Raw genomic sequence first — 144,179 nt, 5'->3', positions numbered from 1 at the left:
GGTCCAATTTAGTCACCAAAGGTACATATTTGCATTTGAAAGGTACAATCTGCAAGTGTACAAATATGTACCCATGTTAAAGGGTAGATCAGGTGTACCTTTGAGAGTACTGTCCCAGTAACAAGCTATTGTCCCTCTAAAGCAGTGCTTTCCAAACGGTGTGTCGGGACACACTAGTGTGTCGGCAGCAGTGTGTTGGTGTGTCCCTGCTTCAGCACAAATTTTTTTTAATTTATTTTTTTGGGTTTCTGACTTTCCGCCTGCCTGCTACACATATCACATGGTTGACACGTGATTGATACCTTGTGGGTCACAGATCATCTTAACCAATTGGCGCAGCTCAGTGGGAACTGAAACTATTCCCATTGGCGGCTTTGGCGGCACATTGGCTCCTGACTGCATGTGTAGTCTCCTTAATTGGCTCGTGACTACATGTATAGTCATTGTATAGTCATTGTATAGTCATTGTATAGTCATTGAGTGGGACAGCAGTGTGTTTGCAGCGCGGGCAGTAGTCAATCGGACTCACCGAGCTCAGAGGGCGGCAGCTTAAATGCTGAGCTGAAGTCAGAAGTCAGTGGGGGGTTTTTTGCAGCTAGCTCCCAGTAGTGCATTGCTGCTCCTGCTCTTGATATATGGATAGGAAGTGAAAACTTAAAAATGCTTGATGATGAAATGTGGGTATCTTTATCTAATATTCCACCAAATATTCCGAAACTGTGTTCATGCCATCAACCTCATACATCACATTAAAATAGTAAGTAACTATTGGTGTTATTAAACTTTTTTTAATTCTTGCACATACTTACATACTGTTACTTATACATAAATGATATAATAATGAAATTTACGTGTCCGTATCTCTTAAAACAAGTTAGTTTAATCTCCTTTTTGCTAGTACAACTGAATTAATTACTGTGTCGCAAAATGATGTAGGTCTAAAAAGTGTGTCACCAACATGAAAAGTTTGGAAAGCTCTGCTCTAAAGATATATTTATTTGCACATTTGTTCTTACAGTATGGGGCTAAAAAGATCTTGGTGATCAAAATCCATTTTCAAGTGACTTTTCCACAGTTTTTCAAGATCAATTTTTCCTTTTGGAACTTGATAAAGCTCTGAAATGGCCTTTTGGACATCTTTGCAAGTACTCCAAATGTATTTTAAATCATTTGATAATTTGCACATTGGCAAGACACTCTAAAATGGCCCTAGGAGACATATTAGAGGTGTATTAACATACAAGGTATTGATTCATCAAACCTCTATTGATCACTATTGTTGTCAGATTCAGCCGTCTCAATACCTTCTCACCTAGCTACACCCATTATTTCCTGATTGGTTGGCCCTTCCTTAAATAAGCTGTTCACCTTTCATTCCCTGCTCAGTATTGAAGTTTTCTGCCACAGTGACGATTGCTTGCCAAAGTCTCTCCTAATTTCTCCTTGAAGAAAGGATTCTCTGAGCCTCCGGTTCTACTAATGATTTACACTGGATTCCTTACATAGGAAACTCTGCATAATTTTCCTCCTTGCCTCTTTCCGCAGCTGCAACCTTCTCTGCTACGCTTCTGCTTGTCAGCAAGATTCAGCGCTGTTCCCAAAAACAGCGTGACGTCACTTCCGGTTTCTCCGGTCTCAAACTAACTACTCTCAGACGCCACCGAAGGGATTGCTGCTAGCTCTCCACGCTTCACTTTGCTCCAAGGTACTTTCTACTTGTTTATGCAAATACCATATCTACCTCAGGCACTATATTGTTACATGTACGCTAAGCACATACCTTATCCTTTGTACTGGATCTTTTCTACAATCTGCATATTTAATCTGGGAATCTGCCTGTTTGAAATCTCTATCTGTCTCTGCATAAACTGTTGTTATCTGAGTGTGATATTAACAGTTGTAGTCCACATTATCCAGTTCCATTCTGTATGAGCTTATCATACTTGATATAGTATATCCTAATCACTACACTGAAGGAAGCCTTTCCAGCGATAAGGGTTTCAGACAGTTTTGTGATACATACATACATTTATTCAGTTTTCTGCAGTTGTGTTCCACTCCTACCTTTATAGACTGAGTCTGATATATATTGTTTCTAACATAATACTGAGCCTAAAAAAATTATGGAACCAGCAGACTTACGTCAGATAGTGTATAATCTTTCTCAAAAGGTTGAGCAGCTTGCACAAGGCCTGCATGACTTACAAATTGAGAATGCTGCACTAAGGAAAGTAATTACTGAATCTATTGCCATAAAGGGTAACCAGACTGAAAATGTTATTGAGCCTCAAGTGTCCCTCCTTGATCTTTTTTGTGGTAATAGAAAAGCCTACAGGCAATTTAAAAATGCCTGTCTGTTACTCTTCTCTTTGAAACCTAGGACTTACCCCACTGAGAGAGTGAAAGTCCTCACTACTATCTCCTTTCTCAGGGGGGATCCGAGGAACTGGGCTGATAAATTTATAGAGAATCAGGATCCCATTTTAACATCTCTTGTGGATTTCTTTACCAGTATGGATGAGATGTTTCAGGACACAGACCTTCAGCTTACTGCTGAGATGAGTCTGAGGAGTCTCAAACAAGGAAAGAGACCTGTGGAAGACTATATCTCAGACTTCAAACAGTTCTCCACAGATGCTGTCTGGACCCCTGTTGCCCTTCGTAACCAATTCCGGTTAGGACTTTCAGAGTCATTAAAAGACGAATTCGCCAGAATCGATCTACCTACAACCCTTGAAGCTTTCATGAAGACAGCTATTCAGATAGACCGCCAACTACGTGAAAGAAAGGCTGAAAAATATGCCTCTGACATTAAACCTAAACCCATTTATTCTTCCACGGCCTCCGCCTCTGTTACTCCTACAAAACCCTGTGTAGAACCCATGGAAATTGGTTTCCTCAGAGGCCCCTTCTCCCAGGAAGAGAAGCAATGCAGACGCATAAGGAATTTATGCATGTATTGCGCTAGCTCAAATCACGGGGTTCAGGATTGTTCACTACTCTTAAAGAATAAAAAATGTAAGTCCACTTATTTGTATACCTCACTACATTCACCTGAACAACCGCCTTACTGTACTATGTCTGTCTCCCTACAGCTGGAGCAAAGTCATCTGAGGATCAGTGACGCCATTATTGATTCTGGCGCTTCAGGGAACTACATAGACCATGATTTTTGTATCAAGAAGAACATACCTCTTATCAAGAAAAACATCCCCATACCTATCAGAGTCATAGACGGTTCACTTATGTTCTCTGGTCCAGTAACTCATCAGACTACACCTATAATGCTCAATATAGCTGGACATTTTGAACTTCTTTCTTTTGATGTTCTTCCTTCTCCTCATTTTTGTTTGGTTTTGGGTTTGAAGTGGCTTCAAATTCATAATCCCACTATTGTTTGGCACCCTTTTCAAATAAAGTTTTGTTCCACTTATTGCAGAGAAACATGTTTTCCTAGTCCCATTTTGTTACACACTACCACTTACTCCGAGGGCTTACCCTCTCAGTATATCGAATTCAAGGATGTTTTCAGTAAAACGGAAGCAGAGAACCTGCCACCCCATAGGACATATGATTGTCCTATCGATCTCCAACCAGGTGCCCGTATACCTTTTGGACACCTTTACCCCCTAAGCACTCCTGAGTTAGAACAACTTAAGGTATATCTCGACGAAAATCTAAAGAAAGGGTTTATTAGGCCATCCACCTCACCAGCTGGCGCTGGGTTTTTCTTTGTTCGTAACAAAGATTCCAGCCTCAGACCAATCATAGATTATCGCGAACTCAACAAATGTACGGTTAAAAACCGCTATCCCTTGCCCCTGATCCCAGAGATGCTTGAGAGGCTTTCTGAAGCTACCGTTTTTACTAAACTTGATCTCAGAGGGGCATACAACCTCATCAGGATTAAGGAAGGTCACGAGTGGCTGACGGCATTCAGGACCAGATACGGTTTGTTCGAATATCTTGTAATGCCGTTTGGTCTTTGCAATGCCCCAGCCACCTTTCAATACTTCATTAATGATGTATTTCGAGATCTTCTAGATATGTCTTGTCATCTATCTCGACTATATACTCATCTATTCCAGATCTTTGGTAGAACATGTCAGGCATGTCCGTCAGGTCCTTGCACGTCTCAGAGCGCATAAACTCTATGCTAAATTGGAGAAGTGCAATTTCCACACATCTGAAGTATCCTTTCTCGGATATGATATTTCTCCATCCGGAATTCAAATGCAGAAAGAGAAAGTTGAAGCAGTTCTGGATTGGCCTGAACCAAAGAATAAAAAAGACTTGCAACGTTTCCTTGGTTTTTCAAACTACTACAGGAAATTTATTAAAGGGTTCTCTAAAATCGTAAAGCCACTCACACTCTTAACAGGCTCTACAACTCCCTTCACATGGGGAACAGACGCTGTAGAAGCTTTTCGTTATTTGAAAACCAGATTTACCCCTGCACCCATTCTCCAATTTCCTAATCCTTCCTACCAATACACCTTAGAAGTTGACTCTTCCGACTTCGCCATTGGTGCTGTACTCTCACAACAAAAATCTCCTACTGATCCTCTCCATCCAATCTCTTACTTTTCCAAATTAATGACACCTGCTGAACAGAATTACGCCATTGGAGACAAGGAGTTACTGGCCATTAGACGGTCTCTTGAACATTGGAGACATCTCCTTGAAGGCACTCCTCAACCTATTAATATTTACACTGACCACAAGAACCTTCAATATTTGCAATCTAACAAGACGTTATCTGCTAGACAGGTACGTTGGAGCCTGTACTTTGACCGCTTCAATTTTGTTATTATCTATAGACCAGCTAATAAAAACATCAAAGCTGATGCCTTATCCCGCATACCTGAACGACCATCCCACAATCCTACCAGAAAGGACATTGTATCTCCACAATGTTTCATTGGGCTGACCACCCCAATCTTAGTCGACCTCCAACAACCCTTCCTTTAGCACCGGATGAATACGAAGTTGACTCCATATTGGATTCTAGGATCTCCAAGGGTGTTCTTCAGTACCTGGTCAGGTGGAAAAACTATTCAAGCGATGAGGATTCCTGGGAACCTCTTTCCAATCTAAACTCGCCTAGGCTTTTGTCCCTATACCACCGCCGTCATCCTGATCGCCCTCGTCCTGCCGCTGTGGAACAGCGTCCTTGAGGAGGGGGTTCTGTCAGATTCAGTCGTCTCAATACCTTCTCACCTAGCTACACCCATTATTTCCTGATTGGTTGGCCCTTCCTTAAATAAGCTGTTCACCTTTCATTCCCTGCTCAGTATTGAAGTTCTCTGCCACAGTGACGATTGCTTGCCAAAGTCTCTCCTAATTTCTCCTTGAAGAAAGGATTCTCTGAGCCTCCGGTTCTACTAATGATTTACACTGGATTCCTTACATAGGACACTCTCTCACTTTCATGGGGTAAAGTACCTTGTCTAACTTTGCATAATTTTCCTCCTTGCCTCTTGCCGCAGCTGCAACCTTCTCTGCTACGCTTCTGCTTGTCAGCAAGATTCAGCGCTGTTCCCAAAAACAGCGTGACGTCACTTCCGGTTTCTCCGGTCTCAAACTAACTACTCTCAGACGCCACCGAAGGGATTGCTGCTAGCTCTCCACGCTTCACTTTGCTCCAAGGTACTTTCTACTTGTTTATGCAAATACCATATCTACCTCAGGCACTATATTGTTACATGTACGCTAAGCACATACCTTATCCTTTGTACTGGCTTTTTTCTACAATCTGCATATTTAATCTGGGAATCTGCCTGTTTGAAATCTCTATCTGTCTCTGCATAAACTGTTGTTATCTGAGTGTGATTAACAGTTGTAGTCCACATTATCCAGATCCATTCTGTATGAGCTTATCATACTTGATATAGTATATCCTAATCACTACACTGAAGGAAGCCTTTCCAGCGATAAGGGTTTCAGACAGTTTTGTGATACATACATACATTTATTCAGTATTCTGCAGTTGTGTTCCACTCCTACCTTTATAGACTGAGTCTGATATATATTGTTTCTAACAATTGTATAGTCCATCTGCAGTGGCCAGGGCATACATTTACATATGTATAGGTTCATGCACGCTAAGTCCAAACATGGTCACGATAGGGCATTTTAACAGTGCTTGCGCCAACATTAATGAACTTCTAGATGGGATTGCACCTTTGTGAGTGGGAGTTAAATAATGTAGGAGCAAGCACTGTAAAATACACTGTTGCGACCATGTTTAGAATTAGCGTGAGTGAAGGCGTGTTCCCTATAAAAACCCAGTCACAAAGACGTAATCTTGCTTGAACATATTCTATTCAGATACAATGTTGCAAAGGAGTGGGTTCATGCTTTACAGTTTCTGTTAAAACCTAGTATAAAAAGATATCATAGAAAATCTGTAGTCTAACTCTTTTCTTTTTTTTTTTTTTTTTTAGATCATGCCAAACCAGAAATGGTGCTTTTACAATCAATAAATGTAAACATTGTAAAAAAACAATCCTTGTAAAATATTAAAAATGACAATACAGTGAATGAGCAATCATGCCCAGCATTACCATCATGCCTAGATTCAAATGGTTAAGCAGTGGTGAGGATGGAATCAGATTGCAGTAGGTTTAATGTCACACATATAAATGAACATTTCCCTGAAACAATGAACAAAGTGATTCAAGAGCAAATTACTTTAACCTTAAGAGGTATGAAAAAGTTATTGTATATGTTAGTTTCAGGTGACTTCCCATTTGCTATCCTGATAACATGAACTAAGCACACAGAAAGGCACCTCAATAAACCCTACCTTTAATAATAGCAATGTAGACAGTCCCCCATGATCCGATCCAGACCTTGAAATCACATGATCGCAATGACGATCGCGTGATTCCATTGTTACAGAAAATGTTTAGGTCCGATGTTAACACTTTGATGCTGGCATGAAGTGGTTAAACAATCAGAAATCTCTACTTTTGATTAGTCTTTGTAGGCTCACAGTCTTATACTACTCTGATTGTTTTCTGTCTCTAAAACAATATGGTGCTTCTCACACGCACTGCCTGTCTAAATCTCATAAAAAAATACCTGTAACACTGCATGAAAAATAAAATTAAAATGATGTATATAAGTGCAATGCTAATATGCTATAATTACATATATGTGCATACTTTAAAAACATATTTAGAAAATCTTCTTTGGTATACTTTTTATGCAACTGATTCTCTCCATTCTGCAACATGTTTCTTGATTTACAACTTTGATAACAATAACTGAGATTAATCATTTTACATGGTAGCTTTAACCACTTTAACCATAATGGAAAAGTACAGTGAGTCATTTAAGAAACAGTACCATGACAAAAACAATGCAGAAGGGTACTGAGAATCTGATTTTCCTGTTATGAGGCTTTTGAACTTAAAACATATTGAATAAAATATTTATTAAGCTCAATCAACCACTCCCAACCAGACATGTGCATTCTTTTTCAGATGAGTGTAGAAATAATTTTTTTTTTTTCAGTATTAATTACTTTTCTCTGAAAATTATAAACAAGTAGTTCCTTTAATGAAATAAAAAAACAAACAAACAATCATTCATTTTGCCAATGCTTTGTTTTAAGTGGGAAAACAATTATCCAATAAGACTGCAAAAAATGTACCTCTGAGCTAATTGGTTCCTGCATCAGTCAATCATGACCCTAAACACTGTAGAGGATTTTAGGAATGCCTGGGTTAAGAATAAGGTTATCCTACAAACTAAATAAGTTTATACTTTTATGAAATATTGGGCAGACTTGCTGGGCCTATGGCTCTTATCTGCCTTCAAAATCTATCGCCTAGATTACGAGTTCTGCGTTAGCTTTAAAAAGCAGCGTTAAGGGGTCCTAACGCTGCTTTTTAACGCCCGCTGGTATTACAAGTTTGGCAGGTACAGATGTACCGCTCACTTTTTTTCTGCGACTTTTCCATACCGCGAATCCCCTTACGTCAATTGCGTATCCTATATTTTTAATGGTATTTTCCTAACGCTGGTATTACAAGTCTTGGAGAAAGTGAGCAGTACAGCCTCTACCTCCAAGAATCCTACTGCATATAAAAGTCAGTAGTTAAGAGTTTTATGGGCTAACGCCGGAACATAAAGCTCTTAACTAAAGTGCTACAAAGTACACTAACACCCATAAACTAACTATTAACCCCTAAACCGAGGCCCCCCCCCACATCGCAAACACTATAATAAAATTATTTAACCCCTAATCTGCCGACCGGACATCGCCGCCACCTACATTATACCTATGAACCCCTAATCTGCTGCCCCTAACATCGCCGACACCTACATTATAGTTATTAACCACTAATCTGCCGCCGCTACCTAACTACACTTATTAACCCCTAATCTGCCGACCGGACATCATCGCCACTATAATAAATGTATTAACCCCTAAACTGCCGCACTCCCGCCTCGCAAACACTATAATAAATTATATTAACCCCTAATCTGCCGTCCCTAACATCGCCGCCACCTACCTATAATTATTAACACCTAATCTCCCGCCCCCAACATCGCCGCTACTATAATAAAGTTATTAACCCCTAAACCTAAGTCTAACCCTAACCCTAACACCCCCCTAAGTTAAATATAATTTAAATAAATCTAAATAAAATTACTATAATTAAATAAATTAATCCTATTTAAAACTAAATACCTATAAAATAAACACTAATATAGCTACAATATAATTAATAGTTACATTGTAGCTATTTTAGGATTTATATTTATTTTACAGGCAACTTTGTATTTATTTTAACTAGGTACAATAGCTATTAAATAGTTAATAATTATTTAATAGCTACCTAGTTAAAATAACTACAAAATTACCTGTAAAATAAATCCTAACCTAAGTTACAAATACACCTAACACTACACAATCAATAAATTAATTAAATAAATTAAATACAATTATCTAAAATAAAATACAATTAAATAAACTAAACTATATTACAAAAAATAAAAAATATTACAAGAAGTTTAATCTAATTACACCTAATCTAAGCCTCCTAATAAAATAAAAAAGCCCCCCAAAATAATAACATTCCCTATCCTAAACTAAATTACAAAGTAATCAGCTCTTTTACCAGCCCTTAAAAGGGTTTTTTGCGGGGCATTGCCCCAAAGTAATCAGCTCTTTTACCTGTAAAAAAAAGAAATAAAATCCCCCCCCCCCAACATTACAACCCACCACCTACACACCCCTACTCTAAAACCCACCCGATCCCCCCTTAAAAAAACCTAACACTACCCCATTGAAGATCACCCTACCTTGAGCCATGTTCACCCAGCTGGGCACCAATGGGGCAGACGAGGACATCCGGACCGGCAGACATCTTCATCCAGGCAGCATCTTCTATCTTCATCCTTTCGGGGCGGAGCAGAGCCATCTTCTATCCAGCCGACGCGGAGCCATCCTCTTCAATCGAAGTCCTAACGAAGAATGAAGGTTCCTTTAAATGACATCATCCAAGATGGCGTCCCTCGAATTCCGATTGGCTGATAGGATTCTATCAGCCAATCGGAATTAAGGTAGGAAAAATCCGATTGGTTGATTTAATCAGCCAATCGGATTGTAAAATAAATATAAATCCTAAAATAGCTACAATGCAACTATTAGTTATATCGTAGCTATATTAGGGTTTATTTTATTGGTAAGTATTTAGTTTTAAATAGGAATAATTTATTTAATTATAGAAATTTTATTTAGATTTATTAAAAAACAGAATTTATGTTTACCTGATAAATTACTTTCTCCAACGGTGTGTCCGGTCCACGGCGTCATCCTTACTTGTGGGATATTCTCTTCCCCAACAGGAAATGGCAAAGAGCCCAGCAAAGCTGGTCACATGATCCCTCCTAGGCTCCGCCTTCCCCAGTCATTCGACCGACGTAAAGGAGGAATATTTGCATAGGAGAAACCATATGATACCGTGGTGACTGTAGTTAAAGAAAATAAATTATCAGACCTGATTAAAAAACCAGGGCGGGCCGTGGACCGGACACACCGTTGGAGAAAGTAATTTATCAGGTAAACATAAATTCTGTTTTCTCCAACATAGGTGTGTCCGGTCCACGGCGTCATCCTTACTTGTGGGAACCAATACCAAAGCTTTAGGACACGGATGAAGGGAGGGAGCAAATCAGGTCACCTAAATGGAAGGCACCACGGCTTGCAAAACCTTTCTCCCAAAAATAGTCTCAGAAGAAGCAAAAGTATCAAACTTGTAAAATTTGGTAAAAGTGTGCAGTGAAGACCAAGTCGCTGCCTTACATATCTGATCAACAGAAGCCTCGTTCTTGAAGGCCCATGTGGAAGCCACATCCCTAGTGGAATGAGCTGTGATTCTTTCAGGAGGCTGCCGTCCGGCAGTCTCATAAGCCAATCTGATGATGCTGTTAATCCAAAAAGAGAGAGAGGTAGAAGTTGCTTTTTGACCTCTCCTTTTACCAGAATAAACAACAAACAAGGAAGATGTTTGTCTAAAATCCTTTGTAGCATCTAAATAGAATTTTAGAGCGCGAACAACATCCAAATTGTGCAACAAACGTTCCTTCTTTGAAACTGGATTCGGACACAAAGAAGGCACGACTATCTCCTGGTTAATGTTTTTGTTAGAAACAACTTTCGGAAGAAAACCAGGTTTAGTACGTAAAACCACCTTATCTGCATGGAACACCAGATAAGGAGGAGAACACTGCAGAGCAGATAATTCTGAAACTCTTCTAGCAGAAGAAATTGCAACCAAAAACAAAACTTTCCAAGATAATAACTTAATATCAACGGAATGTAAGGGTTCAAACGGAACCCCCTGAAGAACTGAAAGAACTAAATTGAGACTCCAAGGAGGAGTCAAAGGTTTGTAAACAGGCTTGATTCTAACCAGAGCCTGAACAAAGGCTTGAACATCTGGCACAGCTGCCAGCTTTTTGTGAAGTAACACAGACAAGGCAGAAATCTGTCCCTTCAAGGAACTTGCAGATAATCCTTTCTCCAATCCTTCTTGAAGAAAGGATAGAATCTTAGGAATTTTTACCTTGTCCCAAGGGAATCCTTTAGATTCACACCAACAGATATATTTTTTCCATATTTTGTGGTAAATTTTTCTAGTTACAGGCTTTCTGGCCTGAACAAGAGTATCAATAACAGAATCTGAGAACCCTCGCTTTGATAAGATCAAGCGTTCAATCTCCACGCAGTCAGTTGGAGTGAGACCAGATTCGGATGCTCGAACGGACCTTGAACAAGAAGGTCTCGTCTCAAAGGTAGCTTCCATGGATGAGCCGATGACATATTCACCAGGTCTGCATACCAAGTCCTGCGTGGCCACGCAGGAGCTATCAAGATCACCGATGCCCTCTCCTGATTGATCCTGGCTACCAGCCTGGGGATGAGAGGAAACGGCGGGAATACATAAGCTAGTTTGAAGGTCCAAGGTGCTACTAGTGCATCTACTAGAGTCGCCTTGGGATCCCTGGATCTGGACCCGTAGCAAGGAACCTTGAAGTTCTGACGAGAGGCCATCAGATCCATGTCTGGAATGCCCCATAATTGAGTTATTTGGGCAAAGATTTCCGGATGGAGTTCCCACTCCCCCGGATGAAATGTCTGACGACTCAGAAAATCCGCTTCCCAATTTTCCACTCCTGGGATGTGGATTGCAGACAAGTGGCAGGAGTGAGTCTCCGCCCATTGAATGATTTTGGTCACTTCTTCCATCGCCAGGGAACTCCTTGTTCCCCCCTGATGGTTGATGTACGCAACAGTCGTCATGTTGTCTGATTGAAACCGTATGAACTTGGCCTTTGCTAGCTGAGGCCAAGCCTTGAGAGCATTGAGTATCGCTCTCAGTTCCAGAATGTTTATCGGTAGAAGAGATTCTTCCCGAGACCAAAGATCCTGAGCTTTCAGGGGTCCCCAGACCGCGCCCCAGCCCATCAGACTGGCGTCGGTCGTGACAAAGACCCACTCTGGTCAGCGGAAGCTCATCCCCTGTGACAGGTTGTCCAGGGACAGCCACCAACAGAGTGAATCTCTGGTCCTCTGATTTACTTGTATCGTCGGAGACAAGTCTGTATAGTCCCCATTCCACTGACTGAGCATGCACAGTTGTAATGGTCTTAGATGAATGCGCGCAAAAGGAACTATGTCCATTGCCGCTACCATCAAACCTATTACTTCCATGCACTGCGCTATGGAAGGAAGAGGAACGGAATGAAGTATTTGACAAGAGTTTAGAAGTTTTGTTTTTCTGGCCTCTGTCAGAAAAATCCTCATTTCTAAGGAGTCTATTATTGTTCCCAAGAAGGGAACCCTTGTTGACGGAGATAGAGAACTCTTTTCTACGTTCACTTTCCATCCGTGAGATCTGAGAAAGGCCAGGACAATGTCCGTGTGAGCCTTTGCTTGAGGAAGGGACGACGCTTGAATCAGAATGTCGTCCAAGTAAGGTACTACTGCAATGCCCCTTGGTCTTAGCACCGCTAGAAGGGACCCTAGTACCTTTGTGAAAATCCTTGGAGCAGTGGCTAATCCGAACGGAAGTGCCACGAACTGGTAATGCTTGTCCAGGAATGCGAACCTTAGGAACCGATGATGTTCCTTGTGGATAGGAATATGTAGATACGCATCCTTTAAATCCACCGTGGTCATGAATTGACCTTCCTGGATGGAAGGAAGAATTGTTCGAATGGTTTCCATTTTGAACGATGGAACCTTGAGAAACTTGTTTAGGATCTTGAGATCTAAGATTGGTCTGAACGTTCCCTCTTTTTTGGGAACTACGAACAGATTGGAGTAGAACCCCATCCCTTGTTCTCCTAATGGAACAGGATGAATCACTCCCATTTTTAACAGGTCTTCTACACAATGTAAGAATGCCTGTTTTTTTTATGTGGTCTGAAGACAATTGAGACCTGTGGAACCTCCCCCTTGGGGGAAGCCCCTTGAATTCCAGAAGATAACCTTGGGAGACTATTTCTAGCGCCCAAGGATCCAGAACATCTCTTGCCCAAGCCTGAGCGAAGAGAGAGAGTCTGCCCCCCACCAGATCCGGTCCCGGATCGGGGGCCAACATCTCATGCTGTCTTGGTAGCAGTGGCAGGTTTCTTGGCCTGCTTTCCCTTGTTCCAGCCTTGCATTGGTCTCCAGGCTGGCTTGGCTTGAGAAGTATTACCCTCTTGCTTAGAGGACGTAGCACTTGGGGCTGGTCCGTTTCTACGAAAGGGACGAAAATTAGGTTTATTTTTGGCCTTGAAAGACCTATCCTGAGGAAGGGCGTGGCCCTTGCCCCCAGTGATATCAGAGATAATCTCTTTCAAGTCAGGGCCAAACAGCATTTTCCCCTTGAAAGGAATGTTAAGCAATTTGTTCTTGGAAGACGCATCCGCTGACCAAGATTTTAACCAAAGCGCTCTGCGCGCCACAATAGCAAACCCAGAATTTTTCGCCGCTAACCTAGCCAATTGCAAAGTGGCGTCTAGGGTGAAAGAATTAGCCAATTTGAGAGCACGGATTCTGTCCATAATCTCCTCATAAGAAGGAGAATTACTAGTGATCGCCTTTTCTAGCTCATCGAACCAGAAACACGCGGCTGTAGTGACAGGGACAATGCATGAAATTGGTTGTAGAAGGTAACCTTGCTGAACAAACATCTTTTTAAGCAAACCTTCTAATTTTTTATCCATAGGATCTTTGAAAGCACAACTATCTTCTATGGGTATAGTGGTGCGTTTGTTTAGAGTAGAAACCGCCCCCTCGACCTTGGGGACTGTCTGCCATAAGTCCTTTCTGAGGTCGACCATAGGAAACAATTTTTTAAATATGGGGGGAAGGACGAAAGGTATACCGGGCCTTTCCCATTCTTTATTTACAATGTCCGCCACCCGCTTGGGTATAGGAAAAGCTTCGGGGGGCCCCGGGACCTCTAGGAACTTGTCCATTTTACATAGTTTCTCTGGGATGACCAAATTCTCACAATCATCCAGAGTGGATAACACCTCCTTAAGCAGAGCGCGGAGATGTTCCAACTTAAATTTAAATGTAATCACATCAGGTTCAGCTTGTTGAGAAATTTTCCCTGAATCTGAAATTTCTCCCTCAGACAAAACCTCCCTGGCCCCCTCAGACTGGTGTAGGGGCCCTTCAGAAACAATATCATCAGCGTCCTCATGCTCTTCAGTATTTTCTAAAACAGAGCAGTCGCGCTTTCGCTGATAAGTGGGCATTTTGGCTAAAATGTTTTTGATAGAATTATCCATTACAGCCGTTAATTGTTGCATAGTAAGGAGTATTGGCGCGCTAGATGTACTAGGGGCCTCCTGTGTGGGCAAGACTGGTGTAGACGAAGGAGGGGATGATGCAGTACCATGCTTACTCCCCTCACTTGAGGAATCATCTTGGGCATCATTTTCTCTAAATTTTGTGTCACATAAATCACATCTATTTAAATGAGAAGGAACCTTGGCTTCCCCACATTCAGAACACAGTCTATCTGGCAGTTCAGACATGTTAAACAGGCATAAACTTGATAACAAAGTACAAAAAACGTTTTAAAATAAAACCGTTACTGTCACTTTAAATTTTAAACTGAACACACTTTATTACTGCAATTGCGAAAAAGTATGAAGGAATTGTTCAAAATTCACCAAAATTTCACCACAGTGTCTTAAAGCCTTAAAAGTATTGCACACCAAATTTGGAAGCTTTAACCCTTAAAATAACGGAACCGGAGCCGTTTTTATATTTAACCCCTTTACAGTCCCTGGTATCTGCTTTGCTGAGACCCAACCAAGCCCAAAGGGGAATACGATACCAAATGACGCCTTCAGAAGTCTTTTCTATGTATCAGAGCTCCTCACACATGCATCTGCATGTCATGCTTCTCAAAAACAAGTGCGCAATACAGGCGCGAAAATGAGACTCTGCCTATGATTAGGGAAAGCCCCTAGAAAATAAGGTGTCCAATACAGTGCCTGCCGGTTATTTTACAAAATTCCCAACATTAAAATAATTCCTCAAGGCTATGGAGTATAAAATATGTTTATATATAAATCGATTTAGCCCAGAAAATGTCTACAGTCTTAAAAAGCCCTTGTGAAGCCCTTATTTACTGTCTGTAATAAAAATGGCTTACCGGATCCCATAGGGAAAATGACAGCTTCCAGCATTACATCGTCTTGTTAGAATGTGTCATACCTCAAGCAGCAAAAGTCTGCTCACTGTTCCCCCAACTGAAGTTAATTCCTCTCAACAGTCCTGTGTGGAACAGCCATCGATTTTAGTAACGGTTGCTAAAATCATTTTCCTCTTACAAACAGAAATCTTCATCTCTTTTCTGTTTCAGAGTAAATAGTACATACCAGCACTATTTTAAAATAACAAACTCTTGATTGAATAATAAAAACTACAGTTAAACACTAAAAAACTCTAAGCCATCTCCGTGGAGATGTTGCCTGTACAACGGCAAAGAGAATGACTGGGGAAGGTGGAGCCTAGGAGGGATCATGTGACCAGCTTTGCTGGGCTCTTTGCCATTTCCTGTTGGGGAAGAGAATATCCCACAAGTAAGGATGACGCCGTGGACCGGACACACCTATGTTGGAGAAATAGATTTAAGTTAGGGGGTGTTAGGGGTAGGGTTAGACTTAGGTTTAGGGGTTAATACATTTAATATAGTAGCGGCGACATTGTGGGTGGCAGATTAGGGGTTAATAATTGTAGGTAGGTGGCGGCGACGTTGGGGGTGGCAGAGTAGGGGTTAATAAATAAAATGTAGGTGTCGGCAATGTTAGGAGCAGCAGATTAGGGTTTCATAGGGATAATGTAGGTGGCGGCGGTGTCCGGAGCAGCAGATTAGGGGTTAATAGTATAATGCAGGTGGCGACTATGTTGGGGGCGGCAGATTAGAGGTTAATAAGTGTAAGGTTAGGGGTGTTTAGACTCAGGGTTCATGTTAGGGTGTTAGGTGTAGACTTAGAAAGTGTTTCCCCATAGGAAACAATGGGGCTGCGTTAGGAGCTGAACGCTGCTTTTTTGCAGGTGTTAGTTTTTTTTTTCAGCCAGCTCAGCCCCATTGTTTCCTATGGGGAAATCGTGCACGAGCACGTTTTGCCAGCTTACCGCTACCGTAAGCAACTCTGGTATTACAGGTAGAAGTGGCGCTAAATTTGCTCAACACTCACTTTTCTGAGGCTAACGCAGTCATTCAGAAAACTTGTAATACCAGCGTTGTTTAAAGTGAGTGCTGGAAAAAAAGGAGCGTTAGCTCCGCAAGTTTTTACTGACAAAACTTGTAATCTAGCCGAATGTTTGTATGTTAAGGGAAAAGTTAAAAACTTTATATATTTCCTGCTTCCTCCTTTTCCTTCACTTCACACTTGGGGCCTATTGATCTAAAGCTCTCTGATTTGGGAAGATTATTTAAGAGGGCCTGTCAGTATTGCAAGGGCCTTCAAGCAATTTTATAAAAATACATTTTAGCTTGAGAGCTGTTTATTTTGTTATGCATGGTTCCAGATGTGAATGAGAGCCAACTAATATAATTCTCAAAATCAAACCCAAAATATTTTGGGCCAGCATAAACTTTGCTTGAATTAATCGTGTAGTGCGTGTATTACAAGTGGAAAGTAAAATATTTATACACGCACAGGAGTTATCCATATTTCACAATCCAATGTTCTTCACTTACAGAGCAATATAATTTGTATTATAAATACATATTTCTATATATATATCTGTACATACCTATATCTGTATGTCTATTCCTATAGCTATATATAGGTATAGATATCTTTTCTACATTGACATTATCAGATATATATATATTAGAAATATATATTTAATAATAAAAAAACATGTGTACTGTATGTTTTGAAATTTAGGTCTAATGCACTCTCAGGTTAGTGCACATGAAGAATTGCTAACTTCAACATGCATCATTGAAATATTAAATATAAAATATTACTAATAATTATTAAAAATTATTATACATACTGTAAACAATTCTAAATAGTCCATAGAATATAATATAGATAGATATTACAGTATGTATAATAATTATTGGGGTTTATATATATATAAATTTAATTACAAGAAAAATTACATTATCCTGTATGTAAAGAACAATGGAATTTCAAAAAAGTACATTAAATATACAGTACAGTAAAACACAAATACATAAATATATATGCACACAATCATATTATATACTCAGCTGCCTGTGCTCTGTGCTGTACTTAGTGCATTGCTTACAACTACTGCTTTGCCTTAAGGCATAAAATTATTATTATATAATTTATTTGCTGTCTTTTGAGATTGGGGAGAAGGAGAGAAAGGTATTTAAAGGGATGGTCTTCTTGATTTTATTCTTTAAAAATGATAAATCACTCCTTTACTACCATTCCCCAGGTTTGCGCAACTAAATATGGGAAACATTTCTAGTTTTGTGGTACAGCTATACCGCTAAAAAATTGGCCTTTTTGAGCAGAATGGCAGGTCTTCCGTATTACAAGTCGCAGCAATACGGCTATACCGCTAGCCTTTTAGCCTGTACCGCAACTCTCCATTCCGCACTCAAAAAATGGCTTTTGAGTGTGGAATTTTCAGGTCTCCTGTGTTACAAGTTGTTCGGTCAGGCTATTACGCTAGCATTATAGCTTATACCGCCACAATACATTCCGCGAACAGTGTACTTTGTAAAATGTTACAAAGTACACTAACACCCATAAACTACACTATTAACCCGCAAAGCAAATACTTTAACTTATTGACCCCTAATCCGCTGCCCACCCACATAGCCAACACTAAAATAAAGTATTATCCCCTAAACCGCCGACCCCACTCATCGCCAACACTAAATAATCCTATTGACACCTAAATCGCCGACCCCCCACATCGCAACTACTATAATAAGGCTATTAACCCCTAAACTGCTGTCCCCCCACATCGCAACTACTATATTAAAGCTATTAACCCATAAACCGCCGGCCCCGCACATCACAACTACTAAACTAAACCTATTAACCCCTAAACCGCTGCACCCCCCCCCCACATCTGGACACACTAAATTAAACTATTAACCCCTAAACCTAACACCCCCCTAACTTTAAATTAAAGTTACATTATAACTATCTTAAAATAAATAAAAACGTACCTGTGAGATTAAAAAAAAACTATGCTTAAACTATAAATAAACCTAACATAACTATTTTTTTAAAAAAATAGAATAAACGAAAAATAAAAAAACTAAGATACAAAATTAAAAAATCCTAACACTACGAAAAAATTAAAAAACTAACATTACAAAAAAAACTAACATTACAAAAAAAACATTAAAATTACAATAAATAAAAATAATCTAACATTACAAAAGATTACAAAACATAATAAATGAAATGATCCAAAACAAAAACAAAAATAAACCTAATCACTACTCCTATAAAAAGAAAAAAACCTCCCCAAAATAAAAACACCTCCATAATCTAACACTAAACTACCAATAGCCCTTAAAAGGGCCTTTTGTAGGGCATTGCCCTGAAGCAATCAGCTCTTTTACCTAAATAAAATTACAAAGTACCCCCTAACAGTAAACCCCCCCACCCAACCAACCCCCCCAAAAAACAAAAAAAACCCCTAAGCTACCCATTGCCCCTAAAGGAGCATTTATATGGGCATTGCCCTTAAACCTAATCTAATACCCCTATAAAAACAAAAAAGCCCCCCTAAAATAAAAACACCCCCTAATCTAACAATAAACTACCACTTAAAGGAGCCTTTTGTAGGGCATTGGCCTGAAGCAATCAGCTCTTTTACCTAAATAAAATAACAAAGTACCCCCAACAGTAAAACCCCCCCACCCAACCAACCCCCCAAAATAATAAAAACTGACTCTAAAAAAACCTAAGCTACTTATTACCCCTAAAGGGGCATTTGTAAGGGCAATCAGCTCTTTTGCTGCCCATTAAAATAAAAAATCCCTAATCTAAAAAAAAAACAAAACACCCAAAAAATAAAAAAAGAACCTAACACTAATCCCAACTACTCACAGTTCCTGAAGTCCGGACATCCATTTTCATCCAGGTGGTGACAGGTCTTCATCCAGGTGGCGACATCTCCATACATCACGGGGGCATTTTCTATCTTCAACCAGTGGCGACAACAACATCCTGCGTGGAGGCTCCTCTTCATGCAATCTCCACCGCACACTGAAGATTGAATGCAAGGTACCCCTTTTATATTTGGGGTACATTGCATTCCTATTGGCTGAAATATTCAAATCAGACAATAAAACGAGAGCTGCTTAAATCCTATTGGCTGTTCAAATCAGCCGATAGGATTAAAGCAGCTCTCATCCTATTGGCTGATTTGAAGAAGATGAAGAGGATAAAGAATGAAGATGGATGTCCGGACTTCAGAAACTGTAAGTAAATCTTTGGGGGTTAGTGTTAGTTTTTTTTTTAGTTTTTTGTGTGGGATTTTTTTTAAATTAGGGATTTTATATTTAATGGGCAGCAAAAGAGTTGATTGCCCTTACAAATGCCCCTTTAGGGGCAATAAGTAGCTTAGGTTTTTTTAGAGTTAGTTTTTATTATTTTGGGGGGTTGGTTGAGTGGGGGGGTTACTGTTGGGGGTACTTTGTAATTTTATTTAGGTAAAAGAGCTGATTGCTTCAGGCCAATGCCCTACAAAAGGCTCCTTTAAGTGGTAGTTTATTGTTAGATTAGGGAGTGTTTTAGGGGGGCTTTTTTGTTTTTATAGGGGTATTAGATTAGGTTTAATTTTTATTATTAGATTGTTAGATTTCTTTATTTTTTTTAATTTTGTGTTTTTTAAATTTTGTAACTTAGTTTTTATTTTATTTTATTTTTTAAAAATAGTTATGTTAGGTTTACTTATAGTTTAAGCTTAGGTTTTTTTATTTCACACATAATTTTTATTTATTTTAAGATAGTTATATTGTAACTTTAATTTAAAGTTATGGGGGTGTTAGGTTTAGGGGTAATAGTTTAATTTAGTGTGTCCCGATGTGGGAGGCCAGGGATTTAGGGGTTAATAGGTTTAGTTTAGTAGTTGCGATGTGGGGGTGGTGGTTTAGGGGTTAATAGCTTTATTATAGTAGTTGCGATGTGGGGGGCTGGCGGTTTAAGGGCTAATAGCTTTATTTAGGTGTTACCGATGCGGGGGATGGCACTTTAGGGGTTAATCACTTTAGTGTCGGGGGCGGCGGATTAAGGGTATTTAGACTAGGGGTATGTTAGGGTGTTAAGTTTTTATGTAACCTTCTTGTCCCCATAGACATCAATGGGGATTGCGTTATAGCGATCGCCATTCTGCGATCACAGGTGTTAGTTTTTTTCTAACACTTTCTCTACATTGATGTCTATGGGGGAAAACGTGCGGCCTTGGCTTTTGTGTGGTATGGAGTTTAACGCACCATACCGCACAACAAAAGAAGGTTTTTATGTAACTTGTAATGGCAGCACTATGGAAAGTGCGGTACCACTAAATTTTAAGTGTTATTTATGCACCGGGTTTAGCGCACAACTTGTAATCTTGGTGATTGTTCTAGTAATATCTCTGCCTGTTTTAAAGCCCTGCAGGCTGCCTCTTATCTCAATGCATTATGTTAGCTTTTCACAGCCAGACAGTGCTAGTTGATGTGTGCCATATAGTGAACATTGTGCTCACTCAGGTGGAGTTATGCATGAACCAGCACTTTTGCAAGCTTGTAAAATTAAGGGGGCAGTTTGCAGAGGCTTAGATACAGGTTTGTTATGCTGAGGCACTAAGGTTGAAATTGCTCACAGACTGAGTTATTTTTGTTGTCTTGATAAGTAACTTGCAAACATCTTTTATGGGGGGGGGGGGACGGGGACTGTCTTGTGAATTTTTTCAAAGGGGAGACCCACCACCTAAGATTTTAAAAACCCTTGTCATATGCTAATATGGATAGTACTCAGAGTCTTCAAAGCTGTGAACCCAGCTCCTTGTAATGAAGGTGTTTATTAAAGGTGTTCCTCGTAACTCCAAAGCTTTTTCTAATTCTGTTTTGCAGATTTATTAAACTATATCAATAAAATCAATTATACCTCAAAGTGCTTTTGGCCATTTAAGTCCTAAATCCACTTTCCTTTTAACTACAGATCACACCCCCTGACCCTACAGCTACCTATAATTCCCTTGTTATATTCATCTCCACCTAAGCTGTATACCAGCTCTGGGACCACTTGTATGTGAAAAGGGTGAGTGATGTCACATTTTGGAAACGTATTATGGAAACAGCATTTGATTCAGTGGGCTTAAGGGTTACCAACAACTGTAGTTTTGTCTGACCTATTAGTGCCACCCACACTGTTGCCCCACAAGGTCTGACAGCTTGTGCCACCCACACTGATACATGCTGCCACCCCGAAACAATGGAATGGAAATACTTTTATTACTCATAGTTCACATATTAGGCAAAAGTTTCTAAATGAATATGTACTATGAATAAAAATAGTCACAGTGCATTAAACAAAAGAATTAACAAAGAGAATTACATTGTTAAAATAAAATACTAAAAATAACAGAAGCCATAAAGTAACAATTTATGGGTTAATCACAATCTTGCACTTGTTTTTGGCCAATAACGATTTTTGAACTGCAGCCAGTGGCCTCTATTTATCATTGTCTGTCGGACCTGATCCGACAGTGGGGATCAGGTCCGACAGACATCGCTGAATAAGGCGAGCAATACGCTCGCCGTATTCAGCATTGCACCAGCATCTCACAAGAGCTGCTGGTGCAACGCCGCCCCCTGCAGACTCGCGGCCAATTGGCCGCCAGCAGGGTGGTGTCAATCAACCCGATCGTACTCGATCGGGTTGATTTCTGGCAATGTGTGTCCGCCTGCTCGGAGCAGCGGTCTTTGTGACTGCTGCTTCATAACTGCTGTTTCTGGCGAGCCTGCAGGCTCGCCAGAAACACGGGACATCAAGCTCCATACGGAGCTTGATACATATGCCCCAGTATGTCAGTATGTTTTTCCAGTGATCACAATCCCATCATGTTTCTGCCGTTAATACCCCTGAAGTTCATAAAAACAACATAAGATAGATATTAGTTATCATCATTGTTAATCTCATGATTTTGTAATTAAAAAATGAATTGTGCGTGATTAACAACAAGCCAAAATGGCTTTTTTAGGGGTTTAACCTCACAGGTTGAAGGTCCAGTATGTTTATTGATACTTTTTAATATTGTTTAATCATGCTAATAGTTAACCCCTTAGTGACCACAACAATTTTTCATTTTCTGACCGGTTTGGGACCAAGGCTATTTTTACATTTCTGTGGTGTTTGTGTTTAGCTGTAATTTTCCTCTTACTCCTTTACTGTACGCACACATATTATATACCATTAAATGGACTTTCTAAAGATACCATTATCATATCTTATAATTTACTATAAAAAAATTATAAAATATGATGAAAAAATGGAAAAAAACACACTTTTTCTAACTTTGACCCCCAAAATCTGTTACACATCTACAACCACCAAAAAAACACCCATGCTACATAGTTTCTAAATTTTGTCCTGAGTTTAGAAATACCCAATGTTTACATGTTCTTTGCTTTTTTGCAAGTTATAGGGCAATACGTACAAGCAGCACTTTGCTATTTCCAAGCCATTTTTTTGAAAAAAAATTGCGATAGTTACATTGGAACACTGATATCTGTCAGGAATCCCTGAATATTCCTTGACATATTAAATACAGATAAGGATTGAGAGCATAGCAACATAGGCAACTTGGTCAAAATAGGAAACAAAGGGAAGCTTTATCGGCGCCTCTCCCGACACAAACTTGAGTCAGCAGTGGGTTGCTGCTTGCGGCTCAAATATGAATAAACACAAGACAAAAATCCCTTATGACAAGTTCCCAGACCTATGTATTCCGCTAGCACCTGTGTCTCCTGGTAATCACCCTGCATGTGTTTGCTGAGTGTTTGTATGTAACACCGAAAAAAAAGGTATGATCTTTTTACACTATCCAGTGTGATGTGCCTGCAAAGTGCCAACTATATTGGAGAATACATAGGTCTGGGAACTTGTCATAAGGGATTTTTGTCTTGTGTTTATTCCTTGACATATATATATATATATATTAGTAGACAACACAAAGTATTGATCTAGGCCCATTTTGGTATATTTCATGCCACCATTTCACCGCCAAATGCGATCAAATAAAAAAAAATCGTTCACTTTTTCACAAACGTTTTCACAAACTTTAGGTTTCTCACTGAAATTATTTACAAACAGCTTGTGCAATTATGGCACAAATGGTTGTAAATGATTTGCTGGGATCCCCTTTGTTCAGAAATAGCAGACATATATGGCTTTGGCATTGCTTTTTGGTAATTAGAAGGCCGCTAAATGCCGCTGTGCACCACACATATTATGCCCAGCCGTTAAGGGGTTAATTAGGTAGCTTGTAGGGAGCTTGTAGGGTTAATTTTAGCTTTAGTGTAGTGTAGTAGACAACCCAAAGTATTGATCTAGGCCCATTTTGGTATATTTCATTACACAATTTCACTGCCAAATGCTATCAAATAAAAAAAAAACACGTTAACCCTGCTACAGCTCCCACCCACCATCAATGAAGTGGCTCCATCAATGGAGTGGCCCTCTCTGCATCAGTGGGTAAAAAAGGGTATTGCAGTGATGCCTCAATATCGAGGCATCACTGCAATACTCTGAAAGCGTATGGAAAAGATCACCATCACTTCCAGAGCTTGAAACCCCAGAGGACTTGTCAGGCACGTCCTTGGTCCTTAACTGTATTTTTTTGTAGGACGTGCCTGACACATCCTTGGTCGTTAAGGGGTTAAAGGGACATGAAACCCAAACATTTTCTTTCATGATTTAGGTAGAACATACAATTTTAAACAACTTTCCAGTTTACTTCTATTATCAAATTTGCTTCATTCTCTTGGTATGCTTTGTTGAAGGAGTAACAATGCACAACTGGTTTCTAACTGAACACATGGGTGAGCCAATGTGACAATCGGTGTATATATATATATATAGCCACCAATCAGCAGCTAGAACTTAGGTTCTTTGCTGCTCCTGAGCTTTCCTAGATAAAGATTTCAGCAAAGGATAACAAGAGAAGGAAGCAAATTAAACAATAGAAGTAAATTGGAAAGTTGTTTAAAATTGTATGTTCTGTCTAAATCATGAAAGACAATTTTTGGGTTTCATGTCCCTTTAACATGTGTGCAATTTGCCTGCCGTGCTCAAAAACCATAGATATGAGTGTATGTCTCGCTAAGGAATTTGAACAACGACATTATGTTTACCGTGGGAGGTGTCTATGTTAGGTGATCTTTATAGAGTAAAAATGCTTATTTATTTAGATCGTCAGTTCCTGTTCTGCTGGAGTGTGTTTTAACAAGAGTTTTTAACTTAGGCTCTGTTTGAAACTGTGTTGCACTATTGGCTGTCGTTTTCTCTTTGAGGTTAACTGCAAGCAAGTTGCAACTATTGGATATACATTTACTCTTACACTGTTGTCCTGCTGTAGCATGTCATTAAGACTATGAGGCCGAATTATCAAAGGTCTTGCGGACCTGATCCGACAGTGCGGGTCAGGTCCGCAAGACCTCGCTGAATGCGGAGCGCAATATGCTCTCTGCATTCAGCATTGCACCAGCAGCTCACAAGAGCTTCTGGTGCAATGCCGACCCCTGCAGACTCGCGGCCAATGGGCCGCCAGCAGTGTGGTGTCAATCAACCCGATAGTACTCGATCGGGTTGAATTGTGGCGATTCCTGTCCGCCTCATCAGAGCAGGCGGACAGGGTTATGGAGAGCGGTCTTTAGATTAATTGGCCTCTATGAGGGATATTTATCAAGCCGTCAACCACAAATACACTGGAATTCTACAGCGTAATTGTGGCAAGCTTTATTCAACCTATTTATCAAAGTCTACAGACCGGCAAATGTTGAAATTTGTGACGTAACATACGATTGGCCGGTCTCAATCTGACACAGATCGATGCTTACGTCATTACAGATGTTCCGAAAACAAATTTGGCACTATCTGACAACTTTTCCAAGTTATCAAACTTCTAACAGGTACACTCGCCACTTTTCCGGCCCAGCGTACCTGGTTTTCAATCCGCCACCCTGGAGGCTGCGAATGCCATAGGAATCAATGGGAGTCTGAAAGCAGCGAAAGATTATGTTCGCTGCTGCCAGAAATCCCTTTGATTTCTATGGTAGAAAACAAATTACGTTTACACCTAACACCCTTACATAAGCTCTGAGTCTAAAAAACCCTAATCTGTCGCCCCAACATCGCCGCAAGCAAAATAAAATATATTAACCCCTATTCCACTGCTCCTGGACCCCACCGCAACAAACTAAAATTATTAACCCCTATCCCGCCGCTCCCGGAGCCCACCGCAACTAACTAAAAGTTTTAACCCCCATACCACCGCTCCCGGAGTCCACTGCAACTAACTAAAATTACTTACCCCTATTCCGCCGCTCCCGGAGCCCACCGCAACTAACTAAAAGTATTAACCCCTATCCCGCCACTCCCGGACCCTGCCGCAACTGTAATAAAATGATTAAACCCTAAACCCCTGACCTCCAACATCACTACCACTAACTAAACTGATTAATCCCTAAACCGCCAGCCCCCCACATCGCCATAAACTAAATGAAGCTATTAACCCCTAAACCTAACAAGCCGCTAACTTTACATTATAATTACCTCATCCCTATCTTATAATAATTTAAAACTTACCTTTAGAATTAAAATACACTATATTAAACTATTAATTAACCTACCCTAACTATTATACTATAATTACATTAAACTATATTAAACTATTAATTCAGGGGGGAAAATCCTATTGGGTTTTGCAATCAGCCAATAGGATTGAGACTCCATTCTATTGGCTATTCCAATCAGTCAATAGGATGAAAGCTATTGCCTGATTGGAATAGCCAATTGGCTGATAGAATTCTATCAGCCAATTGGAATGTAAGTGATGCCATCTTGGATGACGTCATTTAAAGGGAAACTTCATTCTTCAAGAGACGTCGTAAGAGGATGCTCCGCGCCGGATGTCTTGAAGATGGACACGCTCCACGCCGGATGGATGAAGATAGAAAATGCCCTCAGGGTGAAGACTTCTGCCCGCTTGGATGAAGACTTTAGCCCGCTTGGATGAAGACTTCTGCCGGCTTCGCTGAGGACTTCTGACGCTTGGATGAGGATGGATGTCCGGTCTTCAGAAACTGTAAGTGGATCGTCGGTGGTAAGTGTTAGGTTTTTTTAAGGGTTTGTTGGGTGGGTTTTAATTTTAGGCTAGGGACTTTAGGCAGAAAAAGAGCTAAATGCCCTTTTAAGGGCAATGCCCATACAAATGCCCTTTTCAGGGCAATGGGGAGCTTAGGTTTTTTAGATAGGTTTTTGTTTGGGGGTATTGGTTGTGTGGGTGGTGGGTTTTAGTATTGGGGGGTGTTTGTATTTTATTTTACAGGTAAAAGAGCTGATTTCTTTGGGGCAATGCCCCGCAAAAGGCCCTTTTAAGGGCCATTGGTAGTTTATTGTAGGCTAGGGTTTTTTTTATTTTGGGGGGCTTTTTTATTTTGATAGGGTTATTAGGTGTAATTATACCTAGATTAGGTGTAATTCTTTTTTTTTTTTTTATACTGTGGTTTGTTTTTTTTGTAACTTACGGCTAGATTTAGAGTTTTGCGGCCAAAGGGGTGCATTAGCGACGCGTTTTTTTTCCCCCCGCACCTTTAAACAACGCTGGTATTTAGAGTTCACTGAAGGGCTGCGTTAGGCTCCAAAAAGGGAGTGTACAGGCATATTTACAGCCACTTCAACTCTCAATAGATAAAGTGATGTTAGGATCAGCACTCCTGGGTCATCCCCTCCATATGTAACACTGCAGGATTTGCAGGAGATAGGTGCTCAAACCTTCACAGACCCCCAACCAAGATCTGAAGGAATCAAATAGGACAAAAGGATGAAGGTAGCACTCTCAGCAACTGGAAAACACCTTTAATAGAAGCAACGTTTCGAGGCTACTTGCCTCTTTCTCAAGCTTACACAAACTGAAAAGTGAACAAGACTTTATTCACATGGCAATTAGTGGAGGGCCAATCCCCAAGCTCACAAGGGGCGTGTGCAATATGACATCACACTAACAGAGAAAAATTCAATTGTTAACCAATTAGAGACTAACTGGAGGATTGGTCCAACAACTAAATACAATAATAATTCAAAAGCAATTACACAGAGACAGGAGATAGCATAATAGGATCAAAAATAAAAATGTTAAACAAAAATAAAAAGCAGAATACTTAAACAACAACAGTATTTTAAATTAATGGCAAGAGATCAAACTCTCTGTTGAGTCCTTTAGGTGACATGGTGTTTAATTGCCAAATCCATTTGGCCTCTCTATACAATAAGTCTCTCAACCTGTCTCCTCCTCTGGGTTTTTTATTGGCATGGTCAATCACCATGAATCTTAATTGATTTGCTTGATGGCCTTTTTCCAGAAAATGTGAGGGGACAGGAAGATGAGACAATTTCTCATTGCCAATACTGGACTTGTGCTGACAGAAGCGGTCCTTGACCTTCTGGGTGGTCTCGCCTATATATAGTAAACCACATGGGCACTTTAGGGCATAGACTACGTATGTAGAGTTACATGTAAAATACCCTGGGATCTTAAATTTCTGGCCTGTGTATGGGTGAGATATTTCTCCACCTTTAATTACGCTGTTACATTGTGCACACCCCAGGCATGGAAAAGTTCCATTCCTAGGGGTACCCAAAAAATGGAACTTTTCCATGCCTGGGGTGTGCACAATGTAACAGCGTAATTAAAGGTGGAGAAATATCTCACCCATACACAGGCCAGAAATTTAAGATCCCAGGGTATTTTACATGTAACTCTACATACATAGTCTATGCCCTTAAGTGCCCATGTGGTTTACTATATATAGGCGAGACCACCCAGAAGGTCAAGGACCGCTTCTGTCAGCACAAGTCCAGTATTGGCAATGAGAAATTGTCTCATCTTCCTGTCCCCTCACATTTTCTGGAAAAAGGCCATCAAGCCAATCAATTAAGATTCATGGTGATTGACCATGCCAATAAAAAACCCAGAGGAGGAGACAGGTTGAGAGACTTATTGTATAGAGAGGCCAAATGGATTTGGCAATTAGACACCATGGCCTAGATTTGGAGTTTGGCGTTAGCCGTGAAAACCAGCGTTAGAGGCTCCTAACGCTGGTTTTGGCCGCCTGCTGGTATTTGGAGTCAGTGATTAAAGGGTCTAACACTCACTTTTCAGCCGCGACTTTTCCATACCGCAGATCCCCTTACGTCAATTGCGTATCCTATATTTTCAATGGGATCTTCCTAACGCCGGTATTTAGAGTCGTTTCTGAAGTGAGCGTTAGAGCTCTAACGACAAAACTCCAGCCGCAGGAAAATAGCAGTAGTTAAGAGCTTTCTGGGCTAACGCCGGTTTATAAAGCTCTTAACTACTGTACCCTAAAGTACACTAACACCCATAAACTACCTATGTACCCCTAAACCGAGCTCCCCCCACATCGCCGCCACTCGATTAAAATTTTTTAACCCCTAATCTGCCGACCGCCACCTACGTTATACTTATGTACCCCTAATCTGCTGCCCCTAACCCCGCCGACCCCTGTATTACATTTATTAACCCCTAACCTGCCCCCCACAACGTCGCCGCCAGCTACTTAAAATAATTAACCCCTAATCTTCCGACCGCAAAGCGCCGCCACCTACGTTATCCCTATGTACCCCTAATCTGCTGCCCCTAACACCGCCGACCCCTATATTATATTTATTAACCCCTAATCTGCCCCCCTCAACGTCGCCGACACCTGCCTACACTTATTAACCCCTAATCTGCCGAGCGGACCTGAGCGCTACTATAATAAAGTTATTAACCCCTAACCCGCCTCACTAACCCTATAATAAATAGTATTAACCCCTAATCTGCCCTCCCTTAAATCGCCGACACCTAACTTCAATTATTAACCCCTAATCTGCCGACCGGAGCTCATCGCTACTATAATAAATGTATTAACCCCTAAAGCTAAGTCTAACCCTAACACTAACAACCCCCTAAGTTAAATATAATTTAAATCTAATGAAATTAATTAACTCTTATTAAATAAATTATTCCTATTTAAAGCTAAATACTTACCTGTAAAATAAATCCTAATATAGCTACAATATAAATTATAATTATATTATAGCTATTTTAGGATTAATATTTATTTTACAGGCAACTTTGTAATTATTTTAACCAGGTACAATATCTATTAAATAGTTAATAACTATTTAATAGTTTACCTAGTTAAAATAATAACAAATTTACCTGTAAAATAAATCCTAACCTAAGATATAATTAAGCCTAACACTACCCTATCAATAAATTAATTAAATAAACTACCTACAATTACCTACAATTAAGCTAACACTACACTATCAATAAATTAATTAAACACAATTCCTACAAATAAATACAATTAAATAAACTAGCTAAAGTACAAAAAATAAAAAAGAACTAAGTTACAAAAAATAAAAAAATATTTACAAACATAAGAAAAATATTACAACAATTTTAAACTAATTACACCTACTCTAAGCCCCCTAATAAAATAACAAAGCCCCCCAAAATAAAAAATTCCCTACCCTATTCTAAATTAAAAAAGGTAAAAGCTCTTTTACCTTACCAGCCCTGAACAGGGCCCTTTGCGGGGCATGCCCCAAGAATTTCAGCTCTTTTGCCTGTAAAAAAAAACATACAATACCCAAGCCCCCCAACATTACAACCCACCACCCACATACCCCTAATCTAACCCAAACCCCCCTTAAATAAACCTAACACTAAGCCCCTGAAGATCTTCCTACCTTGTCTTCACCATCCAGGTTCACCGATCCGTCCTGAAGAGCTCCTCCGATGTCCTGATCCAAGCCCAAGCGGGGGGCTGAAGAGGTCCATGATCCGGTCAAAGTCTTCATCCAAGCGGGGCAGAAGAGGATCTTCCATCCGATTGAAGTCTTCATCCAAGCAGCATCCATCCGGAGCGAAGCGGCAGGATCCTGAAGACCTCCAGCGCGGAACATCCATCCGGCCCGACGACTGAACGACGAATGACTGTTCCTTTAAGGGACGTCATCCAAGATGGCGTCCCTCGAATTCCGATTGGCTGATAGGATTCTATCAGCCAATCGGAATTAAGGTAGGAATTTTCTGATTGGCTGATGGAATCAGCCAATCAGAATCAAGTTCAATCCGATTGGCTGATCCAATCAGCCTATCAGATTGAGCTCGCATTCTATTGGCTGATCGGAACAGCCAATAGAATGCGAGCTCAATCTGATTGGCTGATTGGATCAGCCAATCGGATTGAACTTGATTCTGATTGGCTGATTCCATCAGCCAATCAGAAAATTCCTACCTTAATTCGATTGGCTGATAGAATCCTATCAGCCAATCAGAATTCGAGGGACGCCATCTTGGATGACGTCCCTTAAAGGAACAGTCATTCGTCGTTCAGTCGTCGGGCCGGATGGATGTTCCGCGCCGGAGGTCTTCAGGATCCTGCCGCTTCGCTCCGGATGGATGCTGCTTGGATGAAGACTTCAATCGGATGGAAGATCCTCTTCTGCCCCGCTTTGGATGAAGACTTTGACCGGATCATGGACCTCTTCAGCCCCCCGCTTGGGCTTGGATCAGGACATCGGAGGAGCTCTTCAGGACGGATCGGTGAACCTGGATGGTGAAGACAAGGTAGGAAGATCTTCAGGGGCTTAGTGTTAGGTTTATTTAAGGGGGGTTTGGGTTAGATTAGGGGTATGTGGGTGGTGGGTTGTAATGTTGGGGGGCTTGGGTATTGTATGTTTTTTTTTACAGGCAAAAGAGCTGAAATTCTTGGGGCATGCCCCGCAAAGGGCCCTGTTCAGGGCTGGTAAGGTAAAAGAGCTTTTACCTTTTTTAATTTAGAATAGGGTAGGGAATTTTTTATTTTGGGGGGCTTTGTTATTTTATTAGGGGGCTTAGAGTAGGTGTAATTAGTTTAAAATTGTTGTAATATTTTTCTTATGTTTGTAAATATTTTTTTATTTTTTGTAACTTAGTTCTTTTTTATTTTTTGTACTTTAGCTAGTTTATTTAATTGTATTTATTTGTAGGAATTGTGTTTAATTAATTTATTGATAGTGTAGTGTTAGGTTAATTGTAGGTAATTGTAGGTAGTTTATTTAATTAATTTATTGATAGGGTAGTGTTAGGTTTAATTATATCTTAGGTTAGGATTTATTTTACAGGTAAATTTGTTATTATTTTAACTAGGTAACTATTAAATAGCTATTGTACCTGGTTAAAATAATTACCAAGTTGCCTGTAAAATAAATATAAATCCTAAAATAGCTATAATATAATTATAATTTATATTGTAGCTATATTAGGATGTATTTTACAGGTAAGTATTTAGCTTTAAATAGGAATAATTTATTTAATAAGAGTTAATTTATTTCGTTAGATTTAAATTATATTTAACTTAGGGGGGTGTTAGTGTTAGGGTTAGACTTAGCTTTAGGGGTTAATCCATTTATTATAGTAGCGGTGAGCTCCGGTCGTCAGATTAGGGGTTAATAATTGAAGTTAGTTGTTGGCGATGTTAGGGAGGGCAGATTAGGGGTTAATACTATTTATTATAGGGTTAGTGAGGCGGATTAGGGGTTAATAACTTTATTATAGTAGCGCTCAGGTCCGCTCGGCAGATTAGGGGTTAATAAGTGTAGGCAGGTGTCGGCGACGTTGTGGGGGGCAGATTAGGGGTTAATAAATATAATATAGGGGTCGGCGGTGTTAGGGGCAGCAGATTAGGGGTACATAGGGATAACGTAGGTTGCGGCGGTTTACGGAGCGGCAGATTAGGGGTTAAAAAAAATATGCAGGGGTCAGCGATAGCGGGAGCGGCAGATTAGGGGTTAATAAGTGTAAGGTTAGGGGTGTTTAGACTCGGGGTACATGTTAGAGTGTTAGGTGCAGACGTAGGAAGTGTTTCCCCATAGGAAACAATGCGGCTGCGTTAGGAGCTGAACGCTGCTTTTTTGCAGGTGTTAGGTTTTTTTACAGCTCAAACAGCCCCATTGTTTTCTATGGGGGAATCGTGCACGAGCACGTTTTTGAGGCTGCCCGCGTCCGTAAGCAACTCTGGTATCGAGAGTTGCATTTGCGGTAAAAATGCTCTACGCTCCTTTTTTGGAGCCTAACGCAGCATTTGTTTGAACTCTCGATACCAGAGTTAAATTTATGGTGCGGCCAGAAAAAAGCCCGCGGAGCGTTAACAGCCCTTCTACCGCCAAACTCCAAATCTAGGCCCATGTCACCTAAAGGACTCAACAGAGAGTTTGATCTCTTGCCATTAATTTAAAATACTGTTGTTGTTTAAGTATTCTGCTTTTAATTTTTGTTTAACATTTTTATTTTTGATCCTATTATGCTATCTCCTGTCTCTGTGTAATTGCTTTTGAATTATTATTGTATTTAGTTGTTGGACCAATCCTCCAGTTAGTCTCTAATTGGTTAACAATTGAATTTTTCTCTGTTAGTGTGATGTCATATTGCACACGCCCCTTGTGAGCTTGGGGATTGGCCCTCCACTAATTGCCATGTGAATAAAGTCTTGTTCACTTTTCAGTTTGTGTAAGCTTGAGAAAGAGGCAAGTAGCCTCGAAACGTTGCTTCTATTAAAGGTGTTTTCCAGTTGCTGAGAGTGCTACCTTCATCCTTTTGTCCTACTTCAACTCTCAATACCAGCGTTGCTTATGGACTCGGCCAGCTTCAAAAACGTGCTCGTGCACGATTCCCCCATAGGAAATAATGGGGCAGTTTGAGCTGAAAAAAACCTAACACCTGCAAAAAAGCAGCGTTCAGCTCCTAACGCAGCTCCATTGTTTCCTATGGGGAAACACTTCCTAAGTCTGCACCTAACACCCTAACATGTACCCCGAGTCTAAACACCCCTAACCTTACACTTATTAACCCCTAATCTGCCGCCCCCGCTATCGCTGACCCCTGCATTATATTATTAACCCCTAATCTGCCACTCCGTACACCGTCGCAACCTACATTATACCTATGTACCTCTAATCTGCTGCCCCTAACATCGCCGACCCCTATATTATATTTATTAACCCCTAATCTGCCCCCCCCCCAACGTCGCCGCTACCTACCTACACTTATTAACCCCTAATCTGCCGACCGGACCTCGCCGATACTCTAATAAATGTATTAACCCCTAAAGCTAAGTCTTACCCTAACCCTAACATCCCCCTAAATTAAATATAATTTAAATCTAACGAAATAAAATAAATCTTATTAAATAAATTAATCCTATTTAAAGCTAAATACTTACCTGTAAAATAAACCCTAATATAGCTACAATATAACAAATAATTATATTGTAGCTATTTTAGGATTTATATTTATTTTACAGGCAACTTTGTATTTATTTTAACCAGGTACAATAGCTATTAAATAGTTAATAACTATTTAATAGCTACCTAGTTAAAATAATTACAAAATTACCTGTAAAATAAATCCTAATCTAAGTTACAATTAAACCTAACACTACACTAGCAATAAATTAATTAAATAAACTACCTACAATTATCTACAATTAAATCAACTAAACTAAATTACAAAAAAGAAACAAACACTAAGGCCTAGATTTAGAGTTCGGCGGTAGCCGTCAAAACCAGCGTTAGAGGCTCCTAACGCTGGTTTTGGGCGCCCGCTGGTATTTGGAGTCAGTGATTAAAGGGTCTAACGCTCACTTTACAGCCGCGACTTTTCCATACCGCAGATCCCCCTACGCCATTTGCGTAGCCTATCTTTTCAATGGGATCTTCCTAACGCCGGTATTTAGAGTCGTTTCTGCAGTGAGCGTTAGAGCTCTAACGACAAGATTCCAGCCGCCTGAAAATAGCAGGAGTTAAGAGCTTTCTGGCTAACGCCGGTTTATAAAGCTCTTAACTACTGTACCCTAAAGTACACTAACACCCATAAACTACCTATGTACCCCTAAACCGAGGTCCCCCCACATCGCCGCCACTCGATTAAAAATTTTAACCCCTAATCTGCCGACCGCCACCTACGTTATACTTATGTACCCCTAATCTGCTGCCCCTAACACCGCCGACCCCTGTATTATATCTATTAACCCCTAACTTGCCCCCCACAACGTCGCCGCAAGCTACTTAAAATAATTAACCCCTAATCTTCCGACCGCAAATCGCCGCCACCTACGTTATCCCTATGTACCCCTAATCTGCTACCCCTAACATCGCCGACCCCTATGTTATATTTATTAACCCCTAATCTGCCCCCCACAACGTCGCCGACACCTACCTACACTTATTAACCCCTAATCTGCCGAGCGGACCTGAGCGCTACTATAATAAAGTTATTAACCCCTAATCCGCCTCACTAACCCTATCATAAATAGTATTAACCCCTAATCTGCCCTCCCTAACATCGCCGACACCTACCTTCAATTATTAACCCCTAATCTGCCGACCGGAGCTCACCGCTATTCTAATAAATGTATTAACCCCTAAAGCTAAGTCTAACCCTAACACTAACACCCCCCTAAGTTAAATATAATTTTTATCTAACGAAATAAATTAACTCTTATTAAATAAATAATTCCTATTTAAAGCTAAATACTTACCTGTAAAATAAATCCTAATATAGCTACAATATAATTTATAATTATATTATAGCTATTTTAGGATTAATATTTATTTTACAGGCAACTTTGTAATTATTTTAACCAGGTACAATAGCTATTAAATAGTTAAGAACTATTTAATAGTTACCTAGTTAAAATAATAACAAATTTACCTGTAAAATAAATCCTAACCTAAGATATAATTAAACCTAACACTACCCTATCAATAAAATAATTAAATAAAATACCTACAATTACCTACAATTAACCTAACACTACACTATCAATAAATTAATTAAACACAATTGCTACAAATAAATAAAATTAAATAAACTATCTAAAGTACAAAAAATAAAAAAGAACTAAGTTACAGAAAATAATAAAATATTTACAAAGATAAGAAAAATATTACAACAATTTTAAACTAATTACACCTACTCTAAGCCCCCTAATAAAATAACAAAGCCCCCCAAAATAAAAAATTCCCTACCCTATTCTAAAATACAAATATTACAAGCTCTTTTACCTTACCAGCCCTGAACAGGGCCCTTTGCGGGGCATGCCCCAAGAATTTCAGCTCTTTTGCCTGTAAAAAAAAACATACAATACCCCCCCCCAACATTACAACCCACCACCCACATACCCCTAATCTAACCCAAACCCCCCTTAAATAAACCTAACACTACCCCCCTGATGATCTTCCTACCTTGTCTTCACCATGCCAGGTTCACCGATCCGTCCTGGCTCCAAGATCTTCATCCAACCCAAGCGGGGGCTAGACATCCACTGAAGAAGTCCAGAAGAGGGTCCAAAGTCTTCCTCCTATCCGGCAAGAAGAGGACATCCGGACCGGCAAACATCTTCTCCAAGCGGCATCTTCTATCTTCTTCCATCCGATGACGACCGGCTCCATCTTGAAGACCTCCAGCGCGGATCCATCCTCTTCTTCCGACGACTAGACGACGAATGACGGTTCCTTTAAGGGACTTCATCCAAGATGGCGTCCCTCGAATTCCGATTGGCTGATAGGATTCTATCAGCCAATCGGAATTAAGGTAGGAATTTTCTGATTGGCTGATGGAATCAGCCAATCAGAATATAGTTCAATCCGATTGGCTGATCCAATCAGCCAATCAGATTGAGCTCGCATTCTATTGGCTGTTCCGATCAGCCAATAGAATGCGAGCTCAATCTGATTGGCTGATTGGATCAGCCAATCGGATTGAACTTGATTCTGATTGGCTGATTCCATCAGCCAATCAGAAAATTCCTACCTTAATTCCGATTGGCTGATAGAATCCTATCAGCCAATCGGAATTCGAGGGACGCCATCTTGGATGACGTCCCTTAAAGGAACCGTCATTCGTCGTCTAGTCGTCGGAAGAAGAGGATGGATCCGCGCTGGAGGTCTTCAAGATGGAGCCGGTCGTCATCGGATGGAAGAAGATAGAAGATGCCGCTTGGAGAAGATGTTTGCCGGTCCGGATGTCCTCTTCTTGCCGGATAGGAGGAAGACTTTGGACCCTCTTCTGGACTTCTTCAGTGGATGTCTAGCCCCCGCTTGGGTTGGATGAAGATCTTGGAGCCAGGACGGATCGGTGAACCTGGCATGGTGAAGACAAGGTAGGAAGATCATCAGGGGGGTAGTGTTAGGTTTATTTAAGGGGGGTTTGGGTTAGATTAGGGGTATGTGGGTGGTGGGTTGTAATGTTGGGGGGGGGGTATTGTATGTTTTTTTTTACAGGCAAAAGAGCTGAAATTCTTGGGGCATGCCCCGCAAAGGGCCCTGTTCAGGGCTGGTAAGGTAAAAGAGCTTGTAATATTTGTATTTTAGAATAGGGTAGGGAATTTTTTATTTTGGGGGGCTTTGTTATTTTATTAGGGGGCTTAGAGTAGGTGTAATTAGTTTAAAATTGTTGTAATATTTTTCTTATCTTTGTAAATATTTTATTATTTTCTGTAACTTAGTTCTTTTTTATTTTTTGTACTTTAGATAGTTTATTTAATTTTATTTATTTGTAGCAATTGTGTTTAATTAATTTATTGATAGTGTAGTGTTAGGTTAATTGTAGGTAATTGTAGGTAGTTTATTTAATTATTTTATTGATAGGGTAGTGTTAGGTTTAATTATATCTTAGGTTAGGATTTATTTTACAGGTAAATTTGTTATTATTTTAACTAGGTAACTATTAAATAGTTCTTAACTATTTAATAGCTATTGTACCTGGTTAAAATAATTACAAAGTTGCCTGTAAAATAAATATTAATCCTAAAATAGCTATAATATAATTATAAATTATATTGTAGCTATATTAGGATTTATTTTACAGGTAAGTATTTAGCTTTAAATAGGAATTATTTATTTAATAAGAGTTAATTTATTTCGTTAGATAAAAATTATATTTAACTTAGGGGGGTGTTAGTGTTAGGGTTAGACTTAGCTTTAGGGGTTAATACATTTATTAGAATAGCGGTGAGCTCCGGTCGGCAGATTAGGGGTTAATAATTGAAGGTAGGTGTCGGCGATGTTAGGGAGGGCAGATTAGGGGTTAATACTATTTATGATAGGGTTAGTGAGGCGGATTAGGGGTTAATAACTTTATTATAGTAGCGCTCAGGTCCGCTCGGCAGATTAGGGGTTAATAAGTGTAGGCAGGTGTCGGCGACGTTGTGGGGGGCAGATTAGGGGTTAATAAATATAACATAGGGGTCGGCGATGTTAGGGCAGCAGATTAGGGGTACATAGGGATAACGTAGGTGGCGGCGGTTTACGGAGCGGCAGATTAGGGGTTAAAAGTGTAATGCAGGGGTCAGCGATAGCGGGGGCGGCAGATTAGGAGTTAATAAGTGTAAGGTTAGGGGTGTTTAGACTCGGGGTACATGTTAGGGTGTTAGGTGCAGACGTAGGAAGTGTTTCCCCATAGGAAACAATGGGGCTGCGTTAGGAGCTGAACGCTGCTTTTTTGCAGGTGTTAGGTTTTTTTTCAGCTCAAACAGCCCCATTGTTTCCTATGGGAGAATCGTGCACGAGCACGTTTTTGATGCCGGCCGCGTCCGTAAGCAACTCTGGTATCGAGAGTTGCATTTGCGGTAAAAATGCTCTACGCTCCTTTTTTGGAGCCTAACGCAGCATTTGTTTGAACTCTCGATACCAGAGTTAAATTTATGGTGCGGCCAGAAAAAAACCCGCGGAGCGTTAACAGCCCTTTTACCGCCGAACTCTAAATCTAGCCGTAAATTAGAAAAAATGAAGATTAAAAGAATTTTAAACTAATTACACCTACTCTAAGCCCCCTAAAAAATAACAAAGCCCCCCAAAATAAAAAAAATGCCCTACCCTATTCTAAAATAAAAAGTTTACAGCTCTTTTACCTTACCAGCCCTTAAAAGGGCCTTTTGCGGGGCATGCCCCAAAGAATTCAGCTCTTTTGCATTTAAAAAAACTTACAATTACCCCCCCCCCAACATTACAACCCACATTTGTTATATTGTAGCTATATTAGGGTTTATTTTGCAGGTAAGTATTTAGCTTTAAAAAGGATTAATTTATTTAATAAGATTTATTTTATTTCGTTAGATTTAAATTATATTTAACTTAGGGGGGTGTTAGGGTTAGGGTTAGACTTAGCTTTAGGGGTTAATACATTTATTAGAGTAGCGGTGAGGTCCGGTCGGCAGATTAGGGGTTACTAAGTGTAGGTAGCGGCGATGTTAGGGGGGCAGATTAGGGGTTAATAAATATTATGTAGGTGTCGGCGATGTTAGGGGCAGCAGATTAGGGCTACATAGGGATAATGTAGGTTGCAGCGGTGTGCGGTCGGCAGATTAGGGGTTAAAAAATTTAATTATAGTGGCGGCGATGTGGGGGGACCTCGGTTTAGGGGTACATAGGTAGTTTATGGGGTTTAGTGTACTTTAGAGCACAGTAGTTAAGAGCTTTATGAACCGGCGTTAGCCCATAAAGCTCTTAACTCCTGACTTTTTTCTGCGGCTGGAGTCTTGTCGGTAGAGGGTCTAATGCTCACTTCGGCCAAGACTCTAAATACCAGCGTTAGAAAGATCCCATTGAAAAGATAGGATACGCAATTGGCTTAGGGGGATCTGCGGTATGGAAAAGTCGCGGCTGAAAAGTGAGCATTAGACCCTTTCCTGACTGACTCTAAATACCAGCGGGCGGCCAAAACCAGCGTTAGGACCCCCTAACGCTAGTTTGGACGGCTAATGCAGAACTCTAAATCTGGGCGTTAGTGTTTTTTATTTTTGGTAACTTACGGATAGATTACGAGTCTTGCATTAGCCTAAAAAGCAGCGTTGAGAGGTCCCAATCCTGCTTTTTAACGCCCACTGGTATTACGAGCCTTGCAAGTACAGGTGTACCGCTCACTTTTCGGCCAGACTTGAAAATACCGCAAATCCACTTACGTCAATTGCGTTTCCTATTTTTTCAATGAGACTTGCATAGCGCCGGTATTACAAGTCTTCCAAAAAGTGAGCGGTAGACCCTCTCCTGTCAAGCCTGGTACAGCATTTTAAAGTCAGTAGTTAAGAGTTTTATGGGCTAACGCTGTAGTATAAAACTCTTAACTAAAGTGCTAAAAAGTACACTAACACCCATAAACTACCTATTAACCCCTAAACCGAGGCCCCCCCACATCGCAAACACTAAAATAAAAATTTTAACCGCAAATCTGCCGAACCGGACATCGCCGCCACTATAATAAATATATTAACCCCTAAACCGCCATACTCCCGCCTCGCAAACACTAGTTAAATTTTATTAACCCCTAATCTGCCATCCCTAACAACGCCGACACCTACCTACATTTATTAACCCCTAATCTGCCGCCCACAACGTGGCCGCCACTATATTAAATGTATTAACCCCTAAATCTAAGTCTAACCCTAACACCTCCCTAACTTAAATATAATTTAAATAAATCTAAATAAAATTACTACAATTAACTAAATTATTCCTATTCAAAACTAAATACTAACCTATAAAATAAACCCTAAGCTAGCTACAATATAACTAATAGTTACATTGTAGCTATCTCAGGGTTTATTTTTATTTTACAGGCAAGTTTGTATTTATTTTAACTATGTAGAATAGTTATTAAATAGTTATTAACTATTTAATAGCTACCTAGTTAAAATAAAGACAAATTTACCTGTAAAATAAAACCTAACCTAAGTTATAATTACACCTAACACTACACTATAATTAAATAAATTCCCTAAATTAACTACAATTAATTACAATTAAATACAATTATCTAAAGTATGAAAAACAAACAAACACTAAATTACAGAAAATAATAAAATAATTACAAGTTTTTTAAACTAATTAACCTAATCTAATCCCCCTAATAAAATAAAAAAGCCCCCCAAAATAATAAAAAGCCCTACTCTATACTAAATTACAAATAGCCCTTAAAAGGGCCTTTTGCAGGGCATTGCCCCAAAGTAATCAGCTCTTTTACCTGAAAAAAAAAGTACAATACCCCCCCAACATTAAAACCCACTACCCACAAACCCAACCCTACTCTAAAACCCACCCAATACCCCCTTAATAAAACCTAACACTAACCCCTTGAAGATCACCTTACCTTGAGAAGTCTTCACCCAACCGGGCCGAAGTCCTCAACGAAGCCGGGCGAAGTAGTCCTCCAGACGGGCAGAAGTCTTCATCCAAGCCGGGAAGAAGAGGTCCTCCAGACGGGCAGACGTCTTCATCCAGATGGCATCTTCTATCTTCATCCATCCAGCGTGGAGCGGGTCCATCTTCAAGACATTCGACGGGGAGCATCCTCTTATTTCAACGTCGACTGTAGAATGAAGGTTCCTTTAAGGGACATCATCCAAGATGGCGCCCCTTCAATTCCGATTGGCTGATTGAATGCTATCAGCCAATCGGAATTAAGGTAGGAAAAATCCTATTGACTGATGCAATCAGACAATAGGATTGAGCTTGCATTCTATTGGCTGTTCCAATCAGAATAGAATGTGAGCTCAATCCTATTGGCTGATTGGATCAGCCAATAGGATTGAACTTCAATCCTATTGGCTGATTGCATCAGCCAATAGGATTTTTTCTGACTTAATTCCGATTGACTGATAGAATTCTATCAGCCAATCGGAATTGAAGGGACACCATCTTGGATGACGTAATTTAAAGGAACCTTAATTCTACAGTCGACGTTGAAAGAAGAGGATGCTCCACGCCGGATGTCTTGAAGATGGACCTGCTCCGCGCCGGATGGATGAAGACTTCTGCCCGTCTGGAGGACCTCTTCTTCCCGGCTTGGATGAAGACTTCTGCCCGTCTGGAGGACCACTTCGCCCGGCTTCGTTGAGGACTTCGGCCCGGTTGGGTGAAGACTTCTCAAGGTAAGGTGATCTTCAAGGGGTTAGTGTTAGGTTTTATTAAGAGGGTATTGGGTGGGGTTTAGAGTGGGGTTGGGTGTGTGGGTGGTGGGTTTTAATGTTAGGGGCGTATTGTACTTTTTTTTCAGGTAAAAGAGCTGATTACTTTGGGGCAATGCCCTGCAAAAGGCCCTTTTAAGGGCTATTTGTAGTTTAGTATAGGGTAGGGCTTTTTATTATTTTGGGGGGCTTTTTTATTTTATTAGGGGGATTAGATTAGGTGTAATTAGTTTAAAAAACTTGTAATTATTTTATTATTTTCTGTAATTTAGTGTTTGTTTTTTTCCATACTTTAGATAATTGTATTTAATTGTAATTAATTGTAGTTAATTTAGGGAATTAATTTAATTATAGTGTAGTGTTAGGGGTAATTATAACTTAGGTTAGGTTTTATTTTACAGGTAAATTTGTCTTTATTTTAACTAGGTAGCTATTAAATAGTTAATAACTTTTTAATAACTATTCTACCTAGTTAAAATAAATACAAAGTTGCCTGTAAAATAAAAATAAACCCTGAGATAGCTACAATGTAACTATTAGTTATATTGTAGCTAGCTTAAGGTTTATTTTATAGGTAAGTATTTAGTTTTAAATAGGAATAATTTAGTTAATTGAAGTAATTTTATTTAGATTTTTTAAAATTATATTTAAGTTAGGGGGGTTAGGGTTAGGTTTAGGGGTTAATAACTTTATCAGAGTGGTGGCGACGTTGTGGGTGGCAGATTATGGGTTAATAAATGTAGTTAGGTTGCGGCGACATTGGGGGCGGCAGATTAGGGGTTAATAAATATAATGTAGGGGTCGGCGATGTTGGGGGCAGCAGATTAGGGGTTCATAACTATAATGTAGGTGGCGGCGTTGTCGGGAGCGGCAGATTAGGGGTTAATAATATAATGTAGGTGTTGGCGATGTCGGGGGCGGCAGATTAGGGGTTAATAAGTGTAAGATTAGGGGTGTTTTGACTCGGAGTTCATGTTAGGGTGTTAGGTGTAGACATAACTTTTTTTTCCCCCTAGGAATCAATGGGGCTGCATTTTTGCAGGTGTTAGTTTTTTTTTCAGCCGGCTCTCCCCCTTTGATTCCTATGGGGAAATCGTGCACAAGCACGTTTAGCCAGCTCACCGCTACCGTAAGCAGCACTGGTATTGAGGTGAGATGTGGAGCAAAATTTTGCTCTCCGCTCACTTTTCTGCGGCTAATGCCGGGTTTGTAAAAACCTGTAATACCAGCGTTGTCTGTAGGTGAGCGGTGAGCAGAAACTGCCTGTTAGCACCGCTACCCTGTTACCGCAAAACTCGTAATCTAGGTGTTAGTGTTTTTTATTTTTTGTAACTTAGTGTTTTTTATTTTTTGTAACTTAGTTGTTATTTTTTGTAATTTAGTAATTTTTTATAGTAGATTTAAATAACTTGAGTAGGGTTAGGTTTTTAAATATGTAATATAGTTAATTTAATTGTTAGTTTAATGTAGTTTTAGTATAATAGTTAGGGTAGGTTAATTAATAGTTTAATATAGTTTGATGTAATTGTAGTATAATAGTTAGGGTAGGTTAATTAATAGTTTAATATAGTTTATTTTAATTCTAAAGGTAAGTTTTAATTTATTATAAAATAGGGATGAAGTAATTATAATGTAAAGTTAGCGGGTTGTTAGGTTTAGGGGTTATTAGCTTAATTTAGTTTATGGTGATGTGGGGGGCTGGCGGTTTAGAGGTTAATCGGTTTAGTAAGTGGTAGTGATGTGGGAAGCCAGGGGTTTAGGGGTTAATACATTTATTTAGGGCGGTAGGGTCCGGGAGCGGCGGGATAGGGGTTAATACATTTATTTAGTTGTGGCGGGGTCTGGGAGCGGTGGGATAGGGGTTAAACATTTTAGTATAGCGGTGGTGTTTAGTGACAGGGTATAAATAAAGTTGGGAAAAAGCCGAATAGTAGCGAGATCGATGACTGTTAGTTAACAACAGTCCGCTGCTCATCGCCCTGTACTTGGTGCGCGGCTTTTTGACAGCTTTTTTTATAAATATGGAGATCTTATTCAGGTCCGCAGCCGCGGTTAGGCGATTTTAGGCGAGCGTATTGGTGCCGTCGAATGCAGCATAGTTGACGGCTCTATAATTCGGCCTCTAAAGGTTTGGAATTTTGGGGACCAGGTTTCTCTCCTCAGAAGGATAACTACAAGCAAGAAAACTATTGGATACACTTACATAAGAATGTTTGGACGTTTCCTACTTACATCAGAATAAATTAAAGGTTTCTTTATCTTTATTTACTTATGGCTCTTAGTACTAGAACCCTCTAGCCAACCTCATATTATTATTATTATTATTATTATACTTTATTTATGAAGCGCCAACATATTCCGCAGCGCTGTCCATGGATACAGTTCATTTAAATAAAATAATAATATAAAACTTCTAAGACAAAGAGACAGGACAGAATTTACAAACACATACAGGAGGAATCGAGGGCCCTATTCCCATGGGAACTTACAATCTTCTTTGGCAGTCTGGCTATATCACTGCTGCTATAAGGACAGGATATTGTTTTTCTGTACCTCTAAGTCTCCTGCATTGGGAATTACATTGGTTACCCATCACAGTTGCAATCTAAACTTCTAAACCTCTAAGTAAAACTGCCGCTCAGCTTACCAGGGATCCCTCTAGTCGAGTAATTTCTAGGAGAAACCACCCTTTATGCCAGTACACTCTTTCCTTATCAAGGTCAGCAGGGGGTTGCCAAGCAATGATGTGCTTTCTACTTAAGCGTGATTTTTGTTCTCTAATAATGGGAGGGGGGTTGGCTTTCACACTATGGTGCCTATTTAAGAAGGTGCAAGCAGACATGATCTGATATTGCGGATCATGTCCTCTGCACATTGATAAATGCCGACAGCATATGCTGTCGGCATTTATCATTGCACCAGCAGTTCTGCAATACCGCCCCCTGCAGATTCGTGGCCAATCAGCCGCTAGCAGGGGGTGTCAATCAATCCGATCTTATTCGATCAGACTGATTGCTATCCGCCACCTCAGAGGTGGTTGACGAGTTAAGGAGCAGCGGTCTTAGGACCGTATCATATTGGATCGGGTTGATTTCTGGTGATATCTGTCTGCCGCCTCAGAGCAGATGGACAGGTTATGGAGCAGCAGTCTTTAGACCACTGCTTCATAACTTGTGTTTCTGGTGAGTCTGAAAGCTCGCCAGAAACACGGGGCATCAAGCTCCATACGGAGCTTGATAAATATGCCCCTATATATTGGGGAAAAAAAACTCACTACAATTTATCCTGTATATCCCCCATTGCAAGTTAATCCCAACTGGAGCCTCATCACAGATTTTAATCCTAACTGCAAACTCATCTGTCCCCTCGATACAAATTAACCACAATAACAAGAGTATTGCATTGAGCAATGATACTTTTTTATTGGACTAACTATACATTTATAAGTAGACAAGCTTTCGGAAGAGTTCCTTCCTTTATCAAGTCTGGAGCAATACTGTATTGCTTTAGACTTGATAAAGGAAGGAACTCTTCCGAAAGCTTGTCAACTTATAAATGTATAGTTAGTCCAATAAAAAAGTATCATTGCTCAATGCAATACTCTTGTTATTTTGATATCTAAATCTCTGGACTAACACGGCTACTCCAATCAACGTGACAAATTAACCACAAAACACGACCCATGATACCAAATAACCCTTGATTCAAACTCACTTACCACACTAAACTTGGGGGTAAGGTTTATTTGTGGCAGTGGATGGTCAAATTTATTATTTCGGTCTGTAATACTGGTGGTACTTATGTAGATAAGTACCAGTGTGTATACTAACTTTGGACAAGATATTCCGGCAGCTGGTTATAGGGACCAGATTTTACATGTTTTACTATTTAGTGACTGCAGATAACAAGCTTTCACTACATAGAAACAAGGGTGCTAGTCACTAAAATGGAGCTCTTACAGAAAATGTTACCTATGTTGTATAACTGATTTATTTGAGCAGCTTTTGTGATACCTAACCCGTTATTTATACTGTATAAGCTGTTATTTTGTGCTTTACCATACAACCAACGTCATTTAATATTCCTTTTTTTTTTTTTAAAGGTACCTCATCTGCATCTAATGATACACCTAACATAAAAATTGGAGTTGTTGGGAAGTCTCTTCTATTGAATCGAGTGGACCTACAGAATAATTCTACTGAATTGATATTAAAAAAAATATTAGGCATCAATATAAAACAGATGCTGGTGTCCTACAGCAAATTGCGGGGGATTTACCATATTGAAGAGAACAAAAGATATAGATTTAATGAAGAACATGGAACTTTAGAAATTATCAAAACGAAAAAGGAGGATGAAGGAGAATATGAGCTGGTGGTATTAACATCAGGTCTTGAAAATGTTAATAATCTGCATATTGAAATTTACGGTAAGCTGTTGGGTTCAGAGCCACATGTGAATGCGTTCTGGGGTGTGATAAGCTCTCCTGTTTATTACTGTAACTCTCCTAATTCTCAAAGGAGTCAATAGCCAAACATAATACAATCTCTTTTTTAACATGAAAGTTGCACTAGCAGAACAAGAAGAACGTTAAATGGGGTAAAGAGTATATTTAAGAATAACAGAAATAAATACCATAAAACAATATCGCCTAGATTACGAGTCTTGCATTAGCATTAAAAAGCAGCGTTGAGAGGTCCCAACGCTGCTTTTTAATGTCCGCTGGTATTAAGAGTCAGGAAGGTACAGGTGTACCGCTCACTTTTCTTCCGCGACTCAAGCTTACTGCAAATCCCCTTACGTCAATTGCGTATCCTATCTTTTCTATGGGACTTGCATAACGCCGGTATTACGAGTCTTGGAAGAAGTGAGCGGTACACCCTTTCCTGTCAAGACTCCTACCGCATTTAAAAGTCAGTAGTTAAGAGTTTTATGGGCTAACGCCGTAACATAAAACTCTTAACTGAAGTGCTAAAAAGTACACTAACACCCATAAACTACCTATTAACCCCTAAACCAAGCCCCCCCCCCCCACATCCCAAACAGTTAACTAAAGTTTTTAACCCCTAATCTTCCGACCGGACATCGCCACCACTTTAATAAATATATTAACCCCTAAACCGCCACACTCCCGCCTCGCAAACACTAGTTACATTTTATTAACCCCTAATCTGCCGTCCCTAACATCGCCGACACCTACCTACATTTATTAACCTCTAATCTGCCACCCCCAATGTCGCTGCTACTATATTAAAGGTATTAACCCCTAAACCTAAGTCTAACCCTAACCCTAACACCCCCCTAACTTAAATATAATTTAAATAAATCTAAATAAAATAACTACAATTTACTAAATTATTCCTATTTAAAACTAAATACTTACCTATAAAATAAACCCTAAGATAGCTACAATATAACTAATAGTTACATTGTAGCTATCTCAGGGTTTATTTTTATTTTACAGGCAACTTTGTATTTATTTTAACTATCTACAATAGTTATTAAATAGTTATTAAATATTTAATAACTACCTAGCTAAAATAAATACAAAGTTACCTGTAAAATAAATCCTAAGTTACAATTACACCTAACACTACACTATAATTAAATTAATTACCTAAACTACCTACAATTATTACAATAAATTAAATAAAATACAGTACGAAAAACAACAAACACTAAATTACAAAAAATAAAAAAATAATTACAAGTTTTTTAAACTAATTACACCTACTCTAATCCCCCTAATAAAATAAAAAAGCCCCCCAAAATAATAAAAATCCCTACCCTATACTAAATTACAAATAGCCCTTAAAAGGGCCTTTTGCGGAGCATTGCCCCAAAGTAATCAGCTCTTTTACCTGTAAAAAAAAATACAATAACCCCCAACATTAAAATCCACCACCCACACACCCAACCCTACTCTAAAACCTACCCAATCCCCCTTAATAAAACCTAACACTAACCCCTTGAAGATCACCCTACCTTGAGACGTCTTCACCCAGCCGGGCACAAGTGGACCTCCAGAGGGGCAGAAGTCTTCATTCAATCCGGCCAGAAGAGGACCTCCAGACCGGCAGAAGTCTTCATCCGAGCGGCATCTTCAATCTTCATCCATCCGGAGAGGAGCGGGTCCATCTCCAATCCAGCTGACGCGGAGCATCCTCTTCAAACGAAGTCCAAGTGAAGAATGAAGGTTCCTTTAAATGACGTCATCCAAGTTGGCGTCCCTTGAATTCCGATTGGCTGATAGGATTCTATCAGCCAATCGGAATTAAGGTAGGAAAAATCCTATTGGCTGATGCAATCAGCCAATAGGATTGAGCTCGCATTCTATTGGCTGTTCTAATCAGCCAATAGAATGCGACCTCAATCCTATTTGCTAAAATATCTACAATGTAACTATTAGTTATATTGTAGCTATCTTAGGGTTTATTTTATAGGTAAGTATTTAGTTTTAAATAGGAATAATTGATTTAATTGTAGTTATTTTATTTAGATTTATTTAAATTATATTTAAATTAGGGGGGGTGTTAGGGTTAGACTTAGGTTTAGGGGTTAATAACTTTATTATAGTGGCCGCGACGTTGGCGGCGGCAGATTAGGGGTTAATACATTTAATATAGTTGCGGTGACGTTGGGGGGGCAGATTAGGGGTTAATACATATAATGTAGGGTTCGGCGATGTTGGGGGCGTCAGATTAGGGGTTAATACATATAATGTAGGTGGCGGCGGTGTCCGGAGCGGCAGAGTAGGGGTTAATAATTATAATGTAGGTGGCGGCGATGTCGGGGACGGCAGATTAGGGGTTAATAAGTGTAAAATTAGGGGTGTTTAGACTCGGGGTTCATGTTAGGGTGTTAGGTGTAGACATAAATGTATTTTCCCATAGGAATTAATGGGGCTGCGTTAGGAGCTGAACGCTGCTTTTTTGCAGGTGGGTTTTCTTCAGCCAATTCTGCCCCACTGATTCCTATGGGGAAATCGTGTACGAGCACGTTTTTCCAGCTCACCGCTACCGTAAGCAACGCTGGTATTGAGGTGAGATGTGGAGCAAAATTTTGCTCTACGCTCACCTTTTTGAGGCTAACATCGGGTTTAAAAAAACCTGTAATACCAGCGTTGTCATAAAGGGACACTGAACCCAAATTTTTTGTTTCTTGATTCACATAGAGCATGAAATTTTAAGCAACTTTCTAATTTACTCCTATTATCAAATTTTCTTCATTCTCTTGGTATCTTTATTTGAAATGCAAGAATGTAAGTTTAGATACCGGCCCCTTTTTGGTGAACAACCTGGGTTGTCCTTGCTGATTGGTGGATAAATTCATCCACCAATAACAAATTGCTGTCCATAGTACTGAACCAAAATAAAAGCTTAGATGCCTTTCTTTTCAAATAAAGATAGCAAGAGAATGAAGAAAACTTGATAATAGCAGTAAATTAGAAAGTTGCTTTAAATTGCATGCTCTATCTGAATCACAGAATAAAAAATGTGGGTTCAGTGTCCCTTTAAGTGAGCTTTGAAAAAAAAATGCTAGATAGCAACGCACCCCTGTTACCGCAAAACTCGTAATCTAGGTGTATGATTGCTTATGATAAATGGATCACCGTTTAATGGGATTAAAGGGATACTAAACCCAATTTTTTTTTTCTTTAATGATTCGGATAGCGCATGCATTTTTAAGCAACTTTCTAATTTACTCCTATTACCAATTTGTTCTTTGTTCTCTTGCTAGCTTTATTTAAAAAAGCAGGATTGTATAGCTTAAGAGCCGGCCATTTTTGGTTCAGAAACCTGGGTTACGCTTGCTTATTGGTGGCTAAATGTAGCCACCAATAATCAAGCACTATCCAGGGTGCTGAACATAAAATAGCCTGGCTCCTAAGCTTTACATTCCTGCTTTTTAAATAAAGATACCAAGAGAACGAAGAAAAAATTGATAATAGGAGTAAATTAAAAATTGCTCAAAAATGCATGCGCTATCTGAATCATAAAAGAAAAAAAATAGGTTTAGTTTCCCTTTAAATGAACTCATTTGGAGCTTTTATTGTAAATCAGGTAGGATCTGTATTGGTTGAACTCGATGGATTCTGTCATCTTTCAACCTCATCTACTATGTAAAGTATTTATGTCTCTTCCTGTTCCATTCTCCTGCCTTGCTATGTAGCTTTGGGCCACCTCTGTTAGCTTCCCCAGTCTATATCCACCCAAGAGTAGATCAGATTAGAGTTTATGGAGATATGGTATATGCCCAAACTGTACATTAAACCAATAATGTATCATCTCAGTAAATGGCAAGATTGTACGATATGAAAATCCCTACCCCTAGCACTACCTTAGGTATGTTAGGCAGAAAGGGACATGGCTATGGGGAACAACAAGAGTAGGTAGGAATTTAGTAGAGCAGGATATGAAACTATAAGTTATTAAAAGAACAGTAAACACATAATAAAAAAAACTTTTCAATATATTCCCATGACTTATTTTGTCCCCTTTTCACATAATGTATCTCTGAAATTGAGCAATTTCTAACTCTTAGACCTTGAAACGCAACCTTCTGATGTTCAAGGCTAACCATGCCATATATATATATATATATATATATATATATATATATATATATATATATATATATTTATATTTAATTGGCTTTGACTGATAACAACTGCAAAAAAATTCACTTTATACTAACTTTATGACAGTGGATAGCTTTGTCGTCTGCAGACTACAGCCCAGATTGGCTTCTCCAAATAAGGCAAATAGAGGTTGGAGTCTGGCTATTGAAAAATAGTTGCAGTAAAAAGGATGTTAATTTATTTTTTTTAAAAAAACATTAATAGCATCTATAACAACACAACATACATATCTTGTAATTGCAAGATGTTTACTGTCCCTTTAAGAGGTTTACCTTGTTTAGAAAGTGGAACCAGGCTTGCAGAGGAAGATACCTATTCAGTAATCAGGAGCAGGCTGTGATTGTCATCAAGGAGACAAAGCTTAAAGGACCGTTAAACACAGCAGAATTTCATAATCAATAAATACACAATGAAGAGAAAATGCAAAACCACTTAGATTGAATTTCAAATGAGTAGTAGATTTTTTTCTGAAAAATGTCAGTTACATTCTCCTTCCTAATGTATCATGTGACAGCCATCATCCAACCATAAACTGCATATACGTATTTCCTGTGAATCTTGCACATGCTCAGTAGTAGCTGGTGCCTCATAAAGTGGGCATATAAACAGACTGTGCACATGTGGGTAATGCAAGTGAATTGTTTGAAACTGAGTTCTCTATCTGAATCATGAAAGTTTAATTTTGACTTAAGTGCCTCTTTTAAAGAGTTTTCAGAAGGGAAACTGGTAACAAAGTCAAAGTCCAATACTACTACAGGAAATACAGGAACATGAACTGGCAGTAGAATTGTCAGAGAGCAATACTAGGAGTCAGCAACCAGTAAGTCAGTCAGACAGGGTAAAGGTAAGGATTAGGCTTGAGGTGAAGTCCATGACAAAAGCAGAGGTCAGAACCAAGAACACAGATCATGAACAGTAATGTTAAATGGATATTCTAGTCAAAATTAAATTTTCATGATTCAGATAGACCATGCAATTTTATGCAACTTTCTAATTGACTCCTATTATCAAATTTTATTTGATCTCTATGTATCTTTATTTGAAAAGCAAGAATGTAAGCTTAGTAGCTGGCTCATTTTTGGTTCAGCACCTGGGGCTTGCCGGTTGGTGGCTACATTTAGACACCAATCAGCAAATGCTACCCAGGTGCTGAACCAGAAATGGGCCGGCTACTAAGCTTACATTCTTGCTTTTTCAAATAAAGATACCAAGAGAATGAAGAAAAATTGATAATAGGAGTAAATTGGAAAGTTGCTTAAAATTGCATATTCCGAATCATGAAAGTTTAATTTTGACTAGACTATCCCTTTAACGGACCTCAAATTAGTGTGGCTCTTAGGAAGTTCATGTAAAAGGGGCAGAACCCTGACAGAAACATTGTGGTGACAAAGAAAACAAAACAAAACAATGTAGGTATTGTGGTCTTTTACCTCCACTATAACTACATGTTACAGACAGCTTTCATGTTTGGAGCCTGTGTCCTTAACAAAGAGAAGGTTTAAAATGAGGATGAAATCCTTAAATCTGAATTGGTGAACGATTGATCCTCAAGTGGACACTGGAGATGTCCCTCAAGTGAAGGGTAGGCTTAGCATCCATGGTATTCATGTTGAGAGCTGGCATGGTATCTGTAGGTTGAAAATGTAGTCAAGAACTGTTGCCTACATTGATAATAATAGTTATTAAAATTAACACATTAGTAGTTTGGTCTCAAATATCTCCCTCACCACAACAATGGAAAACTGTAAACAAATATTGAAGTTCTTAATGAATCAATCAATTCTTGACCTAATTAGTCAATTTTTGTCTCAATCTTTGCTAATTAATTTATTGTCTCTCATCATTCTATTTCATATAACAGAACTGATTTCCAACTTGTCTATTGACATGACACAAAATCAGGAGAATGCAAGCTGTCTTATTACTTTGAATTGTACCCTGCAAAGCGGAGATAGAGTGACATACAGCTGGATCCAAAATCAGGAGGTTCTAAATACCAACAGTAGTGTGTTACAGATTACTGTTACATCTGACACAGCTAACAGCACATACACCTGCAAAGCTTCCAACCCTGTTAGTGAGAACACCACAGTGGCCACACCGTGGATGAAGTGTAATTTTAAAACAGGTAAGAGACATTGTACCAGAGTTTATATGTGGTAGTGCTAATGTTCATATCCATCTTAGAGCCAGATTATGAGTGTAACACTAAAAGTTACGTGTGAGCGATATTGAGTTTATCGTTTGTGTTTGCGTGCATCAGATGTAGCAAGCAAATTACAAGTTGAAAGTAAATGCAATATGTATTGGATTTAAAGACATATACAGACATATATACACGAATAAACATATATTTGGAGCCCTTTGCAGTCAAGGAAATGAAAACATGTTAAAGCATATTTATGTAATATTCATATTTAATAAAGGTTTTAACTATGTATTTACTGTAAATAAATACTTATGTTCTAAGTATTTATAAATAAATATGCCTATATATATATATATATATATATATATATATATATATATATATATATATATATATATATATATATATATATATATATATATATATATATATATATATATACAGTATATATATATATATATATATACAGTATATATATATATATATATATATATATATATATATCTATATATAATCATCTATATTTTTTCCCTCTCCCATTTTTTCCCTTGCCATTTATCTGCCCTTTAGTTATTGAGGGTTTATTAAGAGTTTAGTTTTTGTTTAGGTGGGTTATTGGGGGGGGGGGGGGGGGGGAGAGTAAAAAATAAAAAAAAACATTTACAAAAAATAAATAAATTACGGTTTGATACCCCCTTTTCATATTTTTGTGCACACTCTTTTAGTTTAAAGGGTCAGTTAACCCCATGTTATCTATAATTAAGCAAATTATGCCATCCTTGCATCTGACACAGATCTCACTGACACTGCGTCAGAATTTGACCCAGGCCAATACAGTGTCATCTCAGGCAGTATCCCTGAGGCTCCTGTATCTGTCATGGCTGGTCCGCCCCCTAAAAACTTTAGCTACTGATGCTAAAAGCCCTAGCACATCTTTAAGTTATATAAATAAATCGAATTGCTGCTGGTACCCCACTGATGCCACATAATTAAAAAGATTCTGGGCCCTAAACCTATGTATGGGTATTATTTAAAAAAAATCCTACTGGAGCAAAGATCCAGTTTTAGAGACCCTCATATTCTCAAATACAATTACAAGGACACAATATGAAATGCTGTTGCGCTTTATGCACTTTAGCGACAACAGCATTTGCTCCCCTGAAGATCACCACAGAGTTGACAGATTGTATTAAATTTGGGCCTTATTAACCCTGCTGAGCCATATACGCCACAATAAATGTATCAATAGATGAGTCCCTAATGAAACTTAAAGGGAGGCTGAGGTTTAGGCAATACATCCCATCTAGAAAATCTAGAGTGGAAGTGGATATACCTGGGCCTTTTGGGTGTATGAGGTTAAAAAAACCACATTTATCTTCCCGGTTGCCTAGACTATGTGGGAACCAGTACCAAAATTGTTCGGGACCTATTTAACCCCCTTTTGAACAAAGGGTACCATCTGGATAATTTTTATACCAGTGTTCCTTTGTTCTGTATTCTTTATTGTTTAGATAACTTGGCCTGTGAGACAATATGTAAATATCAAAAGAGGTTCCAAAAAAATTGTCCGATATATGATTAAAAAGGGGGTCAACCTCAGTTTTGTGCCAGGGGGAGCTGCTAGCAGTAAAATTTAGGGATAAAAAGGACATGTTCATGATTACAACAATCCATAATGAGAGCACTGTCACTGTCCGCGGCAAAGCTGAGGTTCTAAGAAAACCAGTGTGTATTAAGGAATATAATAAACACATTTTGGTGTTGATCTTGCTGATCAGTTACTGCAGCCATACCTTGCTATGAGGAAGAACAGGGCTTGGTATAAAAAGGTTGCAATTTATATAATGCACAATGCTATACATTCATATATTTTGTATAAAAAACAGCCCTGGAAATATATGTATCTTCCTCCAGTATCAGCTCCAGATAATAGCACTTCATTTTTAAAATTCCTCCAAAATTCCTCCAAACCCCAAATAAGGCAAAGTCCCAAAGGTGCTGCAGAGTGTGCTCAAGTAAGGGTACAAGGAGAAATACAATGTACTACTGTCCTGAATGCCTTTCACAGCCTGCCCTCTGCCTTGGCAGCTGTTTTAAAGAATTTAATTTGGCTGCCAATCTTAAAATTATTTTTTGTATGTAAGCAGCCCATTTTTATTTATACTGGATTCTTGCCCCCAAATCTTACTTTAGTTTAAGGATTCTGAAATTTTACCCAACGATTGCCCAAAAACTAGGTCAAGGTGGGGTACTATGCTTAGTGGGGCATATCATAATAGTCCTGATTTAAGTCTGGGGGTTTCAGAAAAACCAAATGAAAAATGGGCCCAGTAAATACATCTTGCAAAATTACAAGTCTGTAATCTAAAAAAAAATGACTGCACTGAAATGCCATCCTATAATTGCCCGAGAACCAGGTCAAGGTGTACATTGGGGGTACTGCTATGCTCAGTGGGGGTATATCATGATGGTCCTGATTTGTGTCTGGAGGCTTCACAAAAACTCCAAATGAGAAATGAGCCCGGTAAATACATTTGGCAAAATTACACATCTGGAATCTAAAAAATTGGCTGCTGGGTGCACTGAAATGCCACCCTATAGTTGCTCAAGAACCAGCTCAAGGCATTCGTTGGGGGTACCGCTGTAAAATGAGGAGTTGTAAAATGCAAATAAGTGGATTTTACAGTAAATCGGGCATTTCATGTTTGCAAAATTCATAACGAAAATGTGATTTGTCAGAAAAACACGCTTCCACTAGATTAATCAGCTATTGGTTGTGAAATGCCAACATGAACAGACTTACTATACCCCATATGTTGTAGTCTTGGGTGTAAAAATGGTATGTCATGATGGGGGTCTTCTAATGAATTTCTGGAATTTGTGCAATTTATATTTAGAACATTCTGCAAGAACAGGGATTCTTGTAGGTACATGATATATGTATGATTTTTGTATTGCAATGCTCATATGTACAATTTAATCATTATCATTAATGGTTAATCTACAAATGTTTCTACCTATGATAATAAGATCCCTACGGGGCGCTAGTCTAGTAAATTTGTTGCATGTAACACAACCCAAAATATATATCAATCAAAATCAAATTGTGAACCACAAGTCAGACTGAAAATTAGAAGTAACTTATACTTAAACAATAAGTCCAATATGTTTCTTTTCTCGAAAGTGTGAATGTTTATATAAACAGTTACAATGCAAAAATCCCATATATCTGCATAACACAAATGAAGGCTGCTCCTCTTCATTTCTCTACTCCAAACTAAAAACTCTACAAGTATAAACAAACAAAGAGGGCACCTTATGTGTATATCACTAGTTTCATCATACACAGAGCAATGGGTGCAGATAGAAGATACTCACATATAGTTGCAGCACCCTAGTGTTCTGATGGAGGTGTACTGGAGATTCACAGTGCTCCAGCTCACTGTATCCAGGCTGCTGGTACTCCCAAAGTTGTTCCATGTAGCAACTCCTCATTAAAAGGTAGCAGGAAACGTACACTTGGACTAGATGTCATTTAAAATAAATATTTTAATAAAAACAGCAATGAAACCAATTAAACCAATGTGTACAATCAGAAGCAAACTCAACAGCATATGTCCCCTCACATGCAATGCATTTCTCAGCTAGCATGCCATTTCATCAGGCAGGTTTTAACAAATGCATCAAGCTACCTTAAAAAACAAGTAACAGCCAATCAAAAAGTACCTAATTCCAGAGCCAAATCTATCTCCACCCTTACCTATAGCATACCTCTATAAGGATTATATTTCAAACATCCTTGTAGCCCCATTGATGTATAATACATATACAAAAACAATTGAAAAATATATTAAAAGAATTAACTAAACAAATCTCTGTGGAAATGTTAAAGAAGCTCAGCCCAAATAAGTGACGCTGTGTCCCATATGTCATAAACTGGTCACATGACTAATATATCTGACCATTGGCCAATCGGCCTTATGACTAAATATACATGTGGAAAAATATCCACTCCATATAAACAACTCTGTCTAATCACTCCTCCATACAGGGCGCCATGTTTCATTGTTTCTTTTGGTCTTCAATGTGTTATGTTACCAATGTATCATATTAATAGGCCAATAGGCCTTATATCTCAAAAAACTTCAATGTAACACCCCGCCCCCTGGGATAGATTACCTACTCGTATCCCAGTGTGTGCTCCACCCACTATAAACACAAAGTGTACAAAAGAAGTCAGTTGACTGACTGTCAATCCATGTACACTTCTTTTGCAGCACATTGATAGTGTGCTAAGTTGTGATAACAGTGGGTGGTGCACTCACTGGGATACGAATAGGTAATGTACTCCAGTGGGCTGGTTGTCACATCGAAGTCTTGTGAGCTATAAGGCCTATTGGCTTATCAATATGATACATTGGTCATGTGACCCGTTGAAGACCAATAGAATCAATCTATCAATATATTCTAAAAAAGGGGCTGACCTGTAAAGTGCTGATGAGTGGCAGTGAGTCTCCCATAGGAAGTAATAGCGATCACGACTTCTGCAAAACTCAGCCGACTTCGCCACTCATCGGCACTTTCAGCAGAGGGGCTGTTTTTTAAATGTTCCGTCACAGACAGTGCACTCACTGAAACAAAACAAAAATTCTGTGTAGGAACACTTGAAATAGTACATACATAACCTAACTGTCACTAAACCTACACTACCTGTCTCACACTATAAAGTCTCGTCACTGAAAAGGTGGTGAGGCAAACATGTCTGAAACCCTACATGTAACCTGCAGGGCTGCCCTTGGAATATATCGCTCTACTGGTATTGTATCTCAATTAAAATGTAGGTTACTCCCCTGGAACGCCCAGCTAACTCCGACAGAACGCCTATGTTTACGTCATGTCTTCACTATAACTGACTAATAAAGACAATAAAAAATCTTCCTATTATAGCTATAGGAGCAATGTCGATACATTTACGTATAGAATGTTTAAATGATATGCATTTTCTTGTCAAATGTATAGTAATTTAAGTATTGTATTGTTTTTAAAAATATTTTTTAATAATAAAAGAGCACACAAAAAATATTTTAAATCTATAGAATAATTAAATTAATATGTATTATTCAAGAAAATGCTTATCATTTAAACATTTTATATAAATGTAATGGAACTCTTAAATATTAACCCCTTACACACCCTTACCCCCAGCACAACCTAGACCAGCTACACTATTCACCCCTAATCTTTCATAACCTATTAACTAAACACCACCTAATCGTTTAACCCCTCTGAACTACCACCACCCCTCACCACAAACATCCCCAAACCTATTAAATCCTAACAGCTAAACCCCCAGACCCCAAAATGTAAACCTCCTAAGTTACAGAAAATAAAAAATACTAACATTACAAAAAAAAAAAGACATTACCAAAAAGAAAACCACAACACTACCAAAGATAACAAAAAGCAAACAGTAAGGCCTATCATAAATTTAAACTCCCCTTTAAAAAAAGCCCACCCTAAAATAAAAGTTCTATACTAACACTAAAACCTACTCTAAAAATTGCCCTAAAAAGGGCATTTTGTATGTCATTGCCCTAAAGTGATTTAGCTCTTTTACTTTCAAAAATAAAGTCATATTATAAAAAAATCTACCCTAAAAATCCCTATTTTAAAACCAAAGTAATCCCCGTAATTAAAAAGCCTATCTGAAAAAAACCTAAACTAACCTTTTTTTTAGGATAGGGATTTTTTAGGGTATGCCCTAACAAATGCTCTTATCAGGGCAATTTTTAGTTTAGGTTTCTAAAGATTAAGATTGGGGGTGGTGAATTTTCTTAGTTTTTTTTTCCCCCTAAGTAAAAGTGCTAAAATACCCTACAAAATACCCTTTTCAGGGTTTTTTTTTTTTTTTAGAGTAGGATTTAGTGTTACTATAGGGATTTTTTTATTTTGTGGCAGGCTTTTTTTAAGGGGACGTTTTTGGTATGTTTTTTTTCCGGTAATGTTTTTATCTTAGTGTTTTTTCAATTTCGGTAACTTAGGGAGTGAAAGGTTAGGAGTCCTGCAGGGTTTATATGTTAGGGGTTAAGTAGAGAGGTGTCAGGGTGCCAGAAATCAGACTGTGACGAGAAGTGCAAAAATAATCACACCTTTATTAATAACAAAAAATAATAAAAAGTCCACAAGTCAAATAACAACCCAGGAGTCAAAACCAGAGCTGGTAGTCAGATGAGCCGAGTCAGGAGCCAAAGTGAATAGTCAGACAAGCCGGAATCAGGAACAAGGAAAAACAGCAGAGTCAGGAACAAGCCAGGGATCAGGAACCAGGAAGAATGTCAGACAGCCAGGTAATACACAGGAACTCTCACAAACAGGTCTGAGAGAACGCAAAGGCAAAGCATACTGAACAGAGGCCCTTTAAATAATAAGTGATGACATCACTATTCTGAGACTGCATCCTGTCTCACACAGATGATGCACACCAGTCTGGCCATAAAAAGAAGTGCAGGAAATGAGCAGTATCCCCCACAATGCACCATAGTCAGCAAGAGAGGTAAGTAAAATGGCTGCCAGCAGCACATGGCAAACAAAACAGAGAAAAAACCCTGACAGTACCCTCCCCTCAACGACCCCTCCCCCACGGGAGGACAAAAGGCTTATTGTGGAAACGGGCATGGAAGGCACGAAGGAGGGCGGGACCATGAAAATCAGAGGAGGGAACCCAAGAACGCTCCTCCGGACCGTAGCCCCTCCAGTGAACCAAATACTGTACACGGCCCCTAGACATACGAGAGTCAATAATGCTGCTGACCTCATACTCCTCATGGTTGTCAACAAAGATAGGACGGGGACGAGGCAACACAGTGGTAAACCGATTAGAAACCAATGGTTTCAAGAGGGAGACATGAAAAACATTGGAGATGCGCATTGCAGGAGGAAGGTCAAGAGCGTAGGCCACAGGATTGACCCGTCAAAGTATTCGAAAAGGACCAACATAACGGGGAGCCAGTTTATTGGAAGGCACATGAAGGTTCAAGTTGCAGGAGGACAGCCAAACTCTCTCACCAACCTGGTAGGAAGGTGCGGGCAGACGCCTACGATCAGCCTGGAACTTTTGGCGCTGCATAGAACGATGAAGGCAATCCTGAATCTGCACCCAAGTGGAACGGAGTTGCCGTAGATGCTCCTCCAAAGCTGGAATACCCTGAGACATGAATGAATCGGGCAACAAGGATGGTTGAAACCCATAATTCGCCATGAACGGGGATAACTTGGAGGAAGCATTAATAGCACTATTACGAGCAAACTCTGCCCAAGGTAACAGTTCAGACTAATTATTGTGGTGATCTGAGACATAGCAACGGAGAAACTGTTCCAGAGCTTGATTAGACCGTTCTGCAGCACCATTGGATTGAGGGTGATATGCCGAGGAGAAGGAAAGCTGGATCCCCATTTGAGCACAAAAGGAACACCAAAATCTGGAGACAAACTGGCTACCCCGGTCTGACACTATAATCTTGGGTAACCCATGTAAACGGAAGACCTCCCGGGCAAAAATTGAAGCAAGCTCCTGAGCGGTAGGCAACTTCATCAAGGGAATGCAATGTAAAAATTTAAAAAAACGGTCAAGCACCATAAGGATAACAGTATTGCCATTGGAAACAGGGAGCTCGATAATGAAGTCCATGGAAAGATGTGTCCAAGGATGCTCACCATTAGCAATAGGTTGAAGAAGACCCACAGGAAGACGTTGAGGAGTCTTATTCTGTGCACAAACTGAGCAGGAGGAAACATACGCAGCAACATCAGAACGAAGACCTGGCCACCAGAATTGTCGAGTGACAGACCAAATCATTTGGTTCTTGCCTGGGTGACCTGCGGCTTTAGGATAGTGGTAAGTGTGCAAAAGTTTAGTTCGAAGATTCTCAGGAACAAAACACTTACCACTAGGTTTCTCAGGAGGTGCATTGGTTTGTGCAGACAGGATCTCCTCCCCCAAGGGAGAAGTCAAATTAGTACGTATGGTAGCTAAAATATGGTCAGGAGGTATAACAGGAGTAGGTACAGACTCCTCCTTGGACAGAGGTGAAAATTGAAGAGAGAGGGCATCAGCCCTAACATTCTTACTGCCAGGCAGGTAGGAGACCATATATTTAAACCGAGACAAAAATAGCGCCCATCTGGCCTGTCGGGGTGGCAAAAGTTTTGCTTCAGATAGATAAGTTAATAAATTCTTGTGGTCAGTAAGAATGAGCACTGGCACGCTAGTACCCTCGAGAAGATGCCTCCATTCCTTGAGTGCCAAAATTATGACCAGTAATTCCCTGTCGCCAATTTCATAATTGCACTCCGCTGGAGACAATTTCTTAGAGAAGAAACCACACGGATGCAAGGAACCATCAGGACGTTGAGACAAGAGGGCACCTACTCCAGTCTCAGACGCATAGACCTCAAGAACAAAAGGCAGGACAGGGTTAGGATGAGCCAGAACTGGAGTGGCAGCAAAGGCAGTCTTAAGACTATCAAAGGCCTTAATGGCAGTAGGTGACCAATGGAGTGGATCATTCTCTTTACGGGTCATGTCTGTGATAAGTTTGACCAAGGAAGAAAAGTTTTTAATAAACTTTCTATAGTAATTGGCGAACCCTAAAAAACGTTGAATAGACCAAAGACCAACTGGGCGAGGCCACTGCAGAACTACAGATAACTTGTCAGGATCCATGGAGAACCCTGCAACGGAGATAACATAACCTAGGAAGGTTACTTGAGTCTGATGGAATTCACATTTCTCAAGTTTACAAAACAGGCCATTCTCACGTACTCTCTGAAGAACCCGTGTAACATCAGAACGATGAGCCTTAAGTGTGGGTGAGTGTATGAGGATATCGTCTAAGTACACCACAACACACTGTTGCAACATATCTCGTAGGACATAATTAATAAATTCCTGGAAAACAGCAGGAGCATTACATAGGCCAAAGGGCATTACAAGATATTCATAATGCCCGCTCCTGGTGTTAAACGCTGTTTTCCATTCATGGCCCTTCTTGATCCTAACGAGATTGTATGCTCCTCTCAAATCAAGTTTAGTAAAGACCGTAGCTCCCTTGAGGTGGTCAAAGAGTTCCGTAATGAGAGGAATAGGGTAAGCATTCTTAATGGTAAGACGATTAAGACCCCTATAATCGATGCATGGTCTTAACTCGCCACCCTTTTTCTTCACAAAGAAGAAGCCAGGCCTTGCAGGAGAGCAGGATTTGCGGATGATCCCCCGTGACAAAGCATCGGCAACATACGACTCCATAGCACAATTCTCTGTAACAGACAGAGGGTAAACCCGGCCCGAGGAGGAATGGCTCCGGGTTTCAGGTCTATGGTACAATCGTAAGACCGGTAAGTAGGCAACATACCGGCACGCACCTGGTCAAAAACGTCTAGGAACTCTCGGTACTCCTCTGGCAATTAAGATACCGAAGAAGTGCACAAGACTTTAACTGGTTTCCGAAGACAAGTGGAAATACATTGCGGGAACCATGACAAAATTTCGGACCTGCACCAGTCGAGACTGGGATTGTGCTTTTGGAGCCAGGGATAACCCAGAACAACCGGAAAATGCGGAGAGTTTATCACCTGGAACTGGAGGGTTTCAAAATGGAGAGCCCCAACAGCCATGGACAACGGAGCAGTTTTGTGAGTAACGAGTGCGGGCTGAAGGGGCCTGCCATCAATGGCCTCAATAGCAAGCGGAACGGACCGAGGCAAAACAGGAATGGAGTGCTTTGATACAAAAGCACTGTCAATGAAATAGCCCACAGCACTGGAGTCAACAAGAGCCTGGGTGACTATGGAGGTGTCCACCCAGGAAAGGACAACAGTGACCAAAGGTTTCTCCTTTAGCGGTTCCAGGGACGAGGATAAACCACCCAAGGTCTGCTCCCGACAGGACCTTAGGTGTGAGCGTTTCCCGGCCATGTAGGACAATACTTCAAAAGGTGGCTCTGTAACCCACAATAGAGGCAGAGCCCCTCCCTCCTTCTAAAGGCCCTCTCCGCCGCGGAGCAGACACGTGAATCCCAACTGCATCGGCTCAGCAGTACCTGGTGACTCTGGACCAGGAGACATGGAAGGAGAGGGAGGCATGGGTGGGAATGAACACTAAAGAGACCATGGAACAGGAGGCTTCTGCAAGCGCTCCTTGAAAGAGGGTCTCTCTCTGAGTCTGATGTCAATTAGGATCAAAAAAGACACCAATGCCTCGAGATACTCTGGTAAATCTCTGGCAGAAACTTCGTCTTTAATTGCATCAGAGAGCCCATGAAAGAAGGCGGCAACAAGGGCTTCATTGTTCCAACCAACCTCTGCGGCAAGCGTACGGAGCTCAATAGCATACTGAGCAACAGATCTTGTACCTTGATGAATGGACATGAGTCGTTTAGCAGCAGAGGAGGAGCGAGCCGGAACATCAAATACCCTTCAAAAGGAGGCCACAAATTCAGGGTAATTTGAAATCACAGGTTTATTAGTCTCCCACAAGGGATTAGCCCAGGCAAGAGCTGTGTCAGAGAGTAACGAGATGAGAAATCCCACCTTAGCTCTGTCAGAGGGAAACGCCTGAGGTAACATCTCAAAGTAAATGCCCACCTGGTTCAAAAACCCTCTGCACTGAATAGGATCGCCTCCATATCGCTGAGGTAGAGGTGCAGAACCGGACATGCTCCTGGTAGGACTAGGTGCAGCAGTGGAAACAGGAGCAGCCATAACTTGGTCCAAATGTAGAGTGCGAGTCAGCAGGGTTTGCAGGGCTAGTGCAAATTGATCCAAGCGGTGATCCTGTTCATCCATTCTGGAAATGATGGCAGGTAAAGGTGGATTATAAGCACCATCAGGATTCATGGCCTTTGCGTAATGTCATGGTGCCAGGAATCAGACTGAGACGAGAAGTTCAAAAATAACACCTTTATTAATAACAAAAAATAATGAAAAGTCCACAAGTCAAATAACAAGCCAGGAGTCAAAACCAGAGCTGGTAATCAGATGAGCCGAGTCAGGAGCCAAAGTGAATAGTCAGATGAGCCGTAATCAGGAACAAGGAAAAACAGCAGAGTCAGGAACAAGCCAGGGATCAAGAACCAGGAAGGACGTCATACAGCCAGGTAATGCACAGGAACTCTCACAAACAGGTATGAGACAATTCAAAGGCAAAGCATACTGAACAGAGGCCCTTTAAATAATAAGTTATGACATCATAATTCTGAGAATGCATCCTGTCTCACACAGATGATGCACACCAGTCTGGCCATATAAGGAAGTGCAGGAAATGAGCAGCATCCCCCACAATGCACCATAGTCAGCAAGAGAGGTGAGTAAAATGGCTGCCAGCAGCACATGGCAAACAAAACAGGGAAAAAACCCTGACAAGAGGGGTGTTTGGCAGAGGGATTGTGATACTGTAGTGGATTAGGGGTTAATAGGATAGGGGGTGATTGCAGTGAGCTTTTGTTGGTTTAGGGGTTAAGTAGAGTAGGGGTGTTTATGGTGGGTTTGTGGCGGTGTAGGAGTTAAGGGGTAAATAGGTTAGGGGGTGATTGCAGGGGGTTGTGGCAATTTAGGGATTTAAGTAGAGTAGGGGTGATTGTGTTGGGCTTGTGGTGGTTTAGGGGTTAAGTAGAGTAGGGGGGATTGTGGTGGGCTTGTGGTTTTTTAGGTGTTAATTAGCATAAGGGTGATTGTGGTGGGCTGTTTATGGGTAATAGGTATATTTATTTCAAAGGGATCCTTTACTATGCGTTGGTAATGTCGGTGGCAATGCCTGTTGGAATAAATCACTAGCATTGCCACCCATTGGGATGTATAGTAAAATGCCTCTCTGCGATGCCGCCTTTTAATAATGGTGTCTGCAGCTTGGAATCTTTTGTTGGTTGGCTCGACATCGTGGCGTATCCCTTTGGAATATTTTGCCACTTCACAGCACTTACGATCACCGTAATCAGCAGGGGGAAGGTTGAATTTTAGAATTAGTGGGGAATTAGTGGGGTAGCACATTTTGGATTTTTGCCCTGGGAGCCAGATTATCTAGAAATGGCCCTGGTAGAGATCAAAAATGTTTTTGTGCTTATATTACTAGTGAGCTGACATCTGCATAGCACGGGTGCATTGATTTCTTCAGAAAATAGACTTCTATGGGGAGATGCAGTAAAATTCATGTAGGGTAACACTTGTAGTGGAATTAATGTGCATTTAGTTCTGTGCTATAATATTTCAATGAACATACACCTTTGAACCCTTCTCTGTCCCACCCCTTGTCATATACAATATCCCTTTAATTCTGCCACAAAGCCTTCTTCATTAATAAACCTTTGTTTACTATGTATTAAGTGGTAAATTAAACATAAACTACAATCCTATTCTTTATCTTTATTATTTTTTATTCTTATCTTTATTCTTCATTTTTGTTTTCAGATGCACTAAAGCAATGCTTCGTTATTATTATATTTCTATAGCCCCCTCCGACCGCCTCTGCAAAATAAACCTGTTTTCTATTGAGGTGACGTTTTCACCTCTAAACCAATAAGAGATCTAGCCATATGACACTTCTTTTTGTTTGTTTGTTTGTTTTTTTGGCTTACAGTGGTGTGAATTGGTTTTGTGGTGTCAGGATTCTGTCTTGGAGGATATTAGATTTCTAGATTTTGGGGTGTCAGAATGACAGTGACACTGGTATGTGTAATTTACTAGGCATGGGGGAAATCTGTGTAAATCCTTATTTGTGTGTGTTGTACTTTCACACTGATATATCTAGTGTCACAAATAGCCAAATGCCACAGTCTGCAGCCATATTTGGCTTTCATTTAGCAAACAAATGCTGAATTCTAAAATTTCAGCCATGCCTATAATTTACCACACAGTGCTTATTCCTTAAAGGGTTACTAACTTTTTTCTTTTTTAGCCAAAATGGAACCCACATTTCAACACAAATATATAAACAATAAATAACTGACCTATTTTGATTCTGAAACAAAGCTGCATAACGGCATTAAACCAAGTTTATTATTTGATGATGACACATAATCCAGCCCCTCCAATATATCCTATCGAATCTCGATTTTGCGCACTTTAATTCTTCAAATAGCGCATGCGTGTTTGCTCTGGGGGAAACTGAAATTACCCATATAGTAATCAGCGTCATGCTTACGCATTGGTCATCAAGAGAGTGACATATTCAATGATGGTTTGCGCTATCTTGCGCATGCGCATCACGGCCAACCGCCACCATCTTCCAACTAGGGTGTCAACCCTGATTAGACAATGCTGAAAGCTACCAATGGAGTGGATTTGGAAAGGGTTAAAAATTCAGAGACACTTTTCTGCAAAACGGTAAGTATTTGAAACAGATAGGGCATTGTAAAGGACTTTATTTTTGTACATTTTTTGCATTGGTCAATAGTTATTTTCTGACTTCAGTGTCCCTTTAAGCTGGTAAATAAATGTGTCATTCAGCAGGTGCAGGAAATCTGGTTATACTCAGAAATATCACATAGATGTGTAATATTCAGTGACTTAAAGGGACTTAATACTTATATGCTAAATCACTTGAAAGTGATGCAGCATAACTGTAAAAAGCTGCCAAGAAAATATCACCTGGGCATCTCTATGTAAAAAAGTAGGATATTTTACATCAAAATTTCTTCAGCTCACCAGAGTAAGTGCTGTGTAAACATTTATACTTTAGTTACTGCCCTACTGCAAGTTGAAAACCCCCCAAAACAATAGCTAATCAGCATCAGCAGTGCTGAGGTAATGCTTTGCCTTTGCTGTGATCTCATGAGATTTAATAGAACTTACTTAAACGGAATAGGAAATTAACATGACAGTGCCTGCACATTCCAGGTGCACACTCTCTAACTTGTCCTGGGACAAGCATCCTGACTGGCTACTTAAAGTCTCATTACAATGGGGTGTGAATATTTAGGAAACTTAAGTAAAATATCTTCCTTTTTTACATAGAGATGTTTAGGTTATATTTTCTAGTCAGCTTTTTACAGCTATGCTGCATAACCTTCATGTGCTTCAACATTTGGGTAGCATGGCCCTTTAAATGGACATAAAATGGACATGAAACCCAATTTTTTTCTTTCATGATTCAGGTTAGCGCATACAATTTTATACAACTTTCCACTTTACTTCTGTTATCAAACTTACATAATTCTATTGTTATCCTTTATTGAAGGAGCTGCTATGCACTGTAGGAAGGTAGCTGAACCCATCTGGTGTGAACCAATGACAAGAGGCATTTATGTGCAGCCACCAATCAGCAGCTAGTTTCCAGTAGAGCATTAATGCTCCTAAGCCTACCTAGGTATGCATTTCAACAAAGGATTTCAAGAAAACAAAGCAAATTCAACAATAGACATAAGTTGGAAAGTTGTTTAAAATCACATGCTGTATCTAGAAAATAAAATGGGTTTCATGTTTCTTTAATAGGGAAATAATAGTAAAAAAAAGAGATTTTCTATAAGCAAGGTGCTGTGGACCGCTAATTGTGGAACTTGACGTTAAGAGATTTAGCAGTATCCCTGGTTGTCACAGGCACCGGGAAATACTCTGATTGCTGTGCTATACCTAATGTGCTATAATTCCAGTTCACATTTGCGTGCGCTGGTATTACGAGTGGAGAGCAAATATTGCGCTCGTGAAAGCACAATTTTTGCCCTCCACTCTTAATTTGGCCTTATATGTAATGTATTAGAAACTTGCATTTGCTTTCAGAATTATAGCTGAAAATATTAATATAACAGCTGCATATGAGCAGGAAGGAAGTGGCTAGATCCCACACTTGTTTGCATGCAGCTCATGATTTTAATAATTGGAAACATTTTTGTTTTTAAAATAAGGCACAGAAAATGTATGCGCCAGCCAACAGAACAATCACTCTCTTTAAATGTGACACATTATTTAGTGGCTACAGCCAAACATAATGTGCACTGTGGTACTGAGCACGTTGCTTATGATAGTGGTAATTATGACTATGAGCAGCCATGGTATTTGGATGCATCATATCTACATATGCCCCTTCAAACAGTGAGAACTTTTACTAGAAACATTTTGTTGTTAGAAGTATATTACAAACATGCTTATATTCAAAATGTATATTCAAGACAGATTTAAAACAGAATGTAACATTTTGGGGTTTCCCCCCTTAATCATACATGCCTCTTTAAATGTATTTTGGTGCCAATCTCATTATTATTAATCCTCTGTTGCCATCTAGTGGGCTTTTTATTACATGCATAATTCAGAAAATGTCAACACCAATTTGGATACTTAGTTACAATTGTGAATAGATACATTATTTATCACTATCAGCTAGATTACGAGTTTAGTGTTATGAGTCAAATAGCAGCGTTGTGGAACATAACACATCATTTCCCCTAACGCAGCCATTACAAGTCTTGTCGGTATAGGTGTTCCGCAAGCCTTTTAGCCTGTAACACAACGTCAGTACCGCACTCCTAAAAATTACATTTTTTAATGGGACTTCCATAGCGCCGGTATTACCAGTTTTGCGTTCTGGCTAAAAAAACGGCGTTACAGCCTAAAACGACAAGATCTGTACCGCCATCTAAAGTCAGTAGTTATGAGTGTTACGCTACAAATCTGTAACATAAAACTCATAACTAAACTGCTACAAAGTACACTAAACACCCATAAACTACCTATTAACCCCTAAACCAAGGCCCTCCCGCATCACAAACACTATAATAAATTTATTAACCCCTAATCTGCCGCTCCCGACATGGGCGCCACTAAAAAGTTTAATTAACCTCTATTTCACTGCTCCCTGACATCGTCACCACTATACTAAAATTATTAACCCCTAAACCACCGCCCTCCCGCATCGCAAACACTATTTAAATATTATTAACCCCTAATCTGCCGTCCGCCCACACCGCTGCTATAATAAACCTATTAACAACTAAACCGCAAGTCCCCCACAACGAAATATACTAAAATAAACTATTAACCCCTAAACCCCGAAAGCCCCCCACAACGATATAAACTAATTTAAACTATAAACCCCTAAACCTAATGCCCCCTTACTTTATATTAAAATTACAATGTTCTATCGTAAATTAAATCTTACCTGTCAAATTAAAAAAACTAAGTTTAAACTAACAATTAAACTAATATAATTATAAAACTAAAATTAAACTAACTACCAATTAAAATAAACTAAACTACACATTAAAAAAATCCTAACACTACTACTACAAAAAAAAAATATTAAGTTACAAAATATAACAAACACTAAATTACGGAAAATAACAAATGAAATAATTAAAAATAAAAAAGAATTACACCTAATCTAATAGCCCTATCAAAATAAAAAAGCCCACCCAAAATAAAAAAAAAACCTAGCCTACAATAAACTACCAATGACCCTTAAAAGGTCCTTTTGTAGGGCATTGTCCCAAAGATAATAGCTCTTTTACCTGTAAAATAAAATACAAAGACCCCCAACAGTAAAACCCACCACCCAACCAACCCCCCAAAATAAAAAATCTAAATCTAAAAAAAATTAAGCTACCCATTGCCCTGAAAAGGGCATTTAGCTCTTTTACTGCCCAGACCCTAAACTAAAAAATAAACCCACCCAATAAACCCTTAAAAAAAATTAACACTAACCCCCTGATGTTCCACTTACAGTTTTTGTCCCACTTGAACAATCTTCATCCGGAGTTAAAGTCCTAATCCAGGCGGCGAGAAGTCTTCATCCAGACGGCCTCTTCAATCTTCATCCCAGCGGCAAAGTCCTGATCCAAGCGACGAGAAGTCTTCATCCAAACGGCATCTTCTATCTTGATCCCGGAGGCACGGAGCGGGTCCATCCTGAAGACATCCGGCATGGAGCATCCTCTTCATACGGTCGCAAAAATGCAAGGGACGTGATTAAAAATGGAGTTCCTTGCATTCCTATTGGCTGAAACATTTGAATCAGCCAATAGAATGAGAGCTGCTAAAATCCTATTGGCTGTTCAAATTAGCCAATAGGATTTGAGCAGCTCTCATTCTATTGGCTGTTCCAATCAGCCAATATGATCTGAGCTCTCATTCTATTGGCAAATTGGATGAAGATTGAAGAGGCCGTTTGGATGAAGACTTCTCGCTGCCTGGATGAGGACTGTAAGTGGATAGTCAGGGGGTTAATGTTAGGTGTTTTTAAGGGTTTATTGGGTGAGTTTTATTTTTTAGTTTAGAGTTTGGGGTGGGGTGGGGGTTTGTAATGTTAGTGGGTCTTTGTAATTTGTTTTCAGGTAAAAGAGCTTCTATCTTTAGGGCAATGCCCTACAAAAGGCCCTTTTAAGGGCCATTGGTAGTTTATTCTAGATTAGGTTTTTTATTTTGGGGTGTTTTTTATAGGTATTAGAATAGGAATATTTTTTTTATTTTTGATAATTTGTTTATTTTGTGTAATGTATATTCTTAGGGGGTGTTTTATTTTTTTGTAGCAAAAGAGCTGTTTCACTTAGGGCAATGCCCTACAAAGGGCCCTTTTAAAGGCCCCTAAAAGGCCCTTTTAAGGGCCCTTGGTAGTTTGGGTGGTGGGGGTTTGTATAGTGTTAGGGGGTGTTTGTATTTTTTTTGGAGTAAAAGAGCTGTTTCACTCAGGGCAATGCCCTATAAAAGGCCTTTTTATTCTAGATTAGCCTTTTTATTTTTATTTTTTTATTTTTTTTTAAAAAAAAGGGTATTAGGGTACTAGAATAGGAATAATCTTTATTTTTTTGGATAATTTCGTTTTGTTTTTTGTAATGCTAGGATTTTTTATTTTTTTTAATGGTAGGTTTTTTAATTGTTTGTAATGATAGGTTTAGTGTGAGGCAGGTTAAGTTTTATTTCACAGGTAAGTTTGTATTTATTTTAACTAGGTAGTTATTAAATAGTTACTAGTCTACCTAGTTAAAATAAATACAAACTTACCTGTGAAATAAAAATAAAACCTATTAGTTATATTGTAGCTAGCTATTTCACAGGTAAGTATTAAGTTTTAAATTGGAATTATTTTGTTACACCTAGATTACGAGTTTTGTGGTAAACTGAAAAAGCTGCGTTAGCTGGTCCTAACCCTGCTTTTTCACTATCGCTGGTATTACGAGTCTTGCAGGTTTAGGGTCACCGCGCACTTTTTTTGCCTTCCCGCAAATCCACTTATGTAAATTGCGTATAGTCTAATTTCAATGGGACTTGTATAGCGCCGGTACTACAAGTCAGTCCTGGGAGGCCAAAAAGTGAGCGGTAGACCCTCTCCTGTCAAGATTGGTACCACATTTTAAAGTCAGTAGTTATGAGTTTTACACTACAAAGCCGTAGCATAAAACTCATAACTAAAGTGCTAAAAAGTACACTAACACCCATAAACTACCTATTAACACTAAAATAAATTTTTTAACTCCTAATCTCCCGCTCCGGACATCGCCGCCACTCCCGCCTCGCAAACATTAGTAAAATATTATTAACCCCTAAGCTGCCGCCCCTAACATCACTGCCACCTACATTATACTTATTAACCCCTAATCTGTCGCCGCCACTATTCTAAATTTATTAACCCTTTAAACCTAAGTCTAACCCTAACCCTAACACCCCCAAACTTAAATATAATTTAAAAAAATCAAAATAAAATTACTATCATTAACTAAATTATTCCTATTTAAAACTAAATACTTACCTATAAAATAAACCCTAAACTAGCTAGAATATAACTAATAGTTACATTGTATCTAGCTTAGGGTTTATTTTTATTTTACAGGCAAGTTTGTATTTATTTTAACTAGGTAGAATACTTATTAAATAGTTATTAACTATTTAATAACTACCTAGCTAAAATAAATACAAATTGACCTGTAAAATAAAACCTAACCTAAGTTACACTAACACCTAACACTACACTACAATTAAATACATTCCCTACATTAAATACAATTAAATAAATTAAATTAAATTAGCTAAATCACAAAAATAAACACTAAATGACAAGATAGTTAAACTAATTACACCTAATCTAAAAGCCCTATCAAAATAAAAAAAGCTCACCCAAAATAATAAAACCCCCTAGCCTACAATAAACTACAAATAGCCCTTTAAAGGGCTTTTTGCGGGGCATTTCCCCAAATAAATCAGCTCTTTATCCTGTAAAAAAATACAAACAACCCCCACAACAGTAAAACCCACCACCCACACAACAGCCAATAGAATGCCAGCTCAATCCTATTGGCTGATTGGATCAGCCAATAGGATTGAACTTCAATACTATTGGCTGATTGCATCAGCCAATATGATTTTTTTCTACCTTAATTCCGATTGGCTGACTTCTGCCCATCTGGAGGACCACTTTGCCCAGCTTGGATGAAGACTTCTCCCGGCTTCGTTGAGGACTTCGGCCCAGTTGGATAAAGACTTCTGTCGCTTCCTTGAGGATGGATGTCCGGTCTTCAGAACAGTAAGTCGATCTTCAAGGGGATAGGTTTTTTTTAAGGGTGTATTGGGTGGGTTTATTTTTTAGGTTAGGGCTTTGGGCTGCAATAGAGCTAATGCCCTTTTAAGGGCAATGCCCATCCAAATGCCATTTTCAGGGCAATGGGGAGCTTAGGTTTTTTTAGTTAGGCTTTTATTTGGGGGGTTTGGTTGTGTGGGTGGTGGGTTTTACTGTTGGGGGGGTTGTTTGTTTTTTTACAGGATAAAGAGCTTATTTCTTTGGGACAATGCCCAGCGAAAGGCCCTTTTAATCGCTATTTGTAGTTTATTGTAGGCTAGGGGGTTTTATTATTTTGGGTGGGCTTTTTTTATTTTGATAGGGCTCTTTAATTAGGTGTAATCAGTTTAACTATCTTGTAATTTGTTTTTAATTTTCTGTAATTTAGTGGGGGGTGGTCTTTTGTGATTTAGCTAATTTAATTTAATTTATTTAATTGTATTTAATGTAGGGAATGTATTTAATTGTAGTGTAGTGTTAGGTTTTAGTGTAACTTAGGTTAGGTTTTATTTTACAGGTCAATTTGTATTTATTTTAGCTAGGTAGTTATTAAATAGTTAATAACTATTTAATAACTATTCTACCTAGTTAAAATAAATGCAAACTTGCCTTTAAAATAAAAATAAACCCTAAGCTAGCTACAATGTAACTATTAGTTATATTGTAGCTAGCTTAGGGTTTATTTTATAGGTAAGTATTTTGTTTTAAATAGGAATAATTTAGTTAATGATAGTAGGTTTTATTTAGATTTATTTTAATTATGTTTAAGTTAGGGGGTGTTAGGGTTAGGGTAAGACTTAGGTTTAGGGGTTAATAAATTTAGAATAGTGGCGGCGACGTTGGGGGCAGCAGATTAGGGGTTATAAAGTATAATGTAGGTGACGGCGATGTCGGGGGCAGCAGATTAGGGGTTAATAAGTGTAATATTAGGGGTGTTTAGACTCGGGTTCATGTTAGGGTGTTAGGTGTAAACATAACTTTAGTTTCCCCATAGGAATCAATGGGGCTGCGTTACTGAGTTTGACGCTGCTTTTTTGCAGGTGTTTTTTTTTTTCTTAGCCGGCTCTCCCCATTGATTCCTATGGGGAAATCGTGCACAAGCACGTGAGACCAGCTCACCGCTGATTTAAGCAGCGCTGGTATTGGAGTGAAGTGTGGAGCAAAATTTTGCTCTACGCTCACTTTTTTGCCTGTTAATGTCGGGTTTGTAAAAACCCGTAAAACCAGCGCTGTACTTAAGTGAGCGGTGACAAAAAACTGCATGTTAGCCTCGCAGCCCTGTTACCACAAAACTCGTAATCTAGCCGTTAATAATTGTAACTTTAATTTAGCTCTATTTTAATTATGTTAAAGTTAGGGGTGTTAGGGTTAGGTTTAGGGTTACGTTAGGGTTAGGGTTAGGTTTAAGGGTTTAATAAAGTTTAATTTAGGTTGTTGCGATGTGGGGGGCTGGTGGTTTAGGGTTTAATTGGTTTATTTAGTTAATAATTGTAAATTTAATTTGGATCTAATTTAATTAAGTTAAAGTTAGGGGTTGTTAGGGTTAGGGTTACGGTTAGGGTTACGGTTAGAGGTTAATAGTTTAATTTAGATTGTTGCGATGTGGGGGGCTGGCAGTTTAGGGGTTAATAGGTTTATTTAGTGGTAGTGATGTGGGAGGCCAGAGGTTTAGGGGTTAATAGCTTTATTTAGGTGGCGGCGATATCGGGAGTGGCGGAATAGGGGTTAATAACTTTAATATAGTTGCAGCGATGTTGGGGTGCGGCGGAATAGGGGTTAATAATTTTATTTAGGTGGCGGCATATTAGTGGTTAATAACTGTAGGCAGGCGTCGGCGATGTCAGGTGCAGCAGATTAGGGGTGTTTAGACTCGGGTTTATGTTAGGGTGTTAGGTTTATACGTTAGTTTTATTTTCCCCATAGACATCAATGGGGCTGCGTTACGGAGCTTTTGTTTCCGCGATCGCAGGACTTTTTTTTTGCCGGCTCTCCTCATTGATGTCTATGGGGAAAGCGTGCACGAGCACGTCAAACACATTGCTTGTTTTGTGTGCGGTATGGAGCTTAAAAGCACCATATCACCCGCACATATACAGCGCTATATGTAGTTAAATAAAGCGACTTTTGTCACGTTCCTTACTTTCCCTATAGCGCTCAAAACTCGTAATCTAGGTGATTGTGACTTATTAAAAACAAAAAATAATACTAACTACACATTGTATACCTACAGAAAGATATCTGTTGCTAGTGACTGTACATATTTTTGGAAATGTATTGAGTAATTTCCAAAAAATTCTAAAAATAGAGGTGCATCTGTAACTATCTAATGTGCTACCTAGAGTGCCAGCAGTCAAAAAAATCATATTAAACATAGTAGGATAGAAAGGATAGAAAGGACAAAAAACATAATAAGTTTATGTCAAAGAAGGACAAAAGGCTGCACTGTAGATAAAACTGCACTTTATTACAAAAACAAATGAAGTTGGTTGAACACAAGTGGGATATTGATCCTCCAACTGTTATTTCACAAGACCAAACACACTTACACACAAATACCACATAAAAAAGCGACCAGAGCAAACTGTGTGGGTACGTTAAGGTTTCATTCACAAATCCAAAAATAGATGTACCAAGTTATAGCACAACGTAAAACTTACAACTTAATACTTTATAATACAGCCGGCCGATGATATCAACTCTACTAAGTATAACAAGTCCAGTGCAAAGGTATGGGTAGCTGTGAAGGCCCCAAAAAAGTAAAAAAAGACTGTAATTGTAGAGTCCATGACTATAACCGAAAACCAGGCACTTAAGTGTTAAGAAACAAGCACTGGTATATGTATGTATTCTCCCTTTATTTATAGTCTGAGTGACAACTTTATTTTACAATGCAAATCACTTGAACAAACTTCTTGGGTATCCACTTTAAGCTCCTTTAACATCTATGGATATGTGGAGATAATGTACAATCCCATATTACATCTATTCCGGGGGGTGCAAGACTTGAAACAGCTGTACCTAACCTCACCTCAAAAACGCTTGATCCGCCGCTGTAGAAGGAGACCCTTGGTACCTTATTATTTCTGTGGTCACTCAGCGTGGGTTGGTCGGCCTCTTCACTTGTGGTACAAAAAAACTCTGCTTCTCGGATGCAGTGTTGATTCACACACAGCTTGTGCCTGGCGTAGCAGTTACGTCGTCATCGATTACCCAAACATGACACATTTCGCCCCTCCCACTGAGGGCTGGAATAGGGGCCTCATCAGATGTGATGTCAATGGGCGTGAATACTATTTGTAGATTTTTTTGAAGCAGAATTCTCCACACTATTCTTGCTGTATCATCAGCAATTTGTGTAACATCTACACATATTTATGTTTAATTACAATGTAAAGGGTTGCCTTGTGAAGCCAACTGCCAGGAAATATCATATATTTACAAAAAAACAAATGAAACAAAGTTTATTTTAAGTAATTATAGAGTTATATATACCCCGACAAAGTAGGATGTTAGTAAAATGTAACAAGTTTAGCAGTCATCTTAAATCACATTAATAAAACTTTAGTTTATATATGAATATGTAATTAAGAGATGACAGTTCCCCCTGTATTGTTGTGGCATATACAGCCAGCCATTATAAATACAATTGGCCATACATTTATTTAAAGAAAACAAGAGTACTCAATGTTTTTATTTAAACCAATGGGACTTGAGATGTTTAGTCTATAAATCTACCCTGATTCATGTTGCAATATTACTTTATCCAAATTATCACCTCGTCTACTAGGTCTCAACTGTTCGATACCAATGATTTGTAGCTTGCTATAGTCAGAATTATGTCAGGATTTAAAATGTGTCACTACTGGACTGTCTTTGTGCTCCTGTACTCTACTTTTCAATTCCCTTGTCGTTTTACCGACATAATATTTGGGGCACGGGCAATTCAACAGATAAATTAAAACATTTTAGGTACATGATATCCTGTCTTTGACATAGTGTGGCCTACTTCTAGTCGGTGCCGGGGGGAAATACAGATACAATCAAGCGAATCGCATGGTTACGAGAAATCAAAAAGAGCTAATATCCCTGGAAAACACAACAGAGGATAGATTACAAGATGTAAATGAATTAACAGTAATCAATCTGTCCTCAGTAAATCTGAACCTAGCATTTGAATATGCTAAAGAAAAGCTTATCCTTCTGCCCTATTAATCCCCTGATAAATGTGAGTTTATCAAATATTTAAACGTATATGCTAGAAAAATACTGTTGAAAAAAATGATGAAAAACAAGGCCATTGCTGAACCAACCATTCTGGTTTCAGATGCTACAGCTGTAAAAGACTTTGTATCTTTACTTGATGAGCAGGACATAGCTGACACACAAGATAAATATCTTACAAAATCAGGATTTAAACCTAAATCTAAGTTTATGCCACAACTGTCTTTATCATCAAGTATACAAACTTTTGTCAAATGTGTGGAGGAGGATGTAAGTAGGATTGGGATAACAGGGATTGTAAATGATCATCTAAGCATGCAAGAAAGAGCAGCTTTGGATGAACTAGTTAAGAGAAATGATTTGATGTTTAAGCCATCCGATAAGGGAGGTAATATTGTCATCCTGGACCAAATTGCATATGTCAAAGAAGTCAAGAGGCAACTCTTTATTACAGAACAATCACCTAGATTACAAGTTTTGCGTTATGAGTGAAAAAGCAGAATTGTGGCCCATAACGCTTCATTTTCCCTAACACTGCTATTACAAGTCTTGTCAATATAGGTGTACCACACACCTTTTAGGCAGTAACGCAACATCATTACCGCACTTTTAAATGTCCTTTTAAATGTCCTTTTTCAATGGGACTTCCATAGCGCCAGTATTACGAGTTTTGCGTTCTGGCTAAAAAGTGAGCATTACAGCCTAAAACGACAAGATCCGTACCGCCATCTAAAGTCAGTAGTTATGCGTTTTACGTTACAAAGTGTTAAAAAGTACACTAACACCTATAAACTACCTATTAACCCCTAAACCGAGGCCCTCCCACACCGCAAATACTATAATACATTTATTAACCCCTAATCTGCCGCTCCGGACATGGCCGCCACTATTAAAATTTATTAACCCCTATTCCGCCGCTCCCCGACATCTTCGTCACTATAATAAACCTATTAACCCCTAAACCGCCACCCTCCTGCATCACAAACACTATTTAAATATTATTAACCCCTAATCTGCAGTCCACCACACTGCTGCGATAATAATAAACCTATCAACCCCTGAACCTAACGACCCCCTAACTTTATATTAAAATTACAATTTCCCTATCTTAAATTAAATTAAAACTTACCTGTCAAATTAAAGAAATTAATTTTAAACTAACAATTAAACTACTAATTAAACTAACTAACAATTAAATAAAACTAAACTAAAATTAAAAAAATCTTAACACTACTCTAAAAATTACAAAGTAACTAATTACATAAAAGAAAAAAAATAACTAAATTACAAAACCCCCCCCCACTAAATTACAAAAAATAACAAATGAAATTATCAAAAATAAAAAAGAATTACACCTAATCTAATAGCCCTATCAAAATAAAAAAGCCCACCCAAAAAAATAAAATAAAACGTAGCCTACAATAAACTGCCAATGGCCCTTAAAAGAGCCTTTTGTGGGGCATTGACCAAAGATAATAGCTCTTTTACCTGTAAAAAAAATACAAACACCCCCAACAGTAAAACCCACCACCCAACCAACACCCCCAAATAAAATAACTATCTAAAATAACCTAACCATTGCCCTGAAAAGGGCATTTGTATGGGCATTCCCTTTAAAAGGGCATTTAGCTCTTTTACTGCCCAGACCCTAAACTAAAAAATAAAACCCAAGTCATCATCCAGGCGGCAAGAAGTCTTTATCCAGGCGGCCTCTTCGATCTTCCTCCAGCCGGTGAAGTGTTCATCCAGACGGCATCTTCTATCTTCATCCATCCGGCACGGAGCGGGTCCATCCTGAACACATCCGGCGAGGAGCATCCTCTTCATATGGTCACCGCCGTACCTTGGAACTTCAATGTAAGTGATGCCATCAAAGATGGCGTCCCTTGCATTCCTATTGGCTGAAAGATTTCTATCAGCCAATAGGAATTAGAGCTGCTAAAATCCTATTGGCTGTTCCAATCAGCCAATAGGATTGAGCTCTCATCCTATTGGCTGTTCCAATCAGCCAATAGGATTGAGCTCTCATTCTATTGGCTGATAGAAAGGTTACGTTAGGGTTAGGCTTAGGGTTATGTTAGGGTTAGGTTTTGGGTGAGGGTTACGTTAGGGTTAGGGTTAGGTTTAGGGGTTAACATATTTATTTAGTGGTAGTGATGTGGGAGGCCAGAGGTTTAGGTGTTAATAGATACTATGTATTGGGCGACGATGTTGGGGCAGCAGATTAGGGCTTAATAATATAATGTAGGTGGCGGCGATGTTGGAGACAGCAGATCAGGGGTTAATAACATAATGTAGGTGGCTGCGATGTTGGGGACGGCAGATTAGTGGGTGTTTAGACTCAGAGTTTATGTTAGGGTGTCAGGTTTTTACATTAAATTTATTTTCCCCATAGACATCAATGGGGCTGCGTTGAGGAGCTTTTGTTTCCGCGATCGCAGGTGTTAGACTTTTTCCGGCTCTCCCCATTGATGTCTATAGGGAAATCATGCACGAGTATGTCAAACACAGCACTGCTTTTGTGTGCGGTATGGAGCTTAATGAAACCATTTCGCCCGCACAAGCTGGGTTTTTAAAAACTTGTAATGGCAGCGCTATTTGGGGTTAAATAACACCACTTTTGTTGCGTTTGTTAATTTCCCTATAGCGCTCAAAACTCATAATCTAGCTGAATATGAGGTTGTCACCCACTTAGACTATGAGGGATCATGTAATGAACTCTTGTTCATTCTGAATAAAGCTAGATATGATAGTTTAATCACAACTAAAGAGCATGAAGCTCTGAATAACTCCTTTCCTGTTCTACAAACATTTTACTGCATCCCTAAGGTCCATAAAAATCTTAAGCACCCTCCCGGACGCTCGATAATCTCGGGCATAGGAGAACCCACTGAGGGTATAAGCAAATATGTTGACTTTTTTTGTGCCCCTTTTTAGAGTCCTTATCCTCCTATGTCCGAGACACGGGAGATGTTCTCAAAAATCTTGACAGATTTGTGGTTGATCCAGATATGCTTTTGGTGACCTTAGATGTGGAGTCACTCTACTCCTTAAGTCCCCATCATGCAGGCCTTAAGGCAGCAAAATACTTTCTGGAGTTGAGAGGACAGGAGTATAGTGGCAACACATCTCTCGTTCTAAAATTTCTGGAATTTGTATTAACAAATAATATCTTTTGTTTTGATGGTAAATTATACAGACAAGTCCGCGGCACAGCCATGGGTGCAACATGTGCACCGACATATGCATGTCTACACCTAGGATATTGGGAAACCAAAATTGTATTCAATGAGCTTTTTGAATGGGTGGATAAACATTTTGTCCTATGGTTGAGGTTTGTGGATGATGTACTAATCTTATGTAAAGGTGATAAAGAATCAGTATATGACTTTGTAAACATTTTAAATAAAAATTATCTAAATTTCGCCTAGATTATGAGTTTTTGTCGGTAATGGTGTGCGGTGCTAACGCACAGTTTTTCCTTACCGCTCACCTACAGTGATGCTGGTATTACGGGTTTTTAGAAACCCGGCGTTAGCTGCAAAAAAGTGAGCGTAGAGCAGAATTTTGCTCCACATCTTACCTCAGTACCAGCGCTGCTTATGGTAGCGGTAACCTGGCAAAACGTGCTCGTGCACGATTTCTCCATAGGAATCAATGGGGCTGATTCAGCTGAAAAAAAGTCTAACACCTGCAAAAAAAGTAAATTTATGCTTACCTGATAAATTAATTTCCTCTACGATATGACGAGTCCACGGATTTCATCCTTACTTGTGGGATTTATCCTCCTGCTAACAGGAAGTGGCAAAGAGCACCACAGCAGAGCTGTATATATAGCTCCTCCCTTCCCTCCACCTCCAGTCATTCGACTGAAGTTGAGAAGAGAAAGGAAAAGCCAAAGGTGCAGAGGTGACTGAAGTTTATAAAAATATAGTATAATTTAAATCTGTCTTAAAAATGATAGGGTGGGCCGTGGACTCGTCATATTGTAGAAGAAATTAATTTATCAGGTAAGCATAAATTTACTTTTCTTCTACAAGATATGACGAGTCCACGGATTTCATCCTTACTTGTGGGATACAATACCAAAGCTACAGGACACGGATAAAAAGGGAGGGACAAGACAGGGACCTAAACGGAAGGCACCACTGCTTGAAGAACCTTTCTCACAAAACCAGTCTCAGAAGAAGCAAAAGTATCAAATTTTAGCAAAAGTATCAAATTTGTAAAATTTGGAAAAAGTGTGAAGAGACGCCTTGCAAATCTGTTCAACAGAAGCATCGTTTTTAAATGCCCATGAGGAAGCCACAGCCCTAGTAGAATGAACCATAATTCTTTCAGGAGGCTGCTGTCTAGCAGTCTCATATGCCAGACGGATGATACTCTTCACCCAAAAAGAAAGGGAGGTAGCCATAGCTTTCTGACCCCTACGCTTTCCAGAAAAAACAATGAATAATGAAGATGATTGATGGAAATCCTTAGTCGCCTGCAAGTAAAACTTCAGGGCATGGACCACGTCCAGGTTATGCAACATACGCTCCTTCTTAGAAGAAGGGTTAGGACATAATGAAGGAACAACGATTTCCTGATTAATATTCTTTTATTAGAAACAACCTTAGGAAGGAAACGAGGTTTGGTACGTAAAACCACCTTATCAGAATGGAAGATAAGATAAGACGAATCACATTGTAATGCTGAAAGCTCAGAAACTCTACGAGCAGAAGAAATAGCAACCAAAAACAAAACTTTCCAAGATAACAAGTTAACATCTATGGACTGCATGGGTTCAAACGGAACCCCTTGAAGAACATTAAGAACTAAATTCAGACTCCAGGGTGGAGCAATCGGTCTAAATACAGGCTTAATTCCGGTTAGAGCCTGACAAAAAGAATAAAAGTCTGGAACATCTGCCAAATGTTTGTGTAGTACAATTGACAAAGCAGAAATTTGTCCCTTTAAGGAACTCGCTGATAAACCTTTCTCCAATCCTTCTTGGAGAAAGACAGAATCCTGGGAATCCGAACTCTACTCCATGAGTAGCCCTTGGATTCACACCAAAAAAGATATTTACGCCATATCTTATGATAGATCTTTCTGATGACAGGCTTACGTGCCTGAATCAAAGTATCGATGACCGAATCAGAGAAACCCCGCTTATATAAAATCAAGCGTTCAATCTCTAAGCAGTCAGCTGCAGAGAAACTAGATTTGGATGTTGGAAAGGACCTTGAATGAGAAGGTCCTGTCTCACTGGAAGTTTCCACGGCGGCAGAGAGGACATGTCCACTAGATCTGCATACCAGGTCTTGCATGGCCACGCAGGCGCGAAAATTACTGAAGCTCTCTCCTGTTTGATCTGAACAATCACCCGGGGAACGACCAAGGCACTACCAAGACATCTATCAGTTCGGCCTGAGGATCCCTCGACCTGGATCCATATCTTGGGAGCTTGGCATTCTGTCGAGACGCCATCAGATCCAATGCTGGTCTGCCCCATCGGAGAATCAGTGAGGCAAATACCTCCGGATGGAGTTCCCACTCCCCCAGATGAAAAGCCTGTCGGCTTAAAAAGTCCACTTCCCAGTTGTCCACTCCTGGGATGTAGATTGCAGACAGAGTGGGCCTCCGCCCATCAAATTATCTTGGATACTTCTCTCATCGCTAAGGAACGCCTCGTTCCTCCCTGATGATTGATGTAAGCCACAGTCGTGATGTTGTCCGACTGGAATCTGATGAATTTGGCCGAAGCCAAATGAGGCCATGCCTGAAGCGCATTGAATATCGCTCTCAATTCCAGAATATTGATTGGAAGTAGAGACTCCACCTGAGTCCATACACCCTGAGCCTTCAGGGAATTCCAGACTGCACCCCAGCCTAGTAGACTGGCGTCCATTGTCACTATTACCCACGAAGGTCTGCGGAAACACATCCCTTGGGACAGATGATCCGGTGACAACCACCAAAGAAGAGAGTCTCTGGTCTCTTGGTCCAAATTTATCTGAGGAGATAAATTTGCATAATCCCCATTCCACTGTCCGAGCATGCACAGTTGCAGTGGTCTGAGATGAAATCGAGCAAACGGAATGATGTGCATTGCCGCCACCATCAATCCAATTACCTCCATGCACTTAGCCACTGATGGCCGAGGATTGGACTGAAGGGCTCGACATGTATTTAGAATCTTTGACTTTCTGACCTCCGTCAGAAAAATCTTCATGGCTATAGAATCTATAAGAGTTCCCAAGAAGGGAACCTTTGTCTGTGGAATTAGTGAACTCTTTTCTAAATTCACCTTCCATCCGTGAGTTCTCAGAAATGACAACACTGTGTCTGTATGAGACTTTGTTAGATGATAAGTTGACGCCTGAATCTGAATATCATCCAGATAAGGCGCCACTGCTCTGCCCCTCGGCCTGAGAACCGCCAGAAGGGACCCAGAACCTTCGTGAAGATCCTGGGTGCTGTGGCCAACCCGAAGGGAAGAGCCACGAACTGAAAATGTTTGTCCAGGAAGGCAAACCTTAGGTACTGATGATGATCCTTGTGAATAGGAATATGCAGGTATGCATCCTTTAAGTCCACGGTAGTCATATATTGACCCTCCTGGATCATTGATAAAATTGTTCGAATAGTCTCTATCTTGAAAGATGGGACTCTGAGAAACTTGCTTAGACTCTTGTGATCTAAAATGCGTCTGAACGTCCCCTCTTTTTTGAGAACCACGAAAAGATTTGAGTAAAACCCCCGCCCTTGTTCTAGTCTTGGAACGGGATGAATTACTCCCATAGTAGAGAGGCATTTTACACAACATAAGAAAGCCTCTCTTTTTATCTGGTCTACAGACAATAGTGAAAGAAGAAATCTCCCTCTTGGGAGAAAACTTTTGAATTCCAGTTGACACCCATGGGTCACGATTTCTAGTGCCCAAGGGTCCTGAACATCTCTTGCCCAAGCCTGGGCAAAGAGAGAGAGTCTGCCCCCTACTAGATCCGGTCCCGGATCGGGGGCCGCCCCTTCATGCTGCCTTGGTAGCAGCAGCGGGCTTCTTGGGCTGTTTACCCTTGTTCCAAGCCTGGTTGGGTCTCCAGACGGACTTGGCCTGAGCAAAACTCCCTTCCTATTTTGTGGAGGAAGAGGAAGAAGAGGGTACTCCTTTAAAGTTCCGAAAGGAGCGAAAATTATTTTGTTTACCACTCATCTTAGCAGACTTATCCTGAGGTAGAAGATGACCCTTACCTCCAGTAATGTCAGAAATGATTTCCTTCAACTCAGGCCCGAATAGGGTCTTACCCTTGAAAGGAATAGCCAAGAGCTTTGACTTAGATGACACATCAGCAGACCACGATTTTAACCATAACGCTCTACGCGCTAAAATGGCAAATCCTGCATTTTTAGCCACCAGCTTAGCAATTTGAAAAGCAGCATCTGTGATAAAAGAATTAGCTAGCTTGATAGCCTTAATTCTATCTAAAATATCCCCTAAAGGGGTCTCCATCTTAAGAGACTCTTCTAGAGCATCAAACCAGAAAACTGCTGCAGTAGTAACTGGAGCAATGCAGGCTGTCAGTTGTAAAAGGAAAACCTGATGAATAAATAATTTCTTTAGAAGACCCTCTAATTTCTTATCCATAGGGTCTTTGAAAGCACAACTGTCCTCAATAGGAATAGTTGTACGCTCAGCCAGGGTAGATATAGCTCCCTCCACCTTAGGGACAGTTTGCCAAGAGTCCCGAATGGTGTCTGATATGGGATACATTTTCTTAAAATTAGGAGGAGGAGAGAACGGTATACCCGGTCTGTCCCACTCCTTCTTTATAATCTCTGAGATTCTCTTGGGAACCGGAAAAACATCAGTGTATGCGGGAACTTCCAGATATTTGTCCATTTTACACAATTTCTCTGGCGGTACCATAATAGGGTCACAGTCATCCAGAGTCGCTAAAACCTCCCTAAGTAATAGGCGGAGGTGTTCCAGCTTAAATTTAAAGGACATGACGTCCGAATCTGTCTGAGGTAACACACTTCCCGTTTCCAAAAGTTCCCTGACCCCCAACTCAGATCCCTGTGAGGGTACATCGGAAATAGCCAACAAGGCATCAGAGGACTCAGTATTTACATTGATTCCTGTCCTACTATGTTTACCCTGTAACACTGGTAACTTGGATAATACCTCTATAAGGGTAGTTGACATAACTGCAGCCATATCCTACAGAGTAAAAGAATTGGACGCGGTTGAGGATGGAACTCGGCGTCGCTTGGGTGGGCGTTAAAGGTTGTGACACTTGGGGAGGATTAGGCGGCATATCCTGATTCTCTTCATACTTAGGCACACTTTCCTTACATAAAATATGCTTTTTACATTGTAAAGCCCTTTCAGTACAAGAGGTACACAAAGTAAGAGGGGGTTCCACAACGGCCTCTAAACACATAGAACAAGGAGTTTCTCCAAGTTCAGACATGTTAAACAGACTAGCAATAGCTACAATAGACGTTAATAACCTTATTTACTGATTCAAAGAATTTTTTGAAAAAAATGTACTGCGCCTTTAAAAAATAAAAGCGCAACAATTTTTCTGTACTGCACTAAAAAACGATTTTTATCACTAAAATTTATAGTAAACAGTTCAAATTTTCCAAAAATTATTGCACCCTTTGATAAAAGGCTAAATCACCCTTTAAAGAGACTTTTTATTTTGAAATAAACTTTAACAACGAAAAACAGCCCCTGCACCTCGCCACAGCTCTGCTGTGGTGCCTACCTGCCCCCAGGGTACTCAAGATTGACTCGACAATGATCCGGTGACTGAAAATCAACTTTAGGCCCCACCGGAGCTAGTGCCTGCTGCCTTCTAGTGAGGAGAAAACTGCGTGTCTGAGCGCGCGAAATAGGCCCCGCCCATCGTGGGCGTCGCATTCACTGTCTTCATAACCGCATGGGAAGCGGTTTTAATAAGCCATGTGGTCCCCTTCATACACACATATCGTTATTGCCAAATATTAAATATATATAAAGTGTCACAGCTGCCTCTCCCAGTGTCAAGCCCCTATTGAATTACCTAACCATAGTAATCAATATGTATATAACACAGTAAATTCAGTAACACCATAATCCATTCAGGTCTACTGCTTACCTCTTCCCTTGCAGGGAATAATGTCAGTCAGTTCTGATATAACAGGTCTCCTCAGAAATAAAAGACTGAACATACCTCAATGCTGCTTGTAGCATGACACCGTTCTCCACACTGAAGATTTCTCTTGCACTACCTTCAGAAGCTCTGTGGGAACCAGAATGGATCTTAGTAACGTCTGCTAAGATCATCAACCTCAGGGTAGAAAAAAAGGATCTCTTCATTCCTCTTAGGAATCCAGACTGATGATTTCTCCCTGAGGAAAATAGTACTCACCGGTACCATTTTAAAATAAAAAATTGCTTGATTGAAGAATCTAAAACTAACACCTCACTTTACCTCTTCCTATTACTAACACATGCAAAGAGAATGACTGGATGTGGAGGGAAGGGAGGAGCTATATATACAGCTCTGCTGTGGTGCTCTTTGCCACTTCCTGTTAGCAGGAGGATAAATCCCACAAGTAAGGATGAAATCCGTGGACTCGTCATATCTTGTAGAAGAAAGCAGCGTTCAGCTCCTAACGCAGCCCCATTGATTCCTATAGGGAAATACTTTTTATGTCTACACCTAATATGAACTCTTACACTTATTAACCCCTAATCTGCTGCCCCCGACATCGCCACAACCTACATTATTTTATTAACCCCTAATCTGCCGCTCCGGACACCCCCGCCACCTACATTATACTTATGAACCCCTAATCTGTCGCCCCCAACATCGCCGACACCTACATTATAGTTATTAACCCCCTAATCTGCCGCCCCCAATGTCATCGCAACCTACTTACAATTATTAACCCCTAATCTGCCGCCCCAACGTAGCCGCCACTATAATAAAGTTATTAACCCCTAAACCCAAGTCTAACCCTAACGCCCCCAACTTAAATATAATTTAAATAAATCTAAATAAAAATACTATTATTAAACAAATTATTCATATTTAAAACTAAATACATAACTATAAAATAAACCATAAGATAGCTACAATATAACTAATAGTTACATTGTAGCTAGTTTAGGATTTATTTTTATTTTACAGGCAACTTTGTTTTTATTTTAACTAGGTACAATAGTTATTAAATAGTTATTAACTATTTAATAACTCCTAATTAAAATAAATACAAATATACCTGTAAAATAAATCCTAACCTAAGTTACAATTACACCTAACACTACACTATTATTAAATAAATTATTCATATTTAAAACTAAATACTTACCTATAAAATAAACCATAAGATAGCTACAATATAACTAATAGTTACATTGTAGCTAGTTTAGGATTTATATTTATTTTACAGGCAACTTTGTATTTATTTTAAATAGATACAATAGTTATTAAATAGTTATTAACTATTTAATAGCTACCTAGTTAAAATAATTACAAATTTACCTGTAAAATAAATCCTAACCTAAGTTACAATTACACCTAACACTACACTATAATTAAATAAATTACCTAAATTAACTACAATTAATTACAATTAAATTAAATAAACTAAATTACAAAAACGAACAAACACTAAATTACAGAAGATTATAAACTAATTACACCTAATCTAATCCCCCTAATAAAATAAAAAAGCCCCCCAAAATAATAAAAATCCCTTCCCTATACTAAATTACAAATAGCCCTTAAAAGAGCTTTTTGCAGGGCATTGTCCCAAAGTAATCAGCTCTTTTACCTGTAAAAAAAAGACAATAACCCCCACATTACAACCCACCACCCACACACCTAACCCTACTCTAAAACCCACCCAAGCCCCCCTTAATAAAACCTAACACTACCCCCTTGAAGATCACCCTACCTTGAGACGTCTTCACCTTCACGTCTTTGCGAGGCGGGAGTGTGGCGGTTTAGGGGTTAATACATTTATTGAAGTGGCGGCGATGTCCGGTTAGGCAGATTGGGGTTAAAAATTTTAATATAGTGTTTGCGATGTGGGAGGGCCTCGGTTTAGGGGTTAATAGGTAGTTTATGGGTGTTAGTGTACTTTTTAGCACTTTAGTTAAGAGTTTTATGTTACGGCGTTAGCCCATAAAACTCTTAACTACTGACTTTTAAATGCGGTATCAGTCATGACAGGAGAGGTTGTACCGCTCACTTTTTCCAAGACTCATAATACCGGCGTTATGCAAGTCTCTTTGAAAAGATAGGATACTCAATTTACGTAAGTGGATTTGCGGTATGCTCGAGTCACGGAAAAAAAGTGAGCGGTACACCTGTACCTGCCAGACTCATAATACCAGCGGGCGTTAAAAAGCAGCGCTGGGACCTCTCAACGCTGCTTTTTAAGGCAAACGCAAGACTCGTAATCTAGGCGTTTGTTTCTAACATATAATGTAAGTAAAAAAGAGGCAAGTTTTTTAAACCTAAATATTTTTAAAACGGGAAATGAAATTCACACCACTGTTCATCAGGGAAAAAACAGCAACAAATAGTTTGTTACATGCGACGAGTCATCACCCTGACTCTCAGAAAAATGGAGTCCCTGTGGGACAATTTCTGAGATTAAAGAGATGCTGTTCCTCAACTTATTCATTTGAGGAACAGGTAAAACAAATGGCTGAGAGATTTTTGTCAAGGAGATATTCCAAAAGACAAGTAAAAATAGCATGGGCCAGAGCTCGTTATACCCCTAGGAATGAACGCTTGGGGGCCCATTTATCAAGCTCCGTATGGAGCTTGAAGGGCCGTGTTTCTGGTGAGCCTTATGACTCACCAGAAACAACAGTTATGAAGCAATGGTCTAAAGACCTCTGCTCCATAACCTGTCCACCTGCTCTGAGGAGGCGGACAGAGATTGCGGGATCAAATATGATCGGGTTGATTGACACCCCCTGCAGGGGGTGGCATTGCACCAGCAGTTCACAAGAGCTGCTGGTGCAATGCGGAGAGCGTATTGCTCTCCGCATTCAGCGTTGTCTGTCGGACCTGATCTGCACTGTCGGACATGATCCGCTGATCAGTAAAACAACAAGGGAATTGAAAAGTAGAGTACGGGAGCACAGAGATGATATAAAAAATGAGGACAAAGACAGTCCAGTAGCAAGACATTTTAAATCCTGCCATAATTCTGATTATAGCAAGCTACAAATCATGGGTATCAAACAGTTGAGACCTAGTAAACGAGGTGGTAATTTGGATAAAGTAATATTGCAACATGAATCAGGGTGGATTTATAGACTAAACACCTCAAGTCCCATTGGTTTAAATGAAAAAAATTGAGTACGCTTGTTTTCTTCAAATAAATGTATGGTCAATTGTATTTATAATGGCTGGCTGTATATGCTACAACAATACAGGGGGAACTCTCATCTCTTAATTACATATTCATATATAAACTAAAGTTTTATTAATGTGATATAAGATGACTGCTAAACTTGTTACATTTTACTAACATTCTATTTTGTCGGGGTATATATAACTCTATAATTGCTTAAAATAAACTTTGTTTCATTAGTTTTTTGTAAATATATGATATTTTCTTTACATTGTAACTAAACATAAGTATGGGTAGCTGTTACGCAAATTGCTGATGATACAGCAAGAATAGGGCGGATAATTAACCGCTACGTCAGACACAAGCTGTGTGTGAATCAACACTGCATCTGAGAAGCAAGTTTTTTTTGTACCGCTAGTGAAGACGCTGACCAACTCACGCTGAGTGACCGCAGAAATAATAAGGTACCAAGGGTCTCCTTCTACATCGACGAATCAAGCATTTTTGAGGTGAGGTTAGGTACGGCTGTTTCAAGTCTTGCACCCCCAGTAAACGTTCATAATGAATAGATGTAATATGGGATTGTACATTATCTCCACATATCTATAGATGTTAAAGGAGCTTAAAGTGGATACCCAAGAAGTTTGTTCAAGTGATTTCTATTGTAAAATGAAGTGGTTTTCGGTTATGGTCACAGACTCTACAATTACAGTCTTTTTTTTACTTTTTTGGGGCCTTCATAGCTACCCACACCTTTGCACTGGACTTGTTATACTTAGTAGAGTTAATATCATCAGCCGGCCGGCTGTATTATAAAGTATTACGTTTTAAGTCTTACGTTGTGCTATAAGTTGGTACATCTATTACTATTACTACTGTGGGACCAAGAAGCCGTTACCTAGTAGCGATCGCAATAGGAACCAATCGGAGTGCTCAATCAGGCCAGCGCCCCTACAAGTGACGTCACTTCCGCCACGGTGGTAATTTTCACTTTCCCTCTATCGAAAGCCGCAATTGTTTGGGGGTAAGACTGTATCACCTAATCACTTATTATCCTAACTTGGACTGTTTTTATCCCCCACCTATGAACACAAGGAGATACATTTCAATATTGTTGGTATATTGGCTTATTTAGTTATATACGGAGACGTCCGTTTTTATACATTGTGTTTTTATTTGTGAATGTTACATTAAATATAATTTCTTAAGCAGAATTCTGCTGCATAACACTTACTTGTCACTATTTATTTTAGCTTTTCTAATTTTTCGATAATCACAATACACACGAATTATTTTATCACTGAACATTTGACACTTTATCACTAAGCATCTGCTACGATCCTATTTGTATATCTTGTACATTTTGTATCAATACTGGAGTTTCACACGCTATTGTGTAGTTTTTATATTCACTAGTCTAAATATTTATCTCACACCTTTAGCTATAGCGCTCCTGTTTAAATATCACATTTTTTATCCTTTTTATCCTTTTTATACACCTAAATTAGGGACATTTTAGGTATATCAGGAGTTTGGTGCTTTTACATTTGGTTGTACATAATTGAAATAGCATGAGGACGCGTGGGACACGCGCCCTCAGCAACGAGTGTGGTATGTGACAGTAAGCTTGCATTTTTTCTTTTTTGTGTAACAAAAATTATAACAAACATACTGTAAAACATTGTAGGTTAAGTTAGCGCACACACATAATCTGGCAGTGCACCGTAAGTTTTAAGAGAGCGGAAACTGAGGAAGAAGAAGTAGGGCAAGAAGAGAGGGGAAAAAAAAAACAAAAAAAAAAAACTGGTAATGGGTAGGGAAGAACACTTGATAGGTTGGCCCAACATTTTAGGGGGATTTGACTTTTGACAGGAGAGACGGGATGCTCTCTGTCATCCTCATGCAGGGGCAGAGTCCCAGACAGCCATCATCATTTCAAACTTAGGCAGTTGTTTGTTTTTAAAGTAGTGTAATTTTTCTAAGAGCAGAAGCTCATTGACAGAGGAGCGCCAGTCCTCTAGGGATGGCACCTCCACAGATTTCCACAATTTAGGGATGAGTCTCTTGGCTCCAGTTAACATTAGTAGAAGAAGAGCCCGACCGTGACTTGTCTCAATCTTAGGTAGATTCAGAAACAACAAGGTTTCGAGGGAAAGTGGGATGTTAGTTTCCAGTTTAGTGGAGATCTCCTCTATTACTGTCGACCAGAAGTTGGTTAATTTAGGGCATTCCCACCATATATGAGAGAGTGTGCCCTGTGCCCCACAGCCCCTCCAGCAAGCTGCGTTAGCCGTGGGAAAAAGCTGGTGTAACCTGGCCGGCGTGTAGTACCACCGAGTGTGGAGTTTAAGCTGGATTTCTTGTACTCTGGCTGACGCAGATGAGCGTCTAACCAGGTCGAAAGACTTAAACCAATCATCCTCCTCTATTTTGTTATTGAGTTCTTTGTTCCATGCCCTCGTGTATGAAGGTAGCTGTGTATGAGGAGGGATAAGGAGGAGTTTGTAAATCTTCGAGATCAGCCTCCGAGGGGGGATGATGGACGTGCACAAAGACTCAAAGGGAGTTAGGTCCCTGACGAATTTGTTTTTTTGTTTATGTGATGTGAGGAAGTGCGAGAGTTGATCGTATCTAAGCCAGGAGGAAAAAATGTACCCTACCTGTTCTTGCATTTGTTGTTGAGATTTAAGCCTGCCCTCTGCCTGTGCAAAAGGTAAGACTCCTACTCTTAGACTGTAAGGGGAATATTCACGCCTGCTCAGATTATAGTATGGAGTGTCAGGGTTTTCTAATATAGGGATCATTGGTGAGCAGATGGAGGAGATGTGGGTACTTGTAGCTAAAAGCCCGTCCCACGTAAGGAGGGTTTCTAGTGTAAGGTGATATTTTTTAATTAGTTTGGGGCGTTTTGGTGCCGGTATCCAAGCCAGAGTGCTAACATTATTTAGCTGGAGAATCTGTCCATCTAGCCTGACCCACTGCTTTTGAGTAGTGTTTTGCGACCACTCCACTAGTCTCTGTAATATTATGGCCTTTCTATACAAAGTCAAGTCTGGAAAGCCCAGGCCCCCTTGTCCCGTGGTAGATACAGTGTCTTTCTAGGGATTCTCGGTCTAGTCCCAGTCCAAATGAATTGCTCAATTGTCCTCTGCAACTGGGGCAGAAAGTCAGTCGGTAAGTGGATAGGGACAGTCTGCATTACGTAGAGAATACGTGGCAATATGTTCATCTTTATAAGGCCAATTTTCCCCAGCCAGGACAGCGATTTATTTTTCCAGGATGATAGATCGTTAATGATTTCTCTTCTAAGGGGTAGATAGTTATTTCTGAAAATGTTGGAGGAGTCCGCGGACAGGAATATACCGAGGTATTTCAGCTTGGTGGCAGCAATAGGAACCCTATGCTCTGACTCTAGGAGGTGAATATGATCTGCAGGGGCATTTATGTTAAGGAGTTCTGATTTTGATAGGTTTAGGTGGAAGTTAGACAGCTCACCGTACTCGTCTAGCTCCTTCAGGAGCTCAGGAATGGAGGTGTCCACATTCGTTAGAGTGTAGAGGACGTCGTCGGCGTAAAGAGCCTGTTTATATTCCTCCTGACCCACCTGCACCCCTTTAATGTTTGGGTTATTTCTCACCTTCTGAGCCAAGGCCTCAATAGAGAGGGCAAAAAGAAGGGGGGAGAGAGGGCAACCCTGTCGAGTGCCGTTTGAAATGCTAAATTTGTCAGACAGGGTGCCATTGATTCTAATTCGCGCGTTGGGGGCAGAGTATAATGAGAAGGTCATGTTAATAAAGGCTTGTCCAAAGTTCATAACCTTCATGACCTGGCGCAAGAAGAGCCAGTCGACACGGTCGAAGGCCTTCTCTGCGTCCGTCGAGAAGAGTGCCATAGGCACTCTCTCTGATTGGGCAAAATTTATCAACTGGAATATTTTGTTGGTATTATCTCTGGCCTCTCTACCGGGCACAAAGCCCACCTGATCGGTTGCGATAAGATTAGGGAGGTACCTGTTAAGCCGTGTAGCCAGGATTTTAGCAAATATTTTGATGTCCGAGTTCAGTAATGAGATGGGTCTAAAGTTCGCTGGAGAAGTTGGGGGTTTACCAGGTTTTGGGATGACAGTTATATGTGCCTCGAGCAGTGAGCTAGACATAACGGGGTCGTTTATAAGATTATTAAAGAGATTAAGCATCATAGGGCCTAGGGTTTTTTGGAAAAATTTATAGTATTTAAGAGAAAAGCCGTCCGGGCCTGGGCATTTGCCACTGGGAGAGTCTTTTAGAGCTTGAGATAGCTCCTCGATGGTGATTGGATTGTCGAGGCTATTTTTCTGGTCTGGGTCTAATTGTGGTAGATTCAAGGTTGAGAGGTACTGATCTATTATTGCACTTCTAGTCATGGTGTCGTCGGTGAGCCCCATGGGGTTAGTCTGATACCTGCCGTCTGGGTCCTTTTCTACATGTGAAATCTTTAAAGGTACAGAATGGTGTAGCACTATGCCCACCCCGCCTTTTTTTGAAGAGCCGGATGCGAAAATCGCATTAGGATAAAGAGTGTTAAACCATCTAGGCTCTCTGCCCCTGCGAAAATGAGTCTCCTGAAAGAAGAGGATGTGACTATGTAAATCCTTAAGGGCGTTGAAGGCTATTGAGCGCTTACCTGCGTTGTTTAACCCCTTAGCATTGATTGTAGTTAGGGTTATGCCATGCGAGCCGAATCTGCTGTATTGATGGTTCATGCTGTAGGGAGAAAAAAAAAAGGGGGGGAGGAAGGGAAAGGGTAAGGGATAAGGACTTAAGAGAAAAGAAACAGAGGGAGGAAAAGAGGAGGGGGAGGGTGAAAAGAGATAAAGGGTAAAGTAGGTGCACTAGCAAGATAAAACAAAAGCAAGTGAAACAAAGCAAGTTGTACACTGCTGAGATAATTGTTAAGTACTGTGTGTTAACACGAACTCCAAGAAAACAGAAAACAAATAAAGTCAAATGGGGTAGTAACCCCCAGGCATTAATTAGATTTGATGTATATCAGAAACTCTTGGTGGTTGTAAGGCCACATATTCAAGAGTCGATGGAATTGTAGGCATTAAGGGACGGGAAGGAGTGGGGGGGTCCACAGGGGGTGTAATAGCTGTAGGGGCTCTCTGCAGGAGGGGGGATTAGATAATGCCTACGGGCAGGTAGTCAGCTTTACAAAATTTGGGGGGAGGGGGCTGGGCCCCCTAGGGGAGAATAAGTAACTACAATATTTCAAACAACAACCTGTAAATATAAACAAGAAAACAGTTAAGCATTCAAGGCAGTCAACATTGGTAACAGAAACATTCAATGGGCAAGCAAGGCAAAAGTAGTCACTTGAGAGTTGATTTGTTCGTCTTGCTCTCTGATTGTCCAAGTCTCTAGATTTACCGCCTACCCACTAACCTATATAATTCCCGTGGGAGCCACCACCCCGCTCCCTTCCTCCCAACAAGACATGCAAACAATAAATTCTAGCACCCAGACAAACATCAGGGTCAAGGCATCTTAGGGTGCGCAGGGCTGCGTCCGCGCCCCGCGAAGCCAATACCCAAGACAAATGTGTATATATAGCTAGAAAAGGATACCAAAGTTGCATGACCAGGAAGGAGGCCGCAGAACCAGCTCCTCTACAGTTCCGAGAGTCTTATCATGTTGTTGAAGTGGAGGGGACAGACGAGCCTGCCCGCTGGTGGTGAGGATCACTGATGGAGAGGCTATCGTAAAAGGCCCGAACCTCCATTCCCGCTTTAAATATGGCGGTCTTGTTGTTGTTGGATGCCACTATTGATACAGGGAATCCCCAGTGATAAGGGACCTTGTGAGCTCTCAGGTTGGCTGTAATGTGGCTCAGCTCCCTTCTCCTCTGCAAAGTCATTGGCGATAGGTCTGAGAAGATCTGTAATTCCTCACCCGCATGTTGTACCAGGTGTTTGACACATGCTTGTTTGAGAATCTCTTCCTTATCTTTATAATTTAGGATGCGGACAATTATGTCTCTAGGGGGTGCCTTGGGAGGAGGCTTCGCCCTGAGAGCTCTGTGAGCTCGCTCCAATAAAACTTCTAGAGAAGAAGGTGTATCCTTCAGCGTGCGAAATAGGCTCTGCAAATATCCCTCTATGGCAGCGGGGTGTATGGTTTCAGAGACACCTCTGATCCGCAGGTTGTTCCTGCGGCCTCTATTGTCAAGGTCTTCAAGCTTCTCGGTTAGTTGCTGTATAACTTCTGTGTGTTCTTGGATCTCTGTTTTCATGAGTTGGCAGGAGGTGTCGTTAGAGGCCTGTGCTGCTTCTACCTGCGTGACCCTAGTATTGAGTACTGTAATGTCTTTCCTCAAGTCGTTGAACAAAGATCTCATCTCCTGGACTGCATTCTTTATGTCTTCCTTAGAGGAGAGGAGACGGAGATCTTCCTTTGTAATAAGGTGGTCAGCTTGTGCAGTTTCTCTCTGAGATAGATTGTGGGGTTCACTCTGCTCTGCCTCCATTGTGACTTGGGTAGCACTGCTAGGATGCTCCACCTGTTTTAGGTACTTGTTTAGGGTGCGAATAGGTGTTTGTTTTTCAGTTTTATTTTGCTTCTTACACGGCATGCCTCGTCCGCCCCTAATAAGGAAGGCCTGCAACCCAGGGTATGTGTGATTACATACAGCACCCCCGCAAGAAAGGCGGGCGGGGGAAGTGCAGCAGTGGAGTAAGGTAATTTAAGAAAACAAAAATTGGCATACAGCCAGATAGAATAATAGCGTTGTTAGTCTGGGCCACAGAGATAGATAAATAAGCCCCCTCTCAAGGGACCCAAATGTAAGGGCAGTCTCTTTAGTGACCAAGTACCTTACAGTTGTGCTGTTATTGATCAGCGTGGCAAATGTCCGTTTAACTAACGTGCTGTGCTTATATGGAGTAGTTGTTCTCCACGTGGTGGAGAATTTCCCCCAGAACACAGGTTAGGTTGTTCAGGCAGGAGCCCAATTCCCTCTTATTGTGGAGGTGTTTTCTATAATTTAGGGGTGTTAAGGTACTGATTCAGACAGACCCGTTTAGGATGTGACCACCTCAGGCCTCACACGCGTCACTCACAGAGTAGGAGAGTGTGTCGCTATGTAATACAACGGGTCTAATTATGTGCTGTGACCCCAAAGCTCTTTGTTGCTGATGGCTAGTGTCAGCCCGGTTCCCCGTGTGGTATTTATGGCAGCGGGGCACTGTAGTGTCAGCCGGACCACGTCCGGTTGCAAGGTGAGGCAAAGTCTCCTTACCCCAATTGTTTGCGTAAGTCCGTTGTCTGGGCTCCTCCGTTCTTGGTGTCCGCTACCTCTCGCACCGGGTTACACCACTGTGAGGCCGTGATCTGCTCTAAGAGATCGCGATGAGGCAGCAAACAGCAGCTGCAGTCCGTGGTCTCCCGCCGTCACTCTCCTTAACGCTGCTGTAATGCAGGCCGCAAAAGTTTGTTCACTTCTTGTCCCCCGATCATTCATAAAAGTGCTGCAAGCAAGGTGAGGATAGTATGTGGGGGCTGAGGATATAGTTCCCCCTGTGAGAGATATATTTAGGGAAGGGTAATGCCTAAAGTTATGAGTTTGTTTGCCTGAGGGTTGAAGAGCGCTTTCAAAGCACAGCCATCACCCTGCGTGGCCAAGCTCCGCCCCCCCTACCCTGCTCTTTTTAATCCACTCTTTTAGTATTAATTAATCTACCCTAACTATTATACTAAAATTACATTAAACTACAAATTAAATTAAATAAATGATATAGTTAAAAACCTAACCATACTCAAATAATTTAAATCTACTATTAAAAATTACAAAGTTACAAAAAACTAACAACTAAGTTACACAAAATAACAAACACTAAGTTACAAAAAAAATAATCACTAAGTTACACAAAATAAAAAATAAATGATCAAATATTTAAACTAATTACACCTAATCTAAGAGCCCTATGAAAATAAAAAGCCCCCACAAAATAAAAAAAAAACCCTAGCCTACAATAAACTACCAATGGACATTAAAAGGGCCTTTTGCGGGGCATTGCCCCAAAGAAATCAGCTCTTTTACCTGTAAATAAAAATACAAACAACCCCCCAACAGTAAAACACACCACCCACACAACCAACCCCCCAAATAAAATTCTATCTAAAAAACCTAAGCTACCCATTGCCCTGAAAAGGGCATTTGTATGGGCATTGCCCTTAAAAGGGCATTTAGCTCTTTTTCAGCCCAAAGTCCCTAATCTAAAATTAAAACCCACCCAATAAACCCTTAAAAAAACTAACAAAAACCCCCAAAGATCCACAGTTTTTGAAGACCCGACATCCATCCTTAACGAAGCGGCAGAAGTCCTCATCGAAGCCGGAAGAAGTCTTCATCCAAGCGGGGAGAAGTCTTCATCCAAGTGGTCAGAAGTCTTCATCCAAGCCGGCAGAAGTCTTCATCCAGACGGCATATTCTATCTTCATCCATCCGGCGCGGAGTGGCTCCATCTTCAAGACATCCGACGGGGAGCATCCTCTTCTTTCGACGTCTTCTTGAACAATGAAGTTTCCCTTTAAATGATGTCATCCAAGATGGCGTCCCTTAGATTCCAATCGGAATTAAGGTTGAAAGCTTTCATCCTATTGGCTGATCCAATCAGCCAATAAGATTGAGATCTCAATCCTATTGGCTGATTGGATCAGACAATAGGATGAAAGCTCAATCCTATTGGCTGATTGCAACAGCCAATAGGATTTTTTCAACCTTAATTCCGATTGGCTGATAGAATTATAAAATAAATACAAATTTACCTGTAAAATAAAACCTAACCTAAGTTACACTAACACCTAACACTACACTACAATTAAATAAATTACCTACATTAAATACAATTAAATAAATTAAATTAGATGAGCTAAATCACGAAAAAAAAACACTAAATTACAGAAAATAAAAAACAAATTAAAGATCTTTAAACTAATTACACCTAATCTAATAGCCCTATCAAAATAAAAAAGCCCCCCCCCAATAAAAAAACCCCTAGCCTAAACTAAACTACCAATAGCCCTTAAAAATGCCTTTTGCTGGGCATTGTTTCAAAGAAATCAGCTCTTTTTCCTGTAAAAAAAAATACAAACACCCCCCCCAACATTAAAACCCACCACCCACACAACCAACCCCCGAAATAAAATACTAACTAAAAAACCTAAGCTCCCCATTGCCCTGAAAAGGGCATTTGGATGGGCATTGCCCTTAAAAGGGCATTTAGCTCTATTTCTGCCCAAAGCCCTAACTTAAAAATAAACCCACCCAATACACCCTTAAAAAAATCCTACCACTAACTCCTGAAGATTCACTTACTGGGAGAAGTCTTCAGCCAATCAGAATTAAGGTAGAAAAAATCCTATTGGCTGATTGGGTCAGCCAATAGGATTGAACTTCAATCCTATTGGCTGATCCAATCAGCCAATAGGATTGAGCTTGCATTCTATTGGCTTTTCCAATCAGCCAATGGAATGCGAGCTCAATCTTATTGGCTGAGCCAATAGGATTTTTTCTACCTTAATTTAAGGGATGCCATCTTGGATGACATCACTGAAAGAGATTCAGCAAGAAGACTTCGTTGGAAGAGGATGCTCCGCATCGGATGTCTTGAAGATGGACCTGCTCCGTGCCGGAAGGATGAAGATAGAAGATGCCGTCTGGATGAAGACTTCTGCCCGTCTGGAGGACCACTTCTGCCCGTCTGGAGGACCACTTCTGACGGCTTCGTTGAGGACATCTTGCCGCTTGGATGAAGACTTCTCCCGGTAAGTGAATCTTCGGGGGTTAGTGCTAGGATTTTTTTAAGGGTGCATTGGGTGGGTTTATTTTTTAGGTTAGGGCTTTGGGCCTGCAATAGACCTAAATGCCCTTTTAAGGGCAATGCCCATCCAAATTCCCTTTTAAGGGCAATGGGGAGCTTAGGTTTTTTTAGTTAGTATTTTATTTGGGGGGCTGGTTGTGTGGGTGGTGGGTTTTACTGTTGGGGGTGTTTGTATTTTTTTTTTTTTTTTTACAGGAAAAAGAGCTGATTTCTTTGGGGCAATGCCCCGCAAAAGGCCCTTTTAAGGGCTATTGGTAGTTTAGTTTAGGCTAGGGTTTTTTTATTTTGGGGGGGCATTTTTTATTTTGATATTAGATTAGGTGTAATTAGTTTAAAGATCTGTAATTTGTTTTTTATTTTCCGTAATTTAGTGGGGTTTTTTTTGTGATTTAGTTAATTTAATTTATTAAATTGTATTTAATGTAGGTAATTTATTTAATTGTAGTGTAGTGTTAGGTGTTAGTGTAACTTAGGTTAGGTTTTATTTTACAGGTAAATTTGGATTTATTTTAGCTAGGTAGTTATTAAATAGTTAATAACTATTTAATAACTATTCTACCTAGTTAAATAAATACAAACTTGCCTGTAAAATAAACTATTAGATATATTGTAGCAAGCTTAGGGTTTATTTTATAGGTAAGTATTTAGTTTTAAATAGGAATAATGTAGTTAATGATAGTATTTTATTTAGATTTATTTAAATTATATTTAAAATTTGGGGTTAGGATTAGACAGGTTTAGGGGTTAATAAATGTAATATAGTGGCAGCGACGTTGGGGGCAGCAGATTAGGGGTTAATAAATATAATGTAGGTGGCAACGATGTTAGGGGCAGAAGATTAGGGGTTAATATTATTTAACTAGTGTTTGCGAGGTGGGAGTTCAGCGGTTTAGGGGTTAATATGTTTATTCTAGTGGCGGCGATGTCCGAAGCGGCAGATTAGGGGTTAAAATTTTTATCATAGTGTTTGCGATGCGGGATGTCCTCGGTTTAGGGGTTAATAGGTAGTTTATGGGTGTTAGTGTACTTTTTAGAACTTTAGTTATCAATTTTATGCTACAGCGTTATAGTGTAAAACTCATAACTACTGACTTTAGAATGCGTTAGGGATCTTGTCGGTATAGGTTGTACCGCTCACTTTTTGGCCTCCCAGGACAGACTCGTAATACCGGCGCTATGGAAGTCCCATAGAAAAAAGGGTTTACGAAGTTTACGTAAGTCGGTTTGCGGTAAGGCCAAACAAGTGTGCGGTACACCTATACCTGCAAAACTCGTAATACCAGCGGCCGTAAAAAAGCAGCGTTAGGACCTGTTAACGCTGCTTTTTTACCTTAACGCACAACTCGTAATCTAGCCGAGTGTTTTTACAATGTATAACATCATATAAGGGACAGTAAGATCAAAGGTAAACTTGCATGGTTTAGACAGAGCTTATATTGTTAAACAGGTTTCCATTTGACTTATGTTATCAAATTTGCATTGTTTTCTTATTAGCTTTCGTTAAGAGTAAACCTAGGTAGGCTCATAGGAACCCAGGAGCTTGCACCTTTAGCACTATGGCAGCAGAGTGTGCAACAATAAGCTTGTTTCCATTGAGCTGTTAAAAATGGAGCCGTAAGCTACCGAAGTTGCCGGCAGCTAAAAGTAATTTACGGCTCAATTTTAGTACCAGGTTTCCATTGAAATAGTTTTCGCTTTGCGTGCAGTCGCTCTTTTCGTGTAGTTGTAAGTTAGCGTTGTGTTAACGCTTCCACCCGATGAAAGAAGAGGTCTCTGCACTGGATAAAGATATCATCCCCTGGAAGAAAACCTTTTCTGCCTGACTTCAGGAACGGTGAGTACCTTTTTGGTGGTTAGACTTAGGTTTTATTTTTATTTTTTGGGTGGGTTTTATTTTTAGATTAGGACTTTATTTGAAACGGCTGCAAAAGAGCTGATTGCCCTTTTAAGGGCAATGCCCATACAGATGCCCCTTTAGGGGCAATTGGTATTTTAGGATTTTTTTAGTGTTAGGTTTTTTATTTTGGGGGGGTTTGGTGGGTTGGGGGTTTTACTGTTAGGGGTTCATTTTTATTTTTAGGTAAAAGAGCTGATCGCTTTAGGGCAATGCCCTACAAAAGGCCTTTTTAAGGGCTATTGGTAGTTAAGTCTTAGATTAGGGGATGTTTTTATTTTGGGGGGACTTTTTTTATTTTTATAGGGGTATTAGATTAGGTTTATTTTTTTTATTTTGGATAATTTGGTTTATTTTTTTCTGTAATTTTAGACTTTTTGTAATGTTAGATTTCATTATTTTAATTTAATCTTAGGTTTTATTTTAAAATTAATGTTAAGATTTTTTATTTTAATTGTAAATTAGGATTTCTTCTGTTATGTGTGATCAGTCCACGGGTCATCATTACTTCTGGGATATAACTCCTCCCCAACAGGAAATGCAAGAGGATTCACCCAGCAGAGCTGCATATAGCTCCTCCCCTCTACGTCAGTCCCAGTCATTCTCTTGCACCCAACGACTAGATAGGATGTGTGAGAGGACTATGGTGATTATACTTAGTTTTTATGACTTCAATCAAAAGTTTGTTATTTTAAAATAGCACCGGAGCGTGTTATTACTTCTCTGGCAGAGTTTGAGGAAGAATCTGACAGAGATTTTTTACTATGATTTTAACCGGAGTCGTTAAGATCATATTGCTGTTCTCGACCATCTGAGGGAGGTAAAGGCTTCAGATCAGGGGACAGCGGGCAGATGAATCTGCATTGAGGTATGTGGCAGTTTTTATTTTCTGAATGGAATTGATGAGAAAAGCCTGCCATACCGTTAAAATGACATGTATGTATACACTTCAGTATTCTGGGGATGGTATTTCACCGGAACTACTGTGTTAAAGGTCACTAATCCTTTTAATAACTATTCTCATGTTAAACGTTTTTGCTGGAATGTAGAATCGTTTACATTGCTGAGGTACTGTGTGAATAAATATTTGGGCATTATTTTCCACTTGGCAGTTTTTTTGCTTTAATTGTGACAGTTTCGTTTCTCTTCACTGCTGTGTGGGAGAGGGAGGGGCCGTTTTTGGCGCTCTTTGCTACGCATCAAAAAATTCCAGTCAGCTACTTTTATATTTCCTGCATGATCCGGTTCATCTCTGACAGATCTCAGGGGTCTTCAAACTTCTTTGAAGGGAGGTAAATTCTCTCAGCAGAGCTGTGAGAATTCTTATAGTGACTGTGTATAAAAAACGTTGTTTTGTTTTCTTATGTACAAATTTAATTAGTGTTGTTTTTTACTAATGGGAACAAACCTTTGCTAAAAGTTGTGTTGTTTTAAAGTTTGATGCAATAACTGTTTTTCAGTTCATTATTTCAACTGTCATTTAATCGTTAGTACCTCTTTGAGGCACAGTGCGTTTTTTTGCTAAAAAAGATTATAACCAAGTTGTAAGTTTTTTTGCTAGTGTGTTAAACATGTCTGACTCAGAGGAAGATATCTGTGTCATTTGTTCCAATGCCAAGGTGGAGCCCAATAGAAATTTATGTACTAACTGTATTGATGCTACTTTAAATAAAAGTCAATCTGTACAATGTGAACAAATTTCACCAAACAGCGAGGGGAGAGTTATGCCGACTAACTCGCCTCACGCGACAGTACCTGCATCTCCCGCCCGGGAGGTGCGTGATATTTTGGCGCCTAGTACATCTGGGCGGCCATTACAGATAACATTACAAGATATGGCTACTGTTATGACTGAAGTTTTGTCTAAATTACCTGAACTAAGAGGCAAGCGTGATCACTCTGGGGTGAGAACAGAGTGCGCTGACAATGCTAGGGCCATGTCTGATACTGCGTCACAGCTCGCAGAGCATGAGGACGGAGAGCTTCATTCTGTGGGTGACGGTTCTGATCCAAACAGATTGGACTCAGATATTTCAAATTTTAAATTTAAATTGGAGAACCTCCGCGTATTACTAGGGGAGGTCTTAGCAGCTCTCAACGATTGTAACACCGTTGCAATACCAGAGAAACTGTGTAGGTTGGATAAATACTTTGCGGTACCGGCGAGTACTGACGTTTTTCCTATACCTAAGAGACTAACTGAAATTGTTACTAAGGAGTGGGATAGACCCGGTGTGCCGTTCTCACCCCCTCCAATATTTAGAAAGATGTTTCCAATAGACGCCACCACTCGGGACTTATGGCAAACGGTCCCCAAGGTGGAGGGAGCAGTTTCTACTTTAGCTAAGCGTACCACTATCCCGGTGGAGGATAGCTGTGCTTTCTCAGATCCAATGGATAAAAAATTAGAGGGTTACCTTAAGAAAATGTTTGTTCAACAAGGTTTTATATTACAACCCCTTGCATGTATCGCGCCGATTACGGCTGCGGCAGCATTTTGGATTGAGTCGCTTGAAGAGAACCTTAGTTCCTCTACGCTAGACGACATTACGGACAGGCTTAGAGTCCTTAAACTAGCTAATTCTTTCATTTCGGAGGCCGTAGTACATTTAACCAAACTTACGGCTAAGAACTCAGGATTCGCCATACAGGCACGCAGAGCACTGTGGCTAAAATCCTGGTCAGCTGATGTTACTTCTAAGTCCAAATTACTTAATATACCTTTCAAGGGGCAGTCCTTATTCGGGCCCGGTTTGAAAGAAATTATCGCTGACATTACGGGAGGTAAGGGCCACGCCCTACCTCAAGACAAGGCCAAAGCTAAGGCTAGACAGTCTAATTTTCGTCCCTTTCGGAATTTCAAAACAGGAGCAGCATCAACCTCCACTGCACCAAAACAGGAAGGAGCTGTTGCTCGTTACAGGCAAGGCTGGAAGCCTAACCAGTCCTGGAACAAAAGCAAGCAGGCCAGGAAACCTGCTGCTGCCCCAAAGACAGCATGAACCGAGAGCCCCCGATCCGGGACCGGATCTAGTAGGGGGCAGACTCTCTCTTTTCGCCCAGGCCTGGGCAAGAGATGTTCAGGATCCCTGGGCACTAGAGATCATATCTCAGGGATACCTTCTAGACTTCAAATTATCTCCCCCAAGAGGGAGATTTCATCTGTCAAGGTTGTCAACAAACCAGATAAAGAAAGAAGCGTTTCTACGCTGCGTACAAGATCTGTTAACAATGGGAGTGATCCATCCGGTTCCGTGGTCGGAACAAGGACAAGGGTTCTACTCAAACCTGTTTGTGGTTCCCAAAAAAGAGGGAACTTTCAGGCCAATCTTAGATTTAAAGACTCTAAACAAATTCCTAAGAGTTCCATCGTTCAAAATGGAAACTATTCGGACAATCTTACCCATGATCCAAGAGGGTCAGTACATGACCACAGTGGATTTAAAGGATGCTTACCTTCACATACCGATCCACAAAGATCATCACCGGTATCTAAGGTTTGCCTTCTTAGACAGGCACTACCAGTTTGTAGCTCTTCCATTCGGATTGGCTACGGCTCCAAGAATCTTCACAAAGGTTCTGGGTGCCCTTCTAGCGGTACTAAGACCGCGAGGGATTTCGGTAGCTCCGTACCTAGACGACATTCTAATACAAGCTTCAAGCTTTCAAACTGCCAAGTCTCATACAGAGTTAGTTCTGGCATTTCTAAGGTCGCATGGATGGAAAGTGAACGAAAAGAAGAGTTCTCTCTTTCCTCTCACAAGAGTTCCATTCTTGGGGACTCTTATAGATTCTGTAGAAATGAAGATTTACCTGACAGAAGACAGGTTAACAAAACTTCAAAATGCATGCCGCGTCCTTCATTCCATTCAACACCCGTCAGTAGCTCAATGCATGGAGGTGATCGGCTTAATGGTAGCGGCAATGGACATAGTACCTTTTGCACGCCTACACCTCAGACCGCTGCAATTATGCATGCTAAGTCAGTGGAATGGGGATTACTCAGATTTGTCCCCTACTCTGAATCTGAATCAAGAGACCAGAAATTCTCTTCTATGGTGGCTTCATCGGCCACACCTGTCCAGGGGGATGCCATTCAGCAGGCCAGACTGGACAATTGTAACAACAGACGCCAGCCTACTAGGTTGGGGCGCTGTCTGGAATTCTCTGAAGGCTCAGGGACTATGGAATCAGGAGGAGAGTCTCCTTCCAATAAACATTCTGGAATTGAGAGCAGTTCTCAATGCCCTTCTGGCTTGGCCCCAGTTAATAACTCGGGGGTTCATCAGGTTTCAGTCGGACAACATCACGACTGTAGCTTACATCAACCATCAGGGAGGGACAAGAAGCTCCCTAGCAATGATGGAAGTATCAAAGATAATTCGCTGGGCAGAGTCTCACTCTTGCCACCTGTCAGCAATCCACATCCCGGGAGTGGAGAACTGGGAGGCGGATTTCTTGAGTCGCCAGACTCTTCATCCGGGGGAGTGGGAACTTCATCCGGAGGTCTTTGCCCAAATACTTCGACGTTGGGGCAAACCAGAGATAGATCTCATGGCGTCTCGCCAGAACGCCAAACTTCCTCGCTACGGGTCCAGATCCAGGGATCCGGGAGCAGTTCTGATAGATGCTTTGACAGCACCTTGGAACTTCAGGATGGCTTATGTGTTTCCACCCTTCCCGCTGCTTCCTCGATTGATTGCCAAAATCAAACAGGAGAGAGCATCAGTAATTCTAATAGCACCTGCTTGGCCACGCAGGACTTGGTATGCAGATCTAGTGGACATGTCATTCTGTCCGCCTTGGTCTCTACCTCTAAGACAGGACCTTCTGATACAGGGTCCATTCAAACATCAAAATCTAACTTCTCTGAAGCTGACTGCTTGGAAATTGAACGCTTGATTTTATCAAAACGTGGTTTTTCTGAGTCGGTTATTGATACCCTGATTCAGGCTAGGAAGCCTGTTACCAGAAGGATTTACCATAAAATATGGCGGAAATACCTATACTGGTGCGAATCCAAAGGTTACTCCTGGAGTAAGGTTAGGATCGCTAGGATATTGTCTTTTCTACAAGAAGGTTTAGAAAAGGGTTTATCAGCTAGTTCATTAAAGGGACAGATTTCAGCTCTGTCCATCTTGTTTCATAGACGTCTGTCAGAAAATCCAGACGTCCAGTCCTTTTGTCAGGCTTTAGCTAGGATCAAGCCTGTGTTTAAAGCTGTTGCTCCACCATGGAGTTTAAACTTAGTTCTTAACGTTTTACAGGGTGTTCCGTTTGAACCCCTTCATTCCATTGATATAAAAATGTTATCTTGGAAAGTTCTGTTTTTAATGGCTATTTCCTCGGCTCGAAGAGTCTCTGAGTTATCAGCCTTACATTGTGATTCCCCTTATCTGATTTTTCACTCAGACAAGGTAGTTCTGCGTACTAAACCTGGGTTCTTACCTAAGGTAGTCACTAACAGGAACATCAATCAAGAGATTGTTGTCCCATCCTTGTGTCCAAATCCTTCTTCAAAGAAGGAACGTCTTTTACACAATCTGGATGTAGTTCGTGCCCTCAAGTTCTACTTGCAGGCAACTAAAGATTTTCGCCAAACTTCTTCCTTGTTTGTCGTTTACTCTGGACAGAGGAGAGGTCAAAAAGCTTCTGCTACCTCTCTATCTTTTTGGCTTCGTAGCATAATACGTTTAGCCTATGAGACTGCTGGACAGCAGCCTCCTGAAAGAATTACAGCTCACTCCACTAGAGCTGTGGCTTCCACTTGGGCCTTTAAGAATGAGGCCTCTGTTGAACAGATTTGCAAGGCTGCAACTTGGTCTTCGCTTCATACTTTTTCCAAATTTTACAAATTTGACACTTTTGCTTCTTCGGAGGCTATTTTTGGGAGAAAGGTTCTTCAGGCAGTGGTTCCTTCTGTATAATGAGCCTGCCTATCCCTCCCGTCATCCGTGTACTTTTGCTTTGGTATTGGTATCCCAGAAGTAATGATGACCCGTGGACTGATCACACATAACAGAAGAAAACATAATTTATGCTTACCTGATAAATTCCTTTCTTCTGTTGTGTGATCAGTCCACGGCCCGCCCTGTTTTAAGGCAGGTAAATATCTTTTAAATTATACTCCAGTCACCACTTCACCCTTGGTTACTCCTTTCTCGTTGATTCTTGGTCGAATGACTGGGACTGACGTAGAGGGGAGGAGCTATATGCAGCTCTGCTGGGTGAATCCTCTTGCATTTCCTGTTGGGGAGGAGTTATATCCCAGAAGTAATGATGACCCGTGGACTGATCACACAACAGAAGAAAGGAATTTATCAGGTAAGCATAAATTATGTTTTTTTATTTTAATGGTATTTTAGTATTTTTTATTTTTATTGTAATTTAGGATTTTTTAAATGTATGGAATGGAGGTTAATTTAGGGGGTGTTAGGTTAGGGGCATGGTGATTAGTTATTTGCGTTGTGGTGGGGGTGGCGGATTAGGCGTTAATAGTTTTTTTTTTTTTTATATAATTCTTTTTATTGAGAGCCAACACATGAGTACAATAATCAACAATTCCACACAGTATCATGAAGGTTACATCCACAGATACAGTAGGTATACCATCCCCTGAGGGACGATATTATTCAGGACATAACAAAGATTCAGTAGATCAATACATGACAATTAAGATAATCCGGATGCTAATGACTATTGACATTTTTGGTATCTACATATGTTTAGCCCTCTCATTTTTTCATTTTCATCCCCAACTAGTCCCCGAACCCTCCCCCCAATCCCCAAAACACTAATCACCTCATAACAGTATTGAAGAGAGCTTGGGCATACATCATGCAAACAAATACATACAGACAAGATGAAGTTATGTAAGGACACATAAGGAATAATAAATATAGCAAGGAGAACATGAGAGTCTCAGCAAGTAAGAATAAAATACATGAATTGCAGAAATATATCATCATGGGCTGGTTTGTTTCATATCTGCATATAGATAAGAAGTGAGCTTCCACGACATGCGACGTGAGTTATAATAAAGATATATATGAAAATTCATTCCAGACAGATAAAACAAGTATCAATTGTACGTTCACCAAGGTTTTCTCATTATCTGCTACCCGAGCTCTCATTTTTAACTTTTTAAACTAAACTAAACTAAACTAAACCTAAAAAAAAAGGACTAAACAAAACTTGAGCATAGTATGATTGGCATGTATACCTGGATGTGTGACCCAGCACAATAAATTAGGTATGGTTGCAAATTGCAGAGCTTCTATACCTTGCAAAGCCATGTATGGAACAAGTATTCCTTGTAGGGGTCATGTCATTAGTTTAAACATCAATTATGGAATGAAGCACTATACAGGATATTGTCTTGGGGTTATTTGAGATTGAATGTATGTGGCATGTATGATTTTGTATACAAAGTTTGAATGGACCCATTTGAGAAGTGTTTAAATGTTAACGATAATAAAACCCTAGGAGGTACATTATACGATGGTGTTTGTTAAGGAACAAAGGTAAGTCTGGGTAAAACCCCAGTGTTGGATACTTAGCACAACCTGTGTAGGTATTATAGGTGTTCAGATGTTATTTGGTAACAATTACAACAGTAACATAATTCGGTAAGAATTATATACACAGGGATGTAGGCTGTTTAGATTTTCCTATCATATATGATTGTTAACATGTTAATTTTACGTAAGCTCAGTGATGGGGCTATTTTCTAAACGTTATTCTGTAGAATGAGATTCTGTAGTCACGAACTTATCTCTAAACAGATGCACAATTTGCAGGACCGCATGTGGTACACACATCCAGGCATCAGAAATGTAGATAAGAGGGAGTGGCACAAAAGCTGTATTAGGAGTGGCTAGGACTTGAGGCAGATTATGTGTCACAGAGTACTAACTGTAGCTGGGCGTTTCTGTGAAGAGCAAATCACGTTGAAATTTAAATGCAGCCGTAAAGAATTATAGGTGTTCAGATGTTATTTGGTAACAATTACAACAGTAACAAAAATGCTGAAGGCTTTGGCTTTACATAATAAAAGCGACATAATAATTAGGTAAGAATTATATACACAGGGATGTAGGCTGTTTAGATTTTCCTATCATATATGATTGTTAACATGTTAATTTGACGTAAGCTCAGTAATGGGGCTATTTTCTAAACGTTACTCTGTAGATTGAGATTCTGTAGTCACGAACTTATGTCTGAACAGATACACAATTTGCAGGACCGCATGTGGTACACACATCCAGGCATCAGAAATGTAGATAAGAGGGAGTGGCACAAAAGCTGTATTAGAAGCGGCTAGGACTTGACGCAGATTATGTGTCACAGAGTACTAACTGTAGCTGGGTGTTTCTGTGAAGAGCAAATCACGTTGAAATTTAAATGCAACCGTAAAGACACATATAAAAAGAGTACAACAACAATATGAACTGTCCAGCATAGCTACATGCAAGTTTATGATTCACATGAAAGTTAATGTGCTGGGGAGCTTGCCATCCTAGTTTGTCCAGCTTGAAAATGTAGATTACATATCTGCATCAAGCCAGCTAGGCCGGCTCAGAACACACACAAAAACAACAACAACAAAAAAGAAAAAGCACTGTAACGTATGAAGAGATGATCAAATCAGCCCATAGCTCTTATCAACGAATAAAGGGCATATGTAGGATCTGAAGAGTTAGTGAGCAAAGGCGTCTGTTATATCCGAGTTTGCGATGCCTTAGGAAAAGTTAATTTAGAGCGCAAGACAGTCTGGAGTCCCAAAGTTCAGCCAAGACCGATAATCAAGCCGATTTCGTTTTGCTTGAGGACCACATGAGCAGGAAGGTTAAATTTCATCCAACACCCACAGCTAACCGAGTCTTATACTTTTTCCAATGGAGGGGTATCTTGCAGAGATGGTGATAAGATATTGCTTGCCAGTCCATGTCCCGCTGCCCATCCTCTGCAAGCTGCCTGTTTACCTGGTATTGCGCTGCCATTACGTTGACGAGGTCCGCAGGTATGCATGTGGATTGTTTTTCAGTGTAAACCTGCCGGTCTCTGCTCGCGCTGGCAAGTATATTTTGCGAGCCGCGGAAAATGTTCGACCCCAGAGTCAAAAGCAATGTGTGCTGACCTCACCGTCCATCTTGATTCAGGATCGGTGTCTGGAGAAGGGACTGGAAAGGTCTGCAAACTCCTCTCTGAAGCTGGTAGAAGTTGTGGAAGGTGGTGGGGAGAGTAAGTGTTAGGGTCGCTGTGCTCCAGTGATCTCTCGTGCAGCCCTGCTCCATGTAGCTCAGGAGATGTGCACAGATCCTTGCGAGATGGCTCTTCTGAGAATTGGCGCCATCTTGACGTTAGCCCTGAGGGTTTCTCCGCCCGAGTATCGTCCAGTAGTAATTGCAGAGTAGATTCCAGCTTGCTCCAAGCTGGTAGTAGTAAGTCCTGTATCATGATCAGTATGTTTTTATGTTGGGGTGTCATTTTAGCGGGAAGAGTTTCCATTCTTGTTCCCAGCTACGTTTTGAGTATGTGTGTGTCGGAGCTGCTCTCTCCTTCTCTATATCGCTCTGTCGTTCCGGGGGCCAAGAGATGTTAGTCTTGATCCTAGGAGGTGCCCGAATAGCTAGAACTATTAAGGGCTAATAGGATGGCAAGGAATTATTCCTAAAATAGGGAAGAAATCTTGATCTTTAAGCAGAGCCTTGTAGACTTGCAACCATCTTAGAACGCCACCCACCGGAAGTCCCCAGGGGTTAATAGTTTTAATAGCTAGATTGCGTTGTGGGGCATGGCGGATTAGGGGTTAATAGTTTTAATAGCTAGATTGCGTTGTGGGGGATGGCGGATTAGGGGTTAATAGTTTTAATAGCTAGATTGCGTTGTGGGGGATGGTGGATTAGGGGTTAAGAATTTGAATAGGTACTTTGCAATGTGGGGGCATGGAGGTTTAGTATAAGTTTATTATAAGTTACAATGTGGGGGAATGGCGGATAGAGGGGTTTTGACGTGTCAGGTTAGATTTCAATGGGAAAAAGGTCTTAAAAAGCACCTTTTTCCTATTTTACACCTAGTTGAGCTGGGTGTAATTTTTGTTAATGTATCGGCAGCCTCTGACAGTGTATTAATGGTTTTCGCAGGCATTGAAAACCTGGTTTTATTTAAAGATTAGTGGCTTCTGATACTTTGTATGGGACACGTTAATGTTTTCAGCAGCCGGAGCCCATTTGGCGAAATTGAGTTCTAATGGGCCGTTGGAAGCAGTCGGTGAATGATATTACTTCCAACAGCTTATTTAACGGTTTGCGAGCAGACAAAAAAAAAATTACGGCTCAATGGAAACGAGCCCAATGTTTGTAGAAATGTTACAAACACCCATTGTGTGTCAATATCAGTTATGTAAGTGTATGTGCAGAATATGAAAAATATTTTAAAAATATCTGATTTGAAACTATTTTTCTTGATTTTTTTTTTTTTTTAAACTGGGAATTAATACATCAGAGTTGTTGTGATTAGGGTAGATCATTCTGTCAGAATCACTTATAAGATACAGTCAAAGTTGCCAATATTCCCTGATATCCAGGGACAGTCCCTGGATTTTGTTGTATGTCCCTGGATATTTTTTATCCCTGACAATGTCCCCTCCAGGATCATTTATTGTTTGCATCTCTGCTTTATATAGTCTCACAGTAATCTTCAAATTTGAGCACTTGTATTTTCTGCAGCTTGCTGATTTTAGCATGAGTTTAAACATACACCACTTCCTACATACATATCAAAAATACTTAAAACTAAATAATACAAAAAAATTGCCCCCAACAACTCACCCAGTCTGGTGCTGTGCATAATCACACAGTAAGATCAGCTGCACTGAGTATTTGCTGTGTCTCTCCTCCTATTTATAGTAATTTGACACACTGCAACCTAATTCCTCCACTGTAACTCTGCTCTCAGAGTGTCATTAGGAGTCAATATAACTTGAAATGCATAGCTGCTGGCTATTAGTACAGTGATTCTAAGGAAGTTTTGTATAACTTCAGTTTTGTTTGTCTTAAAGAACTCAGCTGAGCCTTTACATCTAATTAAAATGGTATACATACTTTTTTTTTTTTTTGCATTTCTAAATTGCTGTGTTATTAACACTATACATAGTGTATTATTTAAATATAATTACTTCTTAATGGACTGTTGTTATTATTGAATGGGTTCACATTTTATTTGTCTACCTAATTTTAATGCTGTTTTGTAACAATATGACCAGAATGTTTTCCTGAGATGGGTATTGTCAATATTATGGGGTAGGTGTAAGAGCTTGGTGCTGTAATCTGTATAATAGGCTATGGATAAATCTAAATTATGCTATTACTATGAAATGGTTGTGAACGCAGAACTGAGTGGGCGGAGCAGTTGAACAGTATATCATCAACACTCCGGTAACATGCTTGCTTGCTCTGCTGAAAAGTGTCCCTGGATTTTTTTAAACGTTGGCAACTATATACCGTATACTGTATATCTTGAAGTGAATATTTTCTTTAATACCTTGTTTTTTAAAATTCTGTAGATATTCTTTTAGCAAGTGAGAAAGCAGAGGGGGATTAACAATATTAGGTTTTTGGTATAGAATATTTGAATAAATGGGGGGGGTTGATTTTATTAACCCCTTAAGGACCAGAGGCGTACCCCTGTACGTCGCTGGTCTTTTAATGGGGATTGCATTACCAATAGCGCGTTCTCACCGGTAACCAGAAAGGTGAAGGGAGAGTACAATAGTGCAGTCCCACTGCTTGCGGCGTGACCCGCACTATTGTTAGCAAGGAAACCCTTAATGACCAGCGACATACATGGCACATCGTGGTCATTAAGGGGTTAATGTTGATGCTTTAACTTTATACATATCTGTTCAACTTTATTTACAAACAAAACATTTGCTGAAGCAGTGGAGTTACAAATCCTTATTTTATTGTATTAGAAACATTTATTTTCTCATTATCTATTGGTGTAATTTGTCCCTATACTTATAACATGTGCCAGTCCTGTTTGGCTGATTATAATCTAAATTCAATATTTAATGACACATTTACAAAGCCATATTTCACATATGCAATTCAGCAGTTTATGGGACTTGATAAACCCAAGACAAAACATTTCAAATTATTACCAAGTACCTCAAAAAGTTTGAATTTAAAGGGACAGTTTACTCAAAAATTTTCTCCCCTTTAATTTGTTCCCAATGATCCACTTTACCTGCTGGAGTGTATTAAATTGTTTACAAGTAGCTCCTTTACCCTTATATTGGCATTTGAAATTGTTGATTTAGCATGTGGTATCCCCACCTATTCTGAAAGTTTGTGGCCGCGCGTACCAGCTATAGATAAGCTTTGTAAACACAGCCAGCAGAAGAAATTACACTCCCAGTGCGATATAGCAGAGATAAGGTAATAAAATGTTGATTTTCCTTTGTTCTCTCAAAGTACTGGTGATTGTTTTAAGGACAGATATAAGATAAAGAAGCAGGTATATGTGCACAATGTGATACAGTAATGAGATCAGATTATACCTACAAGCTCAACCCATTTTATTAGGTTGTGGCTTCAAAACTCAAAATCAGAGCTTTAATATACACAAATAAGCCTTAAAAAGCTAATTTTCAAACATTTTTTACTCTGCAGTTGGTAAAAAAAGCAATTGTAAACACATTAAGGGAAAAACTATTTTAGAGTATACTGTCCCTTTAACATTGGTTTTGCACTTGGGCAAATTACCCACTGCCATATTAGATGATTTTAGGAAGCTGTGTCACTGTATACAACGTCTACCTGCTCAAGCATAAAAGTAAAAAGAATAATAATAAGCACTTTTACTCTAATACAAATGAGCAAAAATCAATAACCCAACAAACGCACATCTCTCTATGGCACTGTATAACACTGTATGGCACAACAGGTTACTTGTACACATCACCTATTAGCATCACCATACACTATTAAAAGAGATTAACATACAGGCCCTTTAACCTATGATGTGATTGCTATAACCCTGAAATCACCATTTTGTTGTTCTTAATCTTGTGCATTTGGTTTTTGAATTGCAAAAGCAGGTGATTGATGACAAGGATACAACTTTTGTGTTGTATTTGGGAAGTAAACATTTCGATGTCTGAGGCATTAAAAGCAGAAAGATTTTAGGATTGTAATCACTGGAAAAACACAATAATACCGGTCGAGGTTCATAAATCGTTATCCCCAAAAACAAGCACAAGATTGTGATTAAGGGGATATGAAACCCAAACATTTTCTTTTGTGATTTAGACAGAGCATACTATTTTTAAAAAAAATTGTCCAGTTTACTTCTATGATCAAATTTACTTAATTCCCATAATATTCTGTGTCAAAGAGATACCTAGGTAGGCATCTAGAGCACTGCATGGCAGGAAATAGTGCTTCCATCTTGGGCTTATGCAAATAGAAAACATTTTTGCAAAACTGCTGCCATAGAGTGCCCCAGAAATGGGCCGCGTCTTAAGCTTATATCCCTGTTTTTCAACAAAAGATACCAAGAGTCACAAACATTGCAGCTAGCAAACAGAAAACTGTCAGTGATTGTTGCTACTGACTGGCGCACTGAACTTGTTTCGCTTAGGAATATTGAGCATGTACCTACTGTATGTATATAACCACTTTATGGGGGAATAATTATTTTTAAATGTTATAATGCGGTTAAAAAAGAAACAAACTCAGAACAGTTTAGAATGGTCTTTTAAATTCTTACTGTCACATATAACACGTGGATAGAGGTTTCTTTGGCATATATTAGGAAAATAATCACTGTATTTTTTTTTTTTAGAACAGACAAAGCATTCTTTCCTGGTTTACGCTGTTGTCATAACAGTGGTAGCTCTGCTATTCTTCCTGCTAATCATTTTATGGAGACATTATTCAAAGAAAACAGGTAAGATTCCTGTCTGCATAAAATATTTTTTATAGATCCCTGAAATGTAAATTATAGTCCACCTAGTAGTAATAGAAAGAATATACAACAATATCTTAGCATACATCCCAACATTTTCTGGAATGCCTAAGAAGAATAAAAGAAACGCAGGGGTGGAGTTATGGGTGTTTCATAGGTGGTGCAGTAACTGGCAAGGGCAGGTCACATTCATTCAGAGGGAGGGGTTGGTAAAGTGTGTGGGGTTAGAGTGCTCATTAGTTTCATTTTAGAAACCAGGACTTTTATATTAAATTTAAAGCTATAGGAATAAAATCAGAGCAGAGCATCCAAATATGACATTTCTGCAATATGCAGGACAGCTGGGGTTGTGTGGACCTATCAGCAGCTCACAATTAAATATATAATATATTTTTCATATGTATATAAAATATATAATATGATTTGATATGTATATAAAAAAGTGTGATGTACAACTCAGATAAGTTTACAGAGTTGGTTTATTCATATTAATGTAACTCATTTTCTCTGTTTTACAAGAAGGCAAACATGTACTAAACTCACAAGGACCTGCCCCAAGAGAAGAACCAGAACCTCAGGCTGTCAACACAGTATACTCCACAGTACAGAAACCACAGGTAGGATGTTTTTTATTGTAAATTCTAAGTTATACATCAGATAAGGGACATATTTATGATGCCCTTTGTTTCCGGCAAGCCTTCAGGCTCGCCAGAAACACAAGTTATGAAGCAGACCGCTGCTCCATAACCTGTCCGCCTGCTCTGAGGCGGCAGACAGATATCGCCGGAAATCAACCCTATCCAATACAATACAATCTAAAGACTGCTGCTCCATAACTTGTCCGCCTGCTCTGAGACCGCGGACAGAAATGAACCCGATCGAATATGATCAAGTTGATTGACACCCCCTGCTAGCGGCCGATTGGCCGCGAATCTGCAGGGGGCTGCATTGCACCACCAGTTCACAAGAACTGCTGGTGCAATGATAAATGCCGACAGCGTATGCTGTCTGCATTTATCGTGGTTCGGCAGACATGATACGCTACTTCGTATCAAGTCCGCTTGCACATTGATAAATATACCCCTAAATGTTAAAAATGCATATTTCTATTACATTTAGGGTAAAAGCAGATTTAATTAAGTGGTTCAGCATTATTCTGCAGTTACTATGGCATAATAGTGTAGTAACATTCTATATAAAGGTTGAAAAAGATGAAAGTGCATTTTAACTTTTGCAGATAACCTATGATATTGATAAAAATTAAATAACAGCGCTAAAATTATAACACTACTTTTTTGCACTTACTATCATAACAAAAGTTTAGCCAGCAAGATATCTAAACCCTTCTTAAAGGAATAGTAAATTCTAGTGTCTCAAAAATGCTAGGATTTACCAACACTAAAAATAAAGGCCACCGTCATTCATCAGTTTAAAAAAAAAAGGATAAAAAGGTGCCTTAATTTCGCTGCAGCTTCACTGCTAAGTCTAGTAACTCTGGCGGCCCATGGCACGGCTCATTTTTTCAGTGAGGTAAAGTTTACACCTCTTAGTCAATAGCCAAGCGTGCCTTCAGCATAATGCCTATTGGCCCACATTGCTATTGGCTAAGTGATGGAAACGTCATCTCACTGAAAAAATGAGCAGTGCCGTGGGCCAACAGTGCCACTTAGCTAAGTAGTGAAACCACAGCAAAATAAAGGCACCTTTTCATCATTTTTTTAAACTTATGAATAAAGGTGACCTTTATTTTTAGTGATGGTAAATTCTAGCATTTTTTAAACGCTATGATTTACGATTTACTTTAAAGCATCTACTGAATCTGCAGTTACTACACTTGCAAGTAGTAAGTTCCCCATTTTTATCCTTTTATACCTTGAAAATCCCTTTCTTTGTTTACGGTGAAATCACTTTTCATCTAGCCTTAAAGTGCGGCATGTTCTTCGGACTGTCAATAGAACAGTGGTCGTATAACCGCTGTTTCTTAAAGTGATGGTAAAATTTCCCCTTTGTATAAAAAGATCTGTAATGTAAGCTATATTTTAATTTAATATTTTGATTTAATTCATCAGTTGTAATGAAGATACAATATAACTTACTTTTTAATGTAGCGTTGAAATTCAAATACCTCGTGCTCCGGGCGCCTACTTCAAAAGTAATTTTTTGTGAGCTAACAGTTCTCCAATCAGCGCTCTAATCATACGGCATTAACATAACTTTTTTTCTAGCTAGATCGCTGATTGAAGAACAGTTTAAATATTTAGATCACAAAAAAAACAGTTGAAATGGGTGGTCAGATCACAAGGTATTTCAATTTCAGAGCTAAATTAAAAAGTAAGTTATCGAGTACCTTCATTACAACTGATGAATTAAAGGTCAAATTTAAACTTTCATTAATCAGATAGAGCAGCAATTTTAAACAACTTTTCAAGTTTAATTACTGGTCCTTTAAACTCCATCTAAAATATTGCTTAGATTCCGGATCTGTTTATACAAAGATGAAGTTTACCATCACTTTAATTTTATCAAAGCACTTTTTATGTTTTAATTTGTTCTGGCATTTTGTGATGCTGGCATCCTAAGCAGTGGAACGTGTTCTGTGTGGCGAAAAGTAAACGGTTATGAGAGATGAAAGTCCATTGATTATAATGGAGACTTACAAATTACAGATGTGAAGAGTGGTGGGTACAAGTTGTGCCATTTTTGAGTTATTATGTTGTGGCACATCTCTTTCTGTGACATATAGAGGCCTACTTAGCAAGCCATCAACTTACTTGCATGCAACAGCGCCAATACGCTCGCCTGACATCGCCTAACATTGTGGCCGCGGACCTGAGTACGCTCTCCATATTTAACAAAAAAGCTGTTAAAAACCTGCGCACCAAGTACGGTCATCAGTCATCGATCGCGCTGCTATTCAGCTTTTTCACAGCTTTATTTGTACACTGTCACTAAACACTGCAACTATACTAAACTGTTTAACCCCTATCCCGCCGCTCCTGGACCCCGCCGCAACTAAATAAAGTTATTAATCCCTATCCTGCTGCTCCCGGAGCCCACCGCAAATCTAATAAACTTATTAACCTTTATCCCACTGCTCCCAGACCCCACCGCAACTCTACTAAAGTTATTAACCCCTATCCCGCCGCTCTCGGACAGCGCCGCAACTAACTAAATGTATTAACCCCTAAACATCTGGCCTCCCACATCACTACCACTTACTAAACCTATTAACCCCTAAACCGCCAGCCCCCCACATCGCCATAAACTAAATTAACCTATTAACCCCTAAACCTAACAACCCGCTAACTTTATATTAAATATTAACTCATCCCTATCTTATAATGAATTTAAACTTACCTTTAGAATTAAAATAAACTATATTAAACTATTATTTAACCTACCCTAACTGTTATACTAAAATTACATTAAACTATATTAAACTAATAATTAATCCACCCTAACTGTTATACTAAAATTGCATTAAACTATATTAAACTTATAATTAATCTACCCTAACTGTTATGCTAAAACTACATTAAACTACAAATTAACAGCCAGATTACGAGTTTTGCAGTAAGAGGGGTGCATTGCTAACTTGCACGTTATTGTCACCGCTCACTTACCTACAGCGCTGGTATTACAGGTTTTTATAAACCCGGCGTTAAAAATCAAGAAGTGAGCGTAGAGCAAAAGTCCCCATAGACATCAATAGGGAGAGCCGGCTAAGAAAAAGTCTAACACCTGCAAAAAAGCAGCGTAAAGCTCAGTAACGCAGCCCCATTGATTCCTATGGGGAAACAAAATTTATGTTTACACCTAACACCCTAACATGAGTGTTAGGATTTTTTAAGGGTTTTTTGGGTGGGTTTTATTTTAAGATTAGGGTTTGGGCCTTTTAAGGGCAATGCCCATACAAATGCCCTTTTCAGAGCAATGGGGAGCTTAGGTTTTTTTAGTTAGGTTTTTATTTGGGGGGGGGGGTTGGTTGTGTGGGTGGTGGGTTTTACTGTTGGGGGGGTATTTGTATTTTTTATTTACAGGTAAAAGAGCTGATTTCTTTGGGGCAATGCCCCGCAAAAGGCCCTTTTAAGGGCCATTGGTAGTTTATTGTAGGTTAGGGTTTTGTTTATTTGGGGGGGGGGGGGGGCTTTTTTATTTTCATAGGACTCTTAGATTAGGTGTAATTAGTTTAAAGATTTGAGCATTTATTTTTTATTTTGTGTAACTTAGTGTTTATTTTTTTGGTAACTTAGTGTTTGTTATTTTTTGTAACTTAGTTGTTAGTTTTTTGTAACTTTGTAATTTTTAATAGTAGATTTAAATTATTTGAGTAGGGTTAGTTGTTTAAATATATAATATAGTTAATTTAATTTGTAGTTTAATGTAGTTTTAGTATAACAGTTAGGGTAGATTAATTATTAGTTTAATATAGTTTAATGTAATTTTAGTATAACAGTTAGGGTAGGTTAATTTATAGTTTAATATAGTTTAATTTAAATCTAAAGGTAAGTTTAAATTTATTATAAGATAGGGATGAGTTCATATTGAATGTAAAGTTAAGGGGTTGTTAGGTTTAGGGGTTAATATGTTAATTTAGTTTATGACGATGTGGGGGGCTGGCGGTTTAGGGGTTAATAAATGTAGTAAGTGCTAGTGATGTGGGAGGCCAGGGGTTTAGGGGTTAATACATTTAGTTCGTTGCGGTGGGCTCTGGGAGTAGCGGGAAAGGGGTTAATAACATTATGTAGGTGGCGGCGCGGTCCGGGAGTGGCGGAATATGGGTTAATAAGTATAATGTAGGTGACGGGCGGCAGATTAGGGGTTAATAAGTATAATGTAGGTGGCGGGGATGTCGGGCGGCAGATTAGGGGTTAATAAGTATAATGTAGGTGGCGGGGATGTCGGGCGGCAGATTAGGGGTGTTTAGACTCGGGGTACATGTTAGAGTGTTAGATGTAAACATAACTTTTATTCTCCCATAGGAATCAATGGGATATCGGGCATCAGTGAACATGAGATTTCGCTGCTTTCAGACTCCCATTGATCCCTTTGGCATCCGCCGCCTCCAGGGCGGCGGATTGAAAAGCAGGTATGCTGGGCTGGAATAGTGGCGAGCTGTTAGATATTTGTTAACTAGTAAAAGTAGTCAGATAGTGCCGAATTTGCAGTTGGAACATCTGTAATGACGTAAGCATCGATTTGTGTCGGACTGAGACCGGCGGATCGTATGTTACGTCACAAATTTCTACTTTTGCCAGTCTGTAGGATTTGATAAATAAGGGGAATCAGGCTCTCCACAATTGCGCTGCGGAATTCCAGCGTATTTGCGGCTGACGGTTTGATAAATATCCCTCAATGTGTTATGAATGGGCGTTAAGAATCTAGGCTACAGGGGAGGGCAGAAAGCTGTTTGGGAGGGATCAGGGGTTGGGAAGTGTCAGGTGGGAGGGTAATCTCTACACTAAAGCTAAAATTGACCTTTTAAGCTACCTAATTAACCCCTTCACTGCTGGGAATAATACAAGTGTGGTGCGCAGCTGCAATTAACCGCCTTCTAATTACCAAAAAGCAATGGCAAAGCCATAAAAGCCATAAAGTTTGTGAAACAATTAAAAAATTATTTTATTTGATCGCATTTGGCGGTGAAATTGTGGCATGAAATATACCAAAATGGGCCTAGATCAATAGATTGGGTTGTCTGCTTAAATATATATATATATTGTTTTGCTAGTTAAATAAAAAAAACAAGGCTCTATTTCTGTTTAAATGGAGTGATAGCAAAAATGCAAAAAAAATCTCTGGTATAAGTTTTTCTATGAAAGTCCCAGTAGTGAATGGGGTTAATCCTTTTCTAATTCTACAATGTGCTTTTTGTGATTAGGTGGCAAATAACTAATCATCAAGGTGATGCTATACTAGAAATTTCTATAGTGTCTGAATTATTATTTTTTCCTTTGTGTCTATGATCTTATTTATGCATATTAATATCTGATTTGCCTGTAGTTGTTGTCTGGTATTTTGCAATTAAAGTAGGCTTGTCTCAGAAACGTATAATATCATTATAGTCCAATGTTTGCTGTACATATGAATCATAACATGTAATTATCATATTTACATACTCATTGTTTTCTTTTTCTCTTAACAGCCTCCAATATCTCCAGTACAAACAACACAAACAGTGTATGAACTTGCTGGTCCAGTGGTAAAGCCTACTTCAACTCATAATGTGGCACCCTGTTAGGAACTACAGGCAAGGGAATTGTTTTGATTAAGCAGGCTTGAGTAGAGTTTTATATATTTCATATATTTTTTTAGTTTTGGTGTGATCATGTACTGAGGCTAATAGATTTGAATTAAAGTAGGTACATTGTAAATAACGATGAATAAAGTTCTTATCTGTTAACTTGAAAACTAAGAGCTCGCTTACATTGAGCCTTTAAAAATGGAGCCGTAAGCTACCGAAGCGTAAAGTAATTTACGGCTCCATTTTAGTACCAGGTTTCCATTGAAAAGGTTCCCGCTTTGCGAGCGGTCGCTCTTCTCTTGTAGGTGTAAGTTAGCGTTGTGTTAACGCTTCAACCCGATGCCGGATTTCTAAAACATTAATAGGTTACTATGGTAACCCGACCTTACACTACACGATTGCATATATGGCGCCGCTGTTAAAATCAAATCAAACACCTAACGCATGTGCAATATCTACCCCTCAACCGCAACCCCCCACTGCAATAACTAATGTATTAACCCCTAATCCGCCAACCCCCATACCGCAAAGTATCTATCAAAGTTATTAACCCCTAAACCACCATCTTCCCACAACGCAATCTAGCTATTTAAACTACTAACCTCTAATCTGCAATGCCCTTATAACGCAAACTATTTCAACTATTAACCCCTGATCCGCCATTAACCCACATCTCAATTAACCTAATACAACTATAAACCCCTAAACCGCCAAAACCCACAACGCAAATAACTAATCAATAAGCCCCCTAACCTAACACCTCCTAAATTAACCCCATTACATACATTAAAATAATCCTAAATTACAATTAAAATAAAAAACCTAACATTACTTAGAAAAAAAAAATAAGTTTAAATTAAGCTAGAATTACAGAAAATAAAAAAGTCTAACATTACATAAAATATTAAACAAAATTATTAAAAATAAAAAAATTAAACGTAATCCCTATGAAAATAAAAAAGCCCCCCAAAATAAAAACACCCCCTAATCTAAACTAAACTACCAATAGCCCTTAAAAGGGTCTTTGTAGGGCATTGCCCTAAGTTAAACAGCTCTTTTACCTAAGTTCTAAACTAAGTTTCCCCTAACAGTAAAACCCCCCATCCACCAAACCCCCCAAAATAAAAATAAAGTAACATTAAAAAATCCAAAACTACCCATTGCCCCTAAAGGGGCATTTGTATGGGCATTGCCCTTAAAAGGGCATTCAGCTCTTTTACTGCCCTTAAAAGGGCATTCAGCTCTTTTTCAATTGCCGAAAATCCCTAATCTAAAATAATAAAAGCATGGCGGATTAGGGTTAATAGATTTAATAGATAGTTTGCGTTGTGGGGGCATGGTGGATTAGGGGGTTAATAGATTTAATATTTTGCATTGTGGGGCATGGCAGTTTAGTGGTTAATACATTTATTATAAATTGCGATGTGGGGGGGAAGGCGGATAGAGGGGTTTTGAAGTGTCAGGCTAGATTTCAATGAGAAAAAAGTCTCAAAGTGCACCTTTTTCCTGTTTTACACCTAGTTGAGCTGGGTGTTATTTTTGTTAGTGTATCGGCAGCCTCTGACAGTGTATTTACGGTTTGCGCGGGCATTGGAAACCGGGTATAATTTAAAGATTAGCGGTTTCCTATACTTTGTATGGGACACAATAATGTTTTCGGCAGCTGGAGACCGGTTGCCGAAATTGAGTTATAATGGGCCGTTGGAAGCAGTCGATAAACGATATTGCTTCCGACAGCATATTTATCGGTTTGCAAGTGCACACAAACGGAATTACAGCTCAATGGAAGCGAGCTCTGTGTGTTTCTAAATGAATATGTTTATTGCCATACTGCTGCATAACCATAGTTTTTTTTATTATCTTAATTTGATTGATGTAGGGCCAGATTACAAGTGGAGCGCAAAATATTGCTTTTGTGAAAAAAGATATGAAACGGTTATTGTATAGTATCCTCACATAACAATTAGAAACATCTTGGAATTATTGTCATTAAAATTATTATTTTATGTATTTATTATATTTGAAAATGTAAAGTATTCAGTGTATATATTTTTTTTAATAAAATGGCTTTTTAAATATTATGCAGTCTTTTTATTTTAATGAAAGTTCATTTGTAGAATGAGATTAAAATATGAAAATACTTTGCTGCTCTAAATCAGAAACATTTTAGAGATTAATGGGGTGAACTGTAAAATTCAGAGGGAAATGAAAAGAATGAATTAAAAGTGACAGAAAATATGAGAAATTTAAAATAGAAGATGGATGACAGAAGAATACTAAAGTTGGTTGAGATAATTGGTAGGGCTTGCAGATATAGGAGAAAAAAAAATTAAAGGGTGGAGGAAAATGAGAGAAGAAGGGAAAATAAAGAATGAGAGAGAATCATAAGGAGGAATTATGGGTAAAAAATGTGGTTTGGTTTGGGGAATATGAATATGAACAAGACATTTTAGATGTTCTGTTGTGTACAAATAATAACATTAAACTTCTGGGCCCAACTACAGTAACATGATTACTACTCACAATGCTAGTTTATTTCCTTCTGTATCTGCAGCTCTCTTTAACCCCTTAACGACCAAGGACGTACACCACACGTCCTCAAAAAAAATACAGTTAATGACCGAGGACGTGTGGCGTACGTCCTTGGTCTGGAAAGCAGCTGGAAGCGATCCTGCTTGCTTCCAGCTGCTTTCCGGTTATTGCAGTGATGCCTCGATATGGAGGCATCCTACAATAACCCCCCTTGGCCATCCGATGCAGAGAGAGCCACTCTGTGGCCCTCTCTGCACCGGACATCGGTGGCCGGTATCGTTGGCGGGTTGGAGCTTATGTGGGAGGCGGGTGGGTGGCCATCGATGCTGTGTGTGGAGTGGAGGGGGGCGGGATCGGGGGCGGGACATACGGGGGCGCGCACGGGAGCGTGCGCATGCACGGGGGGGGGGGGGGGGGGGGGCGGGCGCGTGCACGGGCGGGAGCAGGTGGGAACCGCTACACTACAGAAAAAAAAAAGTTCAAAGTAAAAAAAAAAAAAATACATTTTTATTATAAATGTAATCTAAGGGATCTGGAAGGGGTTGGGGGTTGGTCTTGGTGGGGGATCTGGAAGGGGTTGGGGGTTGGTCTTGGTGGGGAAGCTACACTACAGAAAAGGGAATTTTTTTTAAGAAAAGCCACATTTTTTACAAAACTGGGTACTGGCAGACAGCTGCCAGTACCCAAGATGGCGCCCGTTAAGGCAGAGGGGAAGGGTTAGAGAGCTGTTTGGTGGGGATCAGTGAGGTTGGGGTCTAAGGGGGGATCCTACACATCAGCATATGTAAATATGCTTCTTCTTTTTTAAAAAAAAGGGCCAAATACCTTTTATTTTAGTACTGGCAGAGTTTCTGCCAGTACTTAAGATGGCGGGGACAATTGTGGGGTGGGGGAGGGAAGAGAGCTGTTTGGGAGGGATCAGGGGGTCTGATGTTTCAGGTGGGAGGCTGAGCTCTACACTAAAGATAAAATTAACCCTGCAAGCTCCCTACAAGCTACATAATTAACCTTCTAATTACCAAAAAGCAATGCCAAAGCCATATATGTCTGCTATTTCTGAACAAAGGGGATCCCAGAGAAGCATTTACAACCATTTGTGCCATAATTGCACAAGCTGTTTGTAAATAATTTCAGTGAGAAACCTAAAATTGAGAAAAATTTAACGTTTTTTTTAATTTGATCGCATTTGGCGGTGAAATGGTGGCATGAAATATACCAAAATTGGCCTAGATCAATACTTGGGGTTGTCTACTACACTACACTAAAGCTAAAACTACCCCAAAAAGCTCTCTACATGCTCCCTAATTAACCCCTTCACTGCTGGGCATAATACACGTGTGGTGCACAGTAGCATTTAGCGGCCTTCTAATTACCAAAAAGCAACGCCAAAGTCATATATGTCTGCTATTTCTGAACAAAGGGGATCTCAGAGAAGAATTTACAACCATTTATGCCATAATTGCACAAGCTGTTTGTAAATAATTTCAGTGAGAAACCAAAAGTTTGTGAAAAAATTTGTGAAAAGTGAACGATATTTTGTATTTGATTGCATTTGGCGGTGAAATGGTGGCATGAAATATACCAATATGGGCCTAGATCAATACTTTGGGTTGTCTACTAAAAAAAAAATATATACATGTCAATGGATATTCAGAGATTCCTGAAAGATATCAGTGTTCTAATGTAACTACTAGCACTCATTTTGAAAAGAAATGGTTTGGAAATAGCAAAGTGCTACTTGTATTTATGGCCCTATAGTTTACAAAAAAAGCAAAAAACATGTAAACATTGGGTATTTCTAAAATCAGGACAAAATTTAGAAACTATTTAGCATGGGTGTTTTTTGGTGGTTGTAGATGTGTAACAGATTTTGGGGGTCAAAGTTAGAAAAAGTGTGTTTTTTTCCATTTTTTCCTCATATTTTATATTCTTTTTATAGTAAATTATAAGATATGATGAAAATAATGGTATCTTTAGAAAGTCCATTTAATGGCGAGAAAAACGGTATATAATATGTGTGGGTACAGTAAATGAGTAAGAGGAAAATTACAGCTAAACACAAACATCTCAAAAATGTAAAAATAGCCTTGGTCCCAAACGGACAGAAAATGGAAAAGTGCTGTGGTCATTAAGGGGTTAAAGCTTTTCTGCTATTTTAACCCATTAAAGAAGCCAGTTGGCAACGCTCTGCATCTTTACACTGGGTGCCACCATCTTGTAGTGCGGGTATTGTTGCATTCTGTGATAGAAGGCAGCAGTGAGCTTTCACAGATCAGTGATGTTACTGGTTTGTTGACAACTATACCTTGCAATTTGATTTATCTTGCACAATATAAAGCAGAAACTTTACATATTTCCATATTTTTTGTAACACAGTTTAAAAGTTACATAAATATAAAAAAAGCCCTCAGGAATATATAGATAAACGTACAGTTCCAGCTCTGTATTGTGCACTCTTAACTGAAGCGAATTAAAATAAGAGAAGAGTTTAAAAAAAACTGTAGGCAAAAGAGTAAACAATAGCATGGTCAGTAGTAAAGTAGTTGTGCCCAAAAGTGTCAGGTCTCCTTAAGCCTGTATTGTTACAGTAGGATTATCTGTCTGAGACCAGGATAACTTCATGAGGAAATAGTGGAGCCATCTTTGCTGGCAAGTCATAGACCATGTGAAACTACTTAGGGGAGGTGGGGATTGAGACAATATATTGAAACAATGTGAATTATATTGGATGCATGAATTGGACACTAAGGTACCAAAGGGCCTCAGTAGGGACTTTGATTGTTCTATTTTTCTATAATTCTTGTAAAGCATTTTAATGGTAATGTTAAAAATTTACCTTAAAAAACTATCACTGTATAATCTGATTATTCTGTATATGATACATTTGTAATTATTAATTAATGCTTGTTGTATCCCCAGTGGAGTAGTGTAGAATAGGAATTTTACCTTAGAAAAAAGCCTAAAATAATGTAATCTGGAAGTTTGTCCACATGGTGGTGATATATAACAAGGTATATGATTATGCAAACAGATGTGTTTGAAAAGAAGCCAGTAACTTCCTATATAAAAAAGCCATAGTAGTAGTAATATGTATTGCATGATTAAGGGTGAATGCATCCGAAACGTTGCATGATTTGCTTTTTCAGAAGATCCAATAAAGGATTTATTTTATGAGAAATTGGTGCTGTGGACATTATATGCTTTTTGGATGATTTAAGGAGGTTAGAAGAGACCTCTGTCTACATCGGCACCTTTAAGTCTCATTGGCAGCTGATTGATATTTAAGATTTAATGGTAAGTGCATTTGGCTTCGGATGAATATGTGTTCGCATGAATGTTGGCCCATTAATCCATTCATCCGCATAACAAGTGGACAAATGGACTGAGGATGGTATTGGGTGAGTAAAAAAATAATGTATGTTTCCATTCCATTCGTTTCGTATTATGTTTGGCATTTTTGGGACCAAAAAAAAAAAGGGCAAAGAACACAGGAAAGGGGGAAGGAGTTGAGATCTTTGACAAATCAGCTAATTTGCTTGCAGTGATATACAGGGGGTCTGACCATTCATGTGTTCAACTTCCCTTGTCCTATCCTGACAGAACATTACTAATGATTGATGTGAAGGACAGACATACAATCCACTTTTAACCTAGCATAGGGAGGTTAGAGTCTAAGAGAACATCTGACATCTATATTCACTTTCCGTTCAGATTTTGGACAGTGCAGTTATGTGTGATTCTGTCAGCTATTTCTCATTATGTCTGCTGTTTTTTTCTTGGGAAAAAAATCTTTGTGTGCAGAATCAGATTTTTTCTTTCAGTGCAATGGAATTGCATATTACAGCATTATTATTATTTTTTTACTATGAAGAGCAGGGATTTATTATTTTTCTATAATTTTATAGCGTTAAAGAATTGTATAATTTTGTATTGCAGTGGGGGCATTGCTGGACTGGTAGTGCTCCTGTCTGAGACCTGCCTTTAGATTTGTGCACATAAACCCAACAAGAGTATACTATTTCTTCATGTGTGCTAACTCAACATGAGTTATATTAAGGTGCGTTATGTATTTATTAAATATAAAATATTGAAAAATATTAATAATTAAATTGTAAATGTACAAAAAAATTCTAAATGATCCATAGTGTATATATATTATTATTTTCTGCAGTATCTATAATAATAATTACAGAATGCGCTTTAAGATAACTAATTCTTCATGTGTACTAACCCGACTCCACGTTAGACCTGAAGCGTGAAATGCATATTTTACATTCAAATATTCTTAATATAGAAAGAAAATTACATTTTTATTAATGAATATATATATATATATATATATATATATATATATATATATATATATATACATATAATATATATATATATATATATATATATATATATATATATATATATATATATATATATATATATATATATATATATATATATATATATATATATATATATATATATATATATTAGTGCACTAAAAAGGATAAATGTCCCAGGTAATCACGGTGGTAATTCTAAGAAGGTGAACATCAGGGGAAAAAAAAGAAACACATATAGTGAAGTTCTGTGGTTATATGAAAATTGTAGAAGAACCAGAAACGGTACTCACATTGTCTAGAGCTTCAAAATCAAGCTCTAGATATACATGCACAGGAAGCTCCTAATAGGAGGCAAGGCAAAGAACGATGTTCCAGTTTCAAAGAATAGATCAGAAGTGGTTAAAAAGTATAACAATTTTTCTTTCATGTAATTAGCAAGAGTCCATGAGCTAGTGACGTATGGGATATACATTCCTACCAGGAGGGGCAAAGTTTCCCAAACCTCAAAATGCCTACAAATACACCCCTCACCACACCCACAAATCAGTTTTACAAACTTTGCCTCCTATGGAGGTGGTGAAGTAAGTTTGTGCTAGATTCTACGTTGATATGCGCTCCGCAGCAGGTTGGAGCCCGGTTTTCCTCTCAGCGTGCAGTGAATGTCAGAGGGATGTGAGGAGAGTATTGCCTGTTTGAATTCAATGATCTCCTTCTACGGGGTCTATTTCATAGGTTCTCTGTTATCGGTCGTAGAGATTCATCTCTTACCTCCCTTTTCAGATCGACGATATACTCTTATATATATACCATTACCTCTGCTGATTTTCGTTTCAGTACTGGTTTGGCTTTCTACAAACATGTAGATGAGTGTCCTGGGGTAAGTAAGTCTTATTTTCTGTGACACTCTAAGCTATGGTTGGGCACTTTTTTAATAAAGTTCTAAATATATGTATTCAAACATTTATTTGCCTTGACTCAGGATGTTCAATATTCCTTATTTTCAGACAGTCAGTTTCATATTTGGGATAATGCACTTGAATCAATTATTTTTCTTACCTTAAAAATTTGACTTTTTTCCCTGTGGGCTGTTAGGCTCGCGGGGGCTGAAAATGTTTCATTTTATTGCGTCATTCTTGGCGCGGACTTTTTTGGCGCAAAAAATCTTTTCTGTTTCCGGCGTCATACGTGTCACCGGAAGTTGCGTCAAAAATGTCTTTTGCGCCAAAAATGTCGGCGTTCCGGACGTGGCGTCATTTTTGGCGCCAAAAGTATTTAGGCGCCAAATAATGTGGGCGTCTTATTTGGCGCTAAAAAAAAAAAAATATGGGCGTCGCTTTTGTCTCCACATTATTTAAGTCTCATTTTTCTTTGCTTCTGGTTGCTAGAAGCTTGTTCCTTGGCATTTTTTCCCATTCCTGAAACTGTCATTTAAGGAATTTGATCAATTTTGCTTTATATGTTGTTTTTTCTCTTACATATTGCAAGATGTCTCACATTGCATCTGAGTCAGAAGATACTTCAGGAAAATCGCTGTCTGGTGCTGGAACTACCAAAGCTAAGTGTATCTGCTGTAAACTTTTGGTAGCTGTTCCTCCAGCTGTTGTTTGTATTCATTGTCATGACAAACTTATTAATGCAGATAATATTTCCTTTAGTAATGTACCATTACCTGTTGCAGTTCCATCAACATCTAATGTTCAGAATGTTCCTGATAACATAAGAGATTTTGTTTCTGAATCCATCAAGAAGGCTATGTCTGTTATTCCTCCTTCTAGTAAACATAAAAAATCTTTTAAAACTTCTCTTTATACAGATGAATTTTTAAATGAACATCATCATTCTGATTCTAATGACTCTTCTGGTTCAGAGGATTCTGTCTCAGAGGTTGATGCTGATAAATCTTCATATTTATTTAAAATGGAATTTATTCGTTCTTTACTTAAAGAAGTACTAATTGCTTTAAAAATTGAGGATTCTGGTCCTCTTGATACTAAATCTAAATGTTTAGATAAGGTCTTTAAATCTCCTGTGGTTATTCCAGAAGTTTTTCCTGTTCCTGGTGCTATTTCTGAAGTAATTTCCAGGGAATGGAATAATTTGGGTAATTCATTTACTCCTTCTAAACGTTTTAAGCAATTATATCCTGTGCCGTCTGACAGATTAGAATTTTGGGACAAAATCCCTAAAGTTGATGGGGCTATTTCTACCCTTGCTAAACGTACTACTATTCCTACGTCAGATGGTACTTCGTTTAAGGATCCTTTAGATAGAAAAATTGAATCCTTTCTAAGAAAAGCTTATCTGTGTTCAGGTAATCTTCTTAGACCTGCTATATCATTGGCTGATGTTGCTGCAGCTTCAACTTTTTGGTTGGAAACTTTAGCGCAACAAGTAACAGATCATGATTCTCATAATATTATTATTCATCTTCAACATGCTAATAATTTTATCTGTGATGCCATTTTTGATATTATCAGAGTTGATGTCAGGTTTATGTCTCTAGCTATTTTAGCTAGAAGAGCTTTATGGCTTAAAACTTGGAATGCTGATATGTCTTCTAAATCGACTCTACTTTCCATTTCTTTCCAGGGTAACAAATTATTTGGTTCTCAGTTGGATTCTATTATCTCAACTGTTACTGGTGGGAAAGGAACTTTTTTACCACAGGATAAAAAATCTAAGGGTAAAAACAGGGCTAATAATCGTTTTTGTTCCTTTCGTTTCAACAAAGAACAAAAACCTGATCCTTCATCCTCAGGTGCAGTTTCAGTTTGGAAACCATCTCCAGTCTGGAATAAATCCAAGCCTTCTAGAAAATCAAAGCCAGCTTCTAAGTCCACATGAAGGTGCGGCCCTCATTCCAGCTCAGCTGGTAGGGGGCAGGTTACGTTTTTTCAAAGAAATTTGGATCAATTCTGTTCACAATCTTTGGATTCAGAACATTGTTTCAGAAGGGTACAGAATTGGTTTCAAGATAAGACCTCCTGCAAAGAGATTTTTTCTTTCCCGTGTCCCAGTAAATCCAGTGAAAGCTCAAGCATTTCTGAAATGTGTTTCAGATCTAGAGTTGGCTGGAGTAATTATGCCAGTTCCAGTTCTGGAACAGGGGCTGGGGTTTTATTCGAATCTCTTCATTGTACCAAAGAAGGAGAATTCCTTCAGACCAGTTCTGGATCTAAAAATATTGAATCGTTATGTAAGGATACCAACGTTCAAAATGGTAACTGTAAGGACTATCTTGCCTTTTGTTCAGCAAGGGCATTATATGTCCACAATAGATTTACAGGATGCATATCTGCATATTCCGATTCATCCAGATCATTATCAGTTCCTGAGATTCTCTTTTCTGGACAAGCATTACCAGTTTGTGGCTCTGCCGTTTGGCCTAGCTACAGCTCCAAGAATTTTTACAAAGGTTCTCGGTGCCCTTCTGTCTGTAATCAGAGAACAGGGTATTGTGGTATTTCCTTATTTGGACGATATCTTGGTACTTGCTCAGTCTTTACATTTAGCAGAATCTCATACGAATCGACTTGTGTTGTTTCTTCAAGATCATGGTTGGAGGATCAATTCACTAAAAAGTTCATTGATTCCTCAGACAAGGGTAACCTTTCTGGGTTTCCAAATAGATTCAGTGTCCATGACTCTGTCTTTGACAGACAAGAGACGTCTAAAATTGATTTCAGCTTGTCGAAACCTTCAGTCACAATCATTCCCTTCGGTAGCCTTATGCATGGAAATTCTAGGTCTTATGACTGCTGCATCGGACGCGATCCCCTTTGCTCGTTTTCACATGCGACCTCTTCAGCTCTGTATGCTGAATCCATGGTGCAGGGATTACACAAAGATATCTCAATTAATATCTTTAAAACCGATTGTACGACACTCTCTAACGTGGTGGACAGATCACCATCGTTTACTTCAGGGGGCTTCTTTTGTTCTTCCGACCTGGACTGTAATTTCAACAGATGCAAGTCTTACAGGTTGGGGAGCTGTGTGGGGATCTCTGACGGCACAAGGAGTTTGGGAATCTCAGGAGGTGAGATTACCGATCAATATTTTGGAACTCCGTGCAATTTTCAGAGCTCTTCAGTCTTGGCCTCTTCTGAAGAGAGAATCGTTCATTTGTTTTCAGACAGACAATGTCACAACTGTGGCATACATCAATCATCAAAGAGGGACTCACAGTCCTCTGGCTATGAAAGAAGTATCTTGAATTCTGGTTTGGGCGGAATCCAGCTCCTGTCTAATCTCTGCGGTTCATATCCCAGGTATAGACAATTGGGAAGCTGATTATCTCAGTCGCCAAAGTTGCATCCGGGCGAATGGTCTCTTCACCCAGAGGTATTTCTTCAGATTGTTCAAATATGGGAGCTTCCAGAAATAGATCTGATGGCGTCTCATCTAAACAAGAAACTTCCCAGGTATCTGTCCAGATCCCGGGATCCTCAGGCGGAAGCAGTGGATGCATTATCACTTCCTTGGAAGTATCATCCTGCCTATATCTTTCCGCCTCTAGTTCTTCTTCCAAGAGTAATCTCCAAGATTCTGAAGGAATGCTCGTTTGTTCTGCTGGTAGCTCCGGTATGGCCTCACAGGTTTTGGTATGCGGATCTTGTCCGGATGGCCTCTTGCCATCCGCGGACTCTTCCGCTAAGACCAGACCTTCTGTCGCAAGGTCCTTTTTTTCCATCAGGATCTCAAATCCTTAAATTTAAAGGTATGGAGATTGAACGCTTGATTCTTGGTCAAAGAGGTTTCTCTGACTCTGATTAATACTATGTTACAGGCTCGTAAATCTGTATCTAGAGAGATATATTATAGAGTCTGGAAGACTTATATTTCTTGGTGTCTTTCTCATCATTTTTCTTGGCATTCTTTTAGAATTCTGAGAATTTTACAGTTTCTTCAGGATGGTTTAGATAAAGGTTTATCCGCAAGTTCTTTGAAAGGACAAATCTCTGCTCTTTCTGTTCTTTTTCACAGAAAGATTGCTAATCTTCCTGATATTCATTGTTTTGTACAAGCTTTGGTTCGTATAAAACCTGTCATTAAGTCAATTTCTCCTCCTTGGAGTTTGAATTTGGTTCTGGGGGCTCTTCAAGCTCCTCCTTTTGAACCCATGCATTCATTAGACATTAAATTACTTTCTTGGAAAGTTTTGTTCCTTTTGGCGATCTCTTCTGCCAGAAGAGTCTCTGAATTATCTGCTCTTTCTTGTGAGTCTCCTTTTCTGATTTTTCATCAGGATAAGGCGGTGTTGCGAACTTCTTTTGAATTTTTACCTAAGGTTGTGAATTCCAACAACATTAGTAGAGAAATTGTGGTTCCCTCATTATGTCCTAATCCTAAGAATTCTAAGGAGAAATCGTTGCATTCTTTGGATGTTGTTAGAGCTTTGAAATATTATGTTGAAGCTACTAAGTCTTTCCGAAAGACTTCTAGTCTATTTGTTATCTTTTCCGGTTCTAGAAAAGGCCAGAAAGCTTCTGCCATTTCTTTGGCATCTTGGTTGAAATCTTTAATTCATCATGCCTATGTCGAGTCGGGTAAAACTCCGCCTCAAAGGATTACAGCTCATTCTACTAGGTCAGTTTCTACTTCCTGGGCGTTTAGGAATGAAGCTTCGGTTGATCAGATTTGCAAAGCAGCAACTTGGTCCTCTTTGCATACTTTTACTAAATTCTACCATTTTGATGTATTTTCTTCTTCTGAAGCAGTTTTTGGTAGAAAAGTACTTCAGGCAGCGGTTTCAGTTTGAATCTTCTGTTTATGTTTTTCATTAAACTTTATTTTGGGTGTGGATTATTTTCAGCAGGAATTGGCTGTCTTTATTTTATCCCTCCCTCTCTAGTGACTCTTGCGTGAAAAGATCCACATCTTGGGTAGTCATTATCCCATACGTCACTAGCTCATGGACTCTTGCTAATTACATGAAAGAAAACATAATTTATGTAAGAACTTACCTGATAAATTCATTTCTTTCATATTAGCAAGAGTCCATGAGGCCCGCCTTTTTTTGTGGTGGTTATGATTTTTTTGTATAAAGCACAATTATTCCAATTCCTTATTTTATATGCTTTCGCACTTTTTTCTTATCACCCCACTTCTTGGCTATTCGTTAAACTGATTTGTGGGTGTGGTGAGGGGTGTATTTGTAGGCATTTTGAGGTTTGGGAAACTTTGCCCCTCCTGGTAGGAATGTATATCCCATACGTCACTAGCTCATGGACTCTTGCTAATATGAAAGAAATGAATTTATCAGGTAAGTTCTTACATAAATTATGTTATTTAAAAACAAGTCAAAAGGCATACATATTTAAGCCATTGGGAATGAAGGTGTTTAGATCAAAGATCCATTTAATTTCTAATCTCCGTAGGGTTGCATTAATGTCCCCACCTCTCCAATGTAGTTGGGCCTTTTGAATACCCAAATCTAACTTTATATGTTTAGGATCACAGTTATGTTTCCTTTTAAAGTGATCAGATAATGCATGTTTGTCAAAGCCTTTTTTGATATTATATACATGCTCCCTAAAGCAAACTGAAAGTTTTCTAGAGGTCCTTCCAATATAGATTAAATTGCAAGAACATTTTAGTAAGTAAATGACATTATCTGAATTACAGTTGATCATTTGTCTTATCTCATATTGTTTATTATTACCCATTGTTAAAGATCTAGCGATCCTCTTTTGTGGAGAGAATTCTTTGCAGCCCATGAATTTACCACATTTGTAAAAACCTTTAAGGTTTTCTCCTAACCAATTTTCATTGTTCTTATCTTTAAAAAAAACTTCTAGTAATTTTATCTTTTATATTGGGTACTCTTTTAATGACTATAAATGGTTTGTCTTGTATAATGTCTCTAAGACCATAATCTCTTTTAAGTACATCCCAATGTCTATTAATGATGTTCCTTATTTCTTTATTTTGGGCACAATAATCTAAGATTATGGGTCCTACTTTCCTTTCATTGCATTCAAACTTGTCGTTCTTTTTCTCATTATATTTCAAAAAGGTCTCCCTTTTTTCTTTACCTATTGTATTATAAGATCAATTTTTTGCTCTGGATACTTTTTTTCTATAAATTTAGTCCTGAAGTGTTTAGATTGTTCATAAAAAACACTATTATCACTGCAATTCCTTCACAGTCTGCTTATTTGGCTCTTAGGGATGTTTTTTTAGCCAGTTGTAAAGATGACAACTGTCTAATTGAATGTAGCTATTTACATCTACAAGTTTAAAGTAATTTTTAGTTTTTAACATGCCATTTTCAATATATATGGATAAATCCAAAAAATTTAGCGTTTCTTGACTACTTTCCCAATTTAGTTCAATTTGCCAAATCAGTTTTAAGGTCTCCCTCTGACCCCTTCGAAATCATAAACAGATCGTCTATATATCTGGTATACCTGGTACCCATTGCTGTTCCATCTATTTGCAAAAAGAAACTATTTTAAAACCAAAAAAAGTTAGTCTCCAAAATGATTTTATCCCTTCTAATATATAGTCTATCTGTATTGGGTCTAATTTTCCATCCTTTTCCAAAATACATTTGACCGCCTCTATTCCTTTTTCTTTCTTTATATTAGTGTAAAGAGATGAAACATCTGCTGAAACCAACCACCAATCTTTCTCCCATTTGATTTCATTTAGGATTTGTAATTGTAATATACTCAATGTATCTTTTAAATAGGCTTTATTATTAACAACATATGGTTGGAGTAGCCTGTCTATATATGATGAGAAATTACTCATTAAAGAACCTACTCCGGAGATGATTGGCCTCCCCGGAGGATGTCTTTATGTAGTTTAGATAATACATAAAAAGTGGGGATCTTTTGATGTGTAATATTTATATAATCAAATTCCTTTTTATTCAATATGGTTAAATCTAGTCCCCTCTTTAAAAAAATCATAAATCTATTTTTAAAGATAGTCAGAGGGTTAGTTTTCAACTTTTCATACGTTTGGTTATTTAAATGTCTATAGCATTCTTTAATATAATTATAATTTTTTAAAGAGGGGACTAGATTTAACCATATTTAATAATTTTTTCAACCCTTTGTGTGCAGAATCAGTTGTTGTTTTTTGCAGTGAGTATATCACCGTTAAACTGCGCAATACTGCATTATTTTGATTATTCTTATTCTTTCTATAGTTAGTATATACAGTACATATATATATATATATATATATATATATATATATATATATACATAAAAATATATACACACACTGTATATATAAGAAATTGCAGCAGACAACTTATGAATTAGACTTTTTCCTATTTTTAACATTGAGTAGACTACTAACTTTAGCCCTCTGGGCTAGTAGCTTTTAACCCCTGAGTAGTACACCATAGTGATATTTTCCACCTCTGTGTGTGTATATATATATATATATATATATATATATATATACAGGAACAAAGGATGCACTCTCAGGTCTTTTTCACTCCAAGTATATGATACTTTATTGTGTAACGTTTTCGGGGATCTAGTCCCCTTCGTCAGCATACATAAGGGATAAAATAAACATCTTTTATAGTGTGTGAACAATTACAAATCAAACAAACCTGGTTATTCCCAGTAGCGCCAAATATTCCGTGTGTGGAACGCATATTGCGTTCCACTGTTAGAGCTGAAACCAGAAGTTCAATTACGTCACTTCCGGTTTGTTCCAATATGCCAAAATAACACATCATGCTTAATATACATGCCTAGCAAAAAAGTGAGCTAAATACATTGCGAATGTGTCACAGCAATACAAACTTAATGTGTATAAACGAATGTGTGGTAAATGTGGACAAGTTTAAACATGCATCGTAATTTGCACATAGTTGCCATAGCAAACAATGACGCTCTAGAAGCGTAAGTGCCCCAACAATAAAAGTATGTTTGTGAAGTCATCAAACCTAAACTGTGCAACATATGTGCAAACATATACCAAAGAGTGGCATAAATAAACATACACAGGTTATATCCTATATTTAAAATACAAACAATACAGGTTAATATCTCTTGTAATAACCTACTGATTAAACTACCAGATCCTTTGTATCAATCCTATAACGGATTTATTAGTATCATGGAATCGGTTGTGGTCCTAACAACCACACAAAAATATTTATTTACAAAAAACACGGAAAGACTATATCGAACTGATGTATAACTGCATACTGACAGTGTAAAGGCAGGAGATCTTATACAAATATTAAGTACCCATTGTCATAGAAGAACCAGAACGGTTACAAGAGGCAACTATAAACTATGAACCTGGATTTGTATATTGATCTACTGTCCAGAACAGTGTGTTACTCTCCTAAACATGACCTCACACAGAAATTGAGCCTTATTCTTATATACTCATTGTTAAATACAGGTTTCCTTAATAAGGATTTTCTCACACCCTGCATTATAGAATATTCACATTTGAAGGACTTAATGCATCCCCATTATTATGATGGCATCTGCAACCCACTACAAATTTTATGTGTGAGAATACAACAGCATCCTCTTTCACAGTGTCACAACACATGAATGTCCAGGAATATACCCTTCAAAGGTACGAAGTATGGCTGTTATGAAACATATAGATGAACTTTCCGAAAGTGTGACAGAAATGAGTGACAACCACCAGGGGGCCCGACTTCCACACAGGGAGAGGAATACAAAATGTTTCCAATCCCGTGTGCTGTGAGCACAGTGTGAGCAGACCCCCACTCTGTGGGATGCCTATGCACAGTGCAAACACAGAGTCTCAGCTCCCCAGGGACGCATTCCCAGTATGTATCACACTACTCAGATTTATAACAGACCCTTAAAATCTGGAATCGTATTCAAACCACCAGGATATATGGTTCCCAATCGGTAAATACATTGTGCCTCACACTTAAGTAGTAACTTGTTCCGGTCACCACCTCTCTCCAGAACTGGAATATGATCGATTAGGATGTACCGAATCGAGGATGTAGAGTGGCCTTTCATGGCACAGTGCCTCGCCACTGGTTGATCCGAATCACCACGATGTAAGGCAATTCTAATTGCATGTCGGTGATTGGCCATCCGTTCCCGTAATGTTCCTGAGGTCTTGCCTACATAAAAATTAGAGCAAGGGCAAAACAATAAATATACTACATGTGTAGTAGTGCACGAAATGGAATGCCTAATGGCAAATACTCGATTGGTGTGTGGATGATGGAATGTTTTGGTACTGATTAGGCCATTGCAGGTTGTGCAGCCTAAGCACCGATAGGACCCCTTGATGTTACTCCTTGTACCCGTAGAATAGCTTTGTTTTGGATCTGTATTCATCAGTAGATCCTTGAGATTAGTACCCCTCTTGTATCCTACCATTGGTTGTAGGTTAGTAGCAAATGGTAGTTTCGGGTCAGATGTTATGATTGACCAGTGTTACCGGAGAATTTGTCCCGTTTTCCTGGTGCCAGGTGTGAAAGTAGTGGACATAATCAATTTATCAGATGAATCCCTTTTTGGTTTGGATTGAATTAATTCCAGTTGTGTCAGTGCAGATACAGCCCCAATGGTTTCTTTGATCAAACATGGTTTGTAACCTCATGCAAGAAATTTGTCACCCACTCCAGTCAGTTAGGAAACCCCTGTTTTTAAATCTGAATTATTGTGCATTGTTCTAATGAATTGTGATTTGCTGGGGGATGGCAGCTGTCCGCCCTGAGTATGGAATTGCGGTTGGTAGGTTTGTTGTAGAGGGTAGTGCCTAGGCGCCCTGTCTCTTTGTAAACAGTAAGGTCCAAAAAATTAATGGTCTGTATATCGTTTGTTACTACAGATACATTGATGACATCTTTCTAGAATGGCGTGGGGGCCTGGAGAAGCTCCATGAATGGTTCAATCAATACAATAACATTGACAGCTCAGTTAGGCTTAAGATGACTTTTGATATACAGACCATTAATTTTTTGGACCTTACTGTTTACAAAGAGACAGGGCGCCTAGGCACTACCCTCTACAACAAACCTACCGACCACAATTCTTTACTCAGGGCGGACAGCTGCCATCCCCCAGCATTATTAAAAGGCATTGTCAAATCACAATTCATTAGAACAATGCGAAATAATTCGGATTTAAAAACAGGGGTTTCCCAGCTGACTGGAGTGGGTTACAAATTTCTTGCACGAGGTTACAAACCATGTTTGATCAAAGAAACCACTGGGGCTGTATCTGCACTGACACAACTGGAATTAATTCAATCCAAACCAAAAAGGGATTCATCTGATAAATTGATTATGTCCACTACTTTCACACCGGGCACCAGGAAAACGAGACAAATTCTCCGGGAACACTTGCCAATCATAACATCTCACCCGAAACTACCATTTGCTACTAACCTACAACCAATGGTAGGATACAAGAGGGGTACTAATCTCAAGGATCTACTGATGAATACAGATCCAAAACAAAGCTATTCTACAGGCACAAGGAGTAACATCAAGGGATCCTATCGGTGCTTAGGCTGCACAACCTGCAATGGCCTAATCAGTACCAAAACATTCCATCATCCACACACCAATCGTGTATTTGCCATTAGGCATTCCATTTCGTGCACTACTACACATGTAGTATATTTATTGTTTTGCCCTTGCTCTAATTGTTATGTAGGCAAGACCTCAGGAACATTACGGGAACGGATGGCCAATCACCGACATGCAATTAGAACTGCCTTACATCGTGGTGATTCGGATCAACCAGTGGCGAGGCACTGTGCCATGAAAGGGACAGTCAACCATAGAATTGTTATTGTTTTAAAAGATAGATAATCCCTTTATTACTCATTCCCCAGTTTTGCATAACCAACACAGTTATATTAATGTACTTTTCTCCAACATAGGTGTGTCCGGTCCACGGCGTCATCCTTACTTGTGGGATATTCTCCTCCCCAACAGGAAATGGCAGAGAGCCCAGCAAAGCTGGTCACATGATCCCTCCTAGGCTCCGCCTACCCCAGTCATTCTCTTTGCCGTTGTACAGGCAACATCTCCACGGAGATGGCTTAGAGTTTTTTAGTGTTTAACTGTAGTTTTTATTATTCAATCAAGAGTTTGTTATTTTGAAATAGTGCTGGTATGTACTATTTACTCAGAAACAGAAAAGAGATGAAGATTTCTGTTTGTATGAGGAAAATGATTTTAGCAACCGTAACTAAAATCCATGGCTGTTCCACACAGGACTGTTGAGAGCAATTAACTTCAGTTGGGGGAACAGTGTGCAGTCTCTTGCTGCTTGAGGTATGACACATTCTAACAAGACGATGTAATGCTGGAAGCTGTCATTTTCCCTATGGGATCCGGTAAGCCATGTTTATTACGATCGTAAATAAGGGCTTCACAAGGGCTTATTAAGACTGTAGACTTTTTCTGGGCTAAATCGATTCATTATTAACACATATTTAGCCTTGAGGAATCATTTTATCTGGGTATTTTGATATAATAATATCGGCAGGCACTGTATTAGACACCTTATTCCTTAGGGGCTTTCCCAAAGCATAAGCAGAGCCTCATTTTCGCGCCGGTGTGGCGCACTTGTTTTTGAGAGGCATGGCATGCAGTCGCATGTGAGAGGAGCTCTGATACTTAGAAAAGACTTTCTGAAGGCGTCATTTGGTATCGTATTCCCCTTTAGGCTTGGTTGGGTCTCAGCAAAGCAGATACCAGGGACTGTAAAGGGGTTAAAGTTTAAAACGGCTCCGGTTCCGTTATTTTAAGGGTTAAAGCTTCCAAATTTGGTGTGCAATACTTTTAAGGCTTTAAGACACTGTGGTGAAAATTTGGTGAATTTTGCACAATTCCTTCATGTTTTTTCGCAATTGCAGTAATAAAGTGTGTTCTGTTTAAAATTTAAAGTGACAGTAACGGTTTTATTTTAAAACGTTTTTGTACTTTGTTATCAAGTTTATGCCTGTTTAACATGTCTGAACTACCAGATAGACTGTGTTCTGAATGTGGGGAAGCCAGAATTCCTATTCATTTAAATAAATGTGATTTATGTGATAATGACAATGATGCCCAAGATGATTCCTCAAGTGAGGGGAGTAAGCATGGTACTGCATCATTCCCTCCTTCGTCTACACGAGTCTTGCCCACTCAGGAGGCCCCTAGTACATCTAGCGTGCCAATACTCCTTACTATGCAACAATTAACGGCTGTAATGGATAATTCTGTCAAAAACATTTTAGCCAAAATGAACACTTGTCAGCGTAAGCGCGGCTGCTCTGTTTTAGATACTGAAGAGCATGGCAACGCTGATACTAATATCTCTGAAGGGCCCCTAACCCAGTCTGATGGGGCCAGGGAGGTTTTGTCTGAGGGAGAAATTACTGATTCAGGGAACATTTCTCAACAGGCTGAACCTGATGTGATTGCATTTAAATTTAAGTTGGAACATCTCCGCATTCTGCTTAAGGAGGTATTATCCACTCTGGATGATTGTGACAAGTTGGTCATCCCAGAGAAACTATGTGAAATGGACAAGTTCCTAGAGGTGCCGGGGCTCCCAGAAGCTTTTCCTATACCCAAGCGGGTGGCGGACATTGTTAATAAAGAATGGGAAAGGCCCGGTATTCCTTTCGTCCCTCCCCCCATATTTAAAAAATTGTTTCCTATGGTCGACCCCAGAAAGGACTTATGGCAGACAGTCCCCAAGGTCGAGGGAGCGGTTTCCACTTTAAACAAACGCACCACTATACCCATAGAGGATAGTTGTGCTTTCAAAGATCCTATGGATAAAAAATTAGAAGGTTTGCTTAAAAAGATGTTTGTTCAGCAGGGTTACCTTCTACAACCAATTTCATGCATTGTCCCTGTCGCTACAGCCGCATGTTTCTGGTTCGATGAGCTGATAAAGGCGGTCGATAGTGATTCTCCTCCTTATGAGGAGATTATGGACAGAATCAATGCTCTCAAATTGGCTAATTCTTTCACCCTAGACGCCACTTTGCAATTGGCTAGGTTAGCGGCTAAGAATTCTGGGTTTGCTATTGTGGCGCGCAGAGCGCTTTGGTTGAAATCTTGGTCGGCTGATGCGTCTTCCAAGAACAAGCTACTTAACATTCCTTTCAAGGGGAAAACGCTGTTTGGCCCTGACTTGAAAGAGATTATCTCTGATATCACTGGGGGTAAGGGCCACGCCCTTCCTCAGGATCGGCCTTTCAAGGCAAAAAATAAACCTAATTTTCGTCCCTTTCGTAGAAACGGACCAGCCCAAGGTGCTACGTCCTCTAAGCAAGAGGGTAATACTTCTCAAGCCAAGCCAGCTTGGAGACCAATGCAAGGCTGGAACAAGGGAAAGCAGGCCAAGAAACCTGCCACTGCTACCAAGACTGCATGAAATGTTGGCCCCCGATCCGGGACCGGATCTGGTGGGGGGCAGACTCTCTCTCTTCGCTCAGGCTTGGGCAAGAGATGTTCTGGATCCTTGGGCGCTAGAAATAGTCTCCCAAGGTTATCTTCTGGAATTCAAGGGACTTCCCCCAAGGGGGAGGTTCCACAGGTCTCAGTTATCTTCAGACCACATAAAAAGACAGGCATTCTTACATTGTGTAGAAGACCTGTTAAAAATGGGAGTGATTCATCCTGTTCCATTAAGAGAACAAGGGATGGGGTTCTACTCCAATCTGTTCATAGTTCCCAAAAAAGAGGGAACGTTCAGACCAATCTTAGATCTCAAGATCTTAAACAAGTTTCTCAAGGTTCCATCGTTCAAGATGGAAACCATTCGAACTATTCTTCCTTCCATCCAGGAAGGTCAATTCATGACCACGGTGGATTTAAAGGATGCGTATCTACATATTCCTATCCACAAGGAACATCATCGGTTCCTAAGGTTCGCATTCCTGGACAAGCATTACCAGTTCGTGGCGCTTCCTTTCGGATTAGCCACTGCTCCAAGGATTTTCACAAAGGTACTAGGGTCCCTTCTAGCTGTGCTAAGACCAAGGGGCATTGCTGTAGTACCTTACTTGGACGACATTCTGATTCAAGCGTCGTCCCTTCCTCAAGCAAAGGCTCACACGGACATCGTCCTGGCCTTTCTCAGATCTCACGGATGGAAAGTGAACGTGGAAAAGAGTTCTCTATCCCCGTCAACAAGGGTTCCCTTCTTGGGAACAATTATAGACTCCTTAGAAATGAGGATTTTTCTAACAGAGGCCAGAAAAACAAAACTTCTAGACTCTTGTCGGATACTTCATTCCGTTCCTCTTCCTTCCATAGCTCAGTGCATGGAAGTGATCGGGTTGATGGTAGCGGCAATGGACATAGTTCCTTTTGCGCGCATTCATCTAAGACCATTACAACTGTGCATGCTCAGTCAGTGGAATGGGGACTATACAGACTTGTCTCCGAAGATACAAGTAAATCAGAGGACCAGAGACTCACTCCGTTGGTGGCTGTCCCTGGACAACCTGTCACAAGGGATGACATTCCGCAGACCAGAGTGGGTCATTGTCACGACCGACGCCAGTCTGATGGGCTGGGGCGCGGTCTGGGGATCCCTGAAAGCTCAGGGTCTTTGGTCTCGGGAAGAGTCTCTTCTACCGATAAATATTCTGGAACTGAGAGCGATATTCAATGCTCTCAAGGCTTGGCCTCAGCTAGCGAGGGCCAAGTTCATACGGTTTCAATCAGACAACATGACAACTGTTGCGTACATCAACCATCGGGGGGAACAAGGAGTTCCCTAGCGATGGAAGAAGTGACCAAAATCATTCTATGGGCGGAGTCTCACTCCTGCCACCTGTCTGCTATCCACATCCCAGGAGTGGAAAATTGGGAAGCGGATTTTCTGAGTCGTCAGACATTGCATCCGGGGGAGTGGGAACTTCATCCGGAAATTTTTGCCCAAGTCACTCAGCTGTGGGGCATTCCAGACATGGATCTGATGGCCTCTCGTCAGAACTTCAAAGTTCCTTGCTACGGGTCCAGATCCAGGGATCCCAAGGCGGCTCTAGTGGATGCACTAGTAGCACCTTGGACCTTCAAACTAGCTTATGTGTTCCCGCCATTTCCTCTCATCCACAGGCTGGTAGCCAGGATCAATCAGGAGAGGGCGTCGGTGATCTTGATAGCTCCTGCGTGGCCACGCAGGACTTGGTATGCAGATCTGGTGAATATGTCATCGGCTCCACCTTGGAAGCTACCTTTGAGACGAGACCTTCTTGTTCAGGGTCCGTTCGAACATCCGAATCTGGTTTCACTCCAGCTGACTGCTTGGAGATTGAACGCTTGATTTTATCGAAGCGAGGATTCTCAGATTCTGTTATCGATACTCTTGTTCAGGCCAGAAAGCCTGTAACTAGAAAGATTTACCACAAAATTTGGAAAAAATATATCTGTTGGTGTGAATCTAAAGGATTCCCTTGGGACAAGGTTAAGATTCCTAGGATTCTATCCTTCCTTCAAGAAGGATTGGAAAAAGGATTATCTGCAAGTTCCCTGAAGGGACAGATTTCTGCCTTGTCGGTGTTACTTCACAAAAAACTGGCTGCTGTGCCAGATGTTCAAGCCTTTGTTCAGGCTCTGGTTAGAATTAAGCCTGTTTACAAACCTTTGACTCCTCCTTGGAGTCTCAATTTAGTTCTTTCAGTTCTTCAGGGGGTTCCGTTTGAACCCTTGCATTCCGTTGATATTAAATTATTATCTTGGAAAGTTTTGTTTTTAGTTGCAATTTCTTCTGCCAGAAGAGTTTCAGAATTATCTGCTCTGCAGTGTTCTCCTCCTTATCTGGTGTTCCATGCAGATAAGGTGGTTTTACGTACTAAACCTGGTTTTCTTCCAAAAGTTGTTTCTAACAAGAACATTAACCAGGAGATTATCGTACCTTCTCTGTGTCCGAAACCAGTTTCAAAGAAGGAACGTTTGTTGCACAATTTGGATGTTGTTCGCGCTCTAAAATTCTATTTAGATGCTACAAAGGATTTTAGACAAACATCTTCCTTGTTTGTTGTTTATTCCGGTAAAAGGAGAGGTCAAAAAGCAACTTCTACCTCTCTCTCTTTTTGGATTAAAAGCATCATCAGATTGGCTTACGAGACTGCCGGACGGCAGCCTCCCGAAAGAATCACAGCTCATTCCACTAGGGCTGTGGCTTCCACATGGGCCTTCAAGAACGAGGCTTCTGTTGATCAGATATGTAGGGCAGCAACT

General features: G+C 39.6%; 1 protein-coding gene across 2 annotated transcripts; it reads left to right on the top strand.

Moving 5' to 3' along the window:
* The first annotated feature begins 45,399 nt into the window (after positions 1-45,399).
* LOC128652220 (signaling lymphocytic activation molecule) lies at positions 45,400-121,382 on the top strand. 2 transcript variants are annotated; one of them, XM_053705162.1, is made up of 5 exons: positions 45,400-45,696; positions 51,770-52,036; positions 113,762-113,866; positions 114,407-114,501; positions 120,030-121,382. In XM_053705162.1, exons 1-5 carry the CDS (start codon positions 45,510-45,512, stop codon positions 120,123-120,125), a joined length of 750 nt encoding a protein of 249 aa, XP_053561137.1. In that variant the 5' UTR covers positions 45,400-45,509; the 3' UTR covers positions 120,126-121,382. The 2 variants fall into 2 exon arrangements, with proteins under 2 accessions (XP_053561137.1, XP_053561134.1); XM_053705159.1 differs by having other exon boundaries at positions 114,404-114,501.
* The last annotated feature ends 22,797 nt before the right edge of the window (positions 121,383-144,179 follow it).

The sequence above is a fragment of the Bombina bombina genome, chromosome 1 (genome assembly GCF_027579735.1).
Source record: "Bombina bombina isolate aBomBom1 chromosome 1, aBomBom1.pri, whole genome shotgun sequence".
Lineage (NCBI taxonomy): Eukaryota > Metazoa > Chordata > Amphibia > Anura > Bombinatoridae > Bombina > Bombina bombina.
The sequence above is the reverse complement of the archived record's forward strand: the minus strand, read 5'-3'. Positions and strand labels throughout refer to the sequence as shown.

What these genes read in the sequence shown, in the direction of transcription:
- LOC128652220 (XM_053705159.1), top strand. Translation starts at nt 45,510, where the DNA reads ATGCTGGTGTCCTACAGCAAATTGCGGGGGATTTACCATATTGAAGAG. An exon ending in TCTGCATATTGAAATTTACG is followed by an intron (nt 45,697 to 51,769) that starts GTAAGCTGTTGG and finishes TTCATATAACAG; the next exon opens with AACTGATTTCCAACTTGTCT. An exon ending in CCACAGTACAGAAACCACAG is followed by an intron (nt 114,502 to 120,029) that starts GTAGGATGTTTT and finishes TTCTCTTAACAG; the next exon opens with CCTCCAATATCTCCAGTACA.